This window comes from Mercenaria mercenaria, chromosome 19 (genome assembly GCF_021730395.1).
Source record: "Mercenaria mercenaria strain notata chromosome 19, MADL_Memer_1, whole genome shotgun sequence".
NCBI classification, from domain to species: domain Eukaryota; kingdom Metazoa; phylum Mollusca; class Bivalvia; order Venerida; family Veneridae; genus Mercenaria; species Mercenaria mercenaria.
This window is the reverse complement of record NC_069379.1, coordinates 14,130,862-14,273,210: the sequence shown is the minus strand read 5'-3', so window position 1 is coordinate 14,273,210 and position 142,349 is coordinate 14,130,862. Positions and strand designations below refer to the sequence as shown.

At 33.5% G+C, this 142,349-nt stretch overlaps 3 protein-coding genes and 1 long non-coding RNA gene across 7 annotated transcripts; 1 reads left to right on the top strand and 3 right to left on the bottom strand.

The window, feature by feature from the left end:
- Positions 1-4,353: 4,353 nt before the first annotated feature.
- Positions 4,354-11,932, bottom strand: LOC128550946 (uncharacterized). Its single transcript, XM_053531104.1, has 4 exons — positions 11,549-11,932; positions 9,430-9,603; positions 7,682-7,855; positions 4,354-5,590 (listed from the first exon to the last, which is right to left on the bottom strand). The coding sequence occupies exons 1-4, from the start codon at positions 11,844-11,846 to the stop codon at positions 5,193-5,195; spliced, it is 1,044 nt and encodes a 347-aa protein (XP_053387079.1). The 5' UTR covers positions 11,847-11,932; the 3' UTR covers positions 4,354-5,192.
- A 16,919-nt stretch (positions 11,933-28,851) lies between these two features.
- Positions 28,852-131,747, bottom strand: LOC123541756 (hemicentin-1-like). Of its 3 annotated transcripts, XM_053531101.1 has the most exons (7): positions 131,342-131,747; positions 120,243-120,416; positions 117,954-118,127; positions 117,273-117,446; positions 116,591-116,764; positions 32,518-32,691; positions 28,852-31,277 (listed from the first exon to the last, which is right to left on the bottom strand). In XM_053531101.1, exons 1-7 carry the CDS (start codon positions 131,637-131,639, stop codon positions 30,877-30,879), a joined length of 1,569 nt encoding a protein of 522 aa, XP_053387076.1. In that variant the 5' UTR covers positions 131,640-131,747; the 3' UTR covers positions 28,852-30,876. The 3 variants fall into 3 exon arrangements, with proteins under 3 accessions (XP_053387076.1, XP_053387078.1, XP_053387077.1); XM_053531102.1 differs by lacking the exons at positions 28,852-31,277; positions 32,518-32,691 and adding an exon at positions 111,493-113,496; XM_053531103.1 differs by lacking the exons at positions 117,273-117,446; positions 117,954-118,127.
- On the bottom strand, positions 51,240-63,070 carry LOC123545588 (uncharacterized). The gene is made up of 2 exons (XM_053531108.1): positions 62,722-63,070; positions 51,240-51,298 (listed from the first exon to the last, which is right to left on the bottom strand). Exons 1-2 carry the CDS (start codon positions 62,984-62,986, stop codon positions 51,249-51,251), a joined length of 315 nt encoding a protein of 104 aa, XP_053387083.1. The 5' UTR covers positions 62,987-63,070; the 3' UTR covers positions 51,240-51,248.
- On the top strand, positions 93,046-96,991 carry LOC128550947 (uncharacterized). 2 transcript variants are annotated; one of them, XR_008368580.1, is made up of 4 exons: positions 93,046-93,560; positions 93,821-93,896; positions 95,212-95,286; positions 95,698-96,991. It is a non-coding gene; the product is annotated as an uncharacterized LOC128550947 (long non-coding RNA). The 2 variants fall into 2 exon arrangements; XR_008368579.1 differs by lacking the exon at positions 95,212-95,286.
- Positions 131,748-142,349: the final 10,602 nt, after the last annotated feature.

The window sequence follows — 142,349 nt, the reverse complement described above, 5'->3', positions numbered from 1 at the left end:
ATGCACACCTCGGCCCCAACTTGTGAACCTGCTTAGCTTCAATTTCAGTTTCTCACGTGAAACGTTTGACAAAGGGTATTTATTCATATTACAAAATCAGTAATTCATCTTCAGTAATGTATTTGTCATTCATGTAGCTAAGGGAATAAGTGGCGCAGTAGATATCAGGTTGGATTACAACGCCAGCATTCCAGGTTCGATTCCCGGTCGCGAACAATCTTTCTGTTAAAATACTATAAAACATAAAAGGACACGACGCAACAGGACTAAATACAACGCCACATATCTGTTGAAATACTATAAAAGGAACCGACGCAACAGGACTAAACCAAAACCATCTATCTGTTATAATACCATATTGGACGCGACGCAGCAGGACAAAAGACACAACTATCATTATGTTAAAAGACAAAAGACAAAAAAGCAACAACTATTTGTAGAAGTTATTAACACCTCGTCGTATGACTATTTTACTAGTGCTGCACGGCAGAGCAAACGAATATGCTACAATTTTAGCCTTTCACCTAATTTCTTATGCCAAAACATAGATCTTTGTCAAATTGTCCTACATTTGTATACTGTCTTGAAACACTTGAATGCATGACAGCGTAAACATAACAATATTTAATGTTACCGTTGTCGACAAATTTTTCTCATTATCAAATTATAAAATTTGTGTTTTAATATTGTACTTCAAACCGATTGTGTCTAAACAGACTGTCACAGGAAATATTTCATCTCTGCTTTAATATGTAGTAGTAGAGATTAAACTCAGTGTCTACATGTCATAATTTTAGAATGTATTTGCTGTCTTGGTTTCACGTTGGTGCGCAAAGAAATGAAGCTATTAACACGCGACAATGAAACATCATAGCATCAAAATAAAATGGTATTGGTGCGTGCGACAAGAAGAAGTAAACTGTGACGTTGTTTCGCAGCAAAATATGCCGCGCACACGGCGTCAACATAGCAGAATAGTTCATTTCGTCTTGACGCCGCGCCAGCGCGCCGACACGAAAAGTTTGTCAAAAGCATACTCGCTAATGCATAATAATGAAAGATTTTATTTTTTTCTCGGCACATGCACCATCAAAACATTTTTTGTCAATCGTGTACACGAGATAAAACGTTAATTTCTGTCTGGCCCAATGCTTTTCCTTCCGGTTGACACATTTACAGATTTTTGAGTTCTGCTTGCGCTTACGACCATTTTGTATTAGACATTTGCGAATTAAGTCTAGTGGACTGTGGACACCTAAGACGATAGATTTTTCAAGGGAACCGTCTCAACATAATTTGTTTATATTATGCGCGGTAAGAAAAAGAGTTTATAACGGCAATAGGGTTTGGGTTATTATATCATCACTATGCGGTAGGTGATATAAATTCGGATGTACCTGTTTTTAGCTCGACTTTTCGAAGAAAAAGTAGAGCTATTGCACTCGCTCCGGCGTCGGCGTCGCCGTTGGTTAGAGTTTTTGATAAAGTCAGATATCTCTGTTACTATCAAAGCTATTAACTTGAAACTTATAATAGTTATTTACTATCAAAGTCTACACCAGGAGAAATAATCCACATAACTCTGATTGAATTTTGATAGAATTATGCCCCTTTTTGTCTTAGAATTTCTGGTTAAAGTGTTTGATAAAGTAAAATATCTATGTTACTATCAATGCTATTGACTTGAAACTTAAAATAGTTATTTACTATCGATGTCTACACCAGGAAAAATAATCTTCATTACTCTGATGTGAATTTTGACAGAATTATTCCCCTTTTTAATTTAGAATTTTTGGTTAAAGTTTTTGATAAAGTCAAATATCTCTGTTACTATCAAAGCTATTGACTTGAAACTTAAAATACTTATTTACCATCAAAGGCTTCACCAGAAGAAACAATCCCCATAACTCTGATATGAATTTGGATATAATTATGCCAATTTTCAACTTAGAATTTTTGGTTTAAGTCTTTGATAAAGTCAAATAGCTCTGTTACTATCAAAGCTATTGACTTGAAACTTAAAATATTTATTTACTATCGAAGTCTACACCAGGAAAAATAAACCCCATAACTCTGATTTGAATTTTGACAGAATTATGCCCCCTTTTTACTTAAAATATTTTAACAAAATATATGATAAAGTCAAATATCTCTGTTACTATTAAAGCTTTTGACTTTAAACTTAAAATGCTTTTTTACTATCAGAGTTTACACGCGGAGAAACAATCCCCGTTGCTCTGATTTGAATTTTGACAGAGTTATGTCCCGATTTAACTAGGAATTTTTTTACTGGCAAAGCTCTAATTCAGAGTCAAGCACTGAGAAAAGTCGAGCGCGCTGTCTTACGGACAGCTCTTGTTCCGTGTTTCTGTCCATCAGAGAGAAGTTATGCTACACATATCGCCAAAAGTATTAAAGCGGGCCATGCGCTCTGCACGTCGACATAATGTGGTGAACATTTGTGCCAAGTTTCTTTAAAATCCTTCAAGCAGTTCAAGAGTTAAACATCGCACTAGAAACAAAGTTATTTGACCTTTGACCCCACCCCTAAGTATGACATTGACCTTGTCTCGATGTGGTGGACATTTGTGCAATGTTTCTTTAAAATCCCTCAAACAGATCAAGAGTTACAGAGCGGACATGAAACAAAGTCATATGACCTTGACACCTAAGTGTGACCTTGACCTTAAAGCGAGCCACCTGATACAGGCGCTCTGCACGTCGTCTTGATGTGGAGAACATTTGTCAAGTTTGTTTAAAATCCTTTAAGGGGTTCACGAGTTACAGAGCGGAGTCGACACGAAATTGCTAACGGACAGACGGACACACAGACAGACAGGCGGCCAGATGAACACCTGTGGTATCCCAAAATACGTCCCCTCGGGCATATAATAACAACAAAGGAATGGAGACGCAAGCTATTACGTTTTCCACAGTTTTCACAATGATTTACCTACTGACCTACATTTTGATCCCAGCTAATTCTGTTTAGATTTTTTCATGTCGGACGACGACGACGATGGAATACGGATACATTGCGATCAGACTAGCTCATCTTTTCAACTTTGACGCAGATGCCAAGCTTATAATATTAAAGAACATTTCAGGAAAGTGTTATGATGCTAGATCAAACATTTTTTGCGATATGTATAACAAAACATTTCTCTGGTGAACAGACGGACGGAAAGACAAGTCCAAATCTTATCCTGTTCGGTGACATGATAAGTCAGACCTTACCATCATTATAGGAATGTTTTCCTATCAAACATAAATTAAAACTATCATGTTGAGACGGTCCCCTTGAAAAATCGATCGTCTTAGGTGTTTACAGTCCACGTAATTCGCAAATGTCTATTAGTGAGAGATATGCTTCATAAGCGACAGCTCCCAAAACGAAAATGCCATAGAAATGCCAAAATTATCCTTCTGTCATATTAGAACATGTTGTTGATGCTTCGCCTGTTTTACCGAATCCCTGTCATTGCACTGGAAATTTCTGAGATGATCTTTATTGTCTTCCGTCTAACCATGAGGCTTGTATTGGCTCTTTTTACGACAGACCGTTTCACGTGTATCAGTATTTGTGGTTTCATTACGTTACAGGTAAAACGTTTCAGCCAATCAGCGTCGTTTCTCGATAAATCGTAGCGAACTAATCAAAATCGTCCGTGAAAAGCGTGACCGCGTCCTTTCCAATGTCGAAGTCAAATTACGAAGAATATTATTATGTTCTGATGTAAAACTCTTAACATTGAATTACAGGAATAAATCTTATTAATCGCAATCATGGAATATCAGCACTATCCATCGTAAGCAAGTATTTTTGCTCACATGTTTGAACTTTCAATTCGTCGTGCCGAAAAATGGCAAACAATGATTGGCTGAAACCACGCCCGGTATCAATAATAAGCGCGCATGCTAACCAAACAATCGGTAGAAATAAATCAGAGGTTCGTCATCGGGATTTTGACGAACCTCTGATGGAGAAGAATGTTTGCAAAGAGCAAGGCATGTTTGCCGGACAGGCCCGTATCTCAAAGAATTTTTCTTTCTCTTTGTTCTGGGGGCTTTGGTGTCACTTTGTCCCTCTGGTCATATTTCTCTGTGTCTGACTTGTAGAGGATGAATTGTCGCCCTGAGTGACAGACTTTGCGCTTTGTAAAGCGCCATTGAAGTTGTTTGAATTGTGCGCTGTATCAATCTGGTATGATAATGTATAATTAAACAACCAAAGATATGGCACTTAAATTGAGGGCAGAAGAAAGCTAGTTTGTTAAGTTGTGGATGGCTCTTCTAAACTTAATGCCTGCAGTAATTATGTTATTATGTAAGATAAATTCAAACAACACAGGATACACAAAAGCACAATTTATTAGTAATCAATTTTTTTAACATATTGTTTCATTTATTTTTCTAGCCTTAAACAAGCCAATAAGAAGAAGAAAATATATATAAAAACTAGACATTGCTATCGGCAGAATTACAGGTATTTACAAAATTCTCCAATAAGTTATAATATTTCAATATAATTTCCTTTCTTGATTCGTTTAAACGACTGGGTGATATTTGCAACTAATACGTACACGTTTCTATTTTCTCCTATATTACAAATCATATCTATAAATGCAGTCAAACATTTGCTTTATTTACTTACCTGTATATCAAAACATATCAAAACATATGGTGAGTTCAGAAAACATTAGTAGACATTTAATATTGTGAACATGACGTTTTCATAAAAAAAGCTCTAAGCTACTACTTAGCCTGGCTTGGACTTCACATGTCAATAATAAAGATTAGCACTATTATAATACATGTCTAGTGTGGGGAATCACAAGATCAAAATAATCTCTTTTAAGAAGTTTCAAATGATGATAGATTTATTGTAATTGCAAACACTTACGTTGAAGAGAATTCTCAGTTCCTTCACGTGTTCAAGAAGATCAGAGATATAATTTAAATCTATGTAGTTTTAGGTTTTAGAATACATCTATGATGCCATGAGATAGGCTACATTTCAGATGTACAGCAAAACCTGCTTTAGAATTATCCAGTACTTTTGTTTTGGTTTGGAGATTATTTTGTTCATGTAATTCCTCATAGTGATGTTGTAATAGTTACCGTGAATACTCTGATCGGCAACTAACTTGAGTCACGTGGCATGTTTAAATTATCAGCAGGGACACCTCATTCTAATGCATGGGATTAATTAGAACGCCTGTAAAACTTGAACCTCCAGCCGCATAACGCAAGCCCTCGCATGAACCCAGATAAACACGATCACCTGGTTTTAAATGATGCAAAATCGAACTCGTAGCGGATGGATGGTCACTTGCGTTGTTGCTACTAGCCAAAGGACCATACCCGATGAACTTGGAATTTTTATAAAAGTTGCAATCTATAGAACCTGTGGTGTTATATACTCGTAGAAACGTGCTTATAAGTAAGTACAGTCCTTCTTTCTGGCAGACAAATTCACCAGATGTTATGTTAAATACATCGTTGTCATTATAAGCTGCTGCATTGAATTTCATTGTTGTATCTCCCGAATTCCAAATTGGTCTATGCACAGAAAAGCCAAAACCGCCATCTGTAACAAATAAAGATACGTTGTTATTCTTTTTTCAGATTTCACTAAGTCGATATTCAAATAAACTAGAACTACATTGATATACATTTCACTGTTGCCACACGACATACAAACAATGATTACGATTGTCAAGAATTGTCACACATTCGTGTCTCCCCTTACCTTAAAAGAAACACGTACACGAAGGAAGGCACTAACTAATAACGCATAAAACAATCCCTGTCAATTGAAAATATAGCATTGTTTCAATATAGGGGATACTTTTTATTCTCGCTACAAGACACAAACAACTCTATAGCAGAAACAGAGATATGTTAAGAACACTCTCGTTCGGGGTTGTCGTTGGTAAGTCCTGCAACATGATCTCCGTTCTTTTGAACCAAGCCACAGACCTGATTACCTATTAAAGACCTTTTCATGAATTATCAAGTTTATTATTGACTTTTATTTCTTTCATTTTGTAAGAGTGAAACAAATTTTAAGCAAACGCATTGGTTAACACTACGAATGTTTATTCTGAATGATAAAAAAGTAATATTTTTTTCTTTCGCCTGAACATGGAATATTATTGAACATTTTTATTTGTTGACGGGTACAATCACAACATTTCCCCGTAAACGAAGGCCATGATTTGAAAAAAAACCTTAATTCAGTGATAAAGCCTACACTGCCTGTAACAACACAAACTAATTTTCCCAATTTGTCCATCCTCCAGTTGCATCTATAAGAATGAAACAGAAAACAATCACTGTCTTCCGACATATACTCATCTAACATACAGCGTGTTATCAGTATGTTGTCTTTTTCAGACGTCTTTGCATCGCTGTGACCCCGTCATTTTCAAGAAAGTCAATAAATACTGGTCAATTTCTAAGACCACTTAAAAGAAACAGCAGCTAAGAAAATATCGAAATTGTTGAAATTACGGTATTGTCTCTATTTAACGAAGTATGGATGCATTTTAGTCTTCTATGCGTCAATAGGATCCAAAAAGCAGACTTTAAGCACGTGTTGTGACTGTAAAATGTCTCCCCGTATTTTCTGTTCCTTTTGGCTCAAGCAGAACATTCGTTTTTCTCATAACAAAATTCTGCATAAACTGGTGCTAGGGGACGTGCGGTGTGTACAACCGTAATGCACATTTAGTACCTCTCACGAACAGACTAAATAACAAAAAAAAAATATTATTAAGGGTCAAAGGAAACTGACCAGAAGATAAAATTTAGTTTTAATTTCAAATAATGCTTAGAGGACTTTGAAAATTGCATGTTGTTGAGTTTACTTTGTACATCAGACACAAGTAGCATTTAACCCTTTTAGACGCGCAACCAAAAACATCTGATGTTTCGATATTGTGTGGTTAAAAAAAGAGCAGAGCCTTATACATTAGGAATTATTTCAAAAAGTCTTTATTATATACTATTAATAAATGTGTATGTATATACCCTTTTAAGTAGCAGATTTAAAACCAAATCAGCAGTAAAATGTTTTCAGTCGTAAGACTGTCCAATACAGTCATATTGAATCTAAACATGTTGAACATAAACTTGTCGAACGCAAACATGTCGAAACACTTACCTGTAGTGTGTGATAACTATATATTTGCCTATTTATAAGATATACGATAAATGACTAAAAGATAGTTTACATGCATGCAATGCTTTCTTCCTGTCTTTATGAAGTGAGCTTTTATCCATTTTACATTAAAAGAACTATGAAGCCGATTTAATTGAGTTTCAGTAATCTTAATATGTTATGCATTGAATCTGGTTTTTAAAACGGAACGTTTTCACAACAATATGCTCAATACTTGCTTTTAGTTGCGGTAAACTTATCTTACATATGAAACAAATGACTCAAGAGTGTAAAATATTATCATTGTAACCATTCATGCAACTACAGGTGGCACATGGCATGACACTGCATCAAATGTCGTTGATGGTAATTTTACATAGAAATTAGAATGAAATCGGCCTGAACAACAATGAATTGCACGGGCGAGCCTATGTGACAGTATAATCAATACTCGAATGAGCGGTGTTTCACTGTATGTGATACAATTTCAACAGATACAAAAACAGTAACATGTACCTGAACACGACGTATTGCTACAGGATTGCACTTGCAAAGAGGTACCGTCACAATATCGTCCCATAATCGATGGTTTGGGGTTGGAGCAAGTCCGTATCCGAGTAGTAAAGCCAGTTCCACATGTTACACTGCATGCTCTCCAATTTTCCCAATCCGTCCAGCCACCATCTGTCACTGAGATGTTAAATTGTTCATACTAATATCATAATGGTAGGTCGAAATGCTTTTTTACATTAACTTTACATTAACACAAAAATGTATCTCCAGAAAACCCTTCGCTTAAACAGGTGATGAAAAAAGCACCAGTCATTTGGTAAAACAGGTAGTTAGAGGGGTGGGATTTGTGTTAGTTCAAATTATGTTTTTTCACAATGTCAGTTTGATTAAACCCTATATTTTTAAATGTCAGAATATTCTTAGATCTTTGGCAATAAAACAGATGGGTACCTGTGCATGATAGATTTCTAGACAGATTTGAAAACATGACTTTAAGCAAGTTTTCATAATAGGAGTTTATGGGAAAATAAAATTTCTGAGGACATTCTCGAGAACAAAAATATTTCTTCTTTGCAAATTTTAGTGAAAACATTTACAGTCATAAGAAAACAACGAACCTATTCTTAAATTAACATTTTTTACTAAAACCGAATAACACGATGAGATAAACTGTAATCGATAAAGTGTTGATTATTTGAGCTGCATCATATGAAAATATAAAGTAAACAATTAACTGAATGAGAAATTTGTATGTAACATAACATCTGTATGTACTATACAAATTCCGAAATATTGATAAACTGTATTTTTAAGAGAAAATAGTCAATTGACAGGCAGTGTAACAAAAACTAAAAACTTCAAATAGGAACAATCTTTTTTTAGATATATGTGCAGTTAACTGCATCAAAGTATGTAGACTGAAAATAGTATTAAAATATCATGTTCTGAAAAAAGTTGATCCTGGGTAAACTATTTGGGAAAAATGGAGACGACTCCGCTAAGACTTTATGGTAGGCTTAGGTGGCTATTGACCTCAAACCTCATCAAATTTTGCACATTTTACCTCTAGGTAGGGAAAAAAGCATGCAAAATTGCCACACGGATAAGCAATCTGAATAGAAAACTAATCAGTTCATAACCCGAGGAAAGTGTGACATTTTCTATAGGGAAATTTGTCTAAAAACGGATGATTTTTTAAATTAATTCAAAACCAACAATCTTACAAGTTATAATATGCTGAAAAGGCTACTGCTGGAAAGAGAGCAATATATGCATGCGTCAATGTGTGGGATAAATATCTAGAAATAGGAGAAAATCAAAGAAATTAATTTCAGGACTGTTCGATGCATGACTGTATTATTATGCGTAGCAATCATAATAGATGGTTACCTTTCCTTTGCACTGAAATATTATGGACAGGATTAAGATTAACAGACGGTTCACTCAACAATTTCACTACATAAACAAATTGTTTCCCTTGCTTATAAAAAGACTAAGGGTAAGTCTCTACTATATATATATATATATATATATATATATATATATATATATATATATATATAAACAAGTAGGATTTCAAAATTCGACATTCACAAACAAACCTATCGCCCCGACATTCAGTTTTTTCGAGTATTTTTTTCCAGAGTTGCCGTTTTTCAGCATGATAAATAGTATATTTCATTAAATGTCAAACTTCATTGGGACGTTATTTACCATGCTTCATATCTCTAATCGATTATAAGGATGATTACCTGAACAAGAACTATTACCACATATTTGCACTTGATCCGAGGTACCCTCACAATATTGTCCCATTGTCGAAGGTCTTGGGTTTGAACATGTCCGTATTCGAGTAGTTATGCCAATTCCGCACGTTACACTGCATGCTCCCCAATCAGCCCAACTCGTCCAATCACCATTTGTGACTGAGATGTTAAATTGTGTATACGAGATTATCATATTGTAGGGTATAATGTATTTACATTAAGAGTTTTGCAAAATTGTATAAATAATGATTGTCATAATGATTAAACTTAAAGCACCAACTTTAAATAAACGGAAATAAAGCGAACACGGGAAACCTAAGCAGGCGAAAGAAATAAAACTGTTTAAAGTTACCTGCTTTACGCAAAATCAGAAGAAAAATTCGTGTTTATAACTATGTTTCTTGAAAGAAATTTACTTGACTTATATAATTCAGATCATATAGTTATATCTCTAAATAATACATATATAATCACTGTTACGGAAATGATACAATGCAATCTTTTGATTTCTTTCCTGTAGTGTTGATTTCTATTTTCCTCTCTTGATTTCAAATTCCTTAATAATTTGTTGGAATGTTAACATTTTTTTCTTATATGCACCTTCATTTACGTTTGTTAAGATCAATAACAGCTCTAATTTTACAAAATTTTCTTTATAAAAGAATTCCGCTTAAATCGGTGCTTGAGTTCTGTTTGCACGTTTCAAGCCTTTCTTTCTTGACCAAACTAAGTCAAAGCGTGTCTGCCTTTACTAAGCTTGGTTGCGTTCGTGTCTTCCTAGGTATCTTATATATTTTTATCATAGATCTATGTAATATTTAGTGACAGCTTCCGCCATATAAAATTACTGCTGATTATGTATGTTATTGAAATCTTGTTCTGTGCAAAACTCGGGTTTTAAGACGTTACGTAAAAGTCTAGTATAGTATATTTATCATTTTTGGTTCATCTAGAAATCCGAAGAATTACAAAAATCATTAAGGAAGTAGTATACTTAAACTTTGAATGTGCGCACGTTCAGCCGGAAACAAATCTGTGAATTTATGACAACATTGATCAAATGTGTTTGAATATATAATCTTCTGGACAATAACACGCTGTTTCCGATCTGAAGCTAAATGGTTTGATAATGCAGAAATAATCAATATTTAAGCGCATAAACGCTAAAAAACATTGTTTGTTTAAATGACGTCAGAGACGCAATAACGTTACTTGTAAATTCAATAGCTTTTATTTTCAAAATACGTTATTGTAAACATCCTTTTAGCTCCAATATTCGGAGAATAGGGGTGTATTCTACTCGCCCTGGCGTCGGCGTCGGCGTGAGCGTTCATGGTTAAACTTTTACGGCCAGCTTTTATTTCTGTAATATCTTTGTTACTATCGCCTTTATCTTACTGTATCTTCACATACACATTGTCCAGCGTTCCAATAAAGAATACGCAGGGATTGGGCTCATTATACCCAATGTTTAAAGTCACCAAGTTGTTATAATTGGTATTATTGTCAGGTTTTATTTTTCTGAAAGCTTCGTTTATAGACATATATTTGGTACTTTAAAAGATAATACCTAATGATATTTCTTTATAATCATCATCTGTCTGTGTGTTAGCTCCAATTTTTATTTGTGACAAAATTATTCCCCTTTCATATTATACTTATGTTTTCTTTTTTTTAAATTAAGACATAAATTCATCTCCTGTCAAATCGCTGAACCAGCTCTTGTTATTTGGTGAAAACTGTTAGGAGAATTAAACAAAACACTTCCATTGATGGTAATTATTATATAATAACCAAAACTTCATCCCAAACAGTGATTAGTCGTTTAATAGAATCATTGGATGCAGAGGAATCACGAGGGACAAGCTGGTTTTATTTAAATTTGACTCTTACATTTTATCGAAGATTAGCACATACATCATTTTTGACATACACCAAATATTTGCCAAATAGAGTGTGCCGCTATGACGTTTGACGCTATGATGTAATAATTTTAACGTACAAAGTGAGAATAGTTGCATAATAACACATAATGTTCAGCCTTCTCTGTTTCATAGGAAAATAAACCTTGTCTTTTAGAATAAAGCTTAAATGATATACATACCGGGTTTTTGATGTATGGAAAAAATAACCAAAATCGAAAACACGACTGCCACTACCAAACCGGACACAACACAACCTAGCAAAACTATCACAATTTTTGTTTTGTCTCGTTTTTCCTTTGAAACTCCTATTTTATCACTGTTTACTTTTCTCTCTGTTTTCACATTTTGATAGGTTTCCTCCATATCACCACCGCGTGTTATTATAGCATAGTCTCCTTCGTTTGCTTCAAGCTCGTTAAGCTTTATAGAAGGTTTATCGACACCCGGACTTTTAGTGTAGCGTACAGTTGTTGCCATGATGTAACTTAACTGATGCTGTATGTCATTAAATTTTTAAGTTTTCAAGATGTGGTTCAGCAAAATTTCCGAAATGATTCTTGTTAAAGAACTGCTTTAAATGAATATTTAACTTCCTCACACCTTATTTATTTAAACATACTCGTCAGTTTGATATTTAATCTTTTTATTACATGTGAAAAATGTCCTTAATATATTAAATTACAACATCAGCTAACTGTGAATTCATTTGTTTCTGAATGATTTCATAGGAGAGGTCGAATACACTTGTTATCTATAATACTTAGTTGAGTATAAGAATCAAAAATATCTTGCTGATAACATTTTAGAATGTTACATATAATTCAATATTTCATTTTACCCGATATTTAGGCCCGCCCGCTTAGCTTAGTAGGTAGAGCGTTGGTCTACGGATCGCGGGGTCGTGAGTTCGGGGTATGCTTCTTACAGCCACACACGGCATTTAAAGACTGCTGTTTTGATACTTAATAAATTCTATAGGACCATTCGGTCCATGAGTAGTAATGAAATGTGCAACACCTTTCTAGCCTTCTATCAGCGACTTAAGTGTAATTCTAAAATGCTATCATAAGAAAATTGAGCTTCATGGGCTCAATGGATCTTGAAATATAACGTAAGAGAAGTCAAGCAAGGGGATATATTATACAGCCGCCACACGACAATTAAAAATTGCTGTTATTGCTAGTAACAGAACATTTTAATGCATGGAACTTAACTAAACAACACGTGTTGTTGAAGTCGTGTTTGCGGTAAATTTCCGTGCATTCTCGTTTCTACAAGACTGTGACATAACGGTTCACGAAAGGCTAATTTTGTGATCGTCCAATCAAATAATACATAAACAGGACACGCGAATCTAGAATCGGTCAGTCAATTAAAAGCTTAGTGGGAGTTACAAATGAGTGGATCAATTACCGAAAACAACATTTACCCACGCCTTCTATTATTTCTTAGCATATGCAATAGATTACTGCTATAAAATGATAGAAATATTAAGATATTGATAAAACGCGGATACTTTATAATACGATTTACCTTTTTAAAATTAATTCGCCGAAAGTGCAAGAAATAAGAAATGACTGCGAAAATAAGTTACATCATTAAGTTTTGATAATATTGTATATAAAATTTGATTATATATTAATACTATATTAATCCTTTAAAAATACTTTCAAACGAAGGATAAATGATCTTTGACAATTATAAAAACATAACCAGTATATTAATTTCCTTGTGTCAAATTCGAAAATAACTTAAAGACTGCGAAAATAAGCTTAAAGCTATATGCATTTTCCTCCTATCTTAACTTACTACTCTGACAATCATGTATGTACTCTGATAATAATGTATGTACATACGAGAAATATTTTCTCTTATAACGAAAACTATCCTTTATTTGACATTTCTTGGTAAGTTTTCTATCAATTTTATTGTCATATACATGTATATATATATATATCATATGAACAATACATAACTTTGCTTTAAACTGATGAAATAAATAATAAATGTCTTTTAAACAGCGTCAGAATCGATCTACGAAAAGAAACGATATTTAATGCTAACTTTTTGGTTACCTTCAATTACGTTCCCGCAGTTAAAAAGCACAGGAACTGTCATTATTTTTGTTCAACCTTAATTGACGAAATAACTTGTTTTTTGCTAGGTAATATAAAATCAGACATATTCTACTTAAAATAAATGGACAACTAAGTCCGAGCTGGGCAGTATGAATTTCAGTCTTCTTTTAAAATCAAATATAATTGAATTGCATAATAAAAAATGAAAAAAGCAAGAAAAATTAGACATTCATGTACACTATTGTGTTACAGTAATAAAGTACCTTTTGTTCCTTATTGCCATTTTATTGCTATATTCGACCAAAATAGCATATTTAATTATGATAAAAAATTGAAAAAGGAAGAAAAATTAGTGTTAACACTATTGTGTTACAGTAATATAGTACCCTTTTGTTCCTTATTTCCATTTTATTGCTGTTTTTGTCCAAGATATAAGAAAGGTGATATTTGTGATTCAGAAAAATATAGGCCAATATCATTAACATGTGTTCTATGTAAACTCCTGGAGCACGTCATAGCATCTAGCCTATCCACACACTTCTCAAAACATAACAAATTCTATGAACTGCAGCACGAGTTTCTTGAAAGACGGTCCTGTGAGACCCAGCTCATTGAGTTAGTAGACAATCTAGTAAAAAATCTTTCAATAGGTACACAGACCGATATTATCCTGCTTGGTTTTAGTAAAGCCTTTGACAAGGGAATCACTTAAAACTACTATACAAGCTCCAGGAACACGGTGTGTGTGACCAAATCGTTTCTTGGATACAGTCATTCCTTATAGACAGATCAGGTGCGCCTGTTCGCAGATGACACAGCCATCTATCTCGCGGTAACTTTCCACTATGAGTGTCAAAGGCCACCAAATGATCTCCTTAAGTTAGAGAAATGGGTATCTTATGGGACATGGAATTTAATCCTAGTAAATGTCAGGTCCTCCATATCACACGCAACAGGAAAACCATAGAATTCTCTTATTACCTTCATGGCCAAACATTGGTCCCAGTTGCCAAATACATTGGAGTCGACATCAGTCACGATCTTAGATGGAACACACATATCTCCAGAATCACAGAGCTGCAAAAGAAAACCAGGTTTCACCACACGGAACATCCAAACAAAATAGGAAAGCATCAAAACTCTAGCATATAAAACATTGGTCAGACCTCAGCTTGAATATGCCTCATGTACTTGTCACCACACACACAGGTCAACAAGTCAACATTCACAAGCTTGAGATGGTCCAGCGATGTACAATCAGATGGGTCAAGAATGATTTTTCCCGTTACTTCAGCGTAAAACAGATGCAACATACCCTTGACTGGCTCACGCTTGAGAACAGACGTCTAGACTCTAAGCTCGTCATTTCTAAACGATACACCATGGCCTTGTAGCTATCTCCCTCCCCAATTACTTACAGGCCCCTACCAGGTTTACTAGGCACATGCATCCCTTAAGTCTACGTCAATTTCATGTCAATTCAGATTACTTGAAATATTCCTTTTTCCTCCATACTACAGTCTTATGGAATGGGTTACCACCAATTATTGCAACCCTGCCTTACCTTGAGTCCTTCAAGCAGGCAGTGGCCCAGCTCAGTTACTAAGTAAACTGCAATTGTTTTTTTTCCTTTTACTCTATCCTTTTTAACATTTTAAAAACATTCGTCACTTTCACATTCTTACTATTGCTGAAAGAACTTTCAGCTGTTTATTTTTCATTCTGTACTAATCACCGACACGCACCATGCCCATAATACTCGTGAGAGGTGTGAGGCAGTATAAAGATATAGATAGATATCACCTTTAATTGGATTATCACACCTTTATTTACTGCATGTAGATGCACCGCACGTGTATGTTAATCGAGATGAATTACAATCAATTTAGCAATCATATTAACAACGGTAAACAATCAATACATTGCTCTGGATTTTAAAGAAATATTTCATTAAATATTTTGAAAAACTACGATTGATATGGGATTTTTTATGATAAATGACTATCAATCGAGGACAATTATAATTGATTTAGTTAGTTTAGACATATCTTTCTTGTAAAAATCGTGAAATATTTAAAAATATCAAATTTCAGGAATTGGTCAGAAAGCTTAATAGCTTAAGGTTGTTCTCTCCTTAATATATTAATATAATTTACTTTGGAGCTTATAATAAGCAGAGCATTGCAAAAAATATTTTCGCACTTGATTCGTACTGCGGTTTTTGACGCAGTATCTGATTTCTTTTATCATTTTAAAGCAAAATCTTAGTTCACATATCATAAAATATACGAGTTGTATCCTTAAATTTACGACAAAAGTAATAAAGATGGCCAAATTGTTTCTTTTGGGTTTCAAAGCCGTTTTTACAGCGGTATTTCAGTTATGTGACCTAATCTCCCACGGCCCTGCGATCCGTAGATCTGTGCTCTCCCTATTTAGATAAAATTGCGTGTCAAAGATAGATAAATAATAAAGAATAAGCACATGCGTCTATACACTCACGAAATTTTTTATCTATGAATACAGCCAACATTGATGTAGCATTTTGCGTGTTAATAATGAAATTTACACAACTGTTCTATTGTTCTCTGCGGGTTAATAACCAAAATGAATACCTACATACCATACCTGCGCACGTGCACAGATATCATACCATACCTGCGCTCGTGCACAGGTTTCATACTATACCTGCGCACGTGAAAAGAATGTTAGATGAGTCCAAACTGTAATGTTTATTTAATGCCATGTTATTGTCCGTAAGTATTGACCAGACACTCAAGAATATTCCGTATATTTTCCGTAAATTAATTCTCGGTGTCTGGAGTTAAATAACGAAATAAATATTTCGTATATATTTATCTGATCAAACTTATTGTCTATAAACGTTATGGAAAATGTTGAATAAAACATATTTAAAAGTATCTTAGATAAAAAGACAAAGTATTTCTCACCAGCGTTTCCTGAAAATGAACACTAGATCTACAAGAGAAAACAATCAGATTTCGGGAAATATGTTACACAGATATTGTAAGAGTAAAAGTAACATCGATAACAACATTACATTGAATTAAAAAAAAATGGTCTGAGGTGATTTTGTACTCGTGGGATCGTGCGTGGCAGTCAGACAGCTACCACTATGACTATGCCACCGTGCCATTTGTTATTTATATTGGTTATTTTAGGATACAAATATTTCGTAAAATAATAGAACCCACTGAAAAAACTGGCGAAGATTAATGAGTGCCAGGTCAATACTTACGGACAATAGACAATACCTGCGTCAAGTATAGCATTTACAAATGTATACTTATTTTTTTAAATATTGTAGGCCTATATTTTGACCTTTGAATTACGATCGTCATGTTTTCATCTACAAGATACATTCACGGCTCAGTACTTAACAGGAAGGAGTAGAAGAAGAGGATAATCATAATAATTATTAATATTGTTAGATGATGATGATGATGATGACGACCATGACCACGACGAAACCGTAAATGCAGAGTCCGAAACTAAGTTTATCATGAAAAATGTTTTATAAACATGCAACCGAAGTGCGAAGTTGTGCATTAAAAGATAACAATGAAACATATTGCGGACTTTTCATTCAGTTAAACAGATAAACAGACGATATCATTTTCGGAAACATAACTGTTAAGTATCAGTTCATGAGAATGTGAATTTCAAAAAGTGGATTATTGATGTTACAGAGACCATACTGGTGCGTTGTTTATTTTTCTGTAAAATGAAACAAAAAGAAAAAATCTCCCAACAAATAATCGGCTAACAAAAATGCAGTTACATACGGGAATTAGCAGAACTAGCAGAACTTTCATAAACTATTTTTAATATCATTTTACGTATTTCAATTTACCTGCTGAAGTTAAAGTAATTCCCACAATCATTTTTATTCTGACTGGGAGAAGGAAAGACTTATAAATAAATTAATGATAAAAACTAACAAATTAAAATGACGTTGTGTAAGTCAGTTACTTACCTCTAAGATCGGTGTTCATGAATTGAAAATACCCGCGCTCGTGCGGTCGCACGAGCGCGGGTATTTTCAATTCATGAACACCTCCTACTCGGTTAGTAACCTACACGTATATTTCATCTACATATTTCAATTCAACTAAGTGTTTAAAGTCCTGTTCCGCGGCTATTCAAATTCTGTTGTGTGTATGCAACCCATGAATAAAATAGGTAACAGCTATCGGCCACGCGCCAAACTTTAGCACGCAAAACCACAGGTAGTTTACTTCGTTTCAGTATATATTATATTATACCCTAACTCCATTTTGACAGGCGCCACTGTTCATAGTCAGGAGTTCCATGCTCTTTTAGTGATAATTTAACTGAATCTGGTATGCCAGGTATGTGGCCTTTGGGGATGATAATGTCTGCGTATTTGCGGTAAGGGACAATATACAAGACTGAACCATTGATAGACTTGCTTCTGTTTATCATAATAAGCTGATTGTATACAACATCGTATTTTTCCCGTATAGGTCATATAAGTCCTACATTTTGGAAATACGGGATGTATATTTCCTGTAGTTATGTTTCGTAAACAACTCCGTATTTTTCCAGTATATGCAGGAAATACGGGATTTAAATAATTTATATAATACGAAAAGACGGGATGAATATTTCCCGTATATATTTCGTATACAAGCCCGTATACGTCTCGTGTATTCTGGAAATACGGGATTTAAATAGTTTGTATATTTCGAAGATAAGGGACTTATATTTCCTACATATTCTCCGTATAAAACATCGTATATTGTCCGTATATGCCCAAAATACGGGATTTAAATAATTTGTTTATTTCGAAAATACAGGACGTATATTTCCCGTATGTGCTTCGTACACAACTCCGTATATTTTCCGTATATGCCAGAAATAAGGGATTTAAAAATCTGTTTATTTCGAAAGTACGGAACTTATATTTCCCGTATATGCTTGGTTTACACCCCGTTTGTATATATTTATATGCCAGACAGACGGGGTTTGGATTTACAGGTCTTCGTGAAAAATACAGGACGTATATTTCTCGTATATTTTTCATATATACTCTTAGAATATTAGCTCTGGTTGAAATAAGCGTTTTATTTTTGTGAAAGATTGCTAACTTACTTTGACTATATTTTGAAAAACAATAATTGATTGAAGGAGAAAGGGATATTTTTAGGAAATAATAATATTTGTTGATCATGAAGGTGACATCTTTGTTGTTGTGTTTAGAGTTATTACGTTGGTATATGTTTCCCATAAGACCAACCCCCGAAGAAGAGGTAGGTTAAATCTTAAATAGCTGAGATTCAATTAATTTATTGTTTCTTTTTGCAGTGCTACCCATGAGTTGGGTGACACATTTTCATGTTACATGATAAATGCTTGAAATATAACTGTCTCTAAATAGATCCATATTTAATCAACAGAGGAAAGTTTAATTGTCTATTGCTAAAAATAAAAATTTACACAGTTGTTATTGTATTGTCTACATGTGTTTTCACAAAATCTCAAGGTCATCAACTTGAAATCAATGAAAAATCCTGGGGGTTGGGTGTTATGGGTTCAAGCATTCTACCTTCAGTGTTAATATTCATAGAAAAAAGGACCACTCTGATTTCATATAGTACAAAAAGAACCATTCGCTGATCATATGAGCCCGCCCGCTTAGCTCATTAGGGAGAGTGTTGGTCTACGGATCGCAGGGTCGTGAGTTCGATCCCCGGGCGGGGCATACGTTCTCCGTGACGATTTGAAAAACGACATTTTGTCTGAAATCTTTCGTCCTCCAACTCTGATTATTTATGCGGGGGAGTTGGCAATTACTTGCGGAGAACAGGTTTGTACTAGTACAGAATCCAGAAACACTGGTTTGGTATACTGTCCGCCGTTACATGACTGAAATACTGTTGAAAAACAAACAAAGCTGATCATATCAAATAAAAACAAAGACAAAGCAATGCAGAGCAATATACACTCGAAAGTATGACCTTTGACCCCTAAGTGTGACCTTGGCCTTGCAGCGAGCTATCCGATAAATGCGTCGAGACAGCACGTCGTCTTGATGTGGTGAACATGTGTGCCAAGTTTCTTTAAATACTTTAATAGTAGAATTACAAGAACAACAGAGCGAACACGAAACGATATGACCACTGACCTCTAAGTGTGATTTTGACCTTGAAGCGTGTCATCTTAAACATTCGCATCATAACATAATACGTACACTTCGGGCGTATAAAAATCAAAAAAAAAAATCATGAATTAATTCATCCAGTTTCTTGAATTAATCGATCGTATTTTTTTGCGCGTTTCCAAATTATTTCTACATTCAATGTAAATATCCGATTGGAAAAAATCCCTAATTATGTTACACCAAAGACATGTCTTGCTCATACATAGCTTATGAAATCAATTCTAATTAACTTTATTTATTTTTACAGACGCAAAATAATTTATTTAATACGTCTACATCCAAAGATTCGAACAAACGCCCTTCATTCACTATAATACAATTCTTTTTGTGTATGTGTTTTTTTTTTTTTTTTTTTTTTTTTTTTTTGGTGGGGGAGGTGTTAACGTCACACCGTCACTATTATAGGTCATATAGCGACTTTATAGCTTTGTAATAACTGTACATAAATATTACGATTTCTGCGGAACAGTTTCACTGCAACATTGATTAATAATTCTATGCATATTAACTAAATTTAAGAGATAATATGCATGGTCCAAGTAAACAATGCGCCGTGAATGGAATCGCAGCGGGGAACACGCATCGCGTGTTCAACTAGCCCGCGGCGATAATTCAGGTTTACGCAATAATACATGTATGTGTATTGCAAATGTCTTGACATAGTCTTAAATTCTCGTTATGTTTTAATCTTTTATAAACTAAATTTGACAGATTTTTTTCTCAGTATTATTTAACAAAGCAGATCATGAATTATATTTCAGTTCATCATTTCATTGCAAACACGTGTTGCTTCCCATTTACTATGTCGATTTAAAGACGCTCGCTACAGTTTCGTAATTTTTTTCTCAATCATAGATTTTGATGAAATGTTTTGTATGAAAAGATCATGTTATGATGTATTGAAAAATGAAATAAAATACTAGGTCACCAGCTTTGTTTCAATTTAATTTGCCCCTAGATATGGTGCCATATTAAACATTTTTCAAAATTCCTGTAATCCTAAAATATATTTCAGTAAAGTACAATAATCATCATAAATTTGATTATCTAATCATTTTTATAACGGAAAACAATATATCTATTTGAAACATGCTCAGAGAAATCAAAAGAACATTATTTTGTAAAGAAAGGAATACTTTTTCAGCAGACCCAAGGGCTATTTTTGCATATTTTTTGTCAATTTTAAGTTGGTACTTCTGCTATTTTATGGAGTTTCACATAATAGAATTTAATCAAACTCTGCACATGCCTTTGGTTATGTCTACCTAATCTAAAACAAAAAGTAAATTGATAGGTCACCATATTAGATTTCGCTTAAATCAAATTACAACGAGGTGGGGTGTGGCGGACATTTATACAACGCAGGTTGGTACGAAATACTCATTCAGTGTTTGAGCAAAAGACTTAGAAATATATATATATAAAATTATCAAACGGCAGATTTCTTAATAAGCGGATTTTAAGGTGTTTCTGAAGCATTTTGATGGCATAGAACGATGAAAGTTTCCGCCTTTTTTTTAACAAAACCTATAGTTTACGAATGTACAGTACCGGTACGGTACGGGATTAGAAACAGCTGTGACTCAATGCAGAGTTTGAGCGCTGGTATAAATAACAGACTCCAGTATATGTCGGATTGAAGCAATTTGAACTAAAAATACTTTAAATGTATATATTTTGTAACCATGATGATATTTACCCTTACCTTTAGTCAGTATATTATACATTTTGTACATTAAATGCAGGCGAACATACAATAATTTGCGAACTTTTGCCGTACGCGACATTAGATAATCACTTCCGAGCATGCGCAGAAGACCGCACCAAGTCTGCAGTGAGCTACATTGAAACCAAATTGGCACGGTGTTGGGGTAAATATCGACCCGTCCCGAAAAACTGTAGCGAGTGCCTTTAAGTGAAAATATTTAATGTAGAACCAATGATGCACTTCAGAAGAAAGAATATTTTAATTGCCTTAACGAATTCAGAAGCGTAAGAAAAAAATCAATTAACTAAATTTTGTTATCTCAATATAAAGAAGTCCAGAATAGCTGTAAAATAGTTTCATTCATTCATTTATTCATTCATTCATTCATTCATTCAATCAATCAATCCATCAATCAATCAATCGGGCTTCCGTGGCCGAATGGTTAAGGTTGCTGACTTTAAATCACTTGCCCCTCAACGATGTGGGTTCGAGCCTCACTCGGAGCGTTGAATTCTTCATGTAAGGAAGCCATCCAGCTGGCTTACAGAAGGACGGTGGTTCTACCCAGGTGCCCGCTCGTGACTTCGAATCACTTGCCCCTCATCGATGTGGGTTCGAGCCTCACTCTGGGCGTTGAATTCTTCATGTGAGGAAGCCATCAATCTGGCTTACGGAAGGTCGGTGGTTCTACCCAGGTGCCCGCTCGTAATGAAATAATGCACGGAGGGGCATCTGAGGTCTTCCTCCACCATCGGAGCTGGAAAGTCGCCATATGACCTATAATTGTGTCGGTGCGACGTTAAACACAACCAAAAAAAAAATCAGTCAAACAACAATCAATCACAATTCATTTAACTATTATTTCATTCATTCTTTCACCCAAAAGTAGACAAGAATGCAAGTCACCAAAAGTTGATGTTGTAAGTGTTTGAAATAAGAAAAAAAAATATCATGCAAAAATATTTAATGAATATATTTGGGCTTAAACGAGAATAAAGTTGTAAGGACAAAAACAGATACTGACAAAAAGTTTTATTTTATAGAAGTAAAGTAGCCAAGGCTAACTTTTTTTTTCGAATAATTTAGGCGGCACACATATTCATTCATTCGATCAAAACTGAAATACTTAATCTTTAGAAAATGGGTAATTATGCTATTTCTAGACTAAAATGTAAGTAGCAACAACCACCACTTATTTCTTAGATTTGATTACAAGATGCAAATTATGTTTTGAACTCATGTATGTGTAGGAAAGGCAAATCAATTGTGATTTTGAACAGAAAATATACTGATAAAGTTATATCTGGGTGTTAAAGTCATGTCCTAGATATTGACACATAATATTTTTTTCAGCTTTAGCAAAGGCGAACGCAGCTTATTGCATTTTTCTCCTGTATTTGATTTATTTTAATATGACTTATTTATCTATTTTAAGGAAGATTAGAGATATTATGCAGCCATTCAGTTAGAAAATGAAAATTGAATTTTTTTGTTGGCTTTAACGTCGCACCGACACATGATAGGTCATATGGCGACTTTCCAGCTTTAATGGCGGAGGAAGACCCCAGGTGCCCCTCCGTGCATTATTTCATCACGAGCGGGCACCTGGGTAGAACCACCGACCTTCCGTAAGCCAGCTGGATGGCTTCCTCACATGAAGAATTCAACGCCCAGAGTGAGGCTCGAACCCACATCGATGAGGGGCAAGTGATTTGAAGTCAGCGACCTTAACAACTCGGCCACGGAGGCCCCAAAATTGAATTTTAGCTCCATTTAAATACATGGTACTTTCACTTTGGACAGGGCGATATATGTCCTTTTTATGTCGGTTCGGTGTAAGACCCAGCTCATTCATTCATTCACTTTTGTAAACAGTGTATAATTTCTATTTCCAATCTCAGTACTTTTCCGTCTTAAAAATCATTCAGTATTTAGGATATCTTCTACGCAAGCGAGGTTTTAAAAGCGATTTCGAGCGTTTGATTTTATTTTTTTTGAATGGGGTCATATTTTTTTTGATAAGAGTTATCTTTCCTGTGTTTGTTGCTAATGTAAGCAGTTGTCATGCGTATTACTGATTCATAGTTTCATATCAAAAAAGGTTGGTTATGATTAAATTTCATTTTATCAGAATTTGATATACCTGATTTCAAGTGTTAAAAACTTGATATTAACCTTAAAGTGTTGAAACTGTAAGAAAATTTTAAGTATGATTCTCTGTCTCTACGAAAAATAATATACACCTACTCCAGATCTTTCGTTTGCCTAGGGTCTGTATATTCCGCAAAAAAACTGTGAGAACAATAAACATTTTGCAGGAAGGTCTTTCTGCACACGTAAACGTCTTTTCTGTTACTCTAGCCACGTACACGGATAGACCTTCGCACGTGCACAGCCAATTATTCTGAAAACAAAGAGGTCATTTGTTAGAAAAGAAATTGAGTAAGGCTGTAAATTCGATCTTGTATAAACAAAACAAAACATTAAATCAAACTCGTACAATTTCTTTCTTCTTAATTTATTTCAAGCTCATTATATCGAATGTTCGGCAACACTGTTATACGAAATAATGAAAATTATATTGGTACTCTGATATTTTTCCAGTTAGGTTAATTTTGAATTTAAATCCAGATTTACAGCTTCATCGATTAACAAATCCTCCTTACAACAAAATTAATCAGTAGTGTATTCTTTTTACGCGGTTTATATACAGGGGCGAATCCAGGATTTTTACCTGAGGGAGAGCGCAGTTTCTATGTGATCCGTGAATATGCCCCCCTCGGACAATTTGTATAGCGCAAATGGTGCAATCTGGCGTATATTTACATAGTTTGAGTTTGACATTTTTACGCATAAAAGCAATTTGACAAAGTTGGTTGACAGTCTTTTAATCTGACTGTCATCCGACCCCTAGACTTCAGCATTTATAAATTTGCCAGTGAAGCAAACCAGAATTATCAATTTCGTATCCTCGCCGGATTTTATTCGCATCCACTCCCTTGCACATACATACAAGCACGCACTCGTATTTCACTCAGACATTAATTCATTTCCAGACAGTTTAGGGCTGTATGCGCTGTTGTTTACAAGAAACATCTTTGAATTTGAACTTCTTTTTGTATTTGAAAGACGAAGTTATTAAAATTGCCCCTACTTTTGTCATTACTTTATTTCAGTTTGAAGATAATTCTTCTAAATGAGGGCTACGTATGACAGCACTATGAACACACTTCATTTTATATAGAATACAATTAAGGAGATATAGTTTAACCTAATATAACCATAAACCGCAAATGAAACACTTTAGATAACTTGTATTAAAATATAACAGGACGCGACGAAATGAGTATGGATGTAATGACGTCATCCCGAAACGTCATTTTATTCGTAATAATTTTCACATCATCTATAGGTTTAACATGTTTAAGAGATATAATTCTCGGTATCTGTGAACTGCAAGAGCCCATTTTATATTTTTTAATGCGTGCAAATATTACTTCAGGTAGACACAAGAGTTTTTTTTAGAAACTCCAACTGGAATCACAAATCTTGGACGGCGATTTATTTTCACGATTGAGAATATGATTATGTGAGAAGTTTTTACTAGTTTGGTTTGCAGTATTCAACAGGTACTGACAGAACCCTTACCTTGCCAAATTCATATAATGAACATTCAATTTGAATAGTACCATTTACAGTAAAAGAGGTGCTTACTAAAAATATTGACTGAAAAGCAAACAGTGACCATTTACATTCAAAAGGTTTGTTTGTTTTGGTTAACCTAACCAGTGTTCCTGGAACCTGTACTAGTACAAACCTGTTCTCCGCAAGTAATTGCCAACTTTCCCACACGAATCAGAGGTAGATGACTAATGATTTCAGACACAATGTCGTTTATCAAATAGTCACGGAGAACATACGCCCCGCTCGAGGATCGAACTCACGATCCCGCTATCCGTAGACCAACGCTCTACCTACTGAGCTAAGTGGGCGGGCACATTCAGAAGGGGTGCTTACTAAAAATATTAGTTTAAACAGTATTTCATTTTTTAAGCAACATACACATAACTTGTAGAAGTAATTTTTACATGTCAAACACATGGATTGGAAAACAAGCTGATAGCTTATGTAAATTCCTTTCCAATAAAATTAGTATGACTGAATAGCAAACATTGCAGATCTTGATATCCACTGGTCGGCAGGTAATAGATGTCGATGCAAGAGGTTATTTCGAGTTTATTGGACAATGAAATGTCTTGATATGCAATTGAAATTTTCCCTTTTTATATCTGAGCACTTAATTGCAGTGTATCGTAAGGACCATCAAGATTTTTATTCCTGAACTCCAACCCTCGAAAGTCGAAATCGTAGCTTTTGAGATTGGGGTCCAGTAGTAAAAATATCGATGGTCTAAACGGAAAACCGTTCTTTATGACTTTCGTTTTTATTAAAGCATTTTAAACGTTAACACAAAAATATCTCATTTTACATTTTCGACTAATTATTACAAAATTTGAGTTTAAATATTGTATTTCAACACAATTTTGACTGATAGACTGTTTTAACATGAAATATTTCATCTCTGATTTAACATTTGGTAGCAGACGAGAAATAAAATATCAATAAACTTAGCAGTGTGTATTTGTGATACTCTTACCCTATATGTAATGCTGAAATGTAAATAAAATCTGAAAAGTAGATCCCTCGGAAGCACCGAAAACAAGGCAAACAGTGAAAATTGCAGACTCGGTTTGATTGAGTCTGTTCATGAGCAGTAATGGAAAATGCAACACTGCCCATGCCCCCTAGCACCGGCTTAACCTACTTAGTTTCAATGTCTATTTCTTATGTAAAATATTTGACAAGGGGCACTATTCACATTACCAAATCAGTAATTCATCTTCAGTCATGTAGCTGCCACTCATTTAGCTGAGGGACTTAATGACGCAGTGGTAAGCAGGTTTGACTACAACGCCAGGTGTCCTGGTTCGATTCCCGACTTTTGCTTACTGCTGGATGACTCACTTAAATAAGTACTGTTTCCAGCACTATCGGCCGAGACTGGAAGCTTTTAATGTACATATGACACCTGCCGTGAGCTCGTTTGGAAATAAGTTGTTCTATCGATTGCATGTTGGGAATTTCGTGGACAACCCACATTAAAGGAGAAACCTTACCTATACAATTACTCTTTCAGACACTTACTCATCACAGAGACAGAAACATTGCACGAGCTATTACTTTAGGATATTTTGCTATCTTGTTTTGACGCTGGCGCGCAAAAAAAATGAAGCTATCAACTGGCTACAACGAAACACCATAGCATCAAAAACACATCGCATAAGTGCATGTGACAAGAAGTGAAAGAAGTAAAATCTTTCGTTTTCTCGCCACGAAACATGCCCCTGCGCACGCACAAGCAACAGAACACAATATTTTATTTCGTGTTAACACCGCTCCAGCGGGCTGACAGGAAAACCTTGTTAATAGCGTAAGCGTAAATCAACAAAATATTTCTTTTTTTTTCTCGGCACATGCGTCATCAAAACAATTTTACAAATGGCGTGCGCGCCAACACGAAACGAAACGTTACTTTCTACCTTGTCCAATGTTTAACTTGTGGTGGACACGTTAATAGTTTTGTTTTCTCACCGTTCCGCTCACGCGCAGATGACACAGTGGAACTTGCAACATTTTGTATTCGTCAGAAATATACTTCATATGTCGCACGCGTGACCAAATACCACGGAAAAGCCATAATTATCTCCCTTGAATATTACAATTCACATGCTGTACCTATTTAATGGTGGCCAGACGACGGTCTAAAAATAACACACTAAACTTTCAATCCAGACGTCCGAATTCTGGTCACGGCACTGGAAATTTTTATAATAAACTTGTCAATCTTTGTAAGTCACCCATCTAACAAAAAGGCTTTTACTGTTTTTCTCACTAAAGACGGCGACTCCGCGTGTATCGGTGCTATTCATCGAGCACATTCAATAACCTAGACTGGCATCAGTCGTTAGAGTCATAAAATGTTAAGCACTTGGCCATAAAATCAATCCTCTCTGATACCACTTTCTGAAAAAATTTACAATATCTCTTGCCTCTGTCTCTAACATGATCCTAGAGAGGAAATGTTTTTTTTTTTCTGAGAAAATATCAGTGTCAGTATGAAGAAATTAATATTATGACAGATTATTTGATCTCAACAGACTTTGTAAGTCTATCAATACCAGACTGTCTATTCACAAAGGGTAAGCTTAGGCTAGTAAAGTCGAAAAGGCTCGTTTCTAAAAGTAATTCTCTTCCCTCGGGTAACTTTTCGTTTTGAAAATTATACCTGACAGACAAAAAAAAATCATAGCATATATATACGGAATTGTTCAAAAGAAGTGGCAGATACTTTCTATAAAGGTCACCATGTTCGGTAATAATTATGCATTTTGTCTTACAACAGGTACACTTCATCAGTTCACATTCTACACTGTAGAAAATATCAAACTTCTTTTTCAAACACACTTTTCTCTAAATTTGTGTGTCGAACATACTTACCTAGGTACTCAAGAAAGTGAAACCTAGTTAACTATTATATATATATATTTTTCAAAAAAATACATTTTTTTTTCATCTTGACAGCTCTACATTCACTTTCATTTTGCAATTTTGTTGCATTTTTAATAGGACATATTTCATCGCTTTTAAAGCTGATAGGAATATATCAAAAAATGCAACATTTCATATTTTTATTTACATCTTGCAATATTATTATGTTTGCAACTAATATCTTAACATATACGTATAAACATTTTTACATAACTGATTTTAGATACACTTTACACTTTTACATGCCTGTTTTAGATATATTTTACATTATTCATAGTGTTCTTTACATTTTTACATGGATGTTTTTAGGTATGCTTTACATTTTTACATCAATGTTTATGCTTTACAGTTGGCGTTTGCAATATGACTTCTTCTCGGCGATATATGACCATTTTGTGTCGATTCGCCGTAAAAACCAACTCACTCACTCACTTTAGTATATATGGTTTGTAACACTTTCAACTCCAGAAGTACCGGGAGAAATATGCTTAACATACAATAATCATAAAAAATGACAAAATACTTTTGAAAAAGAAGCTTTATATCTTCTATAAAATAGAATGCGAACAGTTTAAGTGCATGTGATATAGAACAAAATGTGTTGATCAAAAGAGAATATTAATCAGTCTTGAAAGTTTTTTTCTACTTATTATTAACAGCTTGAGATATTCTTTATGATAAACCAAGGTCAATTTGGTGAAATGGACTGAAACAAAAATTCACCCGATGGGAGGTTTCAAAAGGCTTTAGAAGGACCTTAAATTATGGTAGGCATGTCCCGCTGTCCATGGCTAGGGTTACGCTTGTTACACTTAATGCTTTCAGGAATTGAATCATTACATCTTATTCAGTGATGAATTCAAACAACACAAGATACACAAAAGCACATTTTATTAGTATACATATTTTATATTCATTTTAACTGGTTTCTCTAGCTTTATACAAGATATAAGTTGGTAAACACATGAACAACAGAGATAATGAAAACAAGTATTGGTATTGACAGAATAACAGGTTTTATCAACATCTCCAATTGGTTACAATATGATAATTCATTTACTTTCTTATTTCACATATTAATAAACAATCGAATTTCTAATTGTCATTTTCGGTTTTTAGCTCTCCTGAGCCAAAGGCTCATGGTAAGCTTTTGTGACCGCTCAATGTCCGTCGTCCGTCGTGCGTCGTGTGTCCGTCAACATTTTCTAAAAAAACTTTTCTTGAAAACCACTGGGCAGAATTACACCAAACTTCACAGGAATGATCCCTGGGTAGCCCCTTTCAAAATTGCTCAACGAATTGAATTCCATGCAAAACTCTGGTTGCCATGGCAACCGAAAGGAAAACTTTGAAAATCTTCTTTTACAAAACCACATGGCCTAGGGCTTTGGTATATAATATATAGCATCATCTAGTGGTCCTCTACCAAGATTGTTCAAACTATCCCCCTAGAGTCAAATATGGTCCCGCCCCGGGGGTCCCAAGTTTTAAATAGACTTATATAGGAAAAAAAGTTTAAAAATCTTTTTGTCTGAAACCACAACACTTAGACCTTTGATATTTGGTTTGTAGCATTGTCTTATGGTCCTCAACAAAGATTTTTCAAATTGTAACCCTGGGATGAAAAGAAACCCTGACCTGGGGGTGCTAAGTTTTATATAGACTTATATAGGGAAATAAAAGCTTTAAAAATCTTCTTGTCTGAATCCATACTACTTAGGCTTTTGATATTTGGTATTATGCATTGTCTAGTAATCCTCTACCAAAATTGTTCAAATTATGCCCCTGGGGTTAAAAGAGGCCCCGCCCTGGGGTCACTTATTTATTATGTGAGTTATATACGAAAATACTTAATATTTAAACAATCATCTGATCCTATTTCCAAGACTGTTTAATTATATTACCTGATGACCCCAAGTAATATGATGTCACTTGACTGTGACCTTGACTTACTGACCTACTTTCTTGTTGTTTAAGATACAGCCTTGAAATTTTGATGACTTATGCAGTTTTGCACACAAATCGTAAACTGAATTTCATTGACCATGAATGTGACCTACTGACTTTCTTGATATTTTATCATCAGTTTGACATTTGAAACATGTAGTTCATATTACTCAGGTGAGCGGTCCAGGGTCATCATGACCCTCTTGTTTAAAGGATTTTATTGACCATATGAAGCCAGTTATGAAGCCAGTTATGGTATCATGATTTCTTACTAAAATGTGTGAAGATAGGGAAAGTACATTAATTAACCCTTAACATGCTGAACACGATTATTTCTGCCTTTGCGACCAGTGTAAATCATGATCTGCCTGCATACCCGTGCAGTCTGATCAATATCTGCACTGTTCGCCATTCAGTCAGTATCTTTTGTGATAAAAACCTCTTTTAACAGTTAATGGTACTGTTCAAAATGAAAGATTGACTAGTTTATAAAAAATAGCAAAGTAAGGGTTAATGATGGGTGACTTTGTCTGTCAACATGACATTTTCAAAAGTTCTAAGTTCGCCTTGCTTTGATTTCATTTGTCAGCAATAACAGTTAGCACTATTATTATACATGTTCAGTGTGATGAATCTCAAGTTCAAAATAATCTCTGTTATGTAATTTCCATAAATAATAGATTTCTTGTAATTACAAACATGCTGATAAGATGTCTCAGTTCTTTCACGTGTTTCAGATAATCAGAAGGTTATTGTGAATTAAATTTAAGTAGTTTTAGAAAATCTCTACGTCATCAAAACTTGCTTGAAAATTTTCTATTATCTTTTCTATTTTGTTTTGGAGATTATTTTGTTCATGTGATTCATGACAGTGATGCTGAAACGGTTACTGTGAATAGTCTTATCAGCAAATAACTTAATTTTTGTGAAATGTTAATTCATCAGCAGCGTCAAGTCATTTCAATGCATAGGATTAATAAGAAGACCTGTAAAGCCTGAACCATTAGCCATATATTGCATGCCCTTGCATGAACCCAGATAAACACGATCACCTGGCTTTAAATGATACAAAATTGAACTCGAACTGGATGGGTTGCTAACTAAGCTGTTACTACTAGCGAAACTACCATACGCGATAGACTTGTCGTTATTCTTATAAAAATTGCAAGATATATAACTACTGGTGTTATCTGTTCTTAGAAGAACGCTTATAAATAAGTAGGGTCCTTCTCTCTGGCAGACAAATTCACCCGACGTCATGTTAAATACATCGTTGTTATTATAAAGTGCTGTTTTGAATGTCAGTGGATTTCCTCCAGAATTTGCATATGGCCAGTGCACAGTAAAGCCAACACTCTCACCTGAAACAAGTGAAGACACGCGTTTTGTATGATTTATAAATAACATTATTACTATACAGTATACTCATATAAATTTCACGGTCGCTATAAGATACAAAATCACTGCTGTGGGCAAAACAAGGACAATGATTCAACTAGGATCATAGCCTTATTCGCGCCTTTCACAGTCGTCTAATATATATTCATATAACGGCACGTTAAAGGTATCAGAGCTTTGTTTTCTTCAGATGCCCTGAGTAGGTAAATCATGTTGTCTAGAAAATTTATAAAACCTGCAGGAAAAAGTTTGAGGAATTATGCTTTGCTGTGGCCTGCCTGTTTTCTAGAAAGGCCATAAACACACGCATTTTTTGAATAAAAATATCATCTGAAAAATATGTATCATAAAATATCTGTCAACTTCCATAACTAAGAAATACAGAAAAGGTAACGGAGTCACAGACACGGGCTGACAACACTATCCAGGTATGTCAGTAAGTGACAGCCACAGACTGGGCTTCGCAATATAGAGAAGGTTTTGTGTAAAGTGTTTGAGCATAATGACATGGAGGATTTCGAAAATAGATATCCGGCTTTTTCTTATTTTCTGCAACTTTTATTAGAAAATATGTGCTCACTGTTAACAAAATCGCCTTCTCCAATAGATATCTCCTAATTATCAGACCCTCCATTTTTATCTATTTTATCAAAACATAAACAAGTTTCCTAAAATATTTAGTTTTTGAAGTGTGTTCAATGTTTTAAAATCGATCCTGCAAAAAAGATGTAATAATGTAATGATATACTTGCTTTAATCCTATTCAAACAGATATATATATATATATATATATATATATATATATATATATATATATATATATATATATATATATATATGACCAAATACCATTTCTTTACCCTTTCATCACTAGTTAAATTCATAGTCAGATCAAATTTACCGACAAGTTAACACTTTAGGTAGTTGGACCTAGCGATTTTCTAAGCCTGGGAAAATTTTAAATTAGCCAATTTCATTTCGACATTTGAAGGTACACCTGGGCTCAAGATTGCCAGTAGCAATATAGAGTAGATTGATTTACAGGGACAAAGTGTCATCCTCAAGCAATGGAGTTGTCGTTGCTTGACTCAACAATGAAGGATATCGGCCTTGACAACATGAATTGCTCGGGCGAGCCCTGGTGTACGAGGCATCAATACTTGAGTAAGCGGTTTCAACAGAAACAAAAATAGAAACATATACCTGAACACGACGAATTTTTACAGGATTGCACTTGCACAGAGGTTCCGTCACAATATCGTCCCATAATCGATGTTCTGGGGTTTGAACAAGTCCATATTCGAGTAGTAAAGCCAGTTCCACATGTTACACTGCATGCTCCCCAATCTTCCCAATCTGTCCAGCCGCCATCTGTGACTGAGAAATTAATTTTTTCATATTAATATTTTATTAAAATGCTAGGGTAAATTGCTTTTTTACGTTAACTTTACATTTACACATGATTTTCAAAATGTCAGAGTCATGAGCTTGATTTTTTGATATATTAGAGATTATTAAAAAGAATTAAGACAATTATTTTAAGACTCCGGTTACCACAATCCAACACACCTGGTTCGATTCCGGAACAGCTTGGTCTGCTTTGCGTAACAGGTATTTACGGTGGCCATTCATGTACGTTTGGGGAAATCTCATACTCAAACGAAAGACTAGGTCACCCAGCAATAATTAAAAACACAACAACTTTACTTCAGTTAGAGACATCATGTTATTATTATTATTATTATTCATATCGGGCAAATGTTCATATAGTGATAAATTTATTAAAACTAGCTTTATGATTTGTCACTTATTTAAACAGTCAGTGTCAATATGCTTAATTCAATAGATAGATCTTTTGCGGTACCAAAAAGGGGGCAGATAGATCAGATCCTCTGCGGTACCATATAGGTTAATCAGGCATTGGCTTCCTCGTGGAAAAAGGGTGCTTATGACGTCATTATGGATAATGACGACAAATTTGGTAATCATCGGCAGTTTCCGCCGTATTCGCTATTTAAGCTGGAGTGTTATTCTTATAGTAAAATATATTACATTTGTTTATGTACTTATTTATTTATTTAACTTCAGTACGATTAATATCTAATTAAGACGAATATCCGCCGCTAAAATAAACCTGGTTATTTCTAAGTAATAACCCTAATTATTTAGAATTGTCTAAAGTAGTAAAATTGATTAATGGGCTGGCATTAATTCATAAACTAGATTTCGCTTCCGGATGCCAAATCCAGGCTTTATCCTACGCTATACGGATATATGACGTTATCTCATGACTTCTGTTTTGACAAACGTAACTGCCTGAAATATATTTTAATACTTTTTATGTAGAACATAATACAATACATATAGTGATATGCATCTGAACAAAGCAAACGTGTCGGGCTATATGTTACTCCAACGTAAGATTCATCCCATTATAATTACCTCAGTATTTTAGTACAAAAATGCGGGTGTTCAGTTTAAGCATAATATATTTTAAAGGAAATAAGATATGAAAAGTTTATTTATTTATATTTGGAAACAACTGGATAATAATAAAAAGAAAAAGAAAAGCAGAAAAATACGCTATCTAATGTTACTTTCCTGACCTCGATAGTAGTCAGCTTAGACCATTGATATAATACTTGATAAATGGATTAAGGACAAAGGCATTTGCTTAATGGTGTGAAATCGAATCCAAAGGGTAGGGGTGTAATCTGGTTCAGACTAATCGGTCTCAGGTAACGTCGTAGATACCAACGCTGAAGAAACATCATTACTCGTAAGTACATTACCAAATTGTAGAAAAAAAGGAGAATTTAAAAGAAACAAAGAAAAAAAAAATATTAGTCCAAAGATACATACCTACATACATAACGGAACTCATAGTAACGACTGCTACTACCAAAGCTGCCACAACAACACAGAGTAAAACTATGACAACTTTAGTTTTGTCCATGTTTTTCTGCCATGTATTTTTATTTGTTTTTTTCTTGCCTGCCACACTATCACATGTATCATTGTTAACATCTCTTTTATCTAATTCCACAATTCCTTCACTTTCTTTAACATCAGCAAGTTCAATACCACCTCTTATGTCATCGGCACCTCTCATAATGTCAATGTCTCAATTTTTATTATGTGTTTTAACAATTTGCAACTATATTTAATCAAAAGAAATATCTACAGCATACCGTATAAACAATTATAGCACACGTGATGCAACTGAATGGGATGTGCATTAATTGAGTTGCAATACGGGAAATTTATTAAACGAAAGTACTTGTGTTGTACTGCAGAAAGAGAAAAATCTAATCCCGGCTGTAACATGTTGTCTTCAAGTTGTTGTATGTGATGCATTTATTTAACTAATTTAATTGATTCATTTTATACTGTTAATGAATATCTTTTTTTTCACATGGCAATGATTGTTTTCCATTTCTTGTTACAGATTGATTTCTCATCAGAGGTATTTCACAACACTTCTGCAACAGAGTTTAGTTATTGTTATATCCTCGTAACAAACTGAAATGAAATTCATTTTTTACAATTTTCTACTTAATATGTTCTTTTCTGAAAGTTAAGAATATATGGTGGCACATAGTGGACATCGACAATATTTAACTATCGTGTACGCACGCGATAGCTTTTAGATGGGTACGCGGTTGCTTTCCTGTAAGCAGATTATGACAATCGCGTGCACACGCGATGATTTTTGTATTTTATCGTGAAACCTAACGCGCTCGTACGTAATATTCTGCACGTGCGCGTTTGTAAACACTACCAGTTAAAAGGCGGAAACATATTCAATTTATACATCTTTCTTTAACATCCTAATATTATTAAGTTGAGAATTCTTCTTTACTTGTAACAAAAAACACTAGGGGAAAAAAGCTTAAGACTATGATAGATTGTGATAAAATTATGAGTTTGGATCCCTACTTTGAAACCCCAAAGACGGGGATTTCATGAAATTTCATATTACGATAGACTGCATCCTCTAACATAAATTTCATTCTTCCTTTCGTGGTTTTCTTAACGGTTATTCCATATTGCTTTTATTATCCATATCTACAACCCGTCTACTCATCCCGATATAAATATTATCTTAGCGATTTTATTACCATACATCCATAGAATTTGTATAAAAGCCTTTCGGAGCAAAGCACACAATCAGAAAGTTCAACGTAATAGCAGACTCATTTTGATTGTACGAGAGGCTATGAAATGTACAACACCCATATCGCCCCACGACCCCTAGCACCGGCATCAGCGCATTTCTATCGCAGTAAAATTGAATGTTCCCTATGATCCCAAAGCTCAAGGCCGAGTGGTTGAGGTCGTTTAATTCAAATCGCTTACCGCTCACCGGTGTCGGATCGGGCCTCGCTCTGACTGTTGAATTCATCATATGAGAAAGCCATCGAGATAGCGGAAGGAATATAAGTGGCTCTACCAAAGTGCCCGCCCGTGATAAAATAATTCGCGGAATAGCACCTGGGGTCTTCCTCGACCCTCAAAAGCTGGAACATCGCCATATGACCTATAATTGTGACATTTAACCCTTAGTCATTTCTTTCCCGGGAAGATTTTACATGTGTTTCTTTATAAATTACTCGTTTATGATCTTTCGCTTGGCTTATTTTTAAGTGCGCTGTTATTCATTTGATCGGTCTCAGCTTTCCTTTTCTTTTTATTTTTTTCAGATGTCAAAAACTTACTTAGCTTTACATTTCACTGTGGTAAGCAAGGTTATACACAGCAAGGATTTGGAATGTTGTTTGGGATAAGCAATGCATTTATTTTATATTGGTAATATAAAAGATTGGAATATATTCTTATAAAAGTATCTAATTTCCGATGCTGGATGCAGAAACACAGGGATATTTTAAATACTCCGCAATACATACATTGTAATTAAAAAATGTAAATTAGATAAGATATATACACACTGAAAGGGAACTATATACCAAAAAAAAAAAAAATGCAAACTCTTGAATTATAACGAATACTACGCAACAGAAACTGACACTGGCTGACATTCATGAAATTCTTGATTTTTCAAACGAGAGAAAATATTATTTAATAGTCTGAAACCGCATGCATGTATCATATCTGTTAAGAAACCGGACAAACTACTTCAAGGATATTAACTGCATACTTGTAACTAATTAAATAAACAATTGTGATATAGAAACTGAACCAATATAAACCCTTAAAAGATGAAAGATCTCTTGACATATTACATGTGTATAGCTCACTAAACCACATGTTAATGTCTTAAAGCCGCGCCATGAGAAAACCAACATAATGCGTTTGCGACCAGCATGGATGCAGGCCTGTCTGCGCAGTCTGGTCTGGATCCATGCTGTTCGTTAACAGTTTCAATAATTCCAATAGGCTTGAAAGGAAGCAGCATGGATTCTGACCAGATTGCGCGGATGCACAGTCTGTGTTTGTCTGGATCCATGCTACTCGCAAACGCACTATTTTGGTTTTCTCATGGCGCAGCTTATATGACCTTTCCAATTGTGCATAGATTTATATATCTATTAAATGTGATAAAACTAAAAAGTTTTCAGTGAATGCAATTGCCTGAAAAGCTTTATGTCACCTTGTCATCATAGATTTACAATATCTTTATAAATTAGTTATATAATGCTATTAAAATTTCACAAAAATGGAATAGTGTCACCCAATAACATATTTTAATTAAGGTTGTGGTGTATCACGTTTAATTAAGTTTTTTAATACTTTATATAACAATATGGTCTTTTCGATCGGGTTAAATGGGATTTATCAGTTGTGACTCCAGGTACAAGGGAATAAGATTAAGATTAAGATACACGAAAGTAGACAACAAAGGATACATGTATTTGACACAAATAGTGAAACTGAGTAAACCTTTTTGGTCTGGCTTTAAGCATTTGCCAAACGTTTATGGCTGGAAAGATCTAGTTTCCGATTTAGTGGCTGACATCTTTTTCTTTTTTTTTTTTTTTTTTTAAACAGAGACTATTAGACGAGTATATACAAGAATGGAGAGCCAGTATAGATTCGAATAATGTTCTTATATTGTATAGATCTGTTAAAATTAATTTTGGATTGGAATCTTATTTAGAAAATATAGTATCGAGAAAACTAAGAATAGCATTAACAAAAATAAGAATCTCAGCACATAGTCTCAGAATACAAACAGGTAGATTTTCACGTGAAAGAGTAGATCGTAACCAAAGGTTTTGTGAAATTTGTAATACAAATGATATTGAAGACGAATTCCATTTTGTTTTTAAGTGTCCACCATATGAAAGGTTAAGACGATTGTATATTAAAAGTTATTAGAGAAATAGACCAAGTATGTTTAAATTTATACAATTATTAAATAGTAGCAGAAAAAATGAAATTGAAATGTTATGCAAATTTATTTATGAAGCAGTAGAACTGCGATACCAGATCATGAATAGTTAGTCCAATAAATGTAATACATGTATATGTGGAATTATGTTCATACAAACTGAAGTTAAACTGTTCCGAACTACTTTTAGTGTTCTATAGACTTTAGCCGTTTATGGTTGTTATTAAAGCATAAATGTCATTATATCGTGTTTCAAAACTGCGTAATATTGTAACGCAACATGTTTTGTAATGTGTCCATTTTACGTATCGCTACATTATAAAAGTCAGTACCTTAGTTAACTATACATGAATCAGACATGAAGATTCCAATAATGAGATAAATGCTATGTAAGCATAGAGGTCACATCTATCTACAACTTTGCATAACATGGACATTTTACCGACATGTGTGGTTTTGTTGAACCTATGCGCCACTCGGCTTGTATCTTACTCATTTGCATTGTAAACTCTAGTTGTTGTTGTTTTTAGTTAAAAACTGATGTTAAACAGTTCCGAACTACTTTTTTGTGTAGTGTAATTAGTTTACACATCTGCATTGTAAGCTCTTGTTGTTGTTTTTTAGTTAAGAAACTGATGTTAAACAGTTCCGAACTACTTTTTGTGTAGCGTAATTGATTGACCTGCGGCGCATAAGTGCGACATTGAATATTATATAACTAACTGTATAGTACTTGTATTCTATTTAAATGTTAATCCGTCCATCCAAATCCTGAAATATCTTACAAATAATTTATAAATATATGTATATGATTAATGTCAAAATCCGTTATAATTGTATGAATGGCATCTGTATTTTCATGCCATGCAAATATGCTTGTAAATGTATTTATCACGAGGAACTTTTAGTTCAAGTGAAATAAAATTCTGTTCTGTTCTGTTCTGTTCTTTTTGTTGTCACAAACTGAGTGTATGATCGGAAATGTGCTATCTGATTAGAGAATTTTAACACCATTCCTAAATATATAGGTGTATATTCTTTCAAAGTATGATAAGAATATACATGTACATATCTCGCAACATTAAAGCGATTTCACTTGGTTGGAGACGAGTATCCGTATTGCATCCTTACCTTATTAGACGAGTTCGCAGAGTTCGACTCAATCGATAAAAGGAATTGTGTCTGAAATCACTCGTCCTCCATCCTTGATTCTTGTTGTACATACGAAAATTAAAAATAATACCAAACTATATCATTTATTGCTCCCTGGCCTCTAAATTACCACCCAAGCTAAAACAGAAGTTTCTAAGTCACTTAGAAATGGTAGTGAAGTTTGCCAAAATCCTGGTTTTGCAAAGATATCCTGGTGGCTGTTCTTTGTACTTTCGACTTTTGGCTTTCGATTGTAAAACTCGAAACACGATGATGAAAGTCAAAACTACAATGTGGTAAATAAACATATTATCTATTGGTTAAATAAAATGTATAGGTTGTTGTGCTTGTGTTTGAGATATTTGCACAAGATTAAAGAGACTCGCACATTTAAAGCTGATTTTTAGACATTACTTAGAATCATTGAACATGTGAACATACGTATTATCATAGTTTTATTTTAGAAAAATAGTGACCTTGTTTTGATATCTATGCTCACAGGTAGCCATTAATTCTTGAATTGATTTTCGTTTCTGTATACTGAGACCAGGTTTTATTCTAGGTTATCCCGAAAAATGACGTTACGTTAATACTTCCGGTTTTTCAAACGTGCAGAACCACCCTGAATATGGCGTACGCGCTAATGCTAACAACGAATATTTTATTTTTTGGCGCGTGCGCCGTCACAACATTTGTGTTAATGGCGTGCACGACAACACGATATAATACATTATTTTCTGTCTTTATGGTTGATACGTTGGCAGTTTCGTTTTCCCGTAGTGGCGCTCGAGCCAAGGTGACATAACGAAACTTGCAACATTTTGTGTTGGTGAGAAATATGTTTCATAAGTCGCCCGCGCGACAACTCCCCAAAACAAAATGCCATAGAAAAGCTATAATCATCTCCCTTTTTTATGACAATATGTTGTTGATGCATCGCATGCTTTACTCAATCTAATAGTGTCCCGACGGTCTAGTGGCGACACACATGACTGTCAGTCGTGAGTTCCGGGGTTCGAATCCCGGTCACGGCACTGAAAATTTCTGAGATGTTCTTGAGTGTCTCCCACCTAACCAAAAGGCTTGTACTGGCTTTTTCCAAGAACGTCGGCTTCGCGTGTATCGGTGCTAAACACCGGGCACGTTCAAGAACCAGACTGTCTATTTGCAAGGAGCAAGGCTATGTTAGCCGGAGAGGCCCGTATCTAACAAAATCTCTCTCTCTCTCTCTCTCTCCCTCTCTCTCTCTCCCCCCCCATCTCTCTCTCTCTCTCTGTTCTGACAAATAAGAAAAATCAACAACAACACGTGTAGCGTTTGTTCATAGATAATTATTAACTTCCAACGTTTCGGCGTTAAGCCTTCCTCAGGGAAGAATAACAATAAAAACAACGGACGTGACGTCTTTAAACAACGTCGCGTAAAAATGCGGTAAAATGTATACAAAGTTTAGATCTACATTATTTACAATGTTAAATAAATTAAAAATAACGTTCCTTTAAACGGATTTAACAAACATACCGAGTAAATTGTCGGATAGTGTTTATACAAAATTTCCTATACTTATGTATATAAAAAACAGAAATAGGAAAAAACAACGATATACTCGGCATTACATATCTATATATGTAGATCAATACAATTAGTTGATTGGTCAATTAATATCAAATAAAACTTTAGAATTTAAACCATCTGGATAGAGCGTTTTCAGTTTATGTATCCACACTGTTTCTTTGCAGAGACGATCAATGTCATTTCTTACAACATCAATAGGCATAAAAGAAAAGTCCTTTAAGCAATGATCTCGTAAATTGAAATGTGATGCAACAATTGAGGAAAAAGTAGGGTCAGTAAAACTATTAATATCAAATCGGTGACTGTTCATGCGTTTTGATACAGGTTGCTTAGTTTGTCCCACATACTGTTTGTCACATTTTTTGCAAGTAATCAAATAAATTACACAGTTACTTTTACAGTTTACGTTATGATGTAAACTGTATGCTTGACCAGTCATTTGACTGGTAAATTCTGAACCTGTTTCGATATTGGTACAATGCGAACATCGGCTACCATTACATCTCTGTGAGAGATAAAGTTTATCACTTTGCTTATTGAACTCTGAACTTATCAAATAGTCTTGTAAATTTTTCGGACGTCTATAGGCAACAACAGGTTTACAGTTCTCATAAACGGATTTAGTTGTAAAGCTTTTTGATAGGTTCAAAATACTCCAGTATTTATTAATAGTGTTACCAATACGTGGAAGCGCTGGATCATACACAATAGTAAAAGGAATTACACTATTTTTGTCCCCAACTTGAGTCTGTAAAGCTTCTTGCTGAGATATATTGACTACTTTTTGGAAGGCACGGTCTAACATATCATGTGGGTAACCTCTGTCAACGAAGAATTCACGAAGCTGTGATAATGAATGTTTGAACTTGTCATCATCTGATATTATACGTCTATAGCGTTTTGCTTGACTATACGGAATACCGTTCTTACATTGTTTGGGATGACATGATGTATAGTCCAGGTACTGGTGGTTATTAGTTTCTTTCACATATATGTTAGTTTCGACACATAAATTTTCTCCCTTGGATATATTTACATCTAGAAACGAGAGCGAATCTTGTGAAATAGTATGCGTAAACTTTATGTCAGGATGAAAACTGTTTAACTCTCTGATGAAAAGTTCTAGTTCTTCCAAGGAATGATCCCACACCATAACAATATCATCCAGGAAACGCAGCCAAAGTGTCGGTTGTAGATCTCGATTTCTAAGGAAGTCTTGTTCAAATTTTCCCATAAATAACGATGCGTATGATGGTGCCATTGAGCTGCCCATCGCAGTACCCATTTTTTGGAGATAAAAATCTTCATCAAATTTGAAATAATTATTTTGCAGAACAAGTTTAATGAGGTTTGCGACGTCGTCACTTTTCAATCTTCCATGGCAATGCTCGTCCAAAAAATATTTACATGCGTCTATTCCGTCGCTGTGCGGTATGTTTGTGTATAGAGAAGAAACATCTAGTGTCACTAAATAAGTAGCCTTACTTTTGAATTTGAAACTTTTAATCTTTTCAATAAAGTCAGTTGTGTCTTTAATATAAGACGGTAAATTTATCATGTGCGGTTTAAGTATATAATCAAGATATTTTGAAATGTTCTCCGTGGGCGAGCTGCATGCCGACACAATGGGTCGCCCGGGATAATTTAGCGGTAGATTGCTGTCGGGAGTCTTATGTATTTTCGGCAGCTCGTAAAATACCGGAGTTCTAACAGACTCTGGAAACATGTCAAATTCCTTAGTTACATTACTATTTGTCTCTTCTATACTTTCAATACATGTAGATATATTCTTAAGAACATTATCTTTAGGATCTTGTTTAAGTTTTTCATAATATTTACCATCACTAAGTTGCCTCAGAATCTCTTTCTTGTAATCCTCCGTGTTCATTATAACAATTGTATTAGATTTGTCAGCTTTCTTGATAACAATCGATTCATCTTAAAATAATTTTCTGGGGGCTTTGTTGTCACTTTGTCCCTTTGGTCAGATCGCTCTGTGTCTGTACTCGTAGAGGATGAATTTTGCGCCCTGAGTGGCAGCCTTTGCGCTATGTAAAGCGCCATTGAACTTGTTAATCATCAAACAGGACGCTATATAAATCTGATACAATGTATAATAATATAAAATAATGCAACCGCAGATAAAGCACCTCCTAACCCTTAGTCTGCTAGATTTCTAAAATGTCCATTGTTCAATTTGGGCAATACCATTTATCATTCTTGGTCTGCACTGGTCGCAAAGGCAGAATCACTTGCCACCAGCAAGCTAAAGTTAAACTGAAAGCTAAACAAGTCGTATGATTGAAACTAGTGTGTTAAGTTGTGGATGGTCTGTTCTGATGTGTATGGCTCTGGTTGCGCTTGTTACACTTAATGCTTGCAGGAATTATATTATTACTTTTTATTCTATGATAAATTCAGACAACAAAGGATACACAAAAGCACATTTTATTAGTATACACATTTTATATTCATTTTAATTCGTTTATAAATCTAACTTTTAACAAGATATTATTTGATAAACATAATTATGAACAACAGAGATAATTAAAACAAGGTATTAGTATTGACAGAATAACAGGTTCTTTCAAACTTCTCCAGCCCGCCCGCTTAGCTCAGTAGGTAAGAGCGTTGGTCTACGGATCTCGGGGTCGCGAGTTCGATCCTCGGGCAGGGCGTATGTTCTCCGTGACTATTTGATAAACGACATTGTGTCTGATATCATTAGTCCTCCACCTCTGATTCATGTGGGGAAGTTGACAGTTACTTGCGGAGAACAGGTTTGTACTGGTACAGAATCCAGGAACACTGGTTAGGTTCACTGCCCGCCGTTACATGACTGAAATACTGTTGCAAAACGGCGTTAAAGCCAAAACAAACAAACAAACTAAACAAACTTCTCCAATAAATTACAATATGATAATTCCTTTCTGATTTCACATATTAAACAATTGAACCTTTGATTGTCATTTTGGTACTTTAAACTATTTCATTGACCATAAGTAGCCAGTTATTGTATCATGATTTCTTACTAAAATCATGCCGGACACGATTGATTCTGCATTTGCGACTAGTGTCAATTATAATCAGCCTGCTCCTCCGTGCAGTCTGATCAAGATCTGTACTGTTCGCAATTCAGTCAGTATCTTTTTGGTAAACACCCCTTTTAACAGTTAATGGTACTGTCCAAAATGAAAGACGGACAAGTTCATTAAAGAAATTTAGCAGGGTAAGGGTTAATGTTACATTGTTCCAATCACGCAACAAAACAGAAATTCAACAGTGAAGTGTGTTTCCTTTGAAAATAGTTTCTATCAGCCAGATATGTTCAATGCTATTTAAATATGTTGACTGTACAGGCCCGGTTAGGAGATTAAGCAGTATGAACAGATTCGTTTATACATACACGTTTCTATATTCTCCTATATTGCAGTTCATGTCTATAATTTAACATATTTTCACTAGCTTAAAAACCCAATATGACGACAAACATTTGCATTTCACTTACCTGTATATTACTGCAAGTCAGAATGTTTGTTGATTTAAGAAAACGTAAGTAGACTTTTAATATTGTCAACATGGCGTCTTCATTACAAAAACGTTAAACGCTACTACTTCGCCTGGCTTGGACTTCAAATGTCAACATTGAAGACAATGAAGATAAGCAATATTATAATACATGTTCAGTGTGGGGAATCACAAGATCAAAATAAATTCTATTATGTAGTTTCCAATGATGATAGATTCATTGTAATTACAAACACTTACGGTGATAAGAAATCTCAGTTCCTTCACATGTTCCAGATAATCAGAAGGTGATTGTGATTTAAATCTATGTAGTTTTAGAATACATCTATGTCATTAAAACTTGTTTTAAAATCATACATTATTTTTCTTAAATTTATTTTGGTTTGGAGATTAATTTGTTCATGTGATTCATCACTGTGATGTTGTAACAGTTTCTGTGAAGAGTCTTATCAGCAACTAACTTAAGTCATGTGAAAAGTTTAAATCATCATCGCCTTTCAAAGCAGCGACCAGTCATTTCAGTGCATGGGATTAATAAGAAGACCTGTAAAACCTGAACCCCTAGCCATATAGTTCATGCCCTGCATGAACCCAGATAAACACGATCACCTGGCTTTAAATAATACAAAATTGAAGTTGTACCGGATGGGTTGTCACTTGCGTTGTTGCTACTAGCGTGACTACCATACGCGATGGACATGTCGTAATTTTAATATAATTTGCAAGATAAAGAACTATGGTGTCATTTGTTCTTAGAAGCGTGCTTATAAATAAGTAGAGTCCTACTTTCTGGCAGACAAATTCACCGACGTCATGTTAAATACATCATTTGTTATTATAAAGTGTTCTCTTGAAGGTCAGTGAATTTCCTCCAGAATTCGGATATGGCCCATACACAGAAAAGCCGACAACTGTCCACCTGAACAAGTAAAGACACGCGTTTTATATGATTTTTAACAAGGAAAATGATTCAATAAGAATATGCCTGAACATTTTACTAATTGGTGGCAATAATTATAATAATGATTTAGCACCGAGCCAGTCAAACACATTAAACTGACGTTCCACTGGTGCGTTTCAAATATTTTGTAAAATGTGCATTTATTGTAAAAGCCGTTGACATCTTTGATTTTTACATTTAAAAGTATAATCTTGCTTAAAGAAAATTAAAAATAAATCAAAATATGTATCAATATTCAATGATGAAGAATACATAATATTATAATTCCAAACTTTTAACACATTGAAACCAATGTTACAGTGTATGACTTATCTAGTATAAAACAAATATTAATAAAAATCCAAAATTTCAAAACATAATTTTCTCAAAGATTGCCTTTCTTAGAGCAATCATCCCACCTCCTTTAATAATATAAAAGAATCTTAGATACTTGTGCACATTCCATTATGAAAGGCATTTAAATTTTATCATTATTCTACCATTGTTTTAAATCCATGTTTGAGAATCAGTTTCGGCAAATACGCATACATATGAAAGCATAATTGACATGTAGTCATGTCAATTCATCTGTGATCATATGAATATATCTAAAAGTGGTCAATTTCACAGACCACTTGAAAGAATTAGCAGCTATGAATATATCACAAAATTTTGTTAAAATTGCGTTACACTCTCGGATGCATGTTAGTCTTCTATGGATCAAAGGATCTTTTCAAAAATCTTATTAACTATAACAACAGCAGCCTTGGAGTATGTGTGGTGACTGCAAAATGTCTCCCCATACTTGTACTTAGCGTTGCTATATTTTCTGGTCGGTTCTTTGGGTTCATGGAGAATATTCATTTTTACTATAATAGAATTTCAAGTGTTAGGGGGCGTTAGGGATGCACAGCCGCGCTGCATATTTCAATACCTCTCATAAACAGACTTCGAGTCTTTTGTCACTTAGTTGCGTTCTATGCTGCCAACCAATCTTTTCAGAGGTTTTATTTTTTTCAATAAAATCTTTAGGAGTGTAGCTATGTCATATGAAATGCAAGTTTTGCAGAGAGAAGTTCGTAGGGAAAAATAACTTGATAAATACCAGTAATATTTACATTTTATTCAACTATAAACTTAAGGTTTAAGCTATGTTAGAGAAATGATTCAGTGTCATAATAATAAATTTGTTAATTGTTGATGTATTTTTTGACAGTCATTTACATCTGTATTGTTTTTTCAAAGTTATTTTCTTTTATTACAAATCAAATCTGAATACATTTGGAGGGTGGCAGAGACTTTGAAAATAAATGTATACGTTAAAATATTGACAAAACACATCTGTATGCATGCAATGTACAAAGAAGAATACAGTTCTAAAGGAAATAGCCTCATTCCTCGAATGAAAACAAAAACAACGACAAAAGTGAGTCAAAAAAAGGTCAAATAAAGAACACAGCCACTCATACAACATTCGACATTCACCTACACACAACCTGTTACAACTATTAACAAATAAAAGATGCATGGAATAACAAAAACATAAGGAAGGCACACAGTAAGGCGCCATCTTGAAATGGTCAGTGGCATTACAAGACAGTGTAAATGAACTTGCTGCCCGCCATTTGAATACCTTACATACTTACATACGTAACACTAACAACAGGAAATCGTTATAAATCACACACATGCTTCAACAGAGATGCACATAAAACTTATGAAACTGTAAATCACCATTAAGGGCACCACTGTAGATGGTAATCATCAAACAATTCAGTGTACATAAAAGGTATCTCTCTAATATGCAATGGTTACAAAATGCATGATATCTAAACAACTGACAAGCTGAAGTAAATATTTATAATGGAAACCTAGAGAACCACATACACATTGACACTATGCCTTTGCAGAAGGCAAAGCAACAAAAGGAATATCATTAAGGGCCCGATGAAATGAGTTAGAAGACAGATCTTAATTTTAATTTTAAAAGCAACTCAGAACCAGAGGTCTTTTATAACCGCTTATTGTTTTGTTTGACTTGTTCCGTCAGACACAAGTAGCATTTATCCATAAAGGTGCGTAATCCAAAACATCCGAGGTCTCAGTATAGTGTGGTAATGGCCTCTTTCAATAAAACGAGTCGAACCATAGTTTTTTTTACAAAGTATGTATATTAAATAAAATGTCTTCATAGACCATTTTGCCTAAGCGTATTTAAGTTACTTAAGAGATAATATATCTCATTTAGTGATTTGTCGCTGAATGAATCATTGTTTGGAGTTTAGATGCGAAGGAATTATATCACGAGGGCAGAGCCCGAGTGATATAATAATACGCATCTGAACGAAAACAATGATTTTATTCAAGAGCAAATCACTAAATGAGATATATTTCTTTGGATTCTAACACGTTACCAATGATTTTAAAGTACATCCTTGACGACATTCATTAAAATTTTGCCCATTTTCAATTGGTTTCTTTTCTAGCGCGCCGCTATGCCGTTTGACGCTATGATGTAATAATTGTGACGTCAGAAAAAATGAATTGTTGTATAATAATGCACTGTTTTCAGCCATCTTTGTTTAATAGTAAAATGAACCGGATCGTGTAAGAATGTTAAATTGAAAATCAAATCTGCATTAAAATAATAAAACTCGTAAGACTGTCGAACATAAACCTGTCAAACATATATCAATGTAGAAGGTAATAATGATACAATTGCTCATTAAACATATCAAAAAGGGCAAAATGGTGTACAAGTAACAGGCATAATTTGCAAATAAATGTACATGCATGCTAAGCCTTTTCTGTGTCTATATCTGCTCTTGTCCAATTTACATCGAAAGAACCATGAGGCCGGTTCAATTGAGTTTCATATAACCTTTCACTAAGCATAATATGAAAAATATGTTATGCAGGAAAGCTGTTTTTAAAACCCGAAAGCTTTCATATTAATATGCTCAATTCATGCATTTTATCGCTTATTTCTCAGGGTTTGGGCCTGCCTAAAAGTGTCAAATGAGGAAGCAATACAGCTGGATTGCACATTGAATGTGTACTTCCAAAATGGTCGTCTGTGTCTGAAATTAATTTAGGATGGGCACTGTGTGACTTCCACTACCATTTAAATCTAGAAAGTCACAAGATGACCTGCAAATGTAATGCTTCGAATAATCACACAATATATAGACCTTTATCTATGGTTGTTGGTTTGCACGTTAATTCTTGATTAGTTTGTACAATGCTTGAGAGGTAATATAAATTATAGTAAGACAAAAGAAATTATTAGTTAATACACATTTGATCACAATCGATGCAACATGCAACGCACTTATATCAACTGTAGTTGAGATGTTGTAACATTATGTTGTTAAAACGTAATTAATGTTGTAACATACTCAACTGATCAAATATGTGACAAAACTGTAACAAATGCAAAGTTACCTGAGCAGGAACCACTGTTACAGGTTTGCATTTGAACAAAGGTACCGTCACAATATCGTCCCATTACCGATGGTCTGGGGTTTGAACATGACCGTATGCGAGTAGTAATACCAGCTCCGCATGTTACACTGCATGCTCCCCAATCTTCCCAACCAGTCCAACCGCCATCTGTAACTGAGATGTTAAATGGTTCATATCAATCTATGATACTGCTTGGCCATGAGTGCAATATCTTATAACATTGATTTTATAATCACGCAAAGATGATTGATAATAATAATTATACATATTATCACAGCAGGCTGAAAGTAAAAACATCAATTTTCAACAGTCATAAGGTGAAAAATGAACAAATTCCGATCTAGCTGTCATCTATGACTGGGTCCTTCACTAGATTGCTCGGGTTGACAATATTGAAATGGCAAGGTAGCCGTGAACATGGTTTGACAATACAGAAAAGGTACCAGACATGGGCTGACAACACTATCAAGGTATGTCAGTAAATGTCAGCCACAGACTGGGCTTTACAATATAGAGAAGGTTTTGTGTAAGTGTTTGAGCATAATGACATGGAGGATTTCGAAATAGATATCCGACTTTTCTTATTTTCTGCAAGTTTTATTTGAAAATATGTGCTCACTTTTAAATACTTTTTACAATTTTCATCCTGTTTTAAGCAAATAATTTAAAATTCATACACAATGTAATGAGGGGGCGGAGCTATATCTCTCACCGTGTGAAAATATAGATTTCATATTTTCACAGTGTGGGTGATGAAATATGAATATATTTAACTGATAGAATACAGTATTTCATTAGTTAGCATAAAATAAATAAAATTATTTCCTGCAACGTTTAGTGTTCAAAATGTGCTCAATATTTTAAAAGCACTAAACCTTTCTTTTTTCTTAAGCATTTCCTCCCTCAAATTAAGATCTCATAATTATATTCTCGATACTGCAAAAACATGTAATAAGTAATTTTATACTTGCTCTAACATTCAAACAGATATAGATTAATTGTTTTATGTTTAACGCCGTTTTTTGGCGACGCCGTCTAAATTCGTTTTCGTTACCTATGCCACGTGACTTCAGTTTGCAAATCAAACTACTTGATAACGCATTATAGATAATTTATCAAAATGGAAGATTTATGCAACACTCTGCCTGATTGGACGAGAGTGTCAATTTCTTTCACTCTGTTGATTGTGCTACGCTGAGTGAAATGTAGACAAAGCATTTATCCTAAACGACGCTGTTCACAGTTTTAAAGCTAACTTTGGCTCAGTATATTTAGCAAGAATATTGATATATCTCAAAATGATAAGTAAGTTTAATAAATATGATAAAAAACCTGTTCAAATACCAACATATATCAAATTAAAGAAAGAGCTGAATACGGTCTGCGTATCACATGAATAAAGGTGTGATAAGAGTCTTTTATGTAGAGAAGTGCTTTTTAAAAGATTTTCCTTGTTACAATTGTCGTCTGTATACAATGTATGAAAAGGTTTCTTGCTTTTGTGACTTATTCAGATTGCATATTAAAATGAGTACTTGTTTGCTTTGATATATTTGTTATAAATTATTTAACTGATTTATTATATATGAATATTTTTCTTTAGTATTGTATGCAAATATTGAACTCAGTTGAAATCTGTTTTATTATATATATATGCTATATAATGACTGAATCTCATTAACTGAAATGAAGGTACGCTGCATACAGTTTATCTATGTGATATGACTACGGTCAAACTTTGCTTATGAAACAGAAATATTGAAATAATTACAATTGTATGTTTTGCTTCACCTTCACTTTTTTATAGGTGTGACGTCATTGTCCAAAGATTCATGAATAGCGAATATGCATTTGTTTAAAGCGGGATCAGTTGGCCTATTTTAGAATAAATAAAAATAATAAATAAAAAAATCCTTTAAAAAAATCTCTTCTCATGAACCGCTTCATGAATCTTCATCAAACTACTGCTGTAATTATTCGTCTAAGGATAAACGAAACAAAATTGCAACCCTACGAAACCTTTGCGAAAATAAAAAAGAAACCATTTAAATGGTTAAAGTGCGGTGTTTAGTTTGCATTTTGAAAAATGTTAGATGAAAGATGAATGTTAGATGAAAATTCATAAAACTTCTTTCCTTATTACAATTCGCCGACCATCATTTTTTAAAGATATTTCTTGTTCAACAGTATTTCAGTTATGTAACGGCGGACAGTTAACCTAACAAGTGTTCCATGATTCTACACCAGTACTAACCTGTTCTCCGCAAGTAAACGCCAAATTCCGCCCCCCCCCACCCCCATGAATCGAAGGTGGAGGACGAATAATTTCAGACACAATGTCTTTTATCAAACCGTCACGGAGAATATATGCCCGCCCGGGGATCGAACTCATAACCCCGCGATCAGTGATCGGCGCTCTCCCATATTGAGCTAAGCGGGCGGGTGTCAGATATAGATTATTATTTGATCAAAGAACCTTTTTAACCTTTCATCAATAGTTAAATTCAACGTCAGATCAAATTTACCGGCAAGTAAACATTTTAGGTAGTTGGACATACACAACGCGATTCTAAAAGCCTACGATAATTTTGAATTAACCCATTCATTCTGGCCCTCGAAGGTACGCCTGTGCTCGAGTTTGCCAGTAGCAAGAAAGAGTAGATTGATATACAGGACCAGTTGTCATGCTCGAGCTATTGGGTAATCGATGCTTGACCCAACAATGGTAATTTCACATACAGGAAATCGGCCTTGACAACAGGAATTGCTTGTCAACAGATACAAAACGTAACATGTACCTGAACACGTACGTATTGTTACAGGATTGCACTTGCAAGAGGTACCGTCACAATATCGTCCCATAATCGATGGTCGTGGATTGGAGCAAGTCCGTATCCGAGTAGTAAAGCCAGTTTCCACATGTTACACTGCATGCTCGCCAATCTTCCCAATCCTCCAGCCGCCATCTGTGACTGGGATATAAAAATTTTCATTTAATATTCATATTGCTATGATGAATGCTTTTTTACATTAACTTTTCATTTATACAAAATATATCTCCAGAGACCCTGTGCTTATATCACAACAGGTAAAAATGAAAGCGTCATTTAGTAAAACAGCTAGAAATTACAATGTAAAATTTGATTAAACCCTAATTTTCTAAATGTTAGAATATTCTTAGATATTTGGCAATAATACAGATGAGGACGTGTGCTTGATATTTTGTTAGACTAGTATTTTGATTTGAAAAACATTACCTTAAGCAAAATTTCATAATGGGAGTTTATGGGAGATCACAACTTTGGTGACATTTTCGCGAATAGAAATATTTCTTCAATGCAGATGTTAGTGAAACTGTTCACAGTCGTAAATAAACTTGCTGTCTATGATACGATATGTTTAGGTTGTGTGCTTGTTTTGAAATATTGGCGATGATTAAAAAGATATTATTATTAAGCACATTTCAAGCTGATATTGAAATAATTATTTAGAATTATCTAATTTAGCAAATTTATTTACGGGCTGCCATAAATCATAAACTAGTTTTCGCTTCCGGATGCCAAATCCAGGCTTTATCCTACGCTATCCGGATAAATGATGTTAGGTCATGATTTTCTGGTTTACCAACGTGCAGAACTACATGAATTATATTTTACTACATTTTATGTAGAACATAATACATATAGTATAGTGATATGCATGTGATTAAGCAAACGTGTCGTGCTCATGTTACTCCAACTTAAAGAGTCACCACTTCATAACTGCCTCAATATTTTAGAATGTGAAAACTGCGGGTGTTTAGTTTAGGCATAACAGATTTTATAAGGACATAAGAGGAAATAAGATAATATGAAAAGTTTATTTATATACATAATAAATAAGTATGCAAACAACTAGATAATAAAGAAAATGAAGAAGTAAAAGGAGTTAATTACGCTTTCGCGTGCTACTTTTCAGACATTTCCTGACCCAGATGCTAGTCAATTTCAAGCATTCATATAATACTACGTTAATGGATTAAAGATAAAGGATTGTGCTTTAAAGTTTGTCATCGAACCCAAAGGGTCGGGGTGTAATCTGGTTCAGGCAAATCGGTCTCGGGTCACGTGGTAAATACCACAGCTGAAGAAACATTACTGCTCGTAAGCACATTACCAAGCTATTTAAAAAAATGAGAAGTCAAAAAGAAGTAAGAAAATAAAACAAATTTTTACTCCGAACATACATACCTCCAAAATATACAACAGAACTTACAGTCGCGACAGCTACTACCAAAGCTGCCACAACCACACAAAGTAAAACTATGACAACTTTAGTTTTATCCATGTTTTCCGTTTTTGTTTTCTTTTCTGTTTTCTTATTGTCATATGTATCACTGTTAATACATTTTTTGTCTAATTCCTCATATACATTTTCATTTTCTTTGATCTCGTCAAGTTCAATACCAGCTCTTCTGTCACCGACACCTCTCATTGTATCTATTGTCTTAATTTCTGTTACGTGTTATAACAGTCTGCAATTCTATTTTATCAAAAGAAATATCTATTAACATTTACGCATGTCATAACCGTTTGGTTAAAGTTTATTTCCTTCAGAATCTGCTATTTTATCGATGTTACTCATGCAGGCCTGGAGCGGTCTTCTGCGCATGTCCGGAAGTGATAATCAACTGGAACGCACGTCAAAATACGCAGATTATTGCATGTCCGCACGCATTAGTGTATAATATGTATAATATTCTGACTAAAGGTTAAGGTATTACCTGGTTACAGAATACATTACATTAAATATACTTTTTGCTCAAACCGCTTGAATCCTGTATATGTACCGGAGTCTATAATTTATCACAGGCGCTCCAGGTCTGCAGTGAATCACAGTTTATTTGATATTCAAGTGCTTTTAATGGTATAGTACTTGAATATTAACATTTTTTTTTTACATTTTTATAAGTCCTAAGACGAAACTTAATTACGCACATATTTCGTAGTGCTTTCAACTCAACACATACTTATTATATCTTCCTAAGTTTGGAATTGACTTGTTACAGTGTTTCTTGAAACACTTCAAGTCCATTGTTTAATGAAGGAGACCTATATTTATACAGAAATTCAACAAGTCATACATGATCCTCTCAGAAAATGGGTCAGTAACAAACTTCATATTTAATTTAAATGATTATAGCTTGTATGTACAATAATTGTTTTGGTTGCAAAACCGGAAATTCATTCAATGAATACAATATACTTATTTTTACTACAGTAAAAGAAGAAATTCGATTTCGACTCAAACATGTTATCTTAAAAATTTTTGTATGGGATGCATCTATTTAACTCATTTGATTGACTAAATTGATCGGTCTCAACTTTACTTTTTTTCAGATGTCAAAAACTTATTGAGCTTTACATTTCACTGTGGTAAGCAAGCTTATACACAGCAAGGATTCGGAATGTTGTTTGGGATAAGCAATGCATTTATTTCATATTGGCAATATAAAAGATTGGCATATATTCTTTTAAAAGTAAGCAGAAACACTGGGATGTTTTAAAAACGCCACAAAACGTAATTAAAAAATGTAAATTAGATAAGACATATACACACTGAAAGGGAACAATATACAAAAAAAAAAAAACAACAAAAAAAAAAAACCATAATGCAAACTCTTGAATTTACAATGAATACCACGCAACAGAAACTGACACTTTCGCTGACATTCATGAAATTCTTGATTTTTCAAACGAGAGAAAATATTATTTAAAAGTCTGAAACCGCATACATGTATCATATCTGTTAAGAAACCGGACATAATACATCAAGGATATTAACTGCATACTTGTAACTAATTAAATGAACAATTGTGTTATAGAAACTGAACCATTATAAACCTTTAAAAGATGAAAGATCTCTTGACATATTACATGTGTATGACTCACTATACCACATGTTAAAGTCTTAAAACTTTAATGAGCCGCGCCATGAGAAAACCAACATAGTGCGTTTGCGACCAGCATGGATGCTGTGCTGGTCTGGATTCAGGCTGGTCGCAAACCCACTATTTTGGTTTTCTCAAAGCGCGTCTCATATGACCTTTCCAATGGTGCATAGATTTAATATCTATTAAATTGTGATAAATCTAAAAAAGTTTTCAGTGAATGCAGTTGCCTGTAAGAGCTTTATGTCACCTTGTTCAATATGATTTACAATATCTTTATAAAATAGTTATTATAATGCTATTAAAAATTTCACAAATATCGAATAGTGTCACCCAATGACATTTTACTTAAGGTTGTGGTGTATCACGTTTAATTATGTTTTTTAAAATTTTATATAACATAATGGTCTTTTTGATCGGGTTAAATTGGGTTTATCAGTTGTGACTCCATGTAAAAGGGAATAAGTTTTATACGAAAGTAGATACCAAAAGATACATGTATTTGACACAAATAGTGAAACTGAGTAAACCTTTTTGGTCTGACTTTAAGCCTTTGCCAAACGTTTATGGCTGGAAAGATAGTTTCCGATTTAGTGGCTGACATCTTTTTGTTGTCACAAACTGAGTGTATGGTCGGAAATGTGCTATCTGATTAGAGAATTTTAACACCATTCCTAAATATATAGGTGTATATTCTTTCAAAGTATGATAAGAATATACAAAATGTACATATCTCCCAAGATTAAAGCGATTTAACTTGGTTGGAGACAAGTATCCGCATTGCATCCTTACCTTATTAGCCGAGTTTGCAGAGTTCGACTCAATCGATAGAAGGAATTGTGTCTGAAATCACTCGTCCTCCATCCTTGATTCTTGTGGAGAAGTTAGCAGTTACTTACAAAGAAATGGTAAGTATTGGAACAGAAACTAAAACACTTGTTATGTTAATAGACGACAGTTACATATCTGAAGTACTGTTTGAAAACGGCGCTTAACGCGAAACGGAAGGTACATTCCACGAAAAATGCCGATCTGATTAGTCTTAGTTCCGGGGGTCTCCGTGGCCAACTGGTTAAGGTAATTGCCTTCATATCACTTGCCCCTCACCTATGTTGGTTCGAGCCTCACTAAGAGCGTCGAATTCTTCAAGTGAGTAAACCATCCAGTTGGCTTACGGAAAGTCGGTTGTTCTACCCAGGTGCCCGCTTGAGATGATATAATGCACAGTGGGGCACTTGAGTTGCAATATAACCTATCGAATCGTCACGGAGAACGCCTTGGAATTAAACTCACGACCCTATGATCCGTAGGTCTTTCTGCTCGCTTTCTGTTGTGCTGAGCGGGAAGGCTCTGTTTTCGTTGGAAGTAATCATAACTATAAAGCAGTGCTAAGCTTGCATCTTTTAGTACTATTTCTTGTGTAAGTCAGAATTAAATAACGAATTACAATAAAGTTTTTTTGTAAGTTTATTAACAGTATAGTCAATAATTATGTAATTTTATTTTTACTTTGTTATTTGACTTAAGACTTATGTACTACTAGTACTACACAAAAGACGACAATCATAGTTAGATTCCAAGATACAGACGTGTTTATCTTATTGGTGAAATATTCTTCAATAATTCAAGAATATGAAAAACTGTTTTATTTGACACGGAAACGGGCAAGAAGAAACGCCTTTTAAATATTCACAACATCTTTAAAAGCAAAGCAGACATAATTTTGCCAGCAATACACTGCCTGACTCGTTATTACACAACCAGTGCTTTTGTTTGCAGAGGGAAAGTAACACCGCTCAAATTGATAGAGGAGTATGTTGCAACAATAGCGAAAGTAGGTCATGTACATCACTGTTCAGATGACCTCTTTAACGGTATCGAAAGTATTGTTTATGCAATTTATGGACACAAAGAATACAATGACATCAGCAAACTTTGATATGACAAGTTAATTGAAAAGTATCAGGTACGTGCTAGCTATGTTCTATGTGCATGTAATGGCATGCCTGGTGTTCCGATAATATAGTACCTCCATAACTATCTGAAATTATTTGTGATACACCAGTAACATGTGACGAGGATGACTCTGATGATAATTATGAAGACGTAGAGATGACCAATATAACTAACATGATATACAAAACAGATATAGATTATGATGACTTATCTTAAAATATCAAACTGAAAAGAACTGTTAATAGCAGTAAATACTAAATTGCTTATTACAAGGTAGCGGAAGAATATTTATCGCTGCAATTTAACTGTTTCTCATTTATGATTTATTTGAATTGATTTGGTTAGACAGATAAGCAGTTGTAAGCATGTACTTTTAAGTTACTAATATTATGTATTTCATAACTAGTATTTGTTTGTTTATTTGTCCTGTGACAGTTATGTCTTTTTAGTATGGAGGTGGAGAAGCTGCTGGTTTAAATGCTGCAATATCATCAGGCAGCTAAAATATGGATAACCAAGCAACTAAACTGGATTTTTTCCTTTTACTTCATGGTGGAGCATTACGTTTTAATTCGCAATTTTGAGATATGTAACTCGAAGTCTCAACTAAGTACCTCGAAAGGTGACTTACATAACCCGAACTTTCGACTTATAAATTTTACTTATGAGCTCGAAATTTTGAATTATCTAGAGATATCTACTTTCTTACTCAACATATTTGAAGCATAAGTACAACAGACACGCTTTGAATGAGTATGGACCGAGAGCTAACGGAAAGTGCTACACGCCTCCTGCACTCTAACTTCTCCCCCAAAAGCCTCCAATCCACACAACGGTTTATTACAGTAACAATAGATTGACTGCATGATCTCAAAGAACCAGAACAAAAACATGAACAATAACAACAAAGTCAAGCATTATATGAAAATAGTGCCAATTATGCTCAGTAAGTGCATTTATAATCGGTATACATAATGTTTCTGTAGCAAAACCAGATTTCCAGTCCTAAATATACTAGGACTTTGGTAGATATTGTACACCAGGAACAGGACAAATCGCGGTATCGTTATAAAATGTCATAATATATGTAAGATAATGTGTATATAAAACTTTCCCATGACTTTCACTTTCTTTTAAATGTCCCTTCAAGTATAATCTTTATCTGGGTTTGAAGTACATGACCCTCCGAAGATATTTTATAGTGCAAGAAGAAGGAAAATATGGATAATTAACACTTTTCAGTGTATTTGAATTTCACAGGTATCCGCAGAAGTCTGCGTAGTTGATAATTTTACTAGTATGCGCGTTAGCTACTAATATAAGCTTAAATGTATATGTCGCGGGGCTCCTGTTTCCATGGTAACGCAATGTCTCTAATTTATAACAACTATGTATGACCATGGATTTTTCGACGGCTTCAGTGCCAAACACTTTACATGGTACCCTATTTGTCTTAAAGTTTGAAGTAACCATGGCAACAGAGATGTTTAACATATCTTATATCTTTCTTTGTATCGTACTTTTGCAGAAAAATATTAATAAAATTATCTTTCTCGTTAAATATAGCTTCAAAACATTTTATTTCTGAAGTATGTAACATGTTCGTGTTATCTGCATTTATTTCAACAAATTTCAAAGCTTAAACTTTTTACAGCAGTACCTCTCGTCTGACATTTTATTGAAAAATCATTGTGCTTGCAATTATCATTCTCAAGGATAGTGTCGAAATACAGATAGAACAGTGTCATTGCATTTGAATTTTACATTTAGATTGTATAGGTTACTGGATTCGTTTTCATGGTAACATATATTTAATTCCAGAAATCACTATTTTCTACTGAAATCTGAACACTTTTAGAGCATAGTTTTAGTGTATAAGTACCAAATTATCAATGGAAACGGAAAAAATAGGCATTTCGAATTAGACTGCCCAATTTTTATCTAAAAATGACCAAATTAAGTGACCTTTCACCCATCTATATTCCCAATAGCATCAGTTACCATCGCCCATGTTCACAGTTCAGTATATTAGATAGAAGCCGCAAAATATTCAGAGCAAAAGGCTCATAAAAATATTTCGGCAAATAATAGCTGTTTGAAGATAGTTCAAATTAAAAAAATGCTGAGAATTACGTACTTTCAAGATAAAAGCTATTAACTTTGCGCGGTAACTGACACGTAACGTCATGGCATCGATGATGTCATTTTAATGTGAAGAAGGTGTAATTCAGCGACGTCTGATGGAACGCCAAACGTTACCCTTCGCAACGTCGCGTCATTACGTTCTATAAAGCTGTTGGAAACAAAATGGCGGCGATACACCTGACGTTTTTTACATTCTCGGCTAGATAATTTTGGTGGTTAAGCACTATATATGTTGTATATGTGCAAGTATTTTCTATATGACAATGGGTACATTTGAGAATAATGAAAGGCATTTCAAAATTAAATATATTTTGAAGACAGCTCATGTGTTTAAATTTTGGTTATTATTCCAACACTCAATATGATTGCTGTATTACATACAGCCATAGCAGTTATCAAGCGCATTAGAAAGATGAAAAACATTTGATGTTTGTGTTCCGTTTTGTATTGTAGTTAGTAACGATATACTGACAACTTAACTGTTATTGTTTCCAAACTCCTTTTCGGTATTAACTTGCTCAACATTTGTTACTGACAACATCTCAACAAGTAACAAAAGCGGATACGTCTATTTGTCCGATGTTCAAAAACGAAAACTTTAGTCTGACTGGTTGAATCTTTCTATACAACTGTATGAGTTTGTTTAGATGCAGAAGTTCCAAAAGATAAGAAATAGCAAAAACAAGTATTTGGCGGTCACTCAACCCCGAATATGTTACAATTTGCTGCATATTATTCCTACATTGTTTCATGTCTCTATTATTTTTAAGATATATGCACAAAAATCTTGAAGAACTTAATGAGATACATGCGACACATGTATATTTTCGACTGCGTCAAAGGCCATAACACTGGTCTGACTGTGTGAGATCAAATTAAAACATTATATACTCAAATGGAAAAATTATAACAATCCTTTGACGTTTGATGACTCTGGGTTAATACTTTCTGAGATATGCTCGATACTAATTCGGACTGACGGACGGACGGATGGGCGGACGAGGGCAACACTAATTGCCCCATCCAAACATTACTTGGATGGGGGCACATAAAAAGAAATTACTTCATATTGTTACATTCTCAAAGCAAAAGAAATCATTTACCGCCAATTGCACTTTAAATTATACTTTAAATTAAGTTAATAACACGTATTCTTGAAATATGTCCTAACATTTAATGCGAAAACAAATATACGGCTTTCTTTTTATCGCGGGATACAATGAAAATTCAGATTATTTCCGACTGTATATTTGCATATGTACATGTATATACACTTGCTTATTTGTACTTTGTCTCGCAATTGTACAATCTAAGTAGGTAACTTGAAAATAACCACATATATTCGCATGATAAAGAAAACTATGAAATACAAGAATGAAAGTATGTTTCAGAAAGTATTAGACTTTCTTTTAAAAAAACGGAATGGCTAAATATCTATTTGCAAATAGCATAGTTACGCCGTTTTAGTAAAAAGACGTTTGCGTAACGTCAGAAAAAAGCGGGAAAATGCTCAAGGTCAAACGCCGCCCATAGCGCCATTTGAAAATTTATTAGTTTTTTTCGACTTCGTAGCTCGAAAACGAAGTCGGTAGTCAAGGACTTTTTCTTCGTTATTTTGCTGAGAACTGCCTTTAAAGTAATTGTGTAATTTTTGGAAAAAAAATCTATGGACCTGTAAATGCATGCTCCCAGTTTATACAAGAAACGCCACTTCCGTTGAGGTCAGATTTTGGAACCACACATGCTAAAATTTATGGCTACAACTTAATTAAGGAAAGGGTCAGACTCAACCTTATCACTTAACAAACTCGTGTGCAGTCAATGTCGCTGTGGGATAAAATTTATCCGGTAGAAGAGAATTTCATTGATTTATCAAATGATTTTCTTATGATTTTTTTTTATATCAGAAAAATGCACGAGAAAATGGGATAGGAGAAAATTGCGAAAAGGAAGTCGGTGACCCCCAATTTTTGTTTGTTCATATTACAGTAAAAATAAACTGATAAGATAATATTATTTTTTTTAAAAAAGAATCTATGGACCAGTTTTTGCACACTACCTAGTCATGCCGCACGAAAACAATAATTTCATAGAAGGATTTTGGCATGATTTTTGCATAAAGTAAGCATTCATTCAGCGAATAGTGGGAGTATATATTTGAAAGTTACACCACCGTATAAGTTTTGACTGGCATATTATATAAAATAAAAAAAAACTTTTTAAATAAATTGAACGCCCCGAAACTAAATTAATCGCCATGAAAACGGCAACGTCAAAACAATTTCCGACTAGGCTAAAACGTGAAATTTCGACGTCATTTGCATAAAAAGTGTGCATTTGACCTTTTCAATAATTGTACATCGGGTGAATATCAACCTTTGCTGTCATTTACATATGTTATCAAGGATGCAACTTGTTTTTGAAAATCCCGCTCATTACACCTTCTTCTCCTTAAGGCAATAATGTTATGTAGCGTTTCTGTGGTAATTTATTCATTATTTCAGCATTATGCAACCATTAAGCAACAGATCAGAGACATTTAAAAAAAACAGAAGAATAAATATACAAACACATTTAGTTTGTCGTGAACGTTGTCGTAAATCGTCACGTTAGCTTCCGGTTGCGCATGCGCATATACAAATGTTAAGGTAACCTACCTACTAAAAAATCATGACCTTACGCAAGTTTTCATAAAGAGAGTTGATGAGAAAGTCACAATTTTGATGACATTTGCGCGAATTAAAATATTTCTTCAATGCAGATTTAAGTAAAAACAGGGAAGAATATCCAACAGGGAAAAACTTTTAACAGTTGTAAATAAATTAAGTTTGTTTTAATGAATGTTTTTGTTTTATTATCATCGGATGGTATGAAAATAAAATATATCACGAGTGGCGTAGCCGCAAGTGAAAATTTTGATTTTTTTCATAGCACGAGGTGGAAATAAAAACCATAGCATTATATATTTTTTATATACTTAAATGTTTAAAAACGTAGTTTGTTTACATGCAGAACAAGCGACAACAACAACAAAACATTTTCCGCACAGCCGAAATTTAGGCTTATTTTTGAAATAAACGAAAATCGTTACATTTACAGCATCCGCAAAGATATACAATATGAAAGTGTAGGAGTACGAGTTGCGTACAACTCGCAGTTCCAGGTAATTTTGACATATTCTTCAATCTTATTTTCTGGCATTTCAAACGTTTCCTCTGAGTAATGTCCCTTTGCGGAAAATTAAATGCAGTGTTCTCGTCATATATCGGTTAGAATGTACCATAGACGGGTTGCGATTATTGTAAATTCTCGATATTGACTTGAAATTGTTTTCTATACTATCCACATACACCTTTTTCATTTCAAATGCGACCAATGTTGCTGCCCAAGAATACTAAAATAGTTCCGGAAAACCAGTGTAAAATAGATAATATGTCTCACTGCAGTGAAAATATAGAAAATATGTTTCACTGCAGTGAAAAATGAATACAATGAAAATACAAATAACGTATATTTTATCAATATTTCTCAGTATTTCATTAGAAAGTATATAATAATCATGTGATCTATAATACGATGAAATAGAATATATAGATCCGTGTACTACGATGGCTTGGTTTTGATATATTGGCAATGATCAAAAAGATAACCCCATTTTAAGCTGACATTAAGACAATTATTTAGAATTATTTGATTTAGTAAATTTATTTATGAGCTGCCATTAATTCATAAACTGATTTTCGCTTCCGTATGCCGAACCTATGCTTTATTCTACGCTATCCGGATAGATCACGTTACGTCATAACTTCCGGTTTATCAAACATGCAGAACTACCTTAATCATATTAACCTTTTTATGTAGAAAACAGAACAACATATTATAGTAATATACATGTGATTAAACAAATGAGACGGGCTACAAGTTATTCCAACTTTAGATTTATCCCTTCGTAATTGCCTTGATAATGTTAGAAAAATGCGGGTGTCCTTTTATGCATTTCGTATATAAGAAAAGAAATAAGATATGAGCATTTTTTTATATAAATATACAAACAACTAGATAATAAAGAAAATTAAAAAAAATGAAAGGAGAAAATATGTTTTTCTCATGCTACTTTCCCGACAGTTCCTGACACCGATGTTAGTCAGCTTCAAACATTGATATAAAACAAGGTAAATGGATTAAAAATAAAAGGAATTTGCTTTATGGTTTGTCATCAAATCTAAAGGGGTGGGGTTGTAATTTTGTTCAGGCAAGTCAGTCTCGGCTCACATGATAAACACCAAAACTGAAGAAACATCTAAAAAACTAGAATTAAAAAGGAACAAAGGAAATGAAAGAAAACATTGTTTCGAAAATACTTACCTCCAAAAAAGACAACAGAACTCACAGTAACGGCTGCTACTACCAAAGCTGCCACAACAACACAAAGTAAAACTGTGACAACTTTTATTTTATCTATGTCTTCATGTCTTATACTATTAGTTTTCGTTTTCTTCTCCGTTTTCAAATTTTCATATATATCATTGTTAACATTTTTTTTGTCTATTTTCTCATATACTTCTTCATTTTGTTTTACTTCAAGTTCAATATCAGCTCTCCTTTTACCGCCACTTCTCATAGTATCCATGCCGAATCCTTTATAATATGTGTTAACAGTTTGCAATTCTGTTAAATAAATAGAGGATATTACATGAGTGTCTTTTCATATTGAGTTAAGGTAGTTCTGCACGTTTGGATCGAAATTATTTCTACAATGTAGAATTTGATTAAACACTGATTTTTCAAAACTTCAGAATATACATAAAAAATTAAGCAAATAAAAAAGATAGGGTCGTGTACTTGATTTTTTGCTAGACTGATTTGAAAAATAGGGACCTCACGCAATATTTCATAATGAGAGTCTATGGGAAAATCATAACTTTCATAACATTTTCGCGAATAGAAATTTCTCTACAATGTAGATTTTGATGAAACTTCTCACAGTTGTAAATAAAGACATGGCCTATAATTTGATGAAATAAAATATATAGGTCCGTGTGCTTATTTTTGAGATATTTGACCATGATTAAAGTAAACCGGACATTTCACGCTAATTTTAAGACGTTATTTTGAATTATTTAACGAGTGATATGTTTTAATATCATATTTTGACTTTACAATATAGCAACAGTGCCATTGTAATAAATTTACTCACAGGTTGCAATTAATTCATAAAATGATTTTCTGTTCCGTACGCCGAATCCAGTCTTTATTCTACGTTTTCCGGAAAAATGGCGTTACGCCATCACTTCCGGTTTATCAAACGTGCAGAACTACCTTAAGACGACGTCAATCTCAAAGCTTTATTACATTTATCTAACACACAATTTATGTTATGGCTTTATTTCACTCCCGCGACGTCAAACATGTGATACAAGGAAACTAAAACAGTAATTGTTTATTTCTGGCATGACTATATCCTAAGCTGAATTTAATTTCCTTCTATATTTATATACTCAAGTAATTTTGGTCAGCTATTTGAATCTAACTTTCTGTTTCACGTTTTTAAAAACAGTCGACATTTCTCGATAAATAGATTCAGAAAAAATGTGAAGATGGCGAATACGTAATTACAATCGGCTAAGTACGTGTTCTCCGCAAGTAGTTTCGACATTCTCCGGCTTTTAACGAAAGTCATGTAAGTTTTGAGCTAAAGTTACGTCCGGAAAATGCCGAAGTGCCTAACGATAATACGTAATCAGCGTCATTACTAGTCCATTATCATAATACACTTTCCATACATGCATTCCCAATTTTCGAATTGACTTGTTAAAACGTTTCTTAAAAGACTTGTAATACTTTAACCCAGCCTATTGTTATACCGAAACAGAATTATTTTTATGCAACTGTTTTAGATAACATTAGTAAGCATCATTAAACAGTCATGACTTTGGACTGTGGACGTTAAAAATGTATAAACAGTAATTATGTTTCCAAAACAGGAAATTTATTTAATGAATCTACTTACCTACTACAATTTTTAGACTAATTGTGACTTGAAAACGCTTTGTGTTTCATCAGTAAATATATTTTCATGAGCGCTTCGTGCAAAAGCAAATTAGGTCCTCGAGATTGTTTATTGCAATGGCAGGAAACTCACTCTTGAACTTTAACTTAAGGTCTTTAAAGTGTTAATTGATGTTTTATATAACCATTCTGATAAATAAAATAGGGTTTGATAACAACACTTTGGTCTTCAATGTTGTATTCGGCTCAACCGGATATTGCTAGGCCTTGATCCCACGGGCAGCTTGCGCCGATTGTGATCTGGCCTGTTAAAACCCACGAGTCTCAAAGCTGAATGCATCATTACGGATAAGGGCACTGTTTTAATTACCCTTTTATTATAAACATATACCTATTTCTAGTGCTATATCAGCATACATTGACTAAAATAAGTTATTGTTTGAAAAAGAAAACAACTGAAAACTTGTTTGCAACGATGAAGAATTTGACGCATAGAACGGCACTATTACGTTATTTCTGATTGAATATTTTTCCGTATCAGATGGGAGTTGAATACAGGGTTTGTATTTCGTAGTGAAATACATGTAACAGAAAGTTTTTAGGTATATAATAATGTCTGAAATATTAAATGATATTTGTTTTTGCAAGGCCTATCTTTCAGGCTCATTTTATTGGGTATGGGTTAGAACACAGGAAATTGCGCTCTCGTTAATCTTTTGCGCCTGTTTGGCCTTCAGTGCAACAGCTTTTCTAGTTTTCTTTCTCCTTTAATATGTTTTTAATCCTTTTTTCTGAGATTGCACATGATAGTCTTTACGAGGGTTGAACTACAGCAACTCCATTTATATCCGTTTACTAAAGAAGTTGTTTGCAACACGTTTTACCGTTGCCTTTCAAAATACTTCCCTGTGTACTTAATGCTCTACCCACGACTTAAAACAATGTTGATATCGTTGAATAGTTGTGCTCAGGACTTTCTGTAAAAAAAAATCTGTATGGGAAATAAACAGAAATAGTCTCATTTGGCTAAATTTTGTACGAGATGGGCTGTTAAAGCACAAAATTCTTTTTTATTTAAAATTTAGTTACATATTATTCCTAAAAACGTGAAAATGCATTGTCATCTACATGGTATATGTGTTTCATTCCACTTCGAGGCCAACGATTTTGTAGAATGTTCCAAGTACTGATTTAACCTTTGGAACAGTAAATTGAATGTACACCGTAACGCCTTGGTTTGTAAACATATCACTAATAACATTTTGATAAAGTGTGTTTTGCAATTTCAGGACGTGTGGTATTTTTAGTAGTTTAAACACAATTAACCTGCTTCGTTCTTTACAACGACAAGTTTACTGTCGAACAGTCAATCTAGCATCATATCATATGAAAACAAACCTTGATATCGTATTTATATGTTTAATGTTTATGTATAAGCACCAGCAAAAACACGTCAACAAAGTCATGCAGTGAACATGTTAAATTACCTCTATGACATTAACGTCAGATCCAAATCAAATCTTGCCCCCTCCCCCCACCCCACCTCCCGACCCATTTTCTCATATTTCAAAATGATTCATGTCATACGATATAATGTTACTTTTGGAATAAACCAGGTAATTATAGATTGCTACGTACTGTAAAAAAAAACATTGGTAAATTTCAAATATAATGAACCACGTCCTATACAAACTGAAAACAGAAATGGGAAACAAATACGAAACTTAGTGTATTTAGACGGTTGAACAGTTTGCTTTTGAAAACTGAGATTAAAATTTTCCATTTGGTTTTTAAGTTAGGGAAGTCTATCACATATTATATGAGCACAAATCTGGCCAAACGTCTTCAACATAATATTACACAAATTAATGTAACATCATTAAAGATAACAACATCTATTGTTTACTGCACTATTTAAGCCGTTTTCTGGCCGATGTTAGGAAATGGACTACAAATAGAAATCTTCTCTTACATTTGGAACCTTGTTACAACATTGTTACTTCTATATAACTCTAATGATGTCGTATTTTGGTCAATTTTAAGAGTCAAAATGTTACGCATGCTCCACCCCATTTTTTAAGATTGCCAAAAAAGTCGTTGGAAGTGTTATATACTAGTTGCATGGATGTTCCAAAGATGTTACATAGATGTTATTTATGTTACGTGTGTCTGAGGAAAAGGGTTTATTTTTGGTAAAATGCTTCACACATTTTACGCCCAGTTCCTTAAAGTAGGATACGATATCAGACGTGTAATGTAGAAATAACACTGATGTAACAAGGAGGTTACATGGATGATTCTAATGTTACGAGTGTCTGAAAAAAAGATGTCTATTTGAAGTCAAACAGTTACGACCACAGTAGCTTTTTTAACTGATACTATTAAAGGTTCAAGGTGACATTTATTACCTACAACATTTTCTGGAAAAAAAACAAATTTTTTTTTAAATCAAAACCAAATGTAAACTGAATTGTTTTAATCGGGACAAAAAATTTTTTTTTCCCAAAGAGAAATTTTTAAATTTTGTCACCTACCCTGAATTCCCTTTTTGAATTTTTAATTGTCATAGGGCTGTTTTTGTTTTAAACTTTTACCCTTTAAAAGAGAAATAACCCTAAAGCGCAAATAACTGTCACTTAAACTGACCAATCAGTTTACATTTTTTTTTTGTTAACCTTTGATTTTTTAATCTTATGAATTTTCCATTTTTAATTTTCATTTAATTTCAATTTTTTTCATCTAAAAACCCATTTTTTTAAACTCTAGGTGTTCCATCAGATCAGGGGTTGCCCCACGTTAAAATTTTTCCCAATTAATTTAGCCCCCAATGTAGGGATAAAAACCGTTTTTTTTTGTATTAACGTCTGCAAAAGGGCCCCGCGGGTTTATTTGTGACCGGCCCAAAAGGTTTTCTGAGGCTTTAATTTCATAAAAAAAAACGTGTATTGGGGGACACAGTCTTTAAAAAAACTTACAGGGCCCGACTAAATGCTTTGTTTTCATAGTGATGACTTGACGTTTCCCGGGAAAATTTTTTATTTCCCCTTTCTTGTTGTTTTTGGGAAAGGGTTTAAAACATTTTTAAAATACCCAAATAACCGGGGGAAAACATAACAAAAAACACTACTAAAAGCGTGTTGAAGGGGTTTTGACATTTTTAATTTTTTTTTTTTAGTTTTTTAAAAACGTTACATTACACAAAATTTTTTGCATAAAAACAAAAAAATTTTGTTTAAAACAGGAACACAATTTTTTTTAAGAAAAACAACTTTACATTCGAATTTTTTTTTGAGAAACGGGGCAAAAAAAATTAGGGTGAGTACGAAGTAGTGACTGCTTTCGGGGTTTAAATATGAATTTTTGCCCCAATCGGAAAAAAACAAACCGACTGAAACTAAAAAAATCATTAATTTTAATACCTAAAAAGGGGCCCAATAGCACAAGTTAAAACGCGTATTATTTTTTTCACAGTTATTTCAATAACGGAACAGACGCTTTTTTAAAGGGGAAAACCAAAGAAAAATTTTGTGCGTTGGGGGTTAAATTAAAGGGTTTCCCGGGGGAAAATTAAAGAAAATGTTTAGTAACCCTTTTTTTTTGGGATTAACTTCTTTTTCCCAGCATAAGGGCCTATTTTTAATGTTGGGGAATTTAAAAATGAATACTTTATTTTTTGGTTTAAAATTTCTTTTGGTTATTGTTCCGTCGTTGGGAAAGAACCCTTTTTACGTTTTTACATGTAAAAATTAAAACAAACCCTACTTTCTAGTTATTTTTAGTTTCAACATAATCTTTAGGGATTTTACCCAAAAAAAATTTTAATAAAATTTTTTGGATAAAACGGGAAAACTTACAAAATTGTTTTTTTAGAAAAGGGACTAAAACAAAATTTTTTAAAATTTTGATGGCCGATTTTAATTTAAATATATAAATAACCCATCCAAACTGCCCAAAATCTTGTTTACAAAAATTTAAACGGAAAATTCAAAAAGAAAAACAATGTTTAAATATTTTTGATAAGTTTAAAAAAATTCAAAAAATATCTTGATAGGGAAAAACTTTCATTCATAAAACTTAATTTACTTATGTCTTTTATTTTTTAAAAAGGGCTCTTTTCCGAAATGGGATAAGCGCATACTTTTCTTTCTTTTTTTACATCCGAAAAAATTTGCCCACAACTACAAATTTTTGGGTTTGTTAAGATTTTTGATTTTTGTTACAGTGTTAAAATTTGGCAAAAATAAAAAATGGGGTTTTTTGAGTGGCTATCCAAAATTCAGTTTAAGCTTTTTGGAGGGGTTTACCAAATTTCGGGTAACCCCAAAAAACATTTAACTATCTAAAACTTTACTGAAGAAAACTTGATTTTTGTCTTTACTATCCAAATTCAGAAAGCTTCAACAAAATGTCCTACTGAAAATCAAATTTAAAGGGAAAAAACTAACTGATGGGGGTTGCTATCCGAATTTAGAAATAAGCTCTAAAAATTTTGCAATAAAAAAAAATGAGGTGACAAAAATTAGTTGTTTTCCCAATGGAAAAATTTTTTGGGCTATCTGTTTTTGGATAAAAAAAAAAAAAACCTTTGAAAATGTTTTTTACTATCCGAATTCTGATAAGCTCTTTCCCAGTAAAGAAAATCGGGAAAGTTGTCATTGGCAAAATTCTTATAAGCTACGGAAATTTGGGAAAGCAGGCAAATAAATGGCGGGGACAAAAGGGTTTGAAACAAAAAAATTTTAAATGAATGACCCTTTATGAAAATTTTTTTGCATTTTTAGGGTTGAAATACGGGTTTTTTTATTTGTTTCATAGGGCTTTATCTTACTCAAAAATTTTATTTGTTGAAAATTTTAAAAAAGAAACTACATGTTTCTGTGTTTTAAATTGGAAAAGGGTAAAAAAATTAAGTATAACGTTATTCCTCTTTTAGAAAAAATTTAGTTCAGGATTCCACATTGTCAGTGTATTAGTATTCACTTCTTTTTGCCAGCCCTTCCAATTTTTTCCCCATCCTGCCGGTAGCCAATATAAAGGGTTTAAAAACTTTAAACCCCTGAAATTTTAAAAGTTAATACAACTATGTAAAAGGGTTTTTAATTTGTTTTTAACAAAAAAATGTAATGAATTTAAAAAACAAAGTTTATATTATATTTGGGGGAAAATTTTTTAAAAAAATATGGTTAAAGGATCTAATGAACTTTTTATATTAAATAATAAAAAAAAAAAAAATACTGAAAATTTTGTTTGACAATCCCCCTTACTTTGTCTTTTCCTACACTCTTTAATTTGTACATTTTTTAAAGCAAACCAAATGCATTTTTAAAAATTGTGTTATGTGGGGAAAAAAGCCCCGTTTCATAAAAAGTAACTGCACTATATGCGGGTAAGGTTTTTTTTTTTTCTTTTAATTGCACTGTTTTTTAATTTTTTTAAAAAAATTTGCAAACTTTTAAGGGGAAACAAAAATCTGTAAGAACTTTTTAAATGAGTTTTATATCCCAAACTTTTATAAAAACTATTTACTTTTTCAAAAAAAGCATATGCAATATTCGTTATGAATCCATATCTTAGAAGATAATAATTTAAAAAACCCTTTTTTTTGGCTTCTCCAGAAAATTTAAAAATTTGATCATATAAAAAAATAATTTATTGATTTAAAAATTAAACCCCTTTAAATTTCCCGTAAATTTGTTTTTTGAAAACTGTTAGAAAACTCAAATGTACGGGGAATTTAGATTTTTCCTTGGCAAAATTCCTGTGCCATTTTCCTTTTTAATAAAATGGGCCCAAAGGGGCCATAGGGGTGGGTTACTACAGAATGATTGACTGAACTGTTACTATGTAACATGTAGAAAAACCTCAGCCACCCCTTCCTTTAATTTTGATGCTGATTTTTATCTGTGGAAGTTTCCCCTTTTTGATTTTTAAAGGGGGCCGTATTTTCTGTTTAAAAAAACGAACATGGGGTTTGATTTTGGCTGATAAAGAAAATTGGTAAGACCATTGTAAATTTGATCTCCCAACGGGGGGGGTTATTTGCACCCCAAAAAATTTATGTTCTTTATCATTAACCCAAAAATCAAAACACTAGCTTGGTAATACATATAAACTATCTTTAGAAAAAATTTTTAATAATAATATATCTTATATTGTAAAAAAGTACCTACAAAAAAAAGATGTTTTTGCAAGTTATCGGGTTTTTTGATCTTATTTCATTTGAGTTTCAAGAGCTTGAAGGGATGGGATTTCACAAGGTCACTTAATCATTATATATAAAATTATTAACTTTCCCTATTTTTAAACTCTAAATTAAAACGTGAAATATTTTCTTCTTAACTTTTTGTTTGTATTACGCTTACGTTATTAATTGTTTCTGTCTTTTGCTTTTCATAACCCGACATTAATTCAATAATTTTTAAAAACTCTTTTACTATTGACTTATTTTTTTCCAAAATTTCTATTTCAACCAAAATAAAATCTGTCTTTTTTAATAAAATTTTTCACAAATATGTTTTTTTTTAAAATCCGTGGCGGAAGGTTAGGTAACCCCCCCAATTTTTATAACCCTTTTTTAAAAAATTTTGGTGCGAAAACATTTGTGCTTAAATTTTTGAAAAATGTAAATTTTTGTATCTTTTTGGGAAGGGGTTTGGGATTACTTTCATCTTTTAAAACCCCCCTTTTTAAAAATTTTATTCAATTCGGAGATAAAAATTCTAGCGGGTTTATTTTTTTCATATTTTTCAGTTTTTTTTAGTATCCCTTTTTTAAAGGAGGTTTGGGTTTTTTTCTTTTTTCATCGAAATAAAAACAAAATGTAAAAAAAAATTTCTAAAAACAATGACCCGGAAAAGGGATACGGGCCCCTGAAAATTAAAACTCTGAAAAAAAGTCAAAATTTGACGAATACATATGCATAATCAACCAGACTATTTCGTTTCTGTTAATATTTTTTAAACCTTTCCAGCTCATTTTTAAAAATGTTTTAGCGAAAAAATTTGCCGTGTTAGTTCTTGGAACGGGCCCCCGAGAAAACCGGGGTAGCTTTTCATGATAATATAAAAAATTTTTCCCCGAAATTTTTTGTGCTTTTTCCCTGAAAACATTATCGTAATAAAATTTAATTTTTTAAGATTTTCTTTTTATTTTTGGGGAAAACTTTGGGGCTTTGAGAGATGTTTTTAAAACTCGAAAAATCAAGAAAATTTCCCCTGAAAGTATCGCCTAGCTGTCTTGCTAAGTAATGGCAATGGGGGCACAAACCACACAAAAAACCCGGTTTACAAATTTAAAATTTAATTGAAATTGATTAGATTTTGAGATAACTTTTAAGATACTTCGTTTTATCAAGATAACTTTTTTAAAAGTATTGCGGGGCTACTTATTGGGAATAGTTCCTAACTAGATAATTTTTTTTTACTTTTTTTAATGATTGAATGTAGTAAAATGAGCAGTCTATATCCTATTTCCAGTATAAAAAATTTTAATATGAAAATTGAAACACCATTACTCTGTGTAATTCTCTAATATGTACTGGATTTTGTCCGTATGAAATCAAATTTATACAAAAAAGGGTTTTAATGTGAAAAATTTATTCCCAGCCCTATTTGGCGGGTGAAAGCTACCTTTTCTCAGTTTAAAATTTGCCACCATACTAAAACAGTTATTAATTTTTTTTGGGAAACCCATCCTTTTTATTTTTAAAAGGGGGAACCCAACTTTTTCAGAATATTTATGGATCCTTCATAGGGGAAAGCATGCATTACTGTAATGTAGCCGGGTGGGTTAAAGATGTTGGTTGTTTATAAAAAATTTCTTTTTTTTTTTAAAACTATTTACTCAAAAACCCTTTAAATTTTAAAACCAAAAAAGCTAAAAATTTCACATGGACGTAGTTGTTGTGTGTAGGCCTTTACCGCGTTAACTTGTTTTTAAAACATTGTTGTGTGTAGGCCTTTACCGCGTTAACTTGTTTTTAAAACATTATGTGCTAGTTTTTTTTACATTTTTAAACCCGTGAATTTTTTTATTGTTTTCCGGGGTTTGGACCAATTTTTTTTTTTTTACTTAGCCCATCCCTCGAAAGCCGAAAAAACGACCCTAGTTAAAATGATAATAACAGTCGAAACCCTATTTTTGAAATTTTCAAAACTACGTTAGGAAAGTCGTTTAACTTTTCTCGTTTTACAAATTCGGGGTTTCATTTTTCCATCATCGGGCTTTCGACTTTCTTTTATGTAGTTTCGATTTTAAACATCTTAATTTGGGATTTAAAGCCCAAAAAAAAGAGGGGGGGAAATTCGAAACAAAAACATTATGAAAAATTTTGAAAGCGCTTTCCTTTGAAACCACGCTGATAAAAACACTTAAAAATGGTTGTTTCCAAACCTTAAAACCCCAAACTTTGGCCTTTTTAAAGGGTGTTTCTGGCAACTGCAAATATTTGTATATCTTCTAGATTTTTAAAAAAAACAAATCAATAAATTCAACACTTATTCTTTTTCCCGGTTTTTGTTTTTGGCTATCAGTAGGAAAGTAAAAAGTTTAAATTAACATAATTGGGAAAAATCTTTTAAATCTTAAACTTTTTTTTTCAATTTAAAATTTTTTGGGTTTTGTATTAATTATATGTATATTTTTGATTTTATTGTAGTTGTCTGATTTCCCTTTACAGATTTAAAAAAAATTATCCCAAAACCCCCGAGAAAGGTTCTTTTTCGGGGAATCAAATTTTGTTTTTCATAAGTTCACTCATTAATGATAAAAAGCTTAACTTGATATTTCATGTTTTTTTTTTGATATAACAATGATTTGTAAAAATTTTTATCGTAACATGCAACAAAGATGTCCTTAAATTTGGAAAATTAAAGCTTTTTAAAATTCTGATATTTAAAAACCTTTTTTCTGTGTGCTGATAGCTTCAAAGTTTAAAAATTTTGATTATTTAGTTCTTCTTTAAAAGAAGAATTTTTGGGTTTGTAAAAAAATAAAAAAAAACTTTGAAAAAACTAAATAATAAATTTATCAAAAAAATTTTTGGCATCCCCTTTTGTTTAATTGATTCTAAATCCCCAAAACTAGCTCCCAAAAGAATTTTGGGGAAATTTTTTAAATTTAAAGTAATTTAATGGACAAAAGGGAAAAAAAAATTAGCTAAGAGTTGAAAAAATTTCCAAAACGATTTCAAGATAGTTATAAATTTTTTTTCTTGGTTCATTAGATTTTTACATGTCAAAAAAAATGAGAGATGTAAAAATCACAAGTCAGAAAATGGGACTTAGGGGAAATCCGAATTTTTTTTTTGTGAATGTCGTTCCTATTTGTTTGAATGATAAGCTTTAGCATACATATCACAACCATAAAATTGTTTTAAGGGCACGGGAAAACATCTTTTCCCAAAAAATAAAATTTTTTTTAAAAACGGGGTTTGCATGCAAAAAAAATATTATGACAAAGGGCATCAAAAAACTAAAAAAATTTAGTTTCTAATAATAAAAAAAAGGGTTTTTTTTCCCTTCTCTGTAACAAACAAGAAAAAATTTTTAAGCCCCCCTAAATCGAAACACTAGGAAAATATTGACTAGGACACTGACCCTCTGTAATCACTTAAAACACTGATCTAATCCACCCAAATTTTGAGTAACAAATTTCCGACAGGTCAGCTTTAATTCACATCTGCAAAGATATTTTACAAAAATTTTAAAAATTTAAAATTAGGGTAAACCCAGATGCAAAAATTTAATTTTGGCCCCTGTAAAGTTTTTTAAAAAGTCTGGTTCAGACCTTTTGTTTTTTTCAAAGGAATTAAATCCGAGGCAATTTCAAATTTTTTATCATTATTCCCCTTTTTTTCCAAAACAAAACGGTCTGTAAATCTGGTTTGAGCAAACTCCTGAAACCGGGGGATCGGGCCCTTTTTCGGGGGGGGCAAGCTTTTTAGCTGAAAAAATCATGTTAAAATGGGCCTGGTGGTTTTTGGATTTTATTTTCCATTTTCCCCTTTTTTATTTAAAAAAACCCCTTTTCCTGTAATTAAGGGGCACTTTGGTTTAAAAAAAATTGAATAGAAAGAATACCAATGAATAATTGATATATAGTTTGGGTTTTAAAGCTGTTTGTTTAATCTTTTTTTTATATTTTTGTATTCTGTGTTTTTAAAATTTGGAAAGATTTTTTTTAAAAAAAAGATGTTGCCAAAATGAAAATTTCTTCTATATAATAAATTTAAGTCTTAAAATTTCTAAAAAAAGGAAATGCTGATTGTAATCAACAGTGGATTTAAAAACCCCCGGGAAAAGGAATTTTTAAAAACAAAATAACACCTTCCCACAAACAGAAATTTATGTATAATTTTGGGGGAAAAGTGAAAAATGCCCCCAAGGGGCAAAATAAACTGACAACATTGGGAAAAAAACAAAGGGTTTAGGTTTTTTATGAAAAAACTGAAAAAATTTTTCTGCCCTTTTACTGGGTCTGTTTTAATTTTAATTTTTCAAAAAAAATTTTTTTTATTTTTAAAAAATAAGCGTGTTTTGTAAATAGTTTGCTATGGAATTTTTCCCTTTTTGGTTTTTTTATTGGCTTTTATAAAATAAAAATACTGTATTTTGTTTTGGGGAAAAATTTCCCCTTTTAAAAAGTTAAAGGAGGGTTTTAAAATTTAAAGATGGGGCAAGTTCATTGTAGAAATTTAGCAGTGTAAGGGTTAAAAAAATTTGCTTTGAAAAATTTAATTTTTTTAATGTCCCCTTTTTAGTCTTCAAAAAATTTTTATTAGTTTTTAAAAAGGGGTTGGGGATCCCCGTAAAAAAATTTATAGTAAAATTTGCTGTGTCAAAAGGTTAAATGCCGTCACAAAACCCGCACTAAATGATATTGTTTCCTAAAAAAAAATTTTTTTTTATTATATTGTTGTTTGGGCTTTCTTTGCAAATGCATCGCTTTTAAAGGGTGGTTTGTGGTGTGTCTTCCAAAAAAATCTAAAACCCCTTTCCCTTTTTTTTTATAATTCATTTTCTAAAAATATTATAAATTAAAAAGGCGTATCCCGTCGGTTATTAAACCAAAAAACAAAATTTCCAAAAAAACCAAATCTAAAAAGAACATAAAAAAAAGAAAAATAACGGGAAAAAACTGAAGTCTAAATGGGTTTTTTAACCCCTTTTTCACGTCAAAAAAATTTATTTCAAGCCGTTTCATTTCATTTCAAACCAATTTTTGGGGGTTTCCATATCTTGCCAACCAAAATTTAAAATTTCCTTTTTTTTTAGTTCCCTTTAAAAGGGACTTTCTTTAAGATTGTAAATGATTTTTTGCATTGTTTTAAAGGAAAAAAAGGGAAATTCAAATCACTTTAACTTTGCGGGAAATTTGGTTTTAAAAACCCCCTAATTAACCCGGTATTTGTTAGTAAACCCGGGGAGATTTAAAGGATTTATTGCGGTTTTAAGAAAAAAAAATTTATCAGAATTTAAAAGTTTGTACTGTTTTTTAAAGGGGAATTTTTTTAAAATTTTTTCCTTTTTTTCTTTTTTAAAAAGTTTTAAAGTTTGTTTTAAAAACCCCCAATTAGTAGGGGCTTGTAACAGGGGAAAAATAAAAGTCTTTTTTTTTAAAAAAATGCCCTTGGATAAGGGGGTTTTACATTCTAGTAAAATTTTTTTATTTTTTTTAAATGGGAAAAAGGGGAAAATTTTTGGGTGAATTTGGGCCCAAATTTTACATTTGATACCCCTAGTACTTATTTGGCGATTAAATAAGTAAATGCACTTGTTAAAGGGCTGTCCCTTTAAAAAAGCTGCTTTAAATTTTTTTTTTATTTGGGTTTTTTCAAGGAAAAATTTAATTTTTCTAATCCCCCTTGGCATTTGGGTCTCCATTTAAAAGTTCAAAAACATTAAGTCATGTTAAATTTTTTATTGGAAAGGGAGGTCATTTTTTTTGGGGGGTGATCAATATTGATACTTTTAAGGGGGGTTTCATTGCGGACAGTTTCTATTTGTGTGGGTTTTTTTTAAAATAAAAATTTACAGGGAAAAAGTTTTTTATTTGGGTGTTTTTTCCCGCCTTTTTGGGACTTGAGGGAAAAATGCAGGGGGCCCGTCCCGGCACGTAGGAAGCATTTTTTTGATGGGGGGGGGGGGAGGGCGGCACAGATTTTGAAAGTCAGCCGACCAAACAAACCCTTTTCCCTGAAATGGTTTAAAAAAAGTTTTTTAAAAAAATATTTTGGTTTTTTAAAACAACAAAAACAATTTAAAAAAACTGCAGGGGACGGCCTAAAAATTTTACTCGTTGTCAAAAGATTCTAAGAGAATTAACTTAATTGGGGCAAATTAAAAAGGGGGGGGGGCGCCCCCCTTCCCACCCCCACCCCCCTTTTTTCGGCCTTAACCCCCCCATGCATGGTAAAAGAGAAAACAACAGGTGCCCCTCCATGCATGGTACTTTAAGGGAAAACCTCGGTGCCCCCCCCATTCTTTACACCAGGGAAACCCCCCGGTTTCCCCTCCATGCAGGTACCCCAAAAAAAAGGGGCCCCAGGTTCTCCCCCCCCCAGGGATGGTATTTTAAAAGGGAACCCAAAGGGGCCCCTTCCCGCAAGGGACTAAAAGGGAAAACCCCCAGGGCCCACCATGCATGGTAAAAAAAGGAAAACCCCAAAAGGGGCCCCCCCATACATAGTTCTAAAGGGAAAATCCCAGGGACCCCCCATGCATTGTTTCAAGCACAAAAATTACCCCCAAAAATAGATGGGTTCCCCCCACCCGGGGGTTTTGCCCCCCCGCAAGGTGTTTAACCCACCCGGGTGAGTTTAAAACCCAAAATCACTTTTCCCAGCTCGAAAATAAAATCGAAATTCCCCTTTTTTTAAATCAAAAACCACTGCCCCAAAAAACAAAGAAATCCCCCAAATTTATTCCCCAGCTAAGGGAGTTTGAACCAACTGAATTTCAAATATAAAATTAAGTAAGCTTTTTAGAGAAAAATGATGGACTACAATCTTTCTTTTGCAATTTACTAAAGAAAGTAAGGAGATGCTAAAAAAATTACAGTTTTATGCTTAAAATTTAAAAAAAACACATTTAATTTTTTTTACCTATGAAGGGTAATTTTTTTTAAAAAGGGGCCATAAGGGCCAAAAGTATAGCAGGGGCGTTCCCTTTCCCCCCCTTTAAATTTTTAAAGTAAACCCTAAACCTTTTTTCCATGCCCAACGCTTTTTATCCATAATTTTTTTTTTTTTTATATTACTACAAGAAGGAAAAAACAGGCAAACAGTTTTTTTCTGTTTTTTTTGCCCCCAAAAGGTAACCTTTTAAAACTGGGGTTTTTGATGGTTTCTAACTAGAAATTTTAAAAACAATAATTTAAAAAAAACAACATAAAAAAGCAAATATAAAAATTTTTATTGCAAATACTTTTTCAAATTAAAAAATAAAGGGGGAAAAAGAACATCATTTTTTTTCGGTTAAAAAACTTCTAATCCCCTTTCTATAGCTTTAATCCATTTTTAAAATATTTTATTTTGCCCATGACTTTTTTTCTTATTATCACTGTGCTTTTGATAAGAATTTCTGGTATCCCAAAAGTATAAATAGTATATACAATTTTTTTTTAAAAACCAATAAAAAGACTATTATAATAATTAATATGATTTCATTTAGGAATTATTGTTTATATGATTGAAGACAAAGGGGGAATTTTTGAAACCCTTTTTAAATTTTTTTGGGGTATAATCCAAAAAAAGCCCATTAAAATGGGAAAAAAAAAAAATTTAAAAAACCTCACTCAGGGGTCACCACCTGTTAACTAAAGGGGATTTAAAATTTTATTTCCCTTGGGAAATTTATTGCAGTGTGCCACACTTTGTTGGAAACGTCAAACTAACGGTTTTCTTTAGATTTTCGGGCAAAAGCCTGACCAAATTTTTCCAAACTAAAAATCGAGCCAAGACTGATGAAGTCCCAAAAAAATAAAAGAATTTAAATTTTTTTTTTTAAAAAAAAGAAATTTTTAAATCGGTAACCAGACCCCCGGGGTTTTTTTGTTTGGGGTTTTAAAACCCAAATTTCCATAAATTTAGTATTTACGACAAAAGCTACCGTATAGAAATTTTCTGGGAACTTTTGTTTTCGAGTTTTGAAATATAATTATAAAAATTTAGAAATTTTAAAAGTGGTGAATAAGGCAAAAGAAAAAGGAAAATTGCTGAGATAGTTTATGTTGGAAAAAACTTAAAAAAAAATCCCCCTGGTGTTTAGGGCTAATTTAGTGTTTTTTTTCAACCCCTAAATGAATAGTAAATTTTTTCCCAAAAAATGCAAGGTTTTTTTTACTGAAAACGGGTAAAATCAAAAATTTTGTTTACCCTTGCCTCTAAATTTTACAGTATTTTTGGATACTCTAATTTCTTATAAAATAAATTGCTCAAGCAAATATCAATTGTAAAACTCAAGGGAAATTCTTTATTATGATCATTGGGCTGACACGAGTAAATAAACTTCAGTTAAAAGAAGTTCGTTTTTCTCAAGACTTTTCTGTTCTTTTTTAAAAAAAAAATTTCATGGGCTGACCGGTCAATATCCCAAATTTGGAATAAATTAAAAAATTGATCAACAGCGGGGTTTTTCCAACTAAATTTTAGAACGTTGAAACCCTGTTGAAAGTTTTCCCCTTTGAGATTTAAATTTTAAAATTTTTAACGTAGATATATTAGCTTAATTGGGATAACTCATATTTTCGTAGGATATAGGCAAAAAAATATGAAAAATTTCATTTTGGACATAATATTTTAATGGCCAATAAATTTGAATTTCAAACATTTTCAAAAATAAAAAATACTAAAGAAAAAAAAACATGTGTGCTGCTATAGAGCATCAAAGTAAAAAAGGTTTTAACCCTTTTCCCCAAAAAATAAATTTTATCATGGGTTTAATTTATTGGGGCTATAATGTAACTTTTTTATAAAAGTAAAAATTTTCATATTTTTTGTATTGCCCAAACGTTATTTTACAAACCGGATTTGTTTTTACTTTTTATGCGTTTTAAATGTAAGAAAACCATTTTATTTAAATGAAAAGGGTAAATTAAAAAAATACAAAGAAAAAAAAACAAAAAAACTTTCATTTTTACAATTTCGGGGCCACTGGTTAAGATAATTTTGGGCCCAAATCGCCTAAAATGTTGACCCAGTTCCAGTAAAACACAGTTTTTTAATTTGGGCCCCTTTTTGTGTAAAAAATTAGTATAAACATTTTTAAAAATTAAAAAACGAATGAAAAACATCTGTGCCCCTTTCTGAAAATGATAAAATATTGTGGATTTTTTGGTTTTTTGGGAATTCCAAAATTTTTAAAAGTTTAGGATCTTTAAAAGGGGTCAAATTTTTTCATTCTTCAGAATTTAAAAATTCTCCCGGAAAATCAGTTTAAAAAAAACAAAACAAATTTTTTGATTCAGGGGGGGGGAAACATTTAAAAATTGATCCAAAAAGCAAACACCATGGGAATTTTTTTCCCAAAAAGGTAGGTTTCGATATCAGAAGGGAGATTTGTAGGGGCAAAATTGTCCCTTTTTTATCTAAAACTAGGGGAATGTAACCCCGTCCCTTTGCTCTCCGTGATAGACCAGCTCCTGACCAGGGTATATCGTTTTTTTATGTTTTTTGCCTTACTGACCTGAACGAGGAAAAAAACGGTTACATTTTTGGGACGAACATTGTATAAAAATTTGGGTGATAGAAATTTTTACAATATTAAAAATTAAAGGAAATACAAAAACCAAAAAAAGAATTCCGGGGGAACCCGAGGGAAAATTTAAAAGAAAAGCGGGATTTATAAGGGAAAAAATTAATTTTTAAACGAAAAAAAAATTTTAAAAAACAAACACTTACAAAAAAGCAAAAATTTTGCCCAAAAAGAAAAATCTGTTTTTGTTTTTTTGGCTCACACTGGGGGAAAGGGAAAGGGTTTTTAGAATTTTTATCTTTAGACCTTTAATAACTTTATTAAAATTTAAAAAATTTAAACACCCAAAAGTAACATGGAAAAGGAAATTTACAACCCTTTCCCGATCATTTTAGTATCTTTTCAATGAAAAAAACAGTATAATTTTTTTTATAATTGAAATAAAAGATTAAACAAACATTAAAAAAAACAAAGAAAAATATCAAACAGGGGGTGCCACGCAACAAAAGCGCACTCCTCAAACGAAACCCCCCCGCAAAGCAAAACCGTGCACCACACTCACACCCAAACTTACCCCATCAGGGCAAAACGAACAACACCCAAACACAACACTCAAAGCCAAAACATAACGACAAGCGAACAAAAAAGCATATACACATGCGCGCCCCAAAAGAAACACACCCAAAGGGCAAACGAACAAACAAAAAGGGAACCCCCGTGGGGCACCGCCCTTTGGAAAAGGTCAGTGGCAAAAACACCACTGGGGAGCTTAAACCGGTTTATGGTGCGCACCCAACCTCACTCTTACCCCCCATGTTCCAAAGACATGGGACAGTGTAAATAAAAGTAATCCCCGCCAGGTGAATCTCTAACACACGTAATGGAAACAAAACGGCATGGCATGTAAAACCCAAAAATGTCGTGTATAAATATATAAAAAGCAAACCTTAAGTACCAAAAACATATGTACTCAATGCCTTTTCAGAAGACAGAGCAACAGAGAAACACCTTAAGGGCCCGACGAAACAGGCCAGAAGACAAATATCAAAACAGTTCAGTCCTGGTTGGATTTAAAACTGCTCATCATAGAGTCCTCCCCCTCTTCCGTCAGACGCAATCAAAGAGGGAAGCGTAGTGTCCAACTGTAAACGGGTTGAACACTAAACATGCGGTATGTCTCAAAACAGTTGGCTCAATGAGCTCATTGTTTGCAGTAGTTATGCAATTAAGTGAGCTCTCTCTAGGCAGTAGTTATTTAATTTAGAGAGCTCTTTCTATGCAGTAGTAATACAAAGCAGTGAGCTCTTTCTACTGAGTACTTTTCCAATTCAGTAATATTTTCATGCAGTAGATATTCAATTCAGTGAGCTTTTTTATGCAGTGGTTATTTAATTCAGTTAGATCGTTCTAGACTGTAATCATTCACTTCAGTGAGATTTTTCTAGTTAGTAATTTTTTTTTTCAATTTAGTGAGCTCTTCTTGTGCAGTAGTTATTCAGTTCAGTGAGATCTTTCTAGGCAGTAATTATTCCAGTCGATGAGCTATTTCTATGCAGTAAGTTCTTTCTATGCTGTAGTAATTCAATTCAGTGATATCTAGATCTTTCTATGCGGTAGTTAGTCAATTCAGTGATATTTTTCTAGGCAGTCGTTATCTAATTCAGTGAGATTCTTCTACGCAGTGGTACATTAAATTCAGTGTGATCTTAATCTTTCTATGCGGTTTTCATTCCATTCAGTGACATCTTTCTAGGCAGTATAGTTATTCAATTCTGTGAGCTCGTTCTATGGAGTAGTATATCAAATTCAGTGTGATCTAAATCTTTCTGTGATGTTTTTAATCCATTAAGTAAAATCTTTCTAGGCAATAGTTAATCAGTTCAGTGAGATCTTTTTATGCTGTAGTAATTCCATTCAGTGTGATCTAAATCTTTCTATGCGGAAGTTATTCCATTCTGTGATATCTTTCTAGACAGTAGTTACTCAAGTCAAAGAGCTCATTCTATGCAGAAGTTATTTTAATACAATTTCTATATGTAAGCTATCTCATGTGTTTCTCACACAATACAAACATTAATGTATGGTATATAGAACAGAATAAAATGTACATAATACCGGTGTACCCCATTAATAATATCATATTCTATTGATATCTCGTTTCTTTTCTATATTTTGTTGCTGATTATTGTTTAATAGAGAATAACAGGCTACTGTCTTCTAACATCAATGTTATCAAATCGAGGTTGATATGGGCTGGAAGGAGTGAGAGAACCAAACCCCTTCCGCCCATATCATCCGAGACCTGATCCAGACTCAGGTCAGAGATACTTTAAAGTTTTTAAAAATCACTAAAGGACCATGTATGATAAGGGGTGTTTTGGGCCCCCGATCCAATTCTGTTTTTGAATGCATCATTAGATTATAAAATATGTCTATTTTCTTGATTTAGTTGCCAAATATCTTAATAAAGTCAGTATTTTTAGAAAAAAATACTGATTTATATATACGTGCGTCCAAGAGTGTGAATATTTGGTTTATGAGGGGGTATGCTTAAAAAGTGCCATACTGAAGTTATTTTTTACTTAAATTAGAACTTGACCTGATCATTTATTGCTAATACAGTGTACAATTCATTTTGACATTTAATACCTATTATAATACTTGAATAAGAATATAAAGGGAGATAACTCTTCTTTACTCAAAACAGCTGAAAAGTAAGGTAAAAATGTATTTTCTCAATTTTCCAAAATAAAGACACATCAAGAAATGCTTATTGTTTTATATCTATTTTATCTTATTTTGTAAGTTTAGAACTTGTCATGGTTACAAATCTAATTACTTGTTACCATGGTAACAGATTGACTTTTTATGCATTGTGTTTTTAATTAAAAGGATCCATTATTTCTCCTCAAATGCTCGTAAATGACCTTGTCAAATCAGTGTAAAACAAACAGCAGGTTGACCTGATACTATAAGATTTTCAGCAAAGCATTTGATAAAGTGAGCCATGAGAAAAGTGTCCGCTGGACTTGGATATGGAATTCAATTCTTCCAAGTGTCAAGTTATCTGCGTCAAAAGAAGGAAATATCCTATTCCCTCATAATACCACCTGCATAATACATTACTAGAATATGTCGCCTCAACAGAATACCTTGTCTTGAATATCTCAAACGATCTGTCGTGGGACGCCAATATAAATAGGTCAACCAAAAAGACAAATCAAACTCCATGGCATATCAGACCCTCGTCAGACCACAGTGAGTGAGTGAGTTGGGTTTTACGGCGAATCGACACAAAATGGTCATATATCGCCGAGAAGAAGTCATATTGCAAACGCCAACTGTAAAGCCTAAACATTGATGTAAAAATGTAAAGCATACCTAAAAACATCCATGTAAAAATGTAAAGAACACTATGAATAATGTAAAACCTATCTAAAAGCATCCATGTAATAATGTAAAGCATATCTAAAAGCAGTAATATAAAAATGTATGTACGTGTGTGTTAAAATATCAGCTGCAAACATAATAATATTGCAAGATGTAAATAAAAATAAGAAGTGTTAGATCTTTTGATATATTCCTATCTGCTTTAAAAACGATAAAATATTTCCAACTGAAACGTTGTCAAATAATTCTCTCAAAGATTGAATGTCATAATATGTACTGCGTTGTGTAGCAAAGTCCACACAGTCGATTAAAATGTGTTTAATAGTAAGCGGTTTTTGACATGGTACACATTCGGGTTGATCTTCTTTATTCAAAAGGTAAGAGTGAGTCAAACGGGTATGACCTATTCGTCAGACCACAGCTGGAATATAGTTCCGAAGTCTTGTCTCCATACACACAAACCAAAACAGACCAAAACAGAAGCGGTCCGAAGACGGGCAGCACGTTGGGCTATGTCTGACTTTGGCCGCAACTCCACTGTCACTGACATGCTATACAGTCTAAAATTGCACAGGCTACATCTCCGGCGCCTTTACACCCGACTCTCTCTAATGTATAAAATCTCAAATCAACTGGCTGCATTCCCCTTGGAAGATTATCTCATCCCCTTAACAAGGCAATAACGCCATTATCATTAGCTGTCTTACAGGGTAATCTCTATCACCACTGACAACCTCGAATATTCCTTTTTCCCAGGACTATAGTCCTGTGGAATAATCTTCCACCTGACATTCCCTATCTTCCAACCCTTGAGTAGTTTAATGCCGCTGTTTGCAACATTGAACACACTTCACCATAACCTTGTTCTTCATCCCTGTTTTTTTAATCACTAACAAATGTTTCTTTCCTATTTATTTGTCTCGATTTTCTTTTATTTTCTACTAACAGTGTCTTTTTGGGGCTTGACGCGGACGGAAGTGTCTACGTCCCTGTAAATGGTTGGTCAGTATCGGGAGACAGATAGTGTCGGAAAATAGTTTGTATGAGCGGTTAGAACAGGACCTGACAAAAAATATGAAAGGAGTTCATGTAACTTTAGCCCAAATTCGCTCAAAACACAAATCCAAGAGTACAGCAAGATCTTACATAACATTTTAACTTTTCAAAAGAGACATAATTAACAATCCAAGCCCTTTGCGCTGTGTATTTTTTATAAAATGAAAAATAAGACGGGAAAGGTTTACAATATTAGTAACAAAGTACGAAATATATTTTGTTTTCTGTCTATTATACATTGTAACTCAATAATTTACTATGAACTATCTAACAAACATACATAAACAATATGAGATTGAAACACATCACTTAAACACTTGAGCCAGCTTGTGGTGTAAAGGGGCAAACTTATGTACGTTACCATTTACTTCCTGATGCAATTCACGTTTATAATAAGTGGTTGAAAATAGATGACTTGCTGTAAATACATTCTGCATTGTCTTCATTTTATTCAAGTGCGCAAGAAGTCACTCTGTAATTTTATGGTACTCAGGAACTGACTCATGAAAATTAGGGAAAAATTCATATAGTTATCTTTTTATATAGCAGTTTCACTCATTTGATGATCATCAATTAAGATCAGATTAAGTTTCATATATACATGCTTTTTGAAAACTTTGTTTTATGCTGAAAGGCTTTCTAACTGGATACCTGGCCTTGTTGTTAGTGACATACATTGAATCCCACCAGGATTGTATTAATTCTTTAATCTATTATTTAGGATTTCAGTAATTAATGATGTGTAAAAGATAAAACGAAAATATTTATTCCCATCCCAAATTATTATTTTTAAGTATATTTAATTGTTCAAATTTCTTCTTTTTAGAATACCACACTTGTCTTCCTTGTACTATTTGTCATTCTTACAGACAATTAGTCCATAAGGACATTTGATACAGGGATAGGACACCAGCACTTGAGATGCATTGTGTTTAAAAGCCGTCTTCTTAGAATACCACACTTGTCTTCCTTGATGTACTATTTGTCATAGTTAAAGACAATTAGTCCATACGGACTTTTGAAATAGGGACAGGACACCAGCACTTGAGATGCATTGTGTTTAAACGCCGTTACTTCCAGTTAATGATCACGAATTTTTCGAAAGAAGAAATCCAGATTTAATGGATTGTTCTCGATCATTTAAAGTCAACTGAGATGATTGTTTTCCCTTGAACGGAACAAGGAACTTCTAAATCACGTATTGGCTCTTGAGGCATCGCATGTTGTAAATTATTTTAATATCTTATGTCCTGATATAAAGATACAGAAGAATTTTCGGAAGTAAACTAGTTAAATACTTATTAAAAGTCTAATGTGTAATTGTTGCTGACACCACTTGATTATTTATAATATCATTTACTTTTGTTTAAACTGTTACGCCCCGAAATATATTTTTATAACACCGATCATTTCGTTTTTCAATCATTTGAAACTATCTTAGCGATGTCTGTATCTTGATGGCCAATGGAATGCCTAATGGCCAAACATTTGGAATGTGAAATGTTTTCTACAGGCAACAAGTTATCTACATGTACAATGTATATATGAAGAGATTTTACATACTTTGTTATTTTACTCTGACATCATTCTGTGATAACATATTGCATCAATAATAAATCACACGTTATCCTTATTTTAGACCATTAGTATACTTCTTACTATCGTGACTTCTTACCAATCAACCAAGCTTTCAAGGACATCTGCCAAAGTACTGTGTTAAGAGGCGGTAAGGTATGGCATTTCAAAAGCGCTGCCTTTCTAATTTAGTACAGTTTTCCAGATTTATTGCATACAAAATATAAATAAGGACTTCCTTTTGTTTGTTAATCAATTATGAAGCAACAAAGAAAGAAAACATCATGATGACCCAGTACCGCTCACCTGAGTATATTGAACCACATGTTTCAAACTGATGCTAAAATATTAGAAAGTAGATCAGTAGGTCACATTTATGGTCAATGAAAGACAGTTTAAAGATTGGTGTGCAAAACTGTACACAAGCAAAAGTTTACGCATGGACACACGGACCTAGTTTTTAACCGCAGTTGACCCAGTTTCGAATTTGACCTAGATATCATCATGATAGATATTCAGACCAACTCTCACACAGATCCCATGAAAAATATCGCCTCTAGAGAGGTCACAAGGTTTTTCTATTATTTGATCCACTGACCTAGTTTTTGAAGGCACGTGACCTCGTTTTGAACTTGAACTAGATATCATCAAAGTGAACATTCTAACCAATTTTCATAAAGATCTATTGAAGAGTATGGATTCTAGAGAGGTCACAATGTTTTTCTATTTTTAGACCTATTGACCTAGTTTTTGATCGCACGCGACCCAGTTTCAAAAGAAATGACTTACGCATGACGTCACAAGATGTTTTACGTACCATTACACCATGCTCTTCCAGTAAAGCAAGAGTTTTGTCCCTTTATATGGCTATTTTTAGAGTAAAAATGTTCGGAAAAAATACCGTATTTGTTCAAAATTTACAACGAGCCCACCTTAGAACAATTTTCTTTCATGTATCATTCTCCGTGTTTTTGTAATCCTCAACACATATCCAAAAACTAAAATTGTTGTCCCCTGCGCTCGTATCGTACTTTGCTGATAAAGGGCATGAAAACATCTAAAAATGTACAAAATCTGTGTTGATGACATGAAACTAGACCATTGATCATGACTTTTAACGCAAAACTAATACATTTTTACTTTAAAAAATGCAAGATTAAGCCTTTTTTTCAAATAATCCATATCGTTGAGATGTATGTTTACTTTCATTTTCTTCGAAATTTGGGGCTAAAATTGTGCTTTATGATACATGTTCCTTTACACTGATGCATGAATTTTAATTAACGGAACCGAGAATAATAATTTACACAAACACTTAGAAAAACATTTTTCTAACTAGAAAAATCTCACTGAAGTGAATCCTAGACTTAAACTTATTAAAATGTGCATGCCTTAAATTTGGCATAAATCAAGAATAAGTATATCATACAGTGTATTGTGTGTATTGTAAACCTTTCCAAGAATCGATCCATGTAAATTTTGTGATGTCATCATGAACGTTTCACAATGATGTCATTCAGTGCTACTGTCTGTGTAATAAAAGTAGAGACAACCATATTCAAGGAAATTTGTTAAGATTACAGAATCTGTTTAGAAAAAAAAAGTTGTGCAACATCGAAACTGGACTCTGTAATAAAATTCAGTCTGGAAAGAAACTGATGTAAAAATGAGCCCGTCAATATGGGAGGAGCTTAATTCTGATATCAGGTCAATGACTTTTGTTTTATGGCTGTGACCTTGACCTCTGAGTTAGGGATAAGGGTGTTGCATTACAACCTATGGGAAACATTTGTACCAAGTGATATTACAAAGTTATTGAAAGCAAAAAACCTTTGAATTCCATCTGTGACATTGAACATGAAATAGGTTCTTTTTAAATTTAAAAATGACAAGTCGTCTGATTATGGTAATATTGTTATCCTTGATGGACGGCAGGGGCTTTCGACCGGGCACGAAACCGATTCTGTTCATGCCATGTTAGCATTTGAACTGCCAAGTGTGATCTTGACCATTTAAAGTTAGGAGTTTAAAAGATGTACATGACACATTGTCTTATTATTGAGTAATTTGTGCCAAGTAATATTGAAATCCCATGATGAATGAAATATGAACAAGACGGACGGACCTGAAAACGAAATGACGGTCGAGAAAAGCGCAATCATATAGTCCCCTAAGCTTTTTTTTAATCAGTCTGCGAGTAATAACATCTTCAGTCTGCTAACTATATTACTGCTGAGAAAAATTAAATATCAGTTTCATTACATAAATTTGAGGGCAAAAAATGACCCCACACTTAAGTGGCAGGGGCCTTTTCGTATGTTGGTTAATGTATCTTAAAGGCAAATATTTTTCAATGGAATTTTTGTTGTTCGTAGAATACATATTGGGCCAGGGAGAGTATATTTGAAAATTCCACAAATATGCGCTGATACCAGTGGGGGAGAAAAAGTGATAATAAATTCTTTTTTGACAAATTCCAGGGAAGTGTTGAGCGAACATATTGTATATTCTTAGCCCTTCATCGTGTGACATTTTAAGCGTGATAAATCCGTTGTTTCTATGATGATGATGATGAAAACGAGTAAAACACCGGTTCAGGGCACCTTGCCCTACCGGTACCGTATTATTCACAAATGACTGACCTAAAACAGATGTATATCTTATAAGTTCTTTCTTCTGCGGGCTTAATATACAGTATATATTTTTTTTTTCAAAAAATGTGGTAGTATTAAATTTCTGGGTACCTTACTTTTGTGGTGTCTGTCTTCTCACGTTGATGGGATCTATTTCTGCGGTTCTGTATTCACCGATTGTTTCATTAATTTCAAACCGGATTATAATGGCGGCTTGTATTTTCTGCGAATTTCAAATATGCAGTCTTATTGTCTGGTGCAGAAAATGCAGAAGATTAATTTCTCAAGCGCCTAGAGAATTGTTGCAGGTTATTTTATACATTTACATACGATCATGCAAAACAGACACGAAAAAGGTACTTATACGATATTTTTAACGCATGAATATTTGTGATCAGACGTAAATAATGTTGGGAAAATAAAGTGCCTCAAAACCGTTTTTTTTTCTCACAAATTTGAGCTAAATCTGGATGGATGGATGAATGAATGACAGTTTCCATACCGTTTAGTTCCGTTTACCTCATGTACGATTTTAGACCCGGCCGTTTGAAAATGGATTCAAGCATTATTTATTTTTACAAGAATTACTTGTATGAAGGAATCCATAGTTCTATAAACACCATTAACAACAAGTTGAATATTATTGCCTTTAAAGTATATCTACCTGTTTCATTCTAAATATGTACCCGGGTCAAATACCAAATTGGACCCTGCCACTTGATTTTGCAATTAATAAAATTGAGAGTTTTTCTAGTTTCTGAACTTTTGTATATCTTTTTGCAAATTAAACCAGTCTGAGATAAATATGTTTTCAATAGCATGAAAAAATGTCTGTATAAGAGCGTCTAAACTTGCCTACCCTCACGCGCAAAATGAGCCAAAATTTACAATTTGTCTCTATGAGATAAAGAATGTAAAGTAAATCTGTTTTTATAGGTTTCTAGCGTAATTTAATATATTTCGTCATTAGGAATGATATAAGGACAGTTCGCATCATTTTGCGAAAATGAAATGTCCCATCTCCCTATTTGCATATTTTATGAGGTCCACACACTCGAAACGTCCCCTGAATGACGAAATGCCAAATATGCGCTATGATGGTTTAAAATATAAAAATGAATCTTTTACGTTACTAAGTTGTAAGAAAATTAAAAAAAAAAACAAAAAAAAAACAACAATTTTGCTGCTGTGACGTCAATTAGCGTTTGTAGTCCCAGAAATTTTAAATATCAAACAAGCGGTTGTAAACTATATACAAACGCGCAAAATATTCACTTATAATTTTGCTATTTAAGCAAGTTTTACTGTTTTAACTTTATTATCATTCGCAAATTAAACCAGATGCAAGTGTTTTCAATAGCACGATAAGGTGTCTGTATGTGAGAGTCTAAACTTGCCCACCCCTCATGCATAAATGAGCCAAAAATTAAAATTTGTCGCTATGAGACAAAATGTAATGTTTTAATCATTTTCTGGCGTGATTTAACGTATAATGATGTATGGGGGATTTTCGCATCATTTTGAAAAAATAAATGTCCCCATCCTCTAAATAATAAAAATGATGCTTTTACGGTACTATGGTACTATTTAATTGACCTGTCAAAACATGTTCCCGACTTTCATGTTAATCTTATATAGGCTCGAACAGAAAATAAGGAAAGCCGGGTCCATGTTTTGACAGGTCAAATAAATTGTACAAAATTTAAAAACTGTTCATGGTGGTAGAGTTAAACCCGACATGTCTCAATATTGGATTTTTTTATGATTTTTTTTTTCGCACTGGTATCAGTGTTATTTTTGGAATATTCAAACTTACTGCCCCTTGCTCAAATAAGTGCTTTTTTTTTTCGAAAAAATATATAATAATTTGAGCTTTGATGGTTGATTTTAGATATCTCAGGAAATTTGGACAGGTCTGTCTCTTGGGAACAATGTCCAAGCATTCATTCATTTTTCACAACATTTACTAATTCGTGGGAATCCTTTTCAAAAAGCATCATAGATGATCAGTTGAATATAAAATCTTATAACAAACATCTGGCTCTTGTATTCAAGTAACAATACAAGTAACAATAGCACATTCTCTAATCAGCCCCTTTGTCTATTTTTAGAATGACCTGATAAAACCCAGGTTTATGGTTTCAGAATTCGGACAAACATTCAGAGAGATGTGTGTTATTTATATAGACTCAATGAATGTTATGTGATGATTGAATATTGTTTTACACATTATTTTTTCTGTTTAAGAAGGTAAATGGATTCAGACATTTCATAGAACTCTGTTGACTGAATTACAGAAACATCTACTTTACTGATGTTATTATAACATGCAGTAAACTGTTTTCACACCAAATTAGATCATTAGTATATCTTATTTGTGTTGAAATTTAATTAGATTAACTATACTGAGAGCTATGACATTAGTTATAACAAATAATAATTCAGGAAAACTTGATGAATAAAAATAACATTAAAAAATTGGTTTTTAACTAAGATTATCATAAAATCCCAAAAGACATATTGTTCTGTATTATCACTGGTGAATGTTAAACAACAGATGACACCGATAGGGAAAAAAAACCATCTGTATTGAAGCCTTAGATTGAATCTATATCAATAAAAAATACATATTAATATGAAAGTTACATAATGTGATCTGTCAGTATAAAACAATTTTCCCTTTTTTGAGAACCAGAGTGGGGAGATCATGAACAACGCACTGTCTTAACTTTGTAAGAAATTTTTTTTTTGTTTAAACTAAAACATATTCAGTATTTTAGCCAACTCAGTGTGACCAATCCAGATGTTGCGAGTTTGATCTCGGTGACAATTTGACTAGAGAGAGTAAATCAGAAATAATTTGTTCTGGATCCAAATTTTGTGGGGAAGTTGTATGACAGTTTACATTACTTCAGAGACTCATGATACATAGCCTAAATAAAACTTAAACGATAGTAATGCTGCAGCAAACAATAAAGTAAAAAAAACAAGTAGAATCTGTTAGAACAAATGTTACAAATTTATTATGTAACAAAAATTAAAAACAATATATTTTTCTGCATTTTTTACTATCATTCAAGATTATATAAATAATTATTATGTGTAAAAGTTACTAAATTCAAATTTAACTTTCCGTCTTAAACAAAAGCAGAGATTGTTACAAAATACAATTAACAAATATCATCTAATAACGTGGAAAATAATAGTTTAAAAGTTTGTCCAGTACCTTTACTAGGTACATTAATTAAAAGCTTAAAATGGGCTATAAAATTACAACTCATTAATTTTTTAAGTTAAACTAGCGTATATATATAATATAAATCATGCCAATTGTTAAGACATTTTTTAAGCAATTTTTATTACTAAGAATAAGTCTCATAGATATGTATTCATGATCAATTATTACATGTATATTCCATTCATGATTATATTGAAAGATATGAACAAAATGCTCCAAATATTCAACCATCTCAGTTAATATGCATTTTAGTGCCTTAAATATAAACAAATTTTGCAACACTGGCCAGGTACATCATTTACTGTGAGGTAAGAATGTGCAAATGCAATCCTTACACTAATTAACTCTATGTGCTATAGAATTCTACTGTCCGAAAATCTCTCTGCCACGAGTGTTTGTTACTAATAATAGGGATGACCGCATTGAGTGTGACGTAGTGATACCTGTAATCTGAAAATGTGCTATACAAAATCGGCCATTTCTACTTACGAAACCTGATTTTTATGTACATGTTTTTCATGTCAGTTCGAAAATAACAGAATGATTAATTTTCCTCATGAAAGGAAAGCTTTTTCTCTCTTCGGTCAGAACTGTCAATACCTGATGGGTTGGGAAATATATGAAACTGTTCGCTGCATAACACTTTGAGGTAGTTTGGCTTCAAACATGTTCCACATTAACTGTGGGTAATCAAATGCCGATTTTGTCTTTTCAGAGCATTTCAGACAAGACTGATAACCTTACAATCATTTCCTAGGGAATATCTCCAGAACTGACTGGCTTTGACTCCTGTGCAACTACATAATATTGTAGTTGCACAGTTGAATATCTTTGTTTATTTTCAGTCTAGTGTCTAGTTAATGGCTTAAAGAATTTATTTTGCTCTGCTTTATTTTCATTGACAATACAATGATATATGATTTATAGCACACCCGTTGCAGTTCCACTTTTTAAAAACCAAAGTTGGATATCATATGTTCCGGTAGTTATTATCTTGATTTGAATTGTTTCAGTAAAGAAATATTATAAGGAACAAACATCCCCAATTAGGATTAGCCAGGTATAATACAAGAAATAATAAAACGAAAATAAGTACCTAAAAAGTAATAAGAAATCATTTTTATTAAGGATACAATTCGAAATGATGATAGATTATATACATTTTACACTGTCAGTGTTGATTTAGGACGATCCATCGGAATGTTTATTTACACACGGATATGAACATTATACCATGGTAAATCGTAGCACATAATATTTAGACTCAAGTCGGAAACACTATCCTGAAACGATTATTTTTCGTGTTAAACCTTGTGCTTCCACTGATAATAACCAGGATGTTTATTTACAAGATTCTTATCATTACTTCAAACCAACGGACACTAGCCTATGTTCCCAAAATGTAAACAAAATAAGAAAATCAACTGAAATTTATTTTGTAAATTAGGGCGCCAATATAAATTGAATTGATAAGAAAGTGCTAACTACAATAAACGCACTGGAAAGCCATTTCGGATAAAATACATCGGTTTTAGCGGACATTATTTATGCAGAATTACAGGAAATCGTTATTTGTTCTGGTCGTTTCTGAGCATGGATATTTTTCGCAAGGTTTGTATCCCTACATGTATATGTAATTAGATACTTTTTCTAGTATATACTAAATTTAGAAGAAAAGTTTGTTTTCCGTAAAATATTTTAAAATGAAGTATGTATCACTTAGTTATTTAAATGTTCATTATTTATTTGTACTGATCTGTTGTTCAAAAAGTGGGACTAATAATTATTAGCTTTCATTTAGCAAAAATTCATTGCTAGGACGCTGTATTTGTTACTTTGTGATTTGTGAAAGGTGTACTGTTAAATTTCAGAGTTCGCATGCTAGTTCCCACATACTGGATTCAGATTCATTGGTAATGGAGGCCTTGTGTACTATGCAATACTAAGGTAAGAAATTACAACTAGTGATCGTTTGATGCAAATAAGAATTGTACTTGTATAACAATTTTAGATAAAGAAATAAAGAACATATGGAGAAAAAATGAATTAAAATATTTTGTACCATAGCTTCATTTATTTTCGGATCTACTAAAAAATTCTAGTGCCTAAATTTACTAATTAACTAGATATATTAACAGTGTATGTAAAGATCATACCAGAGAAAACAATATTGCCTTTTTAGCTATATACAACACTTACAAACCGATTTTATCACTGTTATTAGAAGTTACATAAGTGATAAAATCAAATATATATTGTGTTTCATCTATAGTAAAAGTTACAGTGTATGGTTTTTAATCTAATTCAAAGTACTGTTAAATCAATGTATGCATTAACTTGGCAATATTATGTTTACATAGACTATAAGAGCGGTTGTTGATATTTTCAAATTTGGTTGCGTTATCTATTATGCCTTATCTGAAATGTTAACACAATATAATGTATTATGAATGTACAAATAATTTGAGATTATAGAAAAATCTTTTAAATGTAAACAATGAAAACAAGAAATATATGTATAACATAGTGTTACTGTCAATCTGCAAAATTCATTTTAAAAATCTAAGACAAACATCCGATAAGAAGTATGTCTTTATTTTGGAAACAAAAATTCACCATAAACTCTTGGTGTTTCTAACATCTTTCTAAATTTTTCCCCTACTTCTAGAATAGAGTGTTATAAAATACTAGAATAAAATGGATGTATTTTATTTTCACGTTTGCGCAGAAATTCATTGAAGAATATCTCAATTTACATTCTGTTCAAACAATAGACATATTTTAGTAAAGAACTTGGCGTCTAATTAAAACATCAAGCATACTTCCTGGAATATGGAAGAAAAAAAGATGGCGTAGTTTGATAATATTGAAATCTTGATATATGTGTTTTGTTTAGAAATACGATATGATTAAAACATATACATGCGGCAGCTTCATATGTATTTGGTGCAGTTCAATACAGTTGCCGATAACACAAGAGTCAATAAACTACTGGAGCATGAAATACAAGAGTTGTAAAAATGATTACTCAACTGAATTTATTCATCTCAGATTTAAATGTATAGTCCAGTTTTTCTGTTACAATGTCTAAAAAACATACATGGTACAAAAATATAGCTGCTGTCTTCAAAACCATTTCTTCCAGAATTTTATACAAAAGTCAAAGGATATTTCCTGTATTGAACACGAAGCTATACATGTATTTTTAATAATATATTGATGTGAGTATTCTGTTCTAATTGTATTATAATCATTATTGCAGAAAACTACATTCATGTGTCAACATTTGCTGTTATTAACACGGACATACACAGATCATTGTGGATTTTAAATAAAAGTAAGTACAATGTCTTCCTCCTTTATATTACAGATTTTGTTGATTCACTTTTGTCCAATAATAACTTGACATTCACCAATTTTATTCAGGTGTATAATAAATGATTAAAAAATGGTGTTTAGTCATTTTATTCAAAACGTTCATACTTCTGTAATAATATTTTAAAGCTGGTTTTGAACAATAAACTGCTCCGAAAATTTCTTTCACAATTTATACAATAAATGTTTGCATTTATAGAATGAAAGTGTGATAGGTGGTAAAAAATCATGCAGTCATATATTAAGAAACCAGGAATTCTCAAGCGTATAAATTGTCTTTATGTATATATATAAGGGCTAAGGTATGTATTTTGTAAGTAACTACTTTTCTTTTAAAAAATCATATTTAATATTATGTTTTTATTACTTTCAGGTTGGATCTTTAAAAGCGACCACGTTACCTAACTGGAATAGTGTTTTCAAGTAGATGTATTTTCGTATTACTTTGAATATTACAAATATATAGACATTTGTTTTCGTAATGTGAAATGATAACGTTTCTCGAAAATGTAAGGTCAGAAACATTCAATAATTACATTCTAACCATATCAAGTTGTGTAAGATGTGCAAACAGTGACAAAAAAAAACCATGATGGAATATATTGAAAATCTTGTAATCTTTCACAATTTGTAATTATTTCTATGATGACTAATGTCAATACATGCAAACAACATGTATTTTGTCTGTTTTCAGAAAGTTAAATGCAAAAGGACTTGTATTCTATTTCACACAGTATCAGTTACCTTGGACATTCAGTTTTCTGATATCAGAATTTTACCCGTTATATTGGCTTCCCTGTACATTTTTATTCTTTATTCAATGACATATACATGTATAATTACATAACACAGTGCTTAACACAGTGTTTGAATTCTGACAGCAACAGCAATACTCATCTTTTCATCAGATTTCAGAATGTCTAGAATTTTGAGTGCCATGTTATCACTCATTTTATTTATCTGATTTAAGATAGATTCATACAGTATCAACATAGGCCGCTTGTAACGGCTTAACGGAATTCGGATAGCAACATTGACACACATTATTTATTTCCTCTGTTTATATTTATATAATTCAGATAGTAAAGTCAATGCTGTTTTTTCTACTGCCTGCTCTCAAATGGTGTTTATTTGAATTTTGATAGCAAACGCAACGCACAGTTTCTCTACTGTTCGGCTCCAGATCGTTTTACGCTATGGCTTAGGCGAATTCGGATAACAACGATAATACATACACAAGATCTATTTCATATATTCCTGATGAGATGCAAAACTTATAGTTATTTCAATTCAAATAGCAAAGCCAATGCTAGGTTTTTTGAACTGCATAATTGCTTATCTGAATTTGGATAGCAAAAACGAAACACAATTTTTATTCTGCCCAACTTTAGATAGTCAATATAGTATGGACTTGTCTGAATTCGGATAATAATACAAACTCACAATTTGGTCAAGTGTATTTACTTGTTCGTTTAATGATCAGGTACAAGGTTTCTTTCGTAAATTATCGTATTTGGTAAAGTGTATATTAGCTTAGGACAGTGTAGCATAATGAATATTGGATTTAATCTGACAATATTTTGTATTTGTATATTAATATAAAATGAATTGAAGTTAATCAAAGTCTGCCTTTTATCTGTTTTCTGATAGAGCAGTTTTCTTATACATATTTAGATATGTGGTTTTCTGTTCCCTGCTCTAGGTGTCTTGTATTATATTCATGATCATTAAAGTTATGAAACATTTACTTGTTCTTTTTGTGACTTTCTGATAAGTTCTCGATAAATCAAGCATTTTGAAACTGTCAAATACAATTGGAACGTGTTAAATGTAGATTTGTTTCATTTAATCCTTTTAGTTTATGATACAACAGATTAAACGCTTGATAGTCTTGCTCTCTACGAAGAAAACACTGTAAAAAACACAACAGGTTACTTTAATTCAGAACGTGAGACGAACTTAGTTTGTCAAACTTGTTGTTTTGTCAGATATTTGGTAACATGCATTGTTGTAGTATTTTGGTCTAAAGTAGTCAAAGTGGCATTTTGCAGGTATGGTATAGTCAAGCTAAAGTGTTTTTAATGTATTAGATTTGAAAGCTGCTCGGACATGTTTCCCAGCACAAAGTAGGTTTAGAAATTTGAATTATCATTTTCTTTTTTTTAGAATACTTTTTATTAGTTTAGAACAAAGTCGACGCATTAGCAGCATTGTAATTCAGATTGGCCAACCTATATGAAATTTAGATACCGTAAACACGGAGAGAATTAAAGTCTCGATTCAGATACCATTGTGCCTATATTTTCCTTAGTTCTTGGTGGATTTTCCTAAATAACGTGCGTCGAAAACAGTAGAATATTCCTCCACATAAAGTACTTGCCATCAGTGCTCAGTATTTTTCTCAATACTTCGCCCAACTGCTTTTCGCGGACGAACTTTATGTATACACACTTTCGCAAATTGTTACCTGAATCGGGAAATTTTAACCTTGTGTACAGTATCCAAAAGTCACGGTGGTTGTATTTATTGTTGCTGTTTATACTTAAAGTTTGCTACTCTAAGACTTTTCAATTTATAAAATGTTGTATTCCTCACCACATGCTTGTACCAAGCTCTAATAGACATTTGCGAATTAAGGCGAAGTGGAGTGTGAACACCCAGGACGACTGATTTTTCAAGGGGGTCATCTCAGCATAATTTGATTATATTATGCGCGGTAGGAAAAACAGCCTTTAACGGCAATAAAGTTTGGGTTATTATATCATCACTATGCGGTAGATGAAATAATTTTGATGTGTCTGTTTTTTCTGTCCATCAGAGAAAAGTTGTGTTACACATATCGCCAAAAGTATTGAACGATCGTAACGATCATGAAATTGTATAGGAATTTTATTTAACATTAGGAGTTGCACATCCGACTCATCTGAGTGCTCAAGTTGCACTGTGTTCGTCGTCCGACGTCATCCGTCGTCATCCGCCGTACACTGTTAACACTGTAGAGGTTAAACTTTTAGCCATATCGCAATGAAACTTAGGCATAATGGTTTGAGTGAACAAATTCTCGACAAAGTTTGAAATCGGGTCATCTTGGCTTTAACACTAGGCAACTAGGTTCAGATCAAAGAAAAGCTTTGTAAATATTCTTGATTCCAATTTTTATGCTCCCCGAAGTGGGGAAGCATATAGTCGCCACTTTGCTCGTCCGTCCGTCCGTCACACCTCTTGTCCAGAGGATAACTAAAAAGTACTGAAGATACCAAGTTGTTACTTAATACAATGGTAGAGTTCGTTGATAGGAAATGGAGTGACAAGGAACCATAACTCTAGGTGGTCTCATTTTGAATTATCTCCCATATTTTGCAAACCTTGTCTGGGACATAACTCGTATACTATGCAAGATATTTACTTGATACTTTACAAACTGATAGAAGTCAGTGAGGAGTGAAATGACAAGGAATCATAACTCTAGATGGTCAAAGTTTTGAATTATCTCCTGCCTATTTTTGAAAATCTTGTCCGGGGCATAACTTGAAAGGTATTGACTTCATATTTTACGTATTTATAAAGGTAAATGAGAAGGAGTTCATGACAAGAAATTATAACTCTATGTGGTCCCACTTTTGAATTATCTCCCTTTATGACACTTCTTGTCCGGAGGATAAACTAAAAAAGTATTGTAGATACCAAGTCGTAACTTTATACAATGATAGACCTCATTGAGAGGAAGTGTAGTGACAAGGAACTATAACTCTAGTTGGTCCAATTTTTTTAATAATCTCCCTTTTTCAAAAGATTCTCTTTGGCGTAACTTGAATACTATGCAAGATAGATTTCATACTTTACAAACTGATAGAAGTCAGTGAGAAGGAATGTAGTGACAAGGAATAATAAATCTAGGTGGTCCCATTTCTTAATTATCTCCCTTTTTTGAAAACTTTATACTTACATATTCAAAGAGACCGGTGAGAGGGGTACCACAACTCTTGCTGACCACATTTCTCCTTACGTAATTTTGGAGAGATCTATCGATGTTAACGATCGCCTTGTTTCCACTATTGTTCTTTCTTTTGGATCTTTGATAGACCGGGGCAGAATATTTGTCTCTTTATAAATCTATACCAAGTATAAAACTGGATTATCTAGGGTCAAAAATGGTCATGATATAATATTCAATCTTAATGATACCTGATTAGAATGTTTGACGTTATAAAATTTAGCTTGAAACTGGATTATCTGGGATTAAAAACTGGGTCACGAGGTTATATATCATAGAGAGAAAAAACATTGTTAACATTATACAGGAATCAGTTTCTACTTAATCTTTCGAAACCGGGTCAAATGTAGGTTAACTTTGAAATTGGGTCTAAAAGAAGGTTTCGAATCCAAACAAAGAAAAGCTAGAGACTGAAAAGTTGTAGTGTTAATAACATATTGGTAAAGTCTGAAACTTGGTCATATGCGGTCAATAGGTAGGTAAGTAACCTTAAGCATAGAAAAAAATCTTAACACTCTAGATGCCACATAAAAACAAGAGCACCGCAACGCAAAGCAATATACACACGGAACAAAGTCATGTGACCTTTGACCCCTGAGTGTAATCTTGACCTTGAAGAAAGCCATCTGAAACATGCGCTCTGCACGTCGTCTCGATGTGGTGAACATTTGTGCAAAGTTTCTTTAAAATCCTTTAAACAGTTCAAGAGTTACAGAGTGGACATGAAATAAAGCCATATAACCTTGACACCTAAGTGTAACCTTGACCTTAAAGCGAGCCATCCGAAACAGGCGCTCTGCACGTCGTCTTGATGTGGTGAACATTTTTGTCAAGTTTGTTCGAAATCCTTCAAGGGGTTCAAGAATTACAGAGCGGACAGGAAATTGCTAATGGACAGACGGACAGACAGACAGACGGCAAGATGGACACCGGGGGTATAACAAAATACGTCCCTTCGGGCGTATAATAACAACAAAGGGATGGAGACGCAAGATATTAAGTTTTCTACAGTTTTGACAATGTTTTAACTGCTGACCTACATTTTGATCCCAGCTGACCCAGTTTAGATTTTTTTTTCATGTCGGACGACGACGACGGATGCATTGCGATCAGACTAGCTCATCTTTTCAACTTTGTCTCAGATGCGCAACTTATAATATTGAAGAACATTTTAGGAAAGTGTTATGACGCTAGATCAAATACCTTTTGCGAAATGTGTAACAAAACATTTCTCCGACGAACAGACGGACGGACAGACAAATCCAAATATTATCCTGTGCGGTGGCATAATAAGCCAGACCTATCATCATTATAGGAATGTTTTCCTACCGCACATAAATTAATTAAATCATGTTGAGACGGTCCCCTTGAAAAATCGATCGTCTTAGGTGACCACAGTCCACGTAGACTTAATTCGCAAATGTCTAATACTAAATAAACATGAAACACTTAACGCAGCTGAACGCACCATGCGTAAAAAACGCTTTTTAGCCTATTTATTCTATAGTGTTTTATGCGTTTTTTATTACAAGTCCATCGTGCACCGGTCACATGGCCTCAATATTTCTTATCGCAGAGGCCCTCCACGTTGTTTACATTTCCGGTCTAAATAACAAAATTATTCTGATTGGCTGATGTAAGAATTATGTCAATCGTTGTTTAACTACACGTGTACGCTAAAATATGTGTATGCAACATACATGTGCAATGTAAAGTAATGAATTATACAAAGAGTTAAATCCAATGGAAGTTTGAAACCCAAAGTGAAAATGAATTAAAATTTTTCTCAATAGTTTTTTTTTTAACATTTTCAAAAGATTCCTGCAGCGTAGTGCATCATGTTCCTCATTAACAGCTTCAGTAATACTTACTGGACAAATACAGTCAGGTAGAGGAGAGCAGGACTGTGCATCTGATTTAACATAGTCATTTATATCATCGTGGCAATCTAAACATTCATCATCGGAAAAGACATTGCCGTCATCGTCTTCACCACCACCATTATTAGCAACAACAATATCATCATCATCACCATCATCATCACTAGAGCAAACATTGCAGTCAAAAGGTATAAAAAGTTCATTTAGCACCTCAGATGCTATGAACTCATTCTTACAGCAGCTATAGTCAGGCAATGCAATTTTAAATACAGCATTGTAAAAGAAATAAGACTTGAATGCTGTTTACCTAAAGAAGGTCTGAAATGTTTCAATACTGCACAGCCCAATGCATCACGATTTGGACCAGATATGTTTGCAACAGCCAATTACAACGATTCGAGAGTTGTTCCTTGTGATTTACGAGTCGTGATACCGAAAGTAAGAATTAGAGGAAATGGAGTCTTTTCTAGAAACAGGGTCAATTTTGGTGAATAAATACCAATTTAAAGGAGTTCATCACAATATTTGTGCTCAACTAAATCGCGCTGCAAGCAATAACCAAAGTAAGTGATTTTCACGATTCACCATCGCATAGTTCTCGGATATGGAGCGTCCTTGCGCAATATATATATATATACTGACAATTTGGGCCGTTTTTTAAGTTGTCGGTGTCATGGTGCTTTATGGGAGAAATAGTCGTGGGAAGTACTTGTCGAAGAAATCATCTTGCACGAATTGAAAACATTTTGGGAAGCCAAGTTCAACTATTTCGTCGAGTAATGATTCAGTCGACTCACAGTTTAAATGTCATCGGCTCAAAATAATGCCGTTATACTTTCTTATGCCCCAGCCCCCACTCCCCACCCCCCACAAAGTCGTTCTCAGCGGGGTGGGACACACCGACTTTCCCTTGTCAGTGCGATTTTGTGCTGTGCATATCTCAAAAAGTATTTGACCTGGAGTCATTAAACATTATGGGATTTTTAATCAGTATGTGGAGTTGTACACCTGGATTTTTATAGTAAGACCCTTGACAGTCAAACATGGGCATAAAGGGCCTGAAAGTTTGTTTCGCAAGTAAATAAAAAAGTGTATTTTTAGCATGGGTATTATTTGAGATTTCACTCAGTAAAACCAATTTTATGGCCCCTGACTTAGTAACAATATGCTTAACGGGCCTAAAAGTTTGTGTCACGTGTATCTAAAAATGTTTTTGACCTAGCGTCCTGAAACAAACCGCAAAGGCAGAACAGACCCTGTCTAGCATGATACGGGTTAACATAGGTGAAAACTAGAGTGCTTCGACAGAAATATTCGTCCGTGTCGCACGATGTAAACAGTCCTAGTGTTAGCACTGACGGGAGTGATGATTTGATATAATTAATTTAGGGATCTGTTCACAGGGATGCGTCCCATACATGTAAAATTGATCGATTTATGATAGTGATAGATTTCTCGTCGGAACCCAAATGTCAGTTGTCAGGACTGGTGTTATTTAACAGAATGGTTACAGACCCGGGATTCATAGGTAAGTGCTAATTTAAAAACTGAATCTACTATTGTTTCCTACTGTCAATTTTACAGTTGTAAATTTATATTTTTTAAGAGCATTGATGGTAAAAATGCATTGTTAAAGCATACGGAAATCGTTACAAAACACGTTTTATGATCTTCGTCTAGCTCAGTACATGTTAAAATGCTAAACTATATTGACTATTTTAAATAGTTAGTAAGGGCGGAGGGGGAGTTGGTGGAAGGAGGTGAAGATTCTATGCTTAACCTTTAGCCTGCTAGCGGCAACTGATTCTGCCTTTGGGACAAGTGCAGACCAATATCCGTACAGGCTGATCATGGTCTGCACTGTTCGCTATTCCCTCAGTAAATTTTCAGTTAACACCCCTTTGAATAGTAAGTGGTACTGTCTGAATTAAATGATGGACCAGTTCACTTTAGAAATTTAGAAGAGTAAAGGTTAAAACTAATGAAGTCGTTCTGTAATGAATAGAAACGACCATTTTAAATATCTGTTTTAATATACGACTTCACTAGAATTTTTCAGAAAACTTTTTGAAAGAACGCTGCCAAGCGATAGTTCTTTAAGTTGAAGACAAACACCGCTGTATGACACTGGTATATTTTTAATACAGAGTGGATATATATTTATACAAGTAACAGTAAAATGATACTAAAAATTGAATATAGACTGAACTATTTTTGAATAAAAATGAAATGAACGACCTAAACATTTTGTACAATACTTCTAACTTAAAACTTGAAATGACCTACAAAGTCTAAAATAATGCACATGTCTGCTTTTGTTTCCATTATTTCACCTACAGATACATAGTGAAAAGGGAAGAAAGAGGACGACCAGGGGAAAGCTCATTCTTGACGCACTGTTACACAGATCTTCCATCCACGTACACACTTCAATATTTTGTTCGACTACACATAAGTACAACTGTAACAGAAAATAAAGATTTATAACTTCTATTCGTTAAAAGTTTATATCTTAATCAAGAACGTCTAAGATAGCAGTAGCTTGTGAAACTTCCTGAACGCGTACGTAAATACTAGTTTGTTTTTATGTTGTGCAAAACTGCATATAATGTACAAAATTATATGTTATGAAGGTACATGTATCATTTTGAAAAGATTAATATGTTCGGGATGTAATAGTTGAACAAATTAAGCTGGTCAGCGGCACTCTCATTATTTATACATTGCAATAGCCGGTTCTCAGAAATTCGAGCCTTTTTTCTTCTAGTTTCATTTGCACAATAACTACAATGTATAAAAAAATTATACAGCTTGAATACCTATTTGACATACTGAATTAAATTTCGGTACCAATATCGGGCAAGACACGAAAATAACGGGTAATGATAATTTCTTGTTTGTTTGTGAAATAACGAAATCATATGAAGAAGCAGAAAAACGTGTTATAGAGCTGATATACGGCTTGAGTGTGCCTTCTTGCCATAATGGCACACCTATTGCTATGATTGCCCCGTGGTGAATTTTGAAACAAGGTTTATCATTATGGCTAGAAGACATAATCAAACCGTTTAAAGACCTTATATACCAATTCATTTTGATCAGTACGTATTTTTAAGCAATAATTAAAACAGATCAACTCTTACAGTTAAGCACGAGAAGAAAGTATGAGTTGCTTCCCTGACAAACAGTTATCAGGCCTTCAAATAAGTAACTAGGGTAAAGAAATGTAGGCCTTTACATTTCTAAGTTAACCAAAAGACTAGGCTATGAGCAAGAAGTCTTCTGCTGTTGTAATGATTATTAGCTTGGTATTTCCATTTTACATATTTTCTTACATCCTGTAGTATCAGTTGCATCGCATATTTCTATTCGCAAAGTCAGCAATAATTCAGCATCGATCGGAAAAAAAATCCAAAACCCTTTCATCCGTCATTTACATTGCTACGTGACGTCGACGTCAAAGGGAACATTATACATGTAATTATGACGCGACGGGCATACTGTGCCACTAGTGAAACATCAACGGCGTTTTTGTTACTTTTTGTAGTAAGGTATATAATAACCAGCAATAGTTCAATAATTATCCTGTAAAAAGACATTTTTTGTCGTTACATGTTATAATGGAATATGCAACATTCGGCTGCAATTCTTATTACTAGAATGAGCTTAGTGACACATTAAAACTGGCGGAAAAAGTATGAAAATCGGACAACAAACAAAGACGATATAACCATCTGCAAACAATTCATTTAATGGCACGACAGCAATTTAGGGCAGAATGACATTACCATATCTTCTTATATAGGTATTACTATATACGGCAACTCAATCAGTAACAACAAAGATAATCACACTTTGTAGGTCACAATACAATATTCTTAGTTTGTACAAAAAAGTTTATATCAAAATGTACAAGAAATTCAAGTTCTATATTTAATGGTATCTAATAAAATATTTGCCATAAATACCATATTTGGTTACGGTTATATAAGGAAATAACGATGACATCTCTGTGCTCAAAATGGTTGAGCCCGCCCGCTTAGCTCAGTAGGTAGAGCGTTGGTCTACGGATCGCGGGGTCGTGAGTTCGACCCTCGGGCGGGGCGTATGTTCTCCGTGACTATTTGATAAACGACATTGTGTTTAAAATTATTAGTCCTCCACCACTGATTCATATGGGGAAGTTGGCAGTTACTTGCGGAGAACAGGTTTGTACTGGTACAGAATCCAGGAACACTGGTTAGGTTAACTGCCCGCCGTTACATGACTGAAATACTGTTGAAAAACGGCGTTAAACCCAAAACAAACAAAACTCAAAATGGTTGTCATTTTATTGAATTTATGATTCTTAGTTTGTCATATTATTTTTGTTTGTAGTCTGATTTTCATAATTTTTGTTCACCAGTGTTTAATGTTTTATTAAGCTCTTTCAAAATAGAAATGTAAAATGTTATATATTCCCCTGTAAATAAAATCTGGAAAGTAGATCCCTCGGAAGCACCGAAAACAATGCAAACAGTGAAAATTGAAGACTCGGTTTGATTGAGTCTGTTCATGAGCAGTAATGGAAAATGCAACACTGCCCACGCCCCCTAGCACCGGCTTAAGCAGTATTCAATCTTCAAATCTAAATGAGTTGAAATCAATGATCCCGAAGGACCAGAAAATATAACAACACTGAGATGAAGTCGGGTAAGTCTGTTTTATTTACAATGATTTAGCGAAATTTTCTTACTTTCATCCGCCTTTGATTTCCTACAGGATCCTATGCATTGAAATGTCTGAGCCTTACTCTTATCAAACATGTCAAAAGGGTCGTTGCATTGTGAGCAAACGTAACAGTTGATGATGGCTGATACACTTGAAATTAAAAAGAACAGAAAGTATTAAAAGTGCATAGTTGTACTAAAGCTTCTAATAATTATTAAGGTAGTGCACCCATAATGGCATTCGACACTTTCCGTGTGATTATGTATGAAACGATATTGTTCGTAATGCTGTTTCGGCACCCTTCGCTCATAAACGAAAAAGGTTTAAGAATTAATGTATCTCATTTAGTGATTTGTCGCTGAATAAATCATTGTCTGGAGTTCAGATGCGAAGGAATTATATCACAAGGGCCCTCGTGATATAATAATACGCATCTGAACGACAAACAATGATTTTATTCAAGAGCAAATCACTAAATGAGATATATTATTTCGATTCTAACACGTTTGCAAGGACTTTAAAGAACATCCTTGACGGCATTCATTAAATATTTGCCCTTTTTCAATCGGTTTCTTTTCCAGCGCGCCGCTATGACGTAATAATTGTGACGTCAGAACAGTGAATTGTTGTATAATAATTCACTGTTTTCAGTCTTCTTTGTTTAATAGGAAAATGAATCAGATCGTGTTAGAATTTTCTATAAAAACGGAGAATACCGAAATACGTAATCAAACGAGAAAAGACGTTCGTGATTACTGGTCCAATAGCTAAAAAATGTTACTCTATATCGTCCGCCGCCTGATTGAAATCGAAAGTAATTATGTCTCATTATATCGAAAGTTAATTTATCATACAACAATTCACTGTTCTGACGTCACAATTATAACGTGTTGATTTTTCCTTTCTTCAAACATATTATTTTTTCATATATATTACAAAAATAAATGTCTTTGTTCTCTTTTCTTTTTGGTTAACGAAACATGTTATATTACATCTGGCTTTATATGCTTTTCATAGTATTGAAAATTATGTCTGAAGAGTGAAATGTTCATTTAAAATAAAGATGGATATGAATAGGTACCATGTAACCTTATTGATTAAGACGCATACCGAATAAACGAATTTAGACTTACATTGTGTGTCATGTAAACTCATAACACAGGCCGACATGAAAATATCTAGCTAATATTTAATACGCATATTTTGACAAAGCACCAAGTATGATCAAGTCGTAATTGCATCCTTTATATTTTTAAAACTCAATTTCCTAAGAAATATTTCAGATAAGCATTCAATGCAAAATGTGTTTAATAAGAGAGAAGTTTTCACAGCAAGAAGGACATTATTAAGTAACTAAAGAATACGAGTAATTATCTTAATATAAAAAGCGTTAAATTCATGCTTAATATATATATTTTACTCACCCAAAACGAAAACAATCAGAAAACCAAAACACAATGCGTTTAAGTTATTCATTTTCAGAAACTTTTGGTCTTTAAAATCAAACGTGTACGCAAATACTGTTTTCAGACGGTTACAGGTGGCAAACCAAGCGCAAACAGTTACTGAAGCAATAAATTACGACCTACTTTCTTGTGCAGGATAAACAGCTTGAAAGTTGTCAACATTTACAGTTAGCTCCCCAAATATTTTAGTCGTCTGCACCAACTGAGGTCCCGACATAGCATTTTGTATTTTATGATTGATGTACACAAACATACACACAAACACACACACACCCACATACATGTAAACGCTACCAATCGGGGATGTCAGTTATAAACCTACCAACTGGGAACGTCTTTATTTCTACAGCTACAGTTATCATATTTCTATCAGCTCTTATTCTTATCATTTTTAAATTATCCGAGGCTTTAGATTAAAGCTATCTTCAATTGTTAAGCAAGGAGTTTTTTCATATTCAAAACGGGGAAGTTTGTGTTTAAACCAACTGAGGTAAAAGTGTAACAAACCGGGTGTTTGTGTATCGACGAAATGTGGAACTGTGTGTTTCAACAAAACGGGGAATTAGTGTAAAGACTAAATGAGGTACAAGTGTATAACTAAACGGGTGCGTGTGTATAGTTGAAACGAGGAACTAGCTATTAATATGGTGTATGCGGAAGCACCTGTTACATAACATATATATAAGTAAGTCGATCGAGGGATTTAATTTGATTTGATGAGTTAACGACAATTTTAAACAGTATTTCAGTTATGTCAAGCGGGCAGTTTACCCAACAATTGTTCCTGGAAAGATCCACTACTAGTTACCATCCTCCGTAAGAAACTATCATCTTCCTTACATGAGAGACACGGTGGGTTGCAGGGATCGATTCCATGCCCCTTAATCAGTGAGAGATTACAGTAATTTTAAGTCAGCGACTCTAACCACCTGAACACAGGCGGTCACTCAATAGAGGAAATTCTATATTCTGTTTGTAAGTACATGTAGTACGTCAGTCCATCGACATTCAATCAAATTTGTCTATGTCAGATGTTTCCATAAAATAACTGTTTATGAAAATGACGTTGAACCCCAGAGTAGGATATGAACCCATGACCCTCGCTGAGAGTGAAGGCAAATTTGTGTTAAATTAAGACGAAAACAATAGAGTTATCGAGGTAATTAATTTGAATAAGATAGCACATAACCTTAAATCAGGAAGAATAACAGTTACATTGCGATAACAGGCTAACGAAAACTTGAAAAAGAATTTTGGGCATATTTGCAAAGTAAAATTTCAGGTTTGATATCTGGAAATGAGAATTAAATATCGGGGAATCGTTCATTCAACCTCTGTAATGATACACAGTCCCTGATTTTTGCATGAAAATCGTTATTTCTTGCCTGAGAAAATCGCAATTAATATTAGCAAAGACTTAAACAAACAGCATTAATTTTCCAGTCATATATACTTGGTTACCAATATAGTTTAATATATTAAAAAGTTTTCGTTTCTATCTTATTTTTAGAAAACCAGGCTTCACTAGGACGTTTACTTTACACAGTTAATCTTTCAGACTTTGTGAGGGTCATGGGTTCGAATCCCACACTGGGAAAATATTTTCCCAATTTTCAATGGTGACGATTTTCCTTTTTGAAACTGAACATGATTTAATTGCAAACAATACTTACTAGCGTTTCAATCACGGAAATTTATATATAGTATAATTACAAAGGTAGGAGATGAAAACTGGAGAAACAGCTGAATTTACCGCAATACAAAGTATATTAGTATTTTCTATCAAATGCAGACGTATAAAACACTTTTATGTAGTAACTGAATGATCGTATAAAAATCATTCTGAACAAGGAAGAGTAAAATGAAATCAGTCATCGGTATTTTAAATGCATTTGATATTGTTGTTGTTTTATCCAAACTTTCATGTCCTAAGTATTTTCATGATTAGGATATATTTGTATTTCCCAGAAAAAGAAGTATTTCAATGCTATTAATACCAGTTAAGCATATGTATGCCACTGTCAAAACTAAAATAAATGTACTTGCACCCATAATAAATACAGCGTTAGTGTGCCATCGAATAGGGAAATGTCTTATTTTGTGTTGGTCAGTTACTCAAATGAAGTATGAAATAATCTTATATCTTTTCGGCTACCATAGCAGACTAATGCGTACCATAAAAACGGGGGTCGCTATTACCGCTATCATACACCGACTGACTACCGCAGACGCCTAAAACGTACCATCAAAACGAGGGTTCACATTACCGACATCGTACAGCGTAAGACTACCGGAAATTTTGTATATTCTTCCATATTGCCTTTTTCAACGTTTGGTGAAAGATGTGTTTTTGGTTGTCTGTGTTTTGGTCATCTCAACATTTTTATCTGCATCACTAGTGTAATAAGCAATACACAGTGTAGTCTTATTGTTGAATTAATGTGTTTAGTTTTTCTTTGTACCTGAGGGGAATTTGAATGCTTTTCATTTATTGCAGAATTTCATCTGAAATGTAAACTTTCATTTATGTTATTAACAAAACGTTATGAAATCAGTTAAACTAATAAGTTCAGTCATTTATATGACATACTTAATAATATTACGCAACAAATTACAGGTTTCTACAAATTTAGGAACAAAATCGAACGTCTTCACAAGGGCTACTTTTCACATGACAAAATCAGTAATTCATTTTCAGTAATGTATCTGTCACTCACGTAGCTGAGGGAGTTAGTCGCGAAGTAGTTAGCAGGTTGGACTACAACGCCAGCAGTTCAGGTTCAATTCCCGGTCGCGGTTAATATCCGGACTAGGGTTTAGTGCTGGATGACTTACTTAAATTAGTACTGTTTCCAGCAGTATCGGCTTAGACTAGAACCTAGTGAGGTAAATATGACATCTGCCGTGGGCTCGTCTAGAAATAAATTGTTCCGTCTATTGCATGTGGGGACTTTCGTCGACAACCCAGATTAAGCAAGAAACTTTACCATTACATTTACTCTTTCAGAAACTTGTCACAGAGAAATTCCACGAGCAATAATTTTACACTGTTTTGACGTTGTCGCGAAAAGAAATGAAGCTACCAACACGCCAAAATGAAACATAATAACATCAAGGTAAAATCGTATCGGTGCTTGCGACAAGAAGAAGTAAACTGTGACGTTGTGTCGCAACGAAATATGCCGCAAGCTCTCACTTCGCAGAACAGAATAGTTCATTCGTCTTGTCGCCAGGCCAGCGCGCTGACACGAAAACTTTGTTAAAAGCATACTCGCTGATGCAAAACAATGAAAGATGTAATTATTTCTTGGCACTTCAAAACATTTTTGTTAATCGTGTACACGAAATAAAACATTAATTTCTGTCTGGTCCAATGCATTTTCTTCTGGTTGACACATTTATAGTTATTTTATATCCTGCTGACGCTCACGCCCAGACGACACAATGAAACTTGCAACATTTTGTACTGGTGAGAGATATGCTTCATAAGTCGTACGCGAGACAGCTCCAAAAAAATGTTATAGAAAAACAATAATAATTTATTATCTCCTTTGTTTATAAGAATATGTTGTTGATGCTTCACATGTTTTACCTTACCTAAAGGTGGCCCGATCGTCTAGTGGTAACACACTCGACTATCATTCCAATGGGCCGGGATCGAATCCCGTTCATTGCATTGGAAATTTCTGAGATGCTCTTGTGTGTCTCCTACCTAACCAATACGTTTGTTCAAGAAACTATCTGTCCATTCGCAAAGAGAAATGCTATGTTTGCCGGACAGGCCCGTATCTAAAAGATTTTTTCTCTCTCTCTGTTCTGGGGGCTTTGGTGTCACTTTGTCCCTCTCGTCATATTGCTCTGTGTCTGTACTTGTAGAGGATGAATTTCCGACAGCCTCGTGTTATGTAAAGCGCCATTGAAGTTGTTTATCATGAATAGTGTGCTGTAAAAAGCTGATGTAATAATGTAAAATAAAGCAACCATAGCTAAAGCACTTAAACTGAGGGCTAAAGAAGGGCGTATAATGAAGACTAGTCTATTAAGTTTTGGATGGCTCTGATTACGATTTCTACACTTAATGCATGTTATTACTTAAGATTAATTCAAACAACACAGGATACACAAAAGCACAATTTATTAGTAACAAATTCTAAACTTATTTTGATTCGTTTATTTTTCTAGCTTTAAACAAGTCGATAAGAAGAAAAGAAAAACAATATTTAAAACAAGGTTTTGCTATTGGCAGAATTGCAGGTATTATCAAAATTCTCCAATTAGCTATAATATCTATACACATTTCCTTTCTTATTTCACATCATTCGGTACTTTAAAGCATCTCATTGACTATATGTAGCAAGTTAGGGTATCATGCTTTCTTACTAAAATAAGTAAAGATAGGTTCTTTAAGTATATAAATGATACATTGTTCCAAGCATGCAACAACACAGATCAATCTGACTAAAGTACTTGATCTTCTAAACGAAGATCTGAGAACGACCCATTCACATTCGTCTTCTGTATATTTTGGATTTCCAGTATTGCTATTTTTATTTTCGCAAATCTACTTTTGTTTGAACCAATCAGACAATTTGTTCGAATGTCAAAGAGTAAGAAAAATTTGCAGTTAATCCAGGGCTCGAACCCGGAAACTCTCGCTTACAACAAAGCAAGTGCCCTACCGGCTGAGCTAACCGGCTATCTGACATCTTTCGACATAAAAATTGTTGATATCAAAAACCAAGACTTTTAAAAGCTTGCAGAATGTTGTAAGGTAGCTTTTGATTGGCTAGCGGAAGGGTTGTCAGAACGAGGCCATCAATAGCTCGTTGTCAGATCCTATGCTTAGCGTAATAGGAGATGTACTTTAGTCAGATTGCAACACAGATTTGAGATCTTCAGTAGTAAAGGGTATGTTTCTTTTGAAAAAAGTTTTTATTTTTCAGACATTTTCAATGATATTTTAATATTTTGATTGTGCAGGCTAGCTTAGGAGATTAAGTAGTATGAACAGATTCGTTAAAACGACTGGGTGATCTTTGCAATTAAGGCATACCCGTTTCTATTTTCTCCTAAATTGCAGACCGTATCAATCAATTAATCCTATTTTCACTAGCCTGAACACCACATATGTCGTAAAACGTTTAAGCCATGCCTTGAGAAAATCAACATAGTGGGTTTACGACCAGCATGGATCCATGTTTTTCCCATGGCACGGTTCATTTGCATTTCACTGACCTGTTATTACAACATATCAAAATATTTTTCGAGTTCAGAAATCGCAGGTAGACTTTTAATATCGTCAACATGGCTTTTTCATTAAAATAAAGTTCTAAGCTACTACTTAGCCTGGCTACGACTTCAAATGTCAATAATAAGATTAGCACTGTTATAATACATGTCCAGTAGCACTATTATAATGCATGTCTAATGTGGGGAATCACAAGATCAAAATAATCCTTTTATGAAGTTTCCAATTATGATAGATTCTTGTAATTACACACACTCACGTTAAAAAGAATTATCAGTTTCATCATGTCATCAAGATAATCTGATTTAAATCTATGTAGTTTTAGAATACATCTAGGTTGCCGTAAGATAGGCTCATATCAGATTTACAGCAAAATATGCTTTAAAATTATCCAGTGTTTTTTTAAGTTGGATATTATCTTATTCATGAAATTCTCACAGCTGACATGTTTAAATCATTAGTAGCGACCCGTCATTTCAATGCATGGGATTAATTAGAACGCCTGTAAAACTTGATTCCATGGAGGCATAATGCAAGCCCTCGCATAAACTCAAATAAACACGATCACCTGGCCTTAAATGATGCAAAACCGAACTCGTACCGGATGGAATGTCACTTGCGTTGTTGCTACTAGCGATACCACCATACCCAATGATTGTGTAATTTTTCATAAGGTAGCAATCTATAAAACTGATGTCGACATCTTCTCGTATTAGCGTGCTAATAAACAAGTACAGTCCTTCTTTCTTGCAGACAAATTCACCGGAGGTCATGTTAAATACATCATTGTCATTGTAATATGCTGTCAAGAATTTCATTGTAGTGTCATCATAATCCCAGATTGGATTATACACAGAAAAGCCAAAACTGCCATCTGAAATAAATAAAGGTACGTTTTTGTTTTTCATTTTTGTCAGATTTCATTAATATTTAAATTAACTAGAACTACACTGATTTACATTTCACTGTTGCCACACGACAAAAATCAATGATTAAGATTGACAAGGACTGTCACACACTCGTGCCTCTCCTTGCCTTAAAAGAAGCACATACACGAAGAAAGCTAGTAACTAAGTAATAAAGCATACAACAATCCCTGTCAATTGAAAACATAGCATTGTTTCATTATAGGTGATACTTTTTATTCTCGCTACACAGCACACACATCTCTATAGCAAAAACAAAGATGCGTTAAGAACACTCTCGTTCGGTGTTGTCGTTGGTAAGTCCTGCAACATGATCTCCGTTCTTTTGAACCAGGCCGCAGACCTGATAACCATATATCTTTCGCCTGAACATGGAATATTTTTGCATTTGTTGATGGGTACCATCACAACATTTCCCCATAAACGAAGGCTATGGTTTGAATAAATTCTTAATCGAGTAAATAAGCCTGCACCCGTGGTAACAATGCAACTAATTTTCCCAATTTATCCTTCGACCATCTGTAACTATATGGATGAAACAGAAAATAAATCACAATCGTCCAACATATACTCATCTAACAGCGTGCTCTATGGATATTGTCATTTTCAGATGTCTTCACATCGCTGTGACCTGTCCTTTTCAAGAAAGGCAATAAATACTGGTCAATTTCGCAAACCACATAAAATAAACAGCAGCTTTGATTGAAAATATCAAAAGATGCTTGTTGAAATTTCACGAACTATGGATGCATTTTAGTCATCTATGCTTCCATAACATCCAAAACAGCAGACTGTAAGTACGTGTAGTGACTGTAAAATGTTTCCACTTATTTGTAACCAGTGCAAGTTATATTTTCTGTTTCATTGTGTTCAAGGAGTACATTCATTTTTATTACAGATTTCTGCATAAATTGGTGTTAGGAGGTATGGCACATTTAAGCACCTCTCACGAACAGAATAAACTACAAAAAAACAAAACAAACATTATTAAGGGCCAAAGGAAATAGGTCAGAAGATAAAATTAGGTTCAATTTAAAAAGCAGCTCTGAGGACTTTGAAAAGTGCATATTGTTGAGTTTACTTGTTTCATCATCTGACACAAGTAGCATTTACCATTTTTGTTTGTTATACCCCCAACGAACATGTTTATTTTTTTTTTTTTTGGGGGGGGGGGTGGATATAGGAGTCAGTTTTGTCGCGTCGCGTCCTGACGCGTCCCGTGCCGTCCCGTCGCGTCCCGAAATCTATTATCTCAGTTATTACTAAATGGATTTGATTCAAACTTAAAATAGATGTTCCACCTTATCACCCACATTATGTGACACAAGATGTTCCACCTCATCACCCACATCATGTTACATAAGGTGCATAACTCTGACACCAATTTTTCATGAATTATGCCCCTTTTTACTTAGAATTTAAGGTTAATTTTGATGTATATTCACTGTATCTCAGTTACTACTGAATGGATTTGATTTAAACTTAAAATAGATGTTCCACCTCATCACCCACATCATGTGACACAAGGTGCATAACCCTGACACCAATTTGTCTTGAATTATGTCCCCTTTTACTTAGAATATAAGGTTAATTTTGATGTATTTTCACTATATCTCATTCTGATTGGCTTAGAGCCAAAGGGAAGTAACCTTTTTCAAACTTTTGTACGGAGTTTCTTCCCCTTAAATTCCAGGAATTAGTCTATTTTTAGAAATCCTATTTTTAGATTTTCAATATTTAGGTATTTTTCTAACTTTTTTTTATCAGTCCTATGTAAAAAGTAAATACATTTTTTCTGTGGTAACATGGGTCGATAAGACACTTTTTGTATTCACTTTTAGTGTATCTCTAATATTACAGATTTTTTATATTTACCTCATCCCTCATCCAGGGCACATAATTATACTAGTATTACTTATATGTGGAAGCCCAGGATGAAGTACTACAAAGACGAGTAAACTTCTTTTTTTAAGTATTAAGCTTTTTTGACATTTTTATATTATTCTAAGTATTTTTAAGATTACTTCTGGTTGCCATTCTTCTGTGACAAGACAATATGGTGGGGGTATGAGTCACTCCTGTGACAGTTCTAGTTTGTTTTAGGTTTAACGCCGTTTTTCGACAGTATTTCAGACATGGAACGGCGGGCAGTTAACCTAACCAGTGTTCCTGGATTCTGTACCAGTACAAAGTACAAACCTGCAAGTCACGGAGAACATGCGCCCCGCCCGAGGATCGAACTCGCGATCCCGTGATCCGTAGACCAACGCTCTTAGCTACTGAGCTAAGTGGGCGGGCTTTACCATTTTAGACACGCAACCCAAAACATCCGATGTTTCAATTTTGTGTGGACTAAAAACACTTCAAAAAGAGCCGAGTCTGATACATAACTATTTTTTACAAAGTCTTTATTATATACTAAATAAAAAGTGTATATACCCTTTTAAGTAGCAGATTTAAAACCAAATCAGCAGTAAAATGAATCAGTCGTGCGACTGTCCAACACAGTCATGTTGAATCTAAACATGCCGAATACAAACATGTCGAAACAATTAAATTTCTAATAAACAGGTTGAACATATACACATGTAGAGTGTAATAACTATATAAATTGCTTACTTAAAAGATATAAGAGAAAGAACAAAAAAAAGATAATTAAGTAGCAGACAGTTTACATACATGCAATGCTTTCTTTCCGTCTCTATAAATTGAGCTTTTAACCATTTTACATTTAAAGAACTAAGAAGCCGATTTAATCGAGTTTTAGTAATCTAAAAATGTCATGCATCAAACCTGATTTTTAAAACCTGAAAATTTTCACAACAATATGCCCAATACTTACTTTTAATTGGGGTAAAATTATCTTACATATGAAACAAATGACTCAAGATTTTAAAATATTATCATTGTAACAATTCATGCGAGTACAGGTGGCACATGGCACGACACTGCATCAAATGCCGTTGATGGTAATTTTACATAGAAATTAGAATAAAATCGACCTCATACAATTTTAACAGGTACAAAAACAGTAACATGTACCTGAACACGACGTATTCTTACAGGATTGCACTTGCAAAGAGGTACCGTCACAATATCGTCCCATAATCGATGGTCGTGGATTGGAGCAAGTCCGTATCCGAGTAGTAAAGCCAGTTCCACATGTTACACTGCATGCTCCCCAATCTTCCCAATCCGTCCAGCTGCCATCTGTGACTGGGATGTTAAATTTTTCATACTAATATATCATAATGCTAGGTCGAAATGCGTTTTTTAAATTAACTTTGCATTTGCACAAAAACTATCTCCAGAAAACCCTTCGATTAAACAGCTGGTGAAGAAAAACGCCAGTCATTTGCTAAACAGCTAGTTAGAGGGTGTCTCTATAAATTGAGTTTTTAACCATTTTGCATTTAAAGAACTAAATAGCCGATTTAATCGAGTTTTAGTAATCTAAAAATGTCATGCATCAAACCTGGTTTTTAAAACCTGAAAATTTTCACAACAATATGCCCAATACTTACTTTTAATTGGGGTAAAGTTATCTTACATATGAAACAAATGACTCAAGATTTTAAAATATTATCATTGTAACAATTCATGCGACTACAGGTGGCACATGACACGACACTGCATCAAATGTCGTTGATGGTAATTTTACATAGAAATTAGAATAAAATCGACCTCATACAATTTTAACAGGTACAAAAACAGTAACATGTACCTGAACACGACGTATTCTTACAGGATTGTACTTGCAAAGAAGTACCGTAACAATATCGTCCCATAATCGATGGTCGTGGATTGGAGCAAGTCCGTATCCGAGTAGTAAAGCCAGTTCCACATGTTACACTGCATGCTCGCCAATCTTCCAAATCCGTCCAGCCGCCATCTGTGACTGGGATGTTAAATTTTTCATACTAATATATCATAATGCTAGGTCGAAATGCGTTTTTTACATTAACTTTGCATTTACACAAAAATATCTCCAGAAAACCCTTCGATTAAACAGCTGGTGAAGAAAAACGCCAGTCATTTGCTAAACAGCTAGTTAGAGGGTGTCTCTATAAATTGAGTTTTTAACCATTTTGCATTTAAAGAACTAAGAAGCCGATTTAATCGAGTTTTAGTAATCTAAAAACGTCATGCATCAAACCTGATTTTTCAAACCTGAAAATTTTCACAACACTATGCCCAATACTTACTTTTAATTGGGGTAAAGTTATCTTACATATGAAACAAATGACTCAAGAGTGTAAAATATTATCATTGTATTAATTCATGCAACTACAGGTGGCACATGGCATGACACTGCATCAAATGTCGTTGATGGTAATTTTACATAGAAATTAGAATAAAATCGACCTCATACAATTTTAACAGGTACAAAAACAGTAACATGTACCTGAACACGACGTATTCTTACAGGATAGCACTTGCAAAAAAGTACCGTCACAATATCGTCCCATAATCGATGGTCGTGGATTGGAGCAAGTCCGTATCCGAGTAGTAAAGCCAGTACCACATGCTACACTGCATGCTCCCCAATCTTCCCAATCCGTCCAGCCGCCATCTGTGACTGGGATGTGATTTTTTTCATACTAATATATCATAATGCTAGGTCGAAATGCGTTTTTTTACATTAACTTTGCATTTACACAACAATATCTCCAGAAAACCAATCGATTAAACAGCTAGTGAAGAAAATTACCAGTCAATTGCTTAATAGATTTCTAGACTGATTTGAAAACATGACTTTAAGTAAGTTTTTATAATAGGAGTTTAAGGGGAAGTAAAAATTCTGTATATCCCCAACGCCTCCTAACACCAATTTATGCAAAATTTATTGAAACTATTTACAGTCATAAGAAAATAACGAACTTATTATAATATTGACATTTTTTTCTTAAACCGAATAAGATAACATGTAATCGATAAAGTGTTGATTATTTGAGCTGCATCATATGTATAGTTAACTGAATGAGAAGTCTGTATGTACTATACAAATTCAGAAATCGTGATTAACCGTATTTTTCAAAGAAAATAGCCAATATATAGGCAGTGTAACAAAAACTAAAACCTTCAAATAGGAATAATGTATTTAAGATATATATGTAATTAACTAAATCAAAGTATGTAGACTGAAAATAGTGTTAAAATTTCACATTCTGAAAAGTGTTATGAGAACCGAAGCAAAAATATTATCCCGGGTAAACTATTTGGACTGTATGGTAGGCTTAGGTTGCAATTGACCTTAAACCTCATCAAACTATGCACATTTTACCTTTAGGTAGGGAATACAGCATGCATAATTACTACACGGATTAGCAGTCTGAATAGAAAACTAATAGGTTATAAAATCAACCCCCCACAGAAACACACAAGTTAAAATACGCTGAAAAGGCTACTGCTGGAAAGAGAACAATATGTATTACCCATATATACGTGTCAAAGTACGGGTTAAATATCTAGAAATTAAAGAAATCAATATCAGGACTATTACATGCATGATTGTATTATCGCGCGAAGCAATTACCATAGATAGCTTATTTTTCCTTTGCACAGATATAGCATGGACAGGACGGTTCACTCAACAATTTCACTATATGGACAGATTGTTTCCCTTGCTTAAGGTATTAGGTCACTTATAGTAATGTTTACAAAATGGCCTTTTCTTTGTATATTCTGAACGGTAACCGTGTTTTGCACTATTTTGCAAACTTTAAACAATTTTTACCGTGCCGTTTTTTAAAATAAATTTTGAATAACTTATGGTAACAAGCTCAAGTAGAGACAAATTTCAAAGTGATAGCCACTATCCAAAACGTTTGCAGAGAACTCATTTTACCATTAATTTCAACAGAAGAAACACCACACTTTTGGTAAACAATTATAAAACACAAAATAAAAATGTCAATATCATTTTTTCTATGGTGCCTCAAGTAAACAGATTTAATGAGACAGAATTCATGCTTCAACATTGAAGAAATACGGTCGAATGATGTGTTTCTGTTTTGAATTTTGCTTACTCCATTTAAAAATAACCTTAGGGAAGATGTATAGGAAACCTACCTAAATTTCTTCCACAATATATAATCTAAGAGTGAAAGCAAAATAGAGACCTTTCACCGCGTGTAACTCAATATTTTTAAAGATGTGTAACTCTACCCCTTCTGTTTAAGGAGTAAATTCACTTTGAACACCAAGAAATCGCTTATAATATTCATCTTTTTCCATTTTTGTACAAAAAAATCAAAAACAAGTCTTAGAAGAAGTAAAAACGTCCTAGTCAAAAAGGAAAATAAGGAAAAATAAATTTGGTCCCAGTAGGGCTTGAACCTACGCACCCTAAGAACTGCAGTAAAAGTAGGTTTATGATAGGAATTGGATACTCTTCAAAAAGGAAGTTCTCTATTAGTGATCTAATACCTTTAAAAAGTCTCTGCAGTACATGTATATATATATGTAATAGTAGGATCTTAAAATTCGACAAAACAGACTTATTTTTGATGTTTTTTCCAGTGTTGCCGTTTCTCAGCATGGCATTTAGTATATTTTATTAAATGTCAAGCTTCAGCGGGACGTTATTTACCATGCTTCATACCCAGTCTGTCTAAAGTACATGATCTTCTTAACGAAGATCTAAGAATCTAAGATTGGCTTTATACCTCTAATCGATTATAAGGATGATTACCTGAACAAGAACTATTACCACATATTTGCACTTGATCCGAGGTACCCTCACAATATTGTCCCATTGTCGAAGGTCTTGGGTTTGAACATGTCCGTATTCTAGTAGTTATTCCAATTCCGCACGTTACACTGCATGCTCCCCAATCACCCCAACTCGTCCATTTACCATTTGTGACTGAGATGTTAAATTGTACAATATCATATTTATAGGATAAAAATTATATTAGTTTCAGGTTTTACAAAATGATGAAATACTCTACAGAATGCATGTCATTCTGATTAAATTTAAAGCATCAACTTTCAATATACCGTCATAAACCTAAAAAGGGGATATAGATAACCTTTGTCTGGCAAAAAAAGCTTCAAGTTACCTGTTTCACGCAAAAGCAGTAGAAAATTATTGTTTATATCTATATTACTTGAAAGAGGTTTACTTGAATTATATATACCTCTAAATAATACAATTGTAAACACTGTCATGGAAATGTTACAATGCAATGTTTTGACGAGTTTTCATTCTTGCATTGTTTTCATTCTTGCATTGTTTATTTTTATTTACCTCTCTTGTATTCAAATTCCTTAATACTTTGTCGGAATGTTAACATTTCTTCTGTATCTGTCTCATATACATTTCCGTTTACGTTTAGCTTATTAAGATTGATGCAAGCTCTATTACCAAACTTTCTTTATATAAGAATTTCGCTAAAATCGGTGCTTAAGAGTGAGTTCTGTTGGCTCGTTTCAAATCTTTCTTGACCAGACAGTCAAACTGTGTCTGTCGTTCTTGTGCTTGGTTGCCTTCGTGTCTGCCAAAGTATCTTACATATAGAGAATGACCGGTTACTGTCTTTCTCAGACAAGGCTAGATATGGTCCTTGAAGGAGCGAGGCTTGCCTATTTGTCATATCATAATATATTTACACCTTTTATCCTACCATTATGCGAAATAAATGTAAAACGTAGGAGTGAAATAAATTGTGCTCTTTTGCCAGACTTCAAAACGACGCCATCTTCTTTTTGAAAATAACCACAAAAAACGTACTTATCCAGTTTTTTTTATAAATGCGCTCTTAAAAGGTACATGCACCGATATAGTGTATACCTGCCATATTTGCAATTACTACAAAAAAAGTTAATGTAGAAAACGGAAAATGACTCGTGCAAAGCGTTTGTTTAGGATTTAAGCTCTCTGCACTAACATTAAGTGATATTGCACCTAGAATGAACTGTTACTGAATAGAATCATCAAAGAAACGGTAGTGTCTATTTTTATGGCATGTGTATTTAAATCACTTCAAACGTTTGCTTGGTGAGAATGAGTATCCATCTAGCAACTGAATTTCGGATGAAATGTAACTTGGCAGCAAATTAAGATAATTCTATCGTATTCAGCAAAACGGAGATGTCGGTTACAAAACACAATTGCAAGAATAGGCTTTGTTTTTTTTTTTCGTTTTTTGTATAATATTTAGGATCTTAAAGACTTACTATAAGTGCGTATTGATTTTTAAATGTAAAATAGACACGATTTTATGTCCTTGGGGCTTACGATAATGCATTCAAATCAAAAATATTTCTTTATAGTCATCATCTGCATGTTTAGTTACAAACTCCATAGCTCTACTTTTATTTGTGATCAAATTATGCCCCTTTCATACTTAATTTATTTTCTCTCTTAATTAGACATAAGTTCATCTCCTGTCAAATCGTCGGATCAGCTCTCGTTATTTGGTAAAAACTGTAAGAAGAATTAACCAAAACACTTCCATTCAATTTAATGGTTATAAAGAAATACTACATCCCAGACAGTGATTAGTTGCTTAATAGAATCATTGATTTGAGTTCCGATGTGATGAGATAATATCATGAGGTCAAAGCTGATTTTATTAAAATTGGATCTTAACATTTTATCGAGGATGACTAACACAAATATTTGTCAAATAGAGTGCGCCGCTTTAACGTTTGACGCTAAACGTAATAATCGTGACGTACAAAGTGAGAATTGCTGCATAATAACACATATTAAATTTCAGATTTCTTTGATTGATAGAAAAGTAAAACTTGTTTTTAAGAATAAAACTTAAATGATACATACATAATACCAGATTTCTGAAGTATAGAAAATATAACTATTTTCGAGAACACGACTGCCAATACCACGCCGGACACAACATAACAGAACAAAATGTTCACAAGTTTTTTTATAGATAGCTTTAAATTATTTTCTTTTGAGATTCCTACGTTATTTCTGTTTACTTCTCTCTCGGTTTTTAAATTATGATAGTTTTTTTTTTTCATATCACTCTCCGTATATCAAATAACAGCAGTAGCTAATTGGAATGGTTTCAAAATGGTTTCATAGGAGAGATCGAAAACATTTGTTGTCTATAATACATTCTTGAGTATAACAATCAAAATATCTTTAATAACTTATGACATTTCACAAGGTTATATTTAGTTTTATATGTCATATTTACCCAGTATATAGAGCTCTTTTCTTTTTGTTAATTTTTAAATTACATATTCCTATTGATAACATATGTACAACTATACTTTGAAATCATGGAACGCAGCTTCGGCTTCATCTGTTTATCAGGGATAATGAAATATGCAATACTTTTAAGTCTCTTAGCCTTGTTCCCGACTGTTTTTGAGACTACCCTCTGCCATCATGTAATACCGCCTCGGTAGCCTAGTAGTAAAGCGTCGAGTGCGGGAGGTCGCGGGTTCGATCTCCAGCCACGTCATACCAAAGACGTAACATATGATGCTAGCAGCGTCTTCCCTTGGCGCTCAGGAGTTTGGAGAAAGTGCTAGCCTAAGGACTGGTCAGCCCGGTGTCAGTATAATAATTTTGGTGGTTACGTGATAATAGTGGACACAGGTATTTTCCCCTCTGAGAAAATATTTTATTTTTTTCGGAATAACGTACACTCAAAATACACTAAAATACTGGAAATATGTGACCATGTGATAAAAAAATATTTTTGTTGGAGTATATGACTGACCGATGGGTAAAAAGCACTTGACAAAATGCCGTATTATGTACATGAGCAATTTCCTAAAGAGGTCGTTGCAAAGCGAAAACCACTAATTCCGGTAATGAAAGGGCAAAAACGAAATGGTAAAAATGCATGGATTGCATATGATACTTTATACATTGACGGTAAAGCTCAGCAGTAATAGCGCGTAGGTGGTGACCTGAATGTCTTAACATGGAATGTTTAGGGCCTAACAGATTCAAAGAAAGACTGCAGTGAGTTTGTAAATATTATTTCAAATAATGATATCGTGATTTTGCTTGAAACATAGACAAATAAACATACTAAAATTGACATAAATGGTTACGCATCTTTTTTAATTTTTACAGGAAACACCAACATCGTAATGCTAAAAGATCACGTGGCGGGGTTGCGATGAATTTTAAAGAATCCTTAAAAATAGTGTATTTGTTATCAGAAATCATTACGACTCTGTAATCTGGTTAATGCTAGATAAAGTTTTTTTTTTTAATTTTGTCAATGATGTATACATATCGTTACCTCATCGCAACAACGTCGTATCTCTATATAAATTTATAATAAGATACGACTTTGTTGCGTTGAGGTGACGATATGCGGTGTTTATATAAGGCCAGAAGAGACTCCAGTTTACAATGTATGTAATATTGACTTTTTTCAAAATGACATTTATGAGTTTCAAAACAATTCTTGCGTTGAGGTGACGATATGCGGTGTTTATATAAGGCCAGAAGAGACTCCAGTTTACAATGTATGTAATATTGACTTTTTTCAAAATGACATTTATGAGTTTCAAAACAATTCTTCAATTTATTTAATTGGTGACTGTAACAGTTGTGTCGGAATAAAGGACGATTTCAAAGTTCTTGATAGAAATAATTCTGATCTCCATAGTGATGATTTTGTCGCTGATGTACCCTCATCCAGGGCCTCGTCTGATAAAAAATGTAACACATTTGGTCTCAAATTACTTGATCTTTGCAAATCCTCGTGCTTTCGAATAGTTAACGGTCGGTTCGGTAATGAATTTGCTAACAGATCTTATGCATTCTCGACTAGGCAAGGTGCGTCTACTATAGATTATCTATTGGCAGAAGAATGCGATTTCGTCCATATAAATAATTTTACAGTGCATGATTTTAATGAATGGAGCGACCACTGTCAGATTTCAATGGCTATAAAATGCAATTTTACTATCGATGAAAATAATTCTTGTGAGTATACAAAATATAAATGGTGTGAAATGTCGAAAAATGATTTCAGGTCAGGTTTGATTAGTATGTTACCATGTCTTAACCCTTTGACAGAAAACATAGGTCTCAGTGACAGAAATTCAGTGAATAATGTTGTCGGTGTTGTTACTAGCATAATTCGCCAAGTAGGTGATCCGTTATTTAAGCGGCAATTACGTAATAGTGCGTCACCACAGTTTACTGATAATCCGGTAAGTGACAACAAATGGTTTCATTTCCACTACCGTCCATGAACAGGCTCAATCAAACCGGACCTGCAACATTTTCGTTTTTGTTGTGTTGAGCGACCTGTGGAGTTTCCACTTTTTTTTATTGATATTGAATGTATGCATGCAAAACGAAGATATATGGAGGCACAGCGTATATTTAAAAGATGTAAAACTGCGGAAAGTAGAATACATTTTTCTGCATTAAAATTTGAATATAAAAAACTTAGAAAAAACGAAAACTATTTGATATGGAACAGTTATCGAATATGGAAAAACTAGAAACATCAAATCCTACAGGATTTTGGAAATATTTTAAAACAAAATCTAAACAGTCAGATAACGGAATTACACTTGAGTATTTTTAAACATGTTTTAGAATTAAGTAATTATGTTTTTAAAGTGAAAACCCTGAAGCGTAACATTTCACAGAGAGCTATGATTTCAATGAAAATACTTTTGATGTTGATTGCTTGCTAAATTGTCTTATATCAATGGAAGAAGTTCTAGATGCAGTAAAGTCGTTGAAAAGAGACAAATCCTGTGAGAATGACTGTTTATTTAATGAATATTTAATAGAATCCATTGATATTTTGGTTGGACATTTATGTGATATTTTAATGGTGTACTTAGTAGCGGTTTTTCCCTGAAACTTGGACCGAGGGTGTAATCGTACCTTTACATTAAAAAAGTGAAACGGGTAATGTAAAAAAATTATAGGGGAATTACTCTTGTAAATTGCATGTCAAAATTATTCACAACTATTATAAATAAAAGAATTACTGATTTTTGTGAGCAATATAATACTGTATCGGACGCGCACGCAATTTGGCTTCAGGAAAGGAAGATCAACTGTTGATGCTAGTTTCGTTTTGTTAAATCTTGACTGTACAGAAATGCCTAAATGATGATTAAAGACTCTATTGCTGTTTCGTAGATCTGAAAATGGTCTATGACGGTATTGACAGAAACGCATTGTGGTTAAATTATTCAAACTTGGAACAGACGGTAAAATATTAAGAGTTATAAAAGATATGTACGAAAATGTTAAATCTTGTGTGCGATCTTGTAATTGTTATTCTGATACTTTTGAATATTCAATAGGATTGCGTCAAGGGAAGGTAATTTCGCCAATGCTATTTTCTTTGTTTATTGAAGATTTTGAATTGTTTCTCCAAAATAATATAAACTCAGGGCTAACTGTTGACGATATTATAATCCTTTTACTTTTATTTGCTGACGATATGGTTATTCTTGGTAAGTATCGAGAGGAGTTAAATATATCTCTTGCGTTGTTGAATGGTTACTGCAAAAATGGAGTTTAGAAGTTAACACGAAATGACTAAAATAGTTGTTTTTCGAAAACGTGGTGGTTTATTTCAAAGTGAAAAATTTACATATGATGGTAATATACTACAGGCTGATAATGAATCTAATTTAATCTCGGTACGGTTTTCAACTATATTCAGTCTGGCAGTTTTGTATTAAATCAGCAACAATTAGCGGGTAAAGCATTAAAGACATTAAATGTTCTATTAATAAATTGTAAAAAATATAAAATTAAATCAAAGGTACTATGTCAGTTATTTGCCTCATTCGTAGGATCTATACTAAGTTATTCGTCCGAAATATGGGGATTTGGTAAAATCTAAGGAAATTGAGATAATTCACATTTCAGTTTTTTGATTGATGAAAATACTAAATGTAAAATTAAATACAGCAAATGCTACAGTATATAGAGAATTAGGCCGATATCTATTGTATATACAAAGGTATATTCGTAAAGTGAAATATTGGTTCAACATTATAAGAACAGACAATATTATTCTGAAAAATATATATAATATCTCACATAAAGATTGTGTCAATGGAAAGAAAAAATGGTTTTCTAATGTAAACAAAATGTTATGTGACAGTTACTATGGATTTAACTATGTGTTTGAAAACCCAACGTCTATAAACGAAACATATCTTTTACATATTTTTAAACAAAGGTTATTTGAATGTTTTGCTTAAGAATGGTGTAATAGTAAGTCGTCGAACACTGTGTTGGAAATGTATGATAATGTTAATTTTTTTTTGTATTTAAAGTCGCACCGACACATGATAGGTCATATGGCGACTTTCCAGCTTTTCAATGGTGGAGGAAGACCCCAGGTGCCCCTCCGTGCATTATTTCATCACGAGCGGGCACCTGGGTAGAACTACCGACCTTCCGTAAGCCAGCTGGATGGCTTCTTCACATGAAGAATTCAACGCCCCGAATGAGGCTCGAACCCACATCGATGAGGGGCAAGTGATTTGAATTCAGCGACATTAACCACTCGGCCACGGAGGCCCCTGATAATGTTAAGGTGACATTTGGGTATGAAAGCTATCTTGATGTTTTACCTTACGAATCTTATTTTATTTAACTAGATTTTGTGCTTCATCACATTCTTTAAGAGTTCAAACTGGACGATATGGAGTTAATAGAATACCAAAAAATGAACGTTTTTGTACTTTTTGTAATTAAAATGATATAGGTAATGAATTTCCCTTTTTCTGTAAATGTTCATGTTTAACTGATCTTAGAAGAAAATATATTGAATCTTATTTTTATAACAGACCAAATATGTATAAACTTACTGCTAAATTGCACTGATAAACATAAACTGCTCAAATTATGTAAATTTATCAAATTGCCTTTAAATCGAAATGCCTATTTCACTTTTGCAACGTTAATTATTGTCGTAACCAGCTCATCCTCTAATAATTAGTGTATACTTGTATGTTTTTAGTGTATTTGTTTAGTAACTTTTAAATATCGTGACCTATTGAATCTGTGTTCTGTTATGTATGTTACCTAACGATGTATATGTTGTACAAGTTAATAAAGAATATGTACTATTCTGTTCTGCTCTCTAATGTGACTGGGTGTGGTATCATACCACGTGTCTACGGCGTGATATTGCAGTGAGGCACTATAAAGTTGGGCATTGAGCTCACTGCTACAAGTAGACACCGTCGTTTATGTGACTGAAAAACTGTTTAAAAGACGTTAAACCCGAACACACACACATACACACACACACACACACACACACACACGCCATCATATGAAATATAGAGGGTAAACACGGGCACATGTCTAAAGTACACATAGCATCAGCTTAAGCGGGATTTTATTTGAGTAAAATTGAATGGACTGGGTTATCCAAAAGGACAAACATTTAAAACAAAACAGAGTCTATGTATGGGTATGCTTCTTACAGCCGCACACGGCACTTAATTCTGCTGTTGTGATACTTAATAAATTCTATAAGAACATTCGGTCCATGAGTGGTAATGAAATGTGCAACACCTGTCTAGCCTTCCATCAACGTATTAAGTGGGCTTCAAAGGCTCAATGGATCTTGAAATATAACGTAAGAGAATTTAAGCAAGGTGATATTTTATACCGCCCAAAAAATGCCGTTATTGCTAGTAACATATTATTTAATGCACTGAACTCAACTAAGCAGCACGTGTTTTTACAGTGGTGTCCGCGATGAATTTCCATGCATTCTCGTTCTAAGACTGTAACGGTTCACGAAAGGCTAATTGTGATCGTCCAATATTAAATGCGAAGATATGCTTTACATTTTTGATTACCATTATACTTTTATCTAATATTATGTACCCGCAATTAAAAAAATGAAAACAAACACACACACACAAAAAAAAAAACAACATTGTAATTATTTTGTAATTATTTTTGTTCAACTATAATTGCAAAATAACTTGTTTTCGCTAGGTAATATAAAATCGAACATATTCTAATTAAAAAAATGGACAACTAAGCCCGAGCTGGACAGTGTGAATTTTAGTCTTCTTTTAAAATCAAATATAATTGAATTGCATAATACAAAATGTAAAAGGAAGAAAAATTAGATATTCGTGTACACTATTGTGTTACAGTAATAAAGTAGCTTATTGTTCCTTATTTCCATTTTATTGCTACTTTCAACCAAAATATCACCTTTAATTTGATTAGCACACCTTTATCAACTGCATGTCGATGTACCGCTTGGGCTTGTTAATCGAATTGCAATCAATCTAGCAATCCTGGTAACAGCGGTCAATATTTCTATGATTGTAATCAGTACATTCCTCTGGATTTTAAAGAAATATTTCTTTACAGATTTTGTTTGTTTGTTTTTGGGTTTAACGCAAGAAACTTACAGATTTTGAAAAAAAACTGGGATTAATATGTGTATTTGTTTAAGATAAATGACTATCAACCGAGAAAAAAATATTATATTTATTAGCTCAGTTCTAGCCTAAAAAACAACAAAATTTAACATTTTTACCTCGCTGTTCATGAGACGCATTTTACAAATTTTTTTCTGAGCGTCATTTTGAAGTTTGTTGCAAACACTTTTACGACGTATCCATTATCAGTTTCTATTGTAATGACGTTACGTTATTCCATTATTTCAAACAATGCAGAATGCATGTCATTTTGATTAAATTTAAAGCATCAACCTGCAATATACTGGCATAAACCTAAACAGGGGAACCTAAGCGTCAGGTAACCTGCTTTAAACAAAAGAAAAAGAAACATCATTGTTTATAACTATTTTCCTTGAAATAAGACCTTCAATATACTGGCTTAAACCTAAACAGGAGAAAGAGATAATCTCTGGCCAAAAAAGCTTCAGGTTACCTGCTTTGCGCAAAAGCAAAACAAAAATCATTGTTTATAACTATCTTCATTGAAAAAAGTTTACTTGAATTATATTGTTCAGATCATTTATATCTTTAAATAATACTAATAATTGTTATCACTCTTTCACGGAAAAGTTACAATTCAATGTTTGACGAGTTTTCTTTCCTGCATTGTTTATTTTCATTTTCCTTTCCTGTTTTTAATTTTCTTTTCGGAATGTTTACATTTCTTCTGTTTCTTTCTCATATACACCTTTATTTATGTTTAGCTTGTTAAGATTGATGTAAGCTCTAATATTACCAAACTTTCTTTAAAAAGAATTCCGATTAAATGAGTGCTTGAGAGCGAGTTCTGTTTGCACGTTTCAAACCTTTCTTGACAAGACTCAGTTAAACCTAGTCTACCGTTATTGTGTTAGGTTGCGTCCGTGCCTTCCTAAGTATCTTATTTATACAGAATAACAGGTAGCTGTCTTTCGAGAAAAAATGTTTCTAAGACGAAGCTAGATGTGGTCCTTGGAGGTGCGAGGCTTGCCTATTTGTCATGCCATGATATATTTACAACTTTATCCTACCATTATGCGAAATAACGTGTAAAACGTAGGGGTGAAATAAATTGTGCTGTTTTGCCAGACTTCAAAACGACGCCATCTTGTTTTTGAGAATAAATGCAAAAATATACTTACGCATTTATTTTTATAAATGTGCTCTTAAAAGGTACGTGAGACCATGTCCCTAATCACAGTCACTAATGTACCGATATAAATCACTTCAAACGTTTGCTTGGTGAGAATGGATATCCGTCTAGCAACTAAATTTCGGATGAAATTAAACTTGGTAGCAAATTAAAATTATTCTTTCGTATTCAACAGAACAGAGATGTCGGTTACAAAACAGAAGGTTAGCGTTTTTTTAGTTCTTTTTATAATATTTACGATTTTAAAGACCTACTTCAGTGCCGTATGAGGGCGTATTAATTTTTAAATGTAAAATGGACATAATCTGATGTCCTTGGACTTTTAATATAATGCCTTGAAATAAGAAAATCTTTATAATCATCATCTGCATGTTTGGTTACAAACTCCATAGCTCTGCTTGTGACCAAATTATACCCCTTTCTTTTTTTCTCTGAATTAAGACCTAAATTCATCTCCTGTCAAATCGTCGAATCAGCTCTTGTTATTTGACAAAAACTATAAGAAGTATTAAACCAAAACATTTCTATTGATGGTTATAAAGAAATACTACATCCAAGACATTGATTAGTCGTTTAAAAGATTTTTAAACATTGTTTGGAGGTCTGATGCAATGGAATAATATCACAAGGGCCAAGCTGATTGTATTTAAACTCGATTCTAACATTTTCTCGAGGATTAGCACATACATCATTGATGACATGCACGAAATATTTGCAAAATACAGTGTGCCGCATTGAAGTTTGAGTTTGATGCTAAACGTAATAATTGTGACGTACAAAGTGAAACGTGTTGCATATTCTAACACGATCCGATTCATTTTCCTATTAAACAAAGAAGATTGTAAACAGTGAATTATTAAACGACAATTCACCGATATGACGTCACAATATTACGTCATAGTGTTAAACGGCATATAGCGGCGCGCTGGAAAAGACACCAATTGAAAACCGGCAAATATTGGATAAATGCCGTCAAGGATGTACTATAAAGTCCTTGGTAACGTGTTAGAATCGAAATAATATATCTCATTTAGTGATTTGCTCTTGAATAAATCATTGTTTGTCGTCCTCGTGATATAATTCCTTCGCACCTGAACTCCAAACAATGATTTATTCAACGACAAATCACTGGATGAGATATATTATTTCTGAAATAACACATAATTTTCAGATTTCATTGTTTGATAGGAAAGTAAAGATTGTCTTTAAGAATAAAACTTAAATGATATACAAACCAAATTTCTGAAGTATGGAAAATAGAACCAAATTCGATAACACGACTGCCACTACCAAACCGGACACAATACAACCTAGCAAAGCTATCACAATCTTTGTTTTGTCTCGTTTTTCCTTTTCAACTCCTGTTTTATCACTGTTTGTTTTTCTCTCCGTTTTCACATTTTGATAGTTTTCCTCCATATCACCACCGCGTTTTATTATATCATAGTCTCCTTCGTTTGCTTCCAGCTCGTTAAGCTTTATGGTAGGTGTAACGACACCCGAACTTTTAGTGTAGCGTACAGTTGTTGCCATGATGTCAATTTTGATATAAGTTTTTAAGATTTGGTACAGCAAAATTTTCGAAATGATTTTTGTTAAAGAACTGCGTTAAATGAATATTTAACTTCCTCACATCTTATTTATTTAAGCATACTCGCCAGTTTGATATTTAATCTTTTTTATTGATTTTGAAAAGTGTCCTTACTGAAAACTACGACATCAGCTAACTGCGAATTCATTTGAACCTGAACGGTTTCGTAGGAGAGGTCGAATACACTTGTTATCTAAAATACATACTTGAGTATAAGAATCAAAAATATCTTGCTAATAACATTTTAGCATGTTACATATAATTTAATTTTTCATATTTACCCGATATGTAGAGCTCTTTCCTTATTGATAGTTTTTTAATTACATATTCCTATTAATAAAATATGTACAAGGATACTTTGGAATCATAGAACGCAGATTCTGCTTGATTAAATCTGTTCATCAGGGATAATGAAATATACAACACCTTTAAGACCCTTAGCCTCGTTCCGACTGTTTGTGAGACTACCCGCTCTACCATCATATGAAACCGCCTCGGTAGCCTTGTGGTAGAGCGTCGAGTGGGTTCGATCTCCGTCCGAGTCATAGCAAAGACATAAAAATGGTACTAGTAGCTTCCTCGCTTGACGCTTAGCATTTTGGGGCGAAAGTGCTAGGACCGGTCAGCCCGGTGTCAGTGTAATGTGACTGGGTGGAGTATCATGCCACGTGTCTACGGCGAGATATTACAGTAAGGCAGCTCTATAAAGTTGGGCATTGTGCTCACTGCTACAATTAGTCGTTTATATGACTGAAAAAGTGTTGAAAAAGACGTTAAACCCGAACACACACGCATACAAACACACCATCATATGAAATTATGAAATGTAGAGTAAACACGGGCACATGTCTAAAGTACTAAAAGCACCAGCTTAAGCGGAATTCTATTTTAGTAAAACTGAATGGACTGTGTTATCTTAAAGGTCCAAAAATTAAAACAAGACTGAGTCTATGTATGTGTGTGCTTCTTACAGCCGCAAACGGCACTTAAAGACTGCTGTTGTGATACTTAATAAATTCTATGAGATCATTTGATCCATGAGTGGTAATGAAATGTGCAACACCTTTCTAGCGTTTCAACGGCTTAAAGATGTACGAGCGTTTTTTCGGGATATCCGCCATTTTGAAAAATGTTTCTTCGAATATTGCTTTCTAGCAAAAGTTTTGCAAAAAAATAATGATAAATAATTAAAATATGGCTAATAATGTACCATTTAACCAAATAGATTCTACCTTTTGCGAGAAAATTTGTTCATCCTTATTTTTGGCTGGCATTTGTCTAAAACTGACGTAAACTTTACAATGGGGTAGGGGTAGGTGATTTCAAATATCTATTAAAGTAGATCAAGTTTGGTTTTCATATTTTCCTGACTGATACATATAATAATAAGCTACAATTGAGATAAAAGTGTTCAAGATAACATTTTACATCATCTAGAAAATATATTAAATTAAAACAAATAGAACTAAAAAATCGAAATTCACCAGTTTTTAACAGATTTTTCTTAATAAATCTCTTAGTTGCACGGTGACCCAAACGTTTTTTTCTATCCAATAGGAAGCAATGTTGTGTGTCATTAAAGCTGCAAAATACTTTGAAAGAATTAGCGTCAGAATTTTTTTGTAGATCTAAATACTTTTTTTCCATTGAAAATATAGTGGGTGGGGTAATTATGTCAACATGTAAAACTGAAAGCGCTTAATTAGTGACATTTCTGCTTATACAATACTGACATCACCTTGTTTTCATATTAACCTGTAAGACCCGAAATCCCTATAAAATTAAGTGGGATATTATATGTTTTATAAAGTACCACCATTTTTTCAGTTTTACAAATTTTCAGAAATGCTTGAACAGTGGGTAAAGGAAATGCCCTATAAAATAAAAACGAGTTCGGTGACCTATGTTTTTTCTTCTCTTGTTTGTCTTGGAAACTTATGTCCTTCAAGCTCACAGAGTATGAAAAAATTCTTAACGTTAGAAAAAATTCGCTCCTACATCCTTATTAAGTGTAATTCTAAACTGTTATCATAAGAAAATTGAGCTTCATGGGCTCAGTGGATTTTGAAATATAACGTAAGAGAAGTCAAGCAAGGGGATACATTATACAGCCGCCACACGACAATTAAAATTGCTGTTATTGCTAGTAACAGAACATTTTTAATGCATGGAACTCACCTAAGCCACACGTGTTGTTACAGTGGTGTTTGCGATAAATTTCCGTGCATTCTCGTTTCTACAAGACTGTGACACTAACAGTTCACGAACGGCTAATTGCAGTCTTCGTTTTAATCAAATATAATTGACTTGCTTATTTAATTATGATAAAAAATGAAAAAAGGAAGAAAAATTAGGCATTCATGTACACTATAAGTAATATAGTGCATTTTAGAAATCCATCTGTTATATGCACACCATTTAATTTTAGATGTGGTAATAATGCTATCAGTATAGCAAATAAGTATGTTTACCTACGTTTAGTCTTGGATGAGTTTTTGAATTATAATGTAACAGCAAAATATGTTGCACAATCAGCTGGTAGAGCCTGGGGCCTTTTAATTGCAAAATTTCACAATACTGGCGGAATGCCATTTCAAGTATTCACCAAACTTTATAACTCTGTTGTATGGCCAGTAATTGGATATGGAGCCTCTATATGGGGTACCAAAACTTTTTCATGCATTGTGGTCCATAATCGTGCAATGAGATGTTTTCTTGGGACAGGTAGATATACACCTAATGCAGCTGTAATAGGAGATATGGGTTGGAATCCACCTTTTGTGCTTCAAATAAAAAATGTTATATCTCAGTGGGCACGTTTTTCTCAAATGAATGCTGATAGAATAAATTTTAAGATTTTTGATTATTGTAAGCAGAAATCTGGTAGAAACTGTAAAAACTGGCAGTACAGAGTAATAAGTATTTTAAGAGAGTATAATTGTACCAGTTTTACTGATAATAGCACTCCATTATCGAAAAACCTTTGTATTGATAAATTAACAAAGTCATGTATAAGGAAGTTTAAACAGTGCTGGTCTGAGAATATAAATGTTGTACAGGGTAATAGTAGAATAGGACAGAACAAACTGAGAACATACAGGAATTTTAAAACTTCTTTTGGTACAGAACCATATATAAATACAATTTTACCGGTTAAGCATAGGTCGGCTCTGGCCAAGTTTAGATGTGGTGTAGCGCCAATTCGCCTGGAAACTGGCAGATATGAAAGGTTAATGTTAAATGATAGAGTATGTCCTTTCTGTGTTAATGAACATGTAGTGGAGGATGAAAAACATGTTTTGTTGTACTATAAAGAATATCTCGATATAAGGAATGACTTGCTAAGCAAAGCTAGCTTAATAGATAGTCACTTAAAAATTTGTCTGAAAATGAAAAGTTGAATTTCGTTTTGTCCGATCATAGAATTATACGTCTGGCGGCAAAATCCTGTTTTCAAATTTTAGAACGTGGTAGGGAAAAGCTGTACTCCGTGTAGTGTTTTATTGTTTTTGTTTTTAAAACTTCTTTATGAATATGAGAAGTGTTTTAAAACTGTGAATAACATTTTGTACTCTGGTTTTAAAACATAAAATTATTTGAGATGTTCAACATGCAAATGGAGTTAGGGGTTTTATTTTCAAATACATTGGGAAGTGATACAAATTTAGCATGATTTTAACTCTTAATAAGGTCAGTTATATTTGTTGTTGTTTTTTTTTAGCTTGACTTTCCGAAGGAAATAGTAGAGATATTGCACTCTAAAGATTGCACCTTGCGTCGGCGTTGGCGTGAGGTGTTGTAAAGTCAAATATTTCTTTTACTGTCTATTGCCTACACCGGGAGAGACAATCCCCATAGCTCTGATTTGAATTTCGATAGATTTGTGTCCCTTTTAAACTTAGAATTTGTGGTTAAAGTTTTCGATTAGGTCAAATCTCTGTTATCATTGAAGTTATTGACTTGAAAGTGAAATATTTCTGTTGCTATTGACTTCAAACTTTCAATACTTTATTTATTATTGAATATTTACCAGGAGAATAACTCTGATTTGAGTTTTGACAGAGTTATGCCCCTTTTTATTTTAGACTTGTTGGTCAAGTTTTGGCTTGAACTTTAAAACAGTTGTTTAATATCTAAGTCTACACCTGGAGAGACAATCCCCATAGCTATGATTTGAATTTTGATAGAGTTTTAGAAAGTTTATACTGGCAAAACTCTTAGTTTAGAGTTAGGCGCTGAGAAAAGTCAAGCGCACTGTTACTGTTACAAAGGCTACTGTTTTATTTAAGGCAGGTTTTAACAAACTATGTAGTTGCATGATTAACATCATTTGCATGGTAAAGATAAATTTATAAAAAAAAATTAATATAGTTTTATTATGTATATAAATTGTTAATAGTCTCTTGTAATGCAATAACTGAATGGCAATGTACTATATTTTATGTTTTTACCTTTATTATGATGTGTTGAATGTGTACATTGATGAGACTATAATAAATAAAATAAATAAATATTGTGTTACAGTAATAAAATATCTTACTGTTCCTTATTTCCATTCTATTGCTACTTTAACCAAGATATCACAAGATTATCACACCTTTATTAATTGCATGTTGATGTACCGCACGTCTGTGTTAATCGAGTTGAATTACAATCAATTTTGCAATCATGGTAACAGAGGTAAACATTTCTATGATTGTGGTCAACACATTGGTCTGAAATTATTTCTGAAATGCCTAGATGACCTCTAAAGCATATACTGACAATTTCAGACAACGTCTGTTAACGAAATGTTAATAGGATACATTTTGACAGCGGTAAACATTTCTATGATTGTAATCAACACATTGCTCTGAAATTATTTCTGAAATGCCTAGATGACCTCTAAGGCATATACTGACAATTTCAGACAACGTCGGAAAATGACCTTTTGAACGATTTGACGACGTTCCAAAAAGCTCCGTATACCCTTGCTCTGTTACTGGCCACTGTGGGATTTGTGTTTTACCGAGTACAAATATTTCTCGTATTAGGTACTGAATCATGTTGCATCTTTGCAAGCTTTTAGTGAAGAAATTTGCTGGACATGTTCTTATATCACTGCAGATAAATTTGTTTGTTTGTTTTGTAACGAACACATTACATTTTGGACATAGGTCGGTGCTAATTTATGCATTACGAAAGAAATTTAATCAGTTCCATAAGAAAGGATAAAAGCAATGTTTGAATGTAAATGTAAATGTTATATTGCAGCCTGGAGAAATTGTTAATAGGATATATTTTGACAAGTGAAATTATGTAGCTCTCGACATGTTAAACCTTCAACAGATTACAGTGTACTGCGGCAAAGAATTGTTAGTTCTGCCTGTCTACATGTAAATATCAACAGTTTCTTAAATTCGGGAGATCATTTTGTTTAGTTTTGCCTGGTATCTCCTCAGTGTTAAATTTGTATTCTCTGCACAGAACAAGATCAACATTCTGGGCTTATTCAAATGGACTGGTGATACTTTGTTTGAATATAACTTTACCAGTTAGTTATAAATACTTCCTTCTCAGATGTCAAATATGTTTCCTTATCTCATACACATTTCCAGTCCCCGATAAGATAAACGTCAATATTTTCCTCACACAGACGCCTGAATTCCATATCGAGTTTTATGTTATGCGTGTCGTTGTATTTATTCTTTTGTTTAATTCACAATTGTCGAAATTACTCAGGCTTTTCAATAAATTTATAATATTTACATTTTTAATGTAGATAGGTATGTAACCAAAAGGTTATTATCATCTTTGTATCAGGACATATATACTAGTTCTTTGGAAGAATATTACGTTCCTCAAGTCCAGAACTCGTTTATATTTCACGATAGAAATTACCTTCAATTACTGTTTGACAACTTATACAGGTACTTTTCATAATAAAGCCGTGGTCTTCTATCAGTTACAGTTGGCTAGCTAATTGTTACATATCACATTAATGAAGCGTGACCTCCTGAACAATGAATGTAGCTTCTTTAGAAACACTTACCTGCTTTCTCTAAGCAGACATAATTAATATCATAGCTGATCTTATTTTTTATTCTATATACATAATTAATGTGGTATAAAATATAAAACAATGAAAATTTTCTTGCAATGTGGGTGGGGGTAAATGAAATACCTTATAGTACTTACATAATTATGTTGCTACATATGACAAACTTCCTTTCTTATTGCCATGAATATCCCATCAATCCAGCAAAACAAATAACCGTCGTCTGGTGTATGTAAATAAAGTATTTCACCAGATGTACAACAGTATATCATTTATAAAACCTAATACATGATTAACACTGTAGATTCAAGTATTTACATACAAAATTTAATACAGTTACACTGTTGTTACATGGATTTTACCTGGATGTTACCAATAATACGAGTGTCTGAAAAGAGATGTGTATTTTGATTCAAACTGTTACGACCTTAGTAGCGTTTTATTGAAGTTAAATGGATGATTCTTATGTTACCTTTGTCTGCGAAGATGTGCCTTTTTGTAGTCAAAATGTTACACTCTATTCCTTAAACTTGATAAAAACGTCTTTAATAATGTTATATATAATAGTTACGAGGAAATTATATTGGCATGCTTATTTATCATATGTCATGAAATGTTATATTATGGTACCTGATATTTTTCGATCTCTCTTCAGATCGTTCAGCACAACATTTATTTAGTGTTAGTGTACCTTGGTGGCTCCAATCCTCCAAAGCATCGGGTATTATTTAATCCTTAGCCTGCTAAATTTCTAAAATGGACTGTTCCATCATTCAGTTTAGGCAGTACCATTTATCATTTGAAGGGGTGTTAGTGTACCTTGGTGGTTCTAATGCTTCCGCTTTAAAAGCATTGGGTAATATTTAATCAGTCCTTGGATATGGTGCCTGCTTTTCAAATTTGTCTTTTGGCAGTTCTTGTCATATGTAGGCTCCGTAACCACAGATCACCTTTCTAAATTCCAGTTTTAGTTCTGCCCATTGTTTTTTCTCGTTTAGGGTACTGCCGTTAATTTATCTGGGGACCATACACCGCTTTTCATGGAATTGCATTTTGTGCATCATTGAATGTTCAATGTGCACCGCCGTATGAATACATCTGCGGATGTCTCTAAATTACATTCTGGTACTTATAACATGTGTAAATGTTGAGTTCTGCTCAACGCGGGGCTAGAGGGCGTGGACGGTAGCTTGTAATTCCACTACCGTCCATGAACAGGCTCAATCAAACCGAACCCGCAACATTTTCGTTTATGTCGTGTTGGGCGACCTGTGGTTTTCCACTTTTTATTTTATTTGATGTAATGCTTAATAAGAAATAAGTCACTAAATTGGACCAATTGTATTCTGTACCTCTACGATGATGCTGAGCCAGAAGACGGTACCTGGACAAGAATGATCAACTGCTGAGCTCCAAGTCGTCTCTAAAATCATCTTCAAAAAGCACAATGAGACCTTCCGACACATTTTAGTAAGATTTAAGACTTGTTTTTCTGTTTCTCTTAACTATGTTGGTTTTATATATGAACGTAATACCGATAACTATTACAATAGTCAAATTTTGAAGTAAAATGTTGATAAGTTTACATTTACGATTTCTATTAGGCTATTTGATACATATTGCATAGAATGCTAAGTACAAAAGATTTTGAACAGGAATATCTCAAGTTTCATCTCCAGAGAGTCGAATGTTCTTCTCTTAAGGTAGTTCTGCACGTTTGGATCGAATTTTTTTTCTACAATGTAGAATTTGATTAAACTCTGATTTTTCAAAACTTCCAAATATACATAGAAAATTCAGCAAATAAAAAGATAGGGTCGTGTGCTTGATTTTTTGCTGGACTGATTTGAAAAATTTGGACCTCACGCAATATTTCATAATGGGAGTCTATGGGAAAATCATAACTTTCATAACATTTTCGCGAATAGAAATTTTCTACAATGTAGATTTTGATGAACCTTATCACAGTTGTAAATAAACATATGGCCTATAATTTGCTGAAATAAAATGTATAGGTCTGTGTGCTTATTTTTGAGATATTTGACCAAAATAAAGAGAACCGGACATTTCACGCTAATTTTAAGACATTTTTTAAATTTTTTAACGTGTCATAAATTTTAATATCATATTTTGACTTTAGAAATATAGCAACAGTGCCATTTTAATAAATTTACTCACATGTTTCGATTAAATCATAAAATTATTTTCATTTCCGTACGACGAATCCAGGCTTTAGTCTACGTTTTCCGGATAAATGACGTTACGCCATAACTTCCGGTTTATCAAACGTGCAGAACTACCTTAACAGTATATAGCCAGTGTAATACAAATTTGTCTTTCAACTCCAATTCATGTGATGAAGTTCTGTTACAGACCCCTCAAGCAGTAGTTTTGTTCGCCGTTCTGTAACCAAAATACGGATGAAAACTAGCTTTAAAACTGTATTAATTAATATAACGAGTAGACAGTCAAGTTGCATTTATATAAATATCACCTTGCACATTAACCTGTAAATCAGCAGAATATGTTATAACTATTTGGGAAATATCGGACGTATTTGATTTACGTGTGACTATGGCCTGAATCACCCCACATCTCCATTTGAAAGAAAAAAAAAAAGAAATTAAAATACATGTATGTGCTAAACAAACGCCAAAGCACAGCTTCCAAATTATCGATAGGTGCAGATAGATTTGACTAGTTTTAGCAACATTTTGCGAGAAAGGTGATACTAAGCTAAACTTGTTTTGTCGTTTTGAGAATTTCGTTTAAACTGGGATTGATTTAAATTAAACTTCTATTTCATTTTAAACTTGTTGATATTCTCACTTTAGCTACAAGCTGTACGACTTTGAAACAAAGTATTTTATCTGCTTTAATATGTAATATGTTCACATTAAAGCAATCAACATTTAAAATAATAGTCTGTCATGGACACATGCTGTTTGGTCATATAATCAACAGTTTTTTGTTTCTTTACATTATTCTGTATATTTTTATACAGTTTGCTTGCATTTGATTAAAAGTCTTTCGATATCAAAAGCTTACAGGGCAAGGTTTATCTAAGCCTTATATGACCCACTGGCACCAGAACAGAAAGAAAATGCCTCTGTACATGTAATACCAACCCCCTAGGTATTCTATAAGAACCGTGGTCTTGAAGGGGAAAATATACTAACCCGTTTCAATCGCGCATTTCATACCTGAAACACGCAGTTCGGTAAATGTGTACTATGGATATTAAACAAGCGATAATTTATCTCTATTGTGTACCGGTCACATTTCTTCAATACATCTTATCTTAGAAAAACAACGCGTAGTTTATAGTTATTTCAACGTTACACAAAAAACTTGCTTGAACTTCCCTGGTGAAGTTCCGTTCTAGATTACAAAACCATTCTGATTGGCTAATGTGAAAATGTATGTCAATCGTCATTTTACTACACGTGTTCGCTAAAATGTGAAAATGCAGCATAAATGTGCAAAATGAATAAAATAAACAGAATAGATGCAGACCAATGTACGATTTCAAATTGAAGATCATGTACAAGATGAATTTCATTCATCATTTCGGGTTTTATTGTAAAAATGTGATTTTTTTAAATTCTTTTTTTGTTTGTTTACATTTCGCCAAACATGTGCACACTGCCGTGAACTCTAGACCGGATGTTCATTAGGGAAGGTCAAGCAAGTTTTTTCTTTAACGTTGACGAAAGCATAAAATATGTTGACAATCTCAGCAATATGGAATATTGAGACAATTTGACTGGTGCATGGTGGAAGATAAATTATCGCTTGTTCAATATACTAGGTACCCATTCACCGAACTGCGCGTTTAAGTTGAGAAATTTACGATTGAAACGGGTTAGTATATTTTCCCGTTCATGACCATGGTTCTTATAGAATACCTAGGCGTAGGGTATAACATATACAGAGGCATTTTCTTTCTGGTCTGGCGCCAGTGATATGACCTACACAATTAAGCAAATGTGTAATGTATTAATTGAAAAAATATACATTATTTCCTACCAGAATGTTTATTATCTATAGTGAATTTTGCTTTTGTGAAACACTTTTGTCATTTTGTTCAAAACATGTCACTTAATATTGCTGAAACCACAGATATATTTTTGCCATTATCTAGGTCATATAGGAATGTTTTTTAGAAGTGAGCAGAGTCAAGGACCACAAAAATATTTTAACCGTAGATTTAGTTTCTTTTTACAGAATCTATGTTGGTCAGTGTTTTATTGTGATCGATAGCCGTGCTAAAATCGAAAATTTAAGATTTGTTTATGGTTCCCCATACAAATAACGTTAAAAGTATTTTCAATTACGTCAGATATTTTCTTTGATAATGAGCAAATTGTAAAATATTGCATGCAGCTTTGTAAAACAATACTTCTTGATGAAGAAAACCTGTTTCTTACTTCATTTACAGACTTTCAGTTAGGCAGAAAATAATCTTATCCTTTAAAACGGAATTCTGTTACGGCAGTACACATTACGTATATTCTTAGTTTATCTTGATATTCAGAACAATATAAACCTGAAGATGTAGTTCTAGAAAAGACTAGTGAAAAACAAATGCAGTTTTTTACTTGCTAGTAATTTG

What these genes read in the sequence shown, in the direction of transcription:
- LOC123545588 (XM_053531108.1), bottom strand. Translation starts at nt 62,986, where the DNA reads ATGGATACTATGAGAAGTGGCGGTAAAAGGAGAGCTGATATTGAACTT. An exon ending in TTCTGTTGTCTTTTTTGGAG is followed by an intron (nt 51,299 to 62,721) that starts GTAAGTATTTTC and finishes TTTATATCCCAG; the next exon opens with TCACAGATGGCGGCTGGAGG.
- LOC123541756 (XM_053531101.1), bottom strand. Translation starts at nt 131,639, where the DNA reads ATGGCAACAACTGTACGCTACACTAAAAGTTCGGGTGTCGTTACACCT. An exon ending in TTCCATACTTCAGAAATTTG is followed by an intron (nt 120,417 to 131,341) that starts GTTTGTATATCA and finishes TTAACATCTCAG; the next exon opens with TCACAAATGGTAAATGGACG. An exon ending in TAAGAATACGTCGTGTTCAG is followed by an intron (nt 117,447 to 117,953) that starts GTACATGTTACT and finishes TTAACATCCCAG; the next exon opens with TCACAGATGGCGGCTGGACG.
- LOC128550946 (XM_053531104.1), bottom strand. Translation starts at nt 11,846, where the DNA reads ATGGCAACAACTGTACGCTACACTAAAAGTCCGGGTGTCGATAAACCT. An exon ending in TTCCATACATCAAAAACCCG is followed by an intron (nt 9,604 to 11,548) that starts GTATGTATATCA and finishes TTAACATCTCAG; the next exon opens with TCACAAATGGTGATTGGACG. An exon ending in TAGCAATACGTCGTGTTCAG is followed by an intron (nt 5,591 to 7,681) that starts GTACATGTTACT and finishes TATTTGTTACAG; the next exon opens with ATGGCGGTTTTGGCTTTTCT.